This window comes from Volvox carteri (genome assembly GCF_000143455.1).
Source record: "Volvox carteri f. nagariensis unplaced genomic scaffold VOLCAscaffold_36, whole genome shotgun sequence".
Lineage (NCBI taxonomy): Eukaryota > Viridiplantae > Chlorophyta > Chlorophyceae > Chlamydomonadales > Volvocaceae > Volvox > Volvox carteri.
Window position 1 is genome coordinate 112,613 of NW_003307579.1, and position 119,806 is coordinate 232,418.

The 119,806-nt window shown below is 55.3% G+C and overlaps 19 protein-coding genes across 19 annotated transcripts; 10 read left to right on the top strand and 9 right to left on the bottom strand.

Moving 5' to 3' along the window:
- Window positions 1–2,259: 2,259 nt before the first annotated feature.
- Window positions 2,260–10,113, bottom strand: gcp2 (gamma tubulin interacting protein; the record flags this gene model as incomplete). Its single annotated transcript, XM_002953449.1, has 18 exons — window positions 2,260–2,865; window positions 3,037–3,252; window positions 3,547–3,557; window positions 3,900–4,197; window positions 4,531–4,676; window positions 4,847–4,946; window positions 5,081–5,370; window positions 5,587–5,839; window positions 6,180–6,358; window positions 6,763–6,910; window positions 7,235–7,289; window positions 7,398–7,454; window positions 7,605–7,785; window positions 8,081–8,177; window positions 8,459–8,806; window positions 8,933–9,067; window positions 9,316–9,483; window positions 9,970–10,113. 18 exons carry the CDS (start codon window positions 10,111–10,113, stop codon window positions 2,524–2,526), a joined length of 3,168 nt encoding a protein of 1,055 aa, XP_002953495.1. The 3' UTR covers window positions 2,260–2,523.
- A 1,060-nt stretch (window positions 10,114–11,173) lies between these two features.
- Window positions 11,174–28,029, top strand: VOLCADRAFT_105912 (uncharacterized protein; the record flags this gene model as incomplete). Its single annotated transcript, XM_002953351.1, has 21 exons — window positions 11,174–11,406; window positions 13,892–14,119; window positions 14,662–14,830; window positions 15,026–15,211; window positions 15,404–15,733; window positions 15,924–17,099; window positions 17,337–17,367; window positions 17,521–17,582; window positions 18,709–18,813; window positions 18,943–18,952; window positions 19,540–19,981; window positions 20,906–20,936; window positions 21,011–21,081; window positions 21,334–22,939; window positions 23,187–23,317; window positions 23,467–23,694; window positions 24,192–24,891; window positions 25,288–25,406; window positions 25,695–25,837; window positions 26,574–26,676; window positions 27,094–28,029. The coding sequence occupies 20 exons, from the start codon at window positions 11,174–11,176 to the stop codon at window positions 26,594–26,596; spliced, it is 6,024 nt and encodes a 2,007-aa protein (XP_002953397.1). The 3' UTR covers window positions 26,597–26,676; window positions 27,094–28,029.
- Window positions 28,030–28,232: 203 nt separating this feature from the next.
- VOLCADRAFT_63584 (uncharacterized protein) lies at window positions 28,233–31,631 on the bottom strand (the record flags this gene model as incomplete). The annotated part of the gene is made up of 8 exons (XM_002953450.1): window positions 28,233–28,295; window positions 28,591–28,653; window positions 29,235–29,488; window positions 29,893–30,051; window positions 30,301–30,335; window positions 30,842–30,905; window positions 31,344–31,392; window positions 31,491–31,631. 8 exons carry the CDS (start codon window positions 31,629–31,631, stop codon window positions 28,233–28,235), a joined length of 828 nt encoding a protein of 275 aa, XP_002953496.1.
- Window positions 31,632–32,348: 717 nt separating this feature from the next.
- Window positions 32,349–33,875, bottom strand: VOLCADRAFT_109870 (uncharacterized protein). Its single transcript, XM_002953451.1, has 4 exons — window positions 33,540–33,875; window positions 33,344–33,421; window positions 33,084–33,263; window positions 32,349–32,916 (listed from the first exon to the last, which is right to left on the bottom strand). Exons 1-4 carry the CDS (start codon window positions 33,740–33,742, stop codon window positions 32,748–32,750), a joined length of 630 nt encoding a protein of 209 aa, XP_002953497.1. The 5' UTR covers window positions 33,743–33,875; the 3' UTR covers window positions 32,349–32,747.
- A 296-nt stretch (window positions 33,876–34,171) lies between these two features.
- Window positions 34,172–47,635, bottom strand: VOLCADRAFT_105916 (uncharacterized protein; the record flags this gene model as incomplete). Its single annotated transcript, XM_002953452.1, has 25 exons — window positions 34,172–34,260; window positions 34,677–34,697; window positions 35,141–35,233; window positions 35,283–35,326; window positions 36,137–36,836; window positions 37,178–37,313; window positions 37,651–37,910; window positions 38,392–38,632; window positions 38,847–38,957; window positions 39,310–39,461; window positions 39,821–40,157; window positions 40,374–40,432; window positions 40,721–40,877; window positions 41,185–41,433; window positions 42,120–42,203; window positions 42,290–42,485; window positions 43,367–43,382; window positions 43,533–43,661; window positions 44,702–44,732; window positions 45,199–45,216; window positions 45,911–46,016; window positions 46,083–46,301; window positions 46,712–46,740; window positions 46,817–47,224; window positions 47,603–47,635. 25 exons carry the CDS (start codon window positions 47,633–47,635, stop codon window positions 34,172–34,174), a joined length of 3,918 nt encoding a protein of 1,305 aa, XP_002953498.1.
- A 330-nt stretch (window positions 47,636–47,965) lies between these two features.
- On the top strand, window positions 47,966–53,704 carry puf1 (pumilio family protein). Its single transcript, XM_002953352.1, has 10 exons — window positions 47,966–48,209; window positions 48,277–48,343; window positions 48,678–48,764; window positions 48,874–49,075; window positions 49,561–49,864; window positions 50,744–51,041; window positions 51,607–51,780; window positions 51,944–52,115; window positions 52,282–52,521; window positions 52,676–53,704. Exons 1-10 carry the CDS (start codon window positions 48,031–48,033, stop codon window positions 53,332–53,334), a joined length of 2,382 nt encoding a protein of 793 aa, XP_002953398.1. The 5' UTR covers window positions 47,966–48,030; the 3' UTR covers window positions 53,335–53,704.
- A 949-nt stretch (window positions 53,705–54,653) lies between these two features.
- On the bottom strand, window positions 54,654–56,554 carry VOLCADRAFT_82214 (uncharacterized protein). Its single transcript, XM_002953453.1, has 5 exons — window positions 56,450–56,554; window positions 56,181–56,330; window positions 55,871–55,987; window positions 55,368–55,587; window positions 54,654–55,003 (listed from the first exon to the last, which is right to left on the bottom strand). The coding sequence occupies exons 1-5, from the start codon at window positions 56,468–56,470 to the stop codon at window positions 54,972–54,974; spliced, it is 540 nt and encodes a 179-aa protein (XP_002953499.1). The 5' UTR covers window positions 56,471–56,554; the 3' UTR covers window positions 54,654–54,971.
- Window positions 56,555–56,701: 147 nt separating this feature from the next.
- Window positions 56,702–58,629, top strand: dlc3 (flagellar outer dynein arm light chain 3, thioredoxin-like protein). Its single transcript, XM_002953353.1, has 5 exons — window positions 56,702–56,866; window positions 56,941–57,047; window positions 57,115–57,195; window positions 57,539–57,640; window positions 57,944–58,629. The coding sequence occupies exons 1-5, from the start codon at window positions 56,782–56,784 to the stop codon at window positions 58,037–58,039; spliced, it is 471 nt and encodes a 156-aa protein (XP_002953399.1). The 5' UTR covers window positions 56,702–56,781; the 3' UTR covers window positions 58,040–58,629.
- A 1,316-nt stretch (window positions 58,630–59,945) lies between these two features.
- On the top strand, window positions 59,946–61,615 carry VOLCADRAFT_94165 (uncharacterized protein; the record flags this gene model as incomplete). The annotated part of the gene is made up of 4 exons (XM_002953354.1): window positions 59,946–60,057; window positions 60,479–60,718; window positions 60,842–60,984; window positions 61,481–61,615. 4 exons carry the CDS (start codon window positions 59,946–59,948, stop codon window positions 61,613–61,615), a joined length of 630 nt encoding a protein of 209 aa, XP_002953400.1.
- A 632-nt stretch (window positions 61,616–62,247) lies between these two features.
- On the bottom strand, window positions 62,248–64,637 carry rpl12 (component of cytosolic 80S ribosome and 60S large subunit). The gene is made up of 3 exons (XM_002953454.1): window positions 64,081–64,637; window positions 63,654–63,833; window positions 62,248–62,687 (listed from the first exon to the last, which is right to left on the bottom strand). Exons 1-3 carry the CDS (start codon window positions 64,363–64,365, stop codon window positions 62,652–62,654), a joined length of 501 nt encoding a protein of 166 aa, XP_002953500.1. The 5' UTR covers window positions 64,366–64,637; the 3' UTR covers window positions 62,248–62,651.
- Window positions 64,638–65,683: 1,046 nt separating this feature from the next.
- Window positions 65,684–69,182, bottom strand: VOLCADRAFT_105923 (uncharacterized protein). Its single transcript, XM_002953455.1, has 6 exons — window positions 69,033–69,182; window positions 68,812–68,942; window positions 67,921–68,125; window positions 67,256–67,503; window positions 66,804–66,923; window positions 65,684–66,395 (listed from the first exon to the last, which is right to left on the bottom strand). The coding sequence occupies exons 1-6, from the start codon at window positions 69,052–69,054 to the stop codon at window positions 66,336–66,338; spliced, it is 786 nt and encodes a 261-aa protein (XP_002953501.1). The 5' UTR covers window positions 69,055–69,182; the 3' UTR covers window positions 65,684–66,335.
- A 1,227-nt stretch (window positions 69,183–70,409) lies between these two features.
- Window positions 70,410–73,068, top strand: VOLCADRAFT_105924 (uncharacterized protein; the record flags this gene model as incomplete). The annotated part of the gene is made up of 7 exons (XM_002953355.1): window positions 70,410–70,701; window positions 70,984–71,070; window positions 71,540–71,924; window positions 72,148–72,222; window positions 72,444–72,502; window positions 72,609–72,759; window positions 72,908–73,068. The coding sequence occupies exons 1-7, from the start codon at window positions 70,627–70,629 to the stop codon at window positions 73,066–73,068; spliced, it is 993 nt and encodes a 330-aa protein (XP_002953401.1). The 5' UTR covers window positions 70,410–70,626.
- Window positions 73,069–75,074: 2,006 nt separating this feature from the next.
- On the bottom strand, window positions 75,075–77,287 carry VOLCADRAFT_109204 (uncharacterized protein; the record flags this gene model as incomplete). The annotated part of the gene is made up of 4 exons (XM_002953456.1): window positions 76,722–77,287; window positions 76,412–76,642; window positions 75,731–75,891; window positions 75,075–75,300 (listed from the first exon to the last, which is right to left on the bottom strand). Exons 1-4 carry the CDS (start codon window positions 76,917–76,919, stop codon window positions 75,075–75,077), a joined length of 816 nt encoding a protein of 271 aa, XP_002953502.1. The 5' UTR covers window positions 76,920–77,287.
- A 785-nt stretch (window positions 77,288–78,072) lies between these two features.
- VOLCADRAFT_75737 (nudix/7,8-dihydro-8-oxoguanine triphosphatase) lies at window positions 78,073–79,928 on the top strand. Its single transcript, XM_002953356.1, has 5 exons — window positions 78,073–78,329; window positions 78,489–78,620; window positions 78,752–78,794; window positions 79,002–79,052; window positions 79,538–79,928. Exons 1-5 carry the CDS (start codon window positions 78,222–78,224, stop codon window positions 79,756–79,758), a joined length of 555 nt encoding a protein of 184 aa, XP_002953402.1. The 5' UTR covers window positions 78,073–78,221; the 3' UTR covers window positions 79,759–79,928.
- Window positions 79,929–80,774: 846 nt separating this feature from the next.
- Window positions 80,775–84,220, top strand: aso1 (L-aspartate oxidase). Its single transcript, XM_002953357.1, has 5 exons — window positions 80,775–80,850; window positions 80,922–81,535; window positions 81,879–82,196; window positions 82,447–83,271; window positions 83,489–84,220. Exons 2-5 carry the CDS (start codon window positions 81,087–81,089, stop codon window positions 83,889–83,891), a joined length of 1,995 nt encoding a protein of 664 aa, XP_002953403.1. The 5' UTR covers window positions 80,775–80,850; window positions 80,922–81,086; the 3' UTR covers window positions 83,892–84,220.
- Window positions 84,221–89,362: 5,142 nt separating this feature from the next.
- Window positions 89,363–92,056, bottom strand: VOLCADRAFT_82232 (uncharacterized protein; the record flags this gene model as incomplete). The annotated part of the gene is made up of 8 exons (XM_002953457.1): window positions 91,905–92,056; window positions 91,435–91,697; window positions 91,158–91,312; window positions 91,025–91,088; window positions 90,815–90,938; window positions 90,657–90,739; window positions 90,225–90,571; window positions 89,363–89,627 (listed from the first exon to the last, which is right to left on the bottom strand). Exons 2-8 carry the CDS (start codon window positions 91,690–91,692, stop codon window positions 89,363–89,365), a joined length of 1,296 nt encoding a protein of 431 aa, XP_002953503.1. The 5' UTR covers window positions 91,693–91,697; window positions 91,905–92,056.
- Window positions 92,057–92,229: 173 nt separating this feature from the next.
- Window positions 92,230–95,959, top strand: VOLCADRAFT_105929 (uncharacterized protein). The gene is made up of 7 exons (XM_002953358.1): window positions 92,230–92,613; window positions 93,405–93,584; window positions 93,699–93,860; window positions 94,070–94,260; window positions 94,464–94,602; window positions 94,922–95,148; window positions 95,778–95,959. Exons 1-7 carry the CDS (start codon window positions 92,359–92,361, stop codon window positions 95,818–95,820), a joined length of 1,197 nt encoding a protein of 398 aa, XP_002953404.1. The 5' UTR covers window positions 92,230–92,358; the 3' UTR covers window positions 95,821–95,959.
- VOLCADRAFT_105930 (uncharacterized protein) lies at window positions 95,958–100,758 on the top strand. The gene is made up of 10 exons (XM_002953359.1): window positions 95,958–96,204; window positions 96,298–96,380; window positions 96,450–96,594; window positions 96,833–97,072; window positions 97,326–97,335; window positions 97,565–97,801; window positions 97,931–98,154; window positions 98,324–98,606; window positions 98,820–99,382; window positions 99,570–100,758. The coding sequence occupies exons 1-10, from the start codon at window positions 95,974–95,976 to the stop codon at window positions 100,338–100,340; spliced, it is 2,787 nt and encodes a 928-aa protein (XP_002953405.1). The 5' UTR covers window positions 95,958–95,973; the 3' UTR covers window positions 100,341–100,758.
- A 572-nt stretch (window positions 100,759–101,330) lies between these two features.
- Window positions 101,331–113,540, top strand: VOLCADRAFT_94176 (uncharacterized protein; the record flags this gene model as incomplete). The annotated part of the gene is made up of 22 exons (XM_002953360.1): window positions 101,331–101,355; window positions 101,986–102,059; window positions 102,153–102,368; window positions 103,158–103,436; window positions 103,758–104,550; window positions 104,764–105,519; window positions 105,995–106,173; window positions 106,664–106,872; window positions 107,299–107,434; window positions 107,858–107,955; window positions 108,239–108,404; window positions 108,469–108,648; window positions 108,823–109,158; window positions 109,480–109,527; window positions 109,661–109,852; window positions 110,248–110,382; window positions 110,636–110,818; window positions 111,199–111,537; window positions 111,831–112,022; window positions 112,409–112,514; window positions 112,850–113,082; window positions 113,466–113,540. The coding sequence occupies 22 exons, from the start codon at window positions 101,331–101,333 to the stop codon at window positions 113,538–113,540; spliced, it is 4,950 nt and encodes a 1,649-aa protein (XP_002953406.1).
- Window positions 113,541–119,806: the final 6,266 nt, after the last annotated feature.

Consider the following 119,806-nt stretch of genomic DNA (forward strand, 5'->3'; position numbering starts at 1 on the left):
CGGCAACACGGCAGCTCCCATTCCTCGCATAACCCTGCTGCGTGACCTAAGTGCGTTCAGCATGCTGTGGAGCACCTGCATGCGCGGCCACGACTGTGGAGAGCTTCAGGTGGATGATCTTCGTGACCCTGAACATACCAGGACTCCCTTCCGGGGCTTCCCACTTCCTGTGCCTGGCGCCGATGGTCGAGTTCCTGCTAGTTGTCGGCTTCATCTTGCAAAGCTGGACACCAAAACCTACCGGGGAGTCTGCGCGCCCGGTCAACTAGTGGAGAGGTCCCCTGATGCCGCGACCTGCCCGCTCAGTGCCCTCTCTCTATACCTTTCCGCCTGCTCTACGTACAACGTTCCTGTGACTCAGTATCTTTTCCGGCCGTTGGACAGCGATGGACAGCGCTTCAAGGAGGCACCCCTTACAACCGAGGCTCTGGAGTCTCGGCTCAAGCGTCATCTAAACTGATGGCGGAAAGACCATTCACAGCTTTCGACGCGGCGCTTTGCAGCATGCCTTCCGGCAGGTTGAGCCCCGTAGTCAGCTGCTGGTTAAAGCGCAGATGAAGTCACTGTCTACCCTATGGCGGTATCTTCACCTACTCGCCACATTCGGCGGAACAACAATGTGGAATCTGAGAACGACAGCGAGGAGGACTAGGCGCACCGAATCGGGCGGGGAACTGTAGAGTGTCTCCGGGGGGGGGGGACGCGGTGCGCCTACACGCCAACAGTCTCTAAATGAGGACAAGGTTGGCCTGAAATTGGCCACCAATAAAGTTCCCTATATCTCTGTCTAGCACCCTAAATCTCTGTAACAACGCGACAATTTCGCTCTCGCCAAAAAACCTTGCCTCACTTTGGACTCGTACAACCTTAGCAACCACCTTCATAGTATCCGGTACTTCTGAAAATGTTATCTCAATTCCCTTAACTACATGCCAAAACATGCCTTCGTTGCACAACATCTCAGTCGCACAGAAGCAAGCACCTCAAGGCGTTCACAGCATACTGCGTGCCTGGCTTGGAGTTGACCTTTTCCTGGCAACCGCACAGCTTCTGCATGTGAAAATAGGCACCTATCGTTTGGGATAAGCCACCAGGGGAGGTGGCCTCTTGTTAATCCAGCAGCATACGAGTTGCACATTCGCGCTCTTGCTCGCACGCGTTGTCGCGCAACACGCGATTTATTACAATTATGGTATGTTATGTTGCAAGCTCGCGAGAGCTCGTAAGGCTCAGACGAGCCAGGAGGCTCATGGACCGCAATCACAGTGGCGGAACGCCCCGTAAGGAGTATTTCCGTAATAGGCAATGTCCTGAGGTACAGCTCAGGTTTACAATGACTTGAAGGTCAAATCTGCAATCTCCCAATGATAAGCTTTCCTTCTCAGCTAGGGGTCTCATCCGTCATGAAAATGCTTGGCTCATTTAGTCCGTACAAGCTTGTGAACACAGAACTCCAGAATGCCATTACTAAAGCGTCCTATCCAGCAAAATGAAGAGCAGCGAAAACATCTTCTAAAAGTATTGTTTGCGTCGATTTCGACAATCTCTCCGTAAGAATGTTTTCGTGCACCGTTCGTTCGAAAACATTGACGCGAACGACCGAGCGACGACGTGCAAAATGCGCGGTGGTCCCTGAATCTATACTTGCAATGGCATGTGCAGTCAAGTTGGCGTTTCTGCCATGGAACGGGTGCGAGGTTCCTGGATCCTTCTATTCAACAGGCGTCAAAGGTATACCCGGAAAGGACTGCCAAAAAGTATATCAACCAGCTATAGCAGCGGAGGCACAAGCTGTTCAACGGCTGCGGCAGCAGCAGGTGAGGGTACGGCACCTGCTGCAGAGCGTGCGTACATCCAACACGGTATGTGGCAATCCAGGTTGACGGATGAGGTGTGCGCTGCCGTTTGGTCCTTATAGGTTATTATTATGACGTTTGGATATGCCCTGGCCCTACCGTCCGCAGGCGAAGGCAGACCTTACCGCAGGGGCGAGTAGTCCCATTGTTGAAGACGGTCACGAGACCGTTCCTGCCGCTGTAAAGGCGGCTCGTGACGCCTTGAACGAGGAGCTTCGGCAGCGGAACAAGGCCTTAGTCGATAGCGCGTGGCAGTCGCTGGAGTAATGCTCTCGGTGGAGTCATCTAGCCAGAAGCCAGGGACTCTCGATCTCTTGGGACAATGGACTAGGTTTAAGACGCACGTCGGGGGCTATCTGGCCGTTGCACTTCCCGTGCGTTAGCTGTAATGGGACGAACCATTCCGATCGGAGGTGATTTGACATACTGAGTTCGGATGCTCCATTCCAACCCAGCACGGCAAGACGCAGGATAGGATGTCAAGCTGCTTCCATCATAATCCTATCCCTTTGCAAGCGCATTCATAGGCGGTAGTAATGCTACCACTCTGTACGATCTTCTTCGAGCTCGACCCCATGTGTCACCCCAGTCCCAGTAAATTAGTCAGCCTGCACCACATGCTGTAGCCAGCCTTAACAATACCCTCCGCAGGTAAGGTTGCCATGCATCAGTGGCGCCCAGTCATCTCCGCAAGCACGGCACCCAGCGTGCCAGCTGCTGGCCGGCCAAAGTCCAGTCTGTCTGCGAGGTTTTGCAAAGCCTCCAGATCCCACCCGCCCGACTCCGTGGACTCTGCCAATAGCCCGCCGCCCTGCAAGCTGCCGCCGGTGCTGAGTGTCCCCGCCATGGCGGTGTTGCCCGTCATGAGCCCCTCATAATGGTCTCGCACTGCCGCCACCAGGGCCTGGATTTGCCCCGTCGCCTCGCCCATGAGGCGCTGCAAATCATCTAGTGCAGTACCCACCTGAGCAGCACGCTGCTGCTCCGCGGCGATGTCGGCGGCAGACACCTGCACAAGAAAAGCGCCATATGAATAACTAAAAGACGGCTGTAGGAAGGCTTCGCTTAGTTCAACCAGAAACAGCGCCTTGGTGAGTACCCTGGCAAGAGCTCGCCATAGAAGTGCAGGCGCCATGGCTGGTGCTGACCCTATGGCCCCATGAGCCCGGAGTACTCGCACCTGCGTAGCGTTGGACGAGGTCTCTATGCCCGCCTGCAGGCGTTCCCACAGCGCCGAGATGTGGCGTGTGAAGCCCGCGGCACTCTGCTGCAGCGTAATCAGGCAGCGCAGCGCACGCGGCTGGTCCAGCAGCAGGCCCCCGGCGGCCCGGCGCAAGAAGTCGCGATGCATCTCAATAACCTGGTCCACGTCCGCTGCACGCTGCTGCACACCCTCCTCCAGACAATTCCACAATGGCTCCAACACGTCAAGCGTGCCGTAACTGCACGCGGTTTTTATAAGCAATGTCACCTCGCTTATTCGGCAAATTGTTCGCATGCAATGGCACTCCGAACGCCGAGAAAAACAGGACTTACCGCCTTCTCCCTGTATGCTTAAAACAGTTTGTCCTACAACGTGACATCCGCCTTAAATGACGCCAGCTATGCATGCACGCATGGACAAGGAAACAAACAAGACCATGCAACCCACATCGACTGGCCTTGGTGATTCTCAAAGCCAGTCACCTACCGTAGGAGTTCCTGGATGGTGAAGTGTAGCTGATGACACAGCGCATGAGCGACAGCCATTTGTTTCCGCCGCCGACCCGCAGCTTTGGGAGGCAGCACTTGGCCTGTAAACGGCCCGAATATTATTAGGTTCAGTTCGGGCCGTTCGGGCCGTTCGGGAATATTATTAGGTTCGGGCCGTTTACAGGCCCGAATATTATTAGGTTCAGTTAAGTCAGCAAGGCCACCAGAAGGACTGGGTTTTCACGTGGCAAAAGGCATTCATGAAAACATATCTCGTGACCATGGCTAACAGTCAGGACGGAACCCGCTTCGTGTCATGTCCATTCCGGCCGGGTCAAGCCCATAACGTACCCATCCTTTCCACTCGTTTTGTTCCTTGTAGCATCAGCCACGTGGCCTCCAGCTGCCGTTCCGCGCGCTTTAGCCCCCAAAGATGCTTGAACAGCAGTTGGTACTGGAGGAGCTCCTCGCCGCCCACAACCAGCGTAGCAGGCCAGTCCAGCTTGAGTGTCGGCAGGAAGAGCTCCCAGCCCGGCAGGTCCTGGTCGCGTGGGCCCAACAAGCGGCTACCACCCGGGGTGCGCTGCATGGGCAGCGGCCGCCCGCCTGTGCCATGTGGACCTGGCGTGCCGACCGGTGAGCCCACGGCCTGGCAAATGCATACACGGCAAGTCATATCCATATTGCTAGCAATTTGAATGTCGACATCCGAAATACCCATTGCCAAAGTCCAAACAACCACACGACTGGCCGTAGTTCCGGAACCATACCACAAACGTTGCCGACATCAGTTGGGGAGGCTCCAGTTCTATAGCGATAATAGAAGCGCGCGTTCACAGGGGTAGGATCGACGGCACGCCGGCAGCATTTTGCAGTCATGCGCTGTCCATTACGACGCTGGCAGCGAGAACCTTGCCCTTCGTTCTATGCTGCGGGGATATTCAAGGTCCTCTGGGTGCAGGAGCATTGGTAAGGTGCTTACCCCAGCGAACGACGCCGCTCTGCTGGCATCCAAGCCGGCTGTGACCAGTGCTGCTGCCTTTGCCAGAGACTCCAGAGACCGGGGATCCATTTCAAAACCAAGAGTGTCGGCATGCGGATCAGACGCCGCCGAAGACATTTTGACGCCTGAGGAAAGGAGGAGCAGCCAATGTTTGCACATAAAGAGGCAAGTTGACAAGATTCGTTTAAAGCAAATTTATGTTTAACACATGAGACCGTACCAACTTTACAGTGTACACCGAAAAGTGGCCGCACTTGACCAGTCTGTTACCAACGGTTCCCCATCCCCCACTTACCCATTTCCAAAAGCGATTGCAGGCGGGTACGGTTAATGGCCTTGGCGGGCTTGCAAAGCTCCTCATCTGCCACCTCCATAATGCTGACCAACACATCTCCCTGGGGCAAATGAAAGGGGGTGGAAAGGAACGACAGTGGATACGGCAAATTGTAGCTCGCACCGTGCGCCATCCAATTGGTCCCCTCCCATCACTACAATCACTGTCAGTCATGCGCCCATGGCAACTACACACCTGGTCCAAAAGGAAGAAGTGCTTAATTGATCGTAGCACTGCAATCAACCCTGCGCCACCGGCACGACCGCCAGCGCCGCCACCGCGCAGCAGGAACCCTAGCAACGCCGTACTAGCCGCTGCGTGTGCGGCGCGGACATGCAGCTGAAGGCCACCCGGCTGTGCAGGGTCATATGACAACGGCGGCAAAGGGGCTGCTGGTGCCCCAACTGCTGCCGCGTTGTTGGATTGTGGTATGACGGGCTGCGCCACGGGCTGGCCACATTCGCGTAGAACGTTTTGATATTTTCCTGAGAAAGGTAGTTCAGTGCGGAGACAGAAAGCATATTGTTAGTTGGCGAGAACTGCTTGTTCCCGAGCATCTTGCTTAAGCCTTGCATGCGGTCATCCAGCACATCCTTGCCCCAAGAACGCACCACCGCACACACCCGCCTAGCTATACTACACGCATCCTGACATAGTCGCGTTGTAACGCGAGTCGGCTGTTCAAGCACCATACCACCTACCCGTTCGGAGGATCAGCTCTCGATATGGGAACATGAAGGTGGGTACATCCAAGGAGGGGGGCACAGACGCGGGGCCCGACGCATTAGCCGCTGCGGCGTTGGGCCCCGGCGTCGACATGCCCAACTCCATGGCGGTGCGGGTCTCTGACTGCAGCACGTACCGCAGCGTGTAGCGGCCCCTCCAATAGGAGGACGCCCGACTCGCTGCACCCGAGTGGCTGGATCCTGCCGCAGGCGAATCACAACGCAGCGCCTGTACAGCAACATGAGCATGGCTGAGGGATGAAACTTTTTCCGTCTTGATATCATTCGACAGCATTTGAATGAACACGCCATTTAATGCAGGGACTCTAACAAGGGTATCCATAGCCGCGCCGCCAGCTCCACGACCAAAGACAGAGGAGTCACCATTGGTCTTAGTTCGTCATTCTTGTAAGCGGAAGCCGCACTAAGGCATATGGTCCGCTGCTTACATTGTTTGTTCCGTAATGCGGAGCAGTGCCTTCCATGTATGGCCGATGCGCTGCCAGGAGCCAGCGATGATATCAACAAGCCCAGACAGTACGCCCCTGCCCTTCCTTAAAAGCCCTCACCGGATCTTCCTGCACCATGAACTCATGGTAAGGGTCGTCCAACACACCGTGCCGTAGCCAGCGCTCAAGACAGGCGCAGTACGGCGCTGCCGCGGCGGTGAGCAGGTGATGCAGCAGCGAACGGCCAGGACCGTTACCCGCACATACACTGTATCGTGCGTGGAGCAGGTTGAGCAAGCCTAAGCGGGCGGGCAGCGGACGAGGTTGACAGGAAATGTCAGCCTCCACCTTGGACTTCCGAGTCAGCATCCGTAAAGCTACGCCGCATTTGACCGCATGCTACACGCTGACTCGCCAGCGGGAAAGCCCATCTCGCAAACATGGTGTGCATTGCCCTTCGAAGAGACGTGGTATCAAATTTCAATATGTATAGTCCATGGCCTCCCGAGTTTGGCAGACAACCCTGCACTCGTGCGAAACTTGTAACTTGTATCGCCCCGACTGCAAGCCCTGCCAACCCCAAAGCGCTTGCATTGACAAACTACATCACAGTCCCGCCGAATACAACCCTAAATCTCCCTACGGAACACAGGCCAAGCCTGAATCCTTGCCCATGCCTAGAAGGCTGGGTTTCCGGACCGACCTGCGGATGTCCGCTCAACGTTGGCGGCCTGTGCAGCAACGTCGGCCAGCACAGCTAGCGCTGCGGTGGGCTGCTGACAATAGAAAGTCAGCCGTGTCAAGTCCAGTGCGCCGTGCAGCAACTGATTCTCCATCATAGCCACCATGACCTAAAGCACGGAGACGTGCAAGGGGCCCCCATGTTGACGACACCGTTCAAAGCAGCTGCACACAGGCGCACGCTACAGTGAACCGACATGACGACAATGTGCCGCAACTGATGCGCCTTTTAACATCAGAGCACGCAATTTGTACCACCGGATAACCTGAGAGCAGCGATGCAGAGGCTGCAATCATAGCCCAACGACAATTGCGAGCGGTCGGGACCGATTGAAAGGACGAGCGGAAACGACCACACATCGTAAAGAATGACAAACTCCCAAGCCCGAGACAAGCTCCATAAGTCTTATTCCTGGTTACTAACTGTTCCTTACCTGCCAGTCCTCGAGGTAGCCCCGCAATGCCGCAGCCAGGGCATGGGTAACCATCCTGCACGCAAACGAATAAAGAGCCGTCAAGACGTGTCCTCCGGGCGGAATAGAAGGCGACGGTTAACGCACAATCCTGCCCCTCCTCGGCTCCATTACAGCACCTTACCCGTAGCAGTGCGCTGACCGTGTCTCTACGAATCGCTGCAACGCCGCTACGTAGTCGCTGCGGGGCAAACCATGCATAAGCGAACATGGCAACACAGACGATGAAATTAAAATGCTGACGCACACAGTCTGTCGCCGTGGCATTAGAGAACGTGGGGACATGTTTGCAAGGAATAGGTGGTAGATGTGTACGCCGAAGTTGACCCACCAAATGGGCAGCAGTGGCGCTACTCTCTCCCTCAGCGTCTCATGCACGAGGTCCTCCCGCACTACGAACGTCAGGCATGGCCCCGTGGCCGCCGTCGCGGCTGCGCCGACGGGCGGCACCAGCCGCGGTCGTATGAGCTGGCTATTAAATCCTAAGAAAGCTTGGAGTAGATCCGAGACCACTGCAGGTAAGAAGGTTGAGGCAACACGGCGAATACATTAAGGACAAGACAAGAAGCTTGCACACATAGCATATCGAGGGAAGTATTGTTCGGCATCCTGAAAAGTTTGTCGTGTTCTGATACATTGATCTGTCGACAATGGGAGGTGCCGACTCTATGGTAATGGTCGTAGGGAGCCCAATAAGTCGAGCTGCAGCGGCGCCACGCGAAGATCACCCCTCCATTTTATAAGCATGGTCCCAAGACAAGCGGCTGAATGTGCGCGCCAAGTACAATTGTCCACCAAGCTACCCACAAGCGCGCTCCGACAGCATCAGCTCCTGCGGTGTGACGTCTGCTGGATCGGGCACGGCAACTCCACCAGACATCGTTGGGGCCCCCGACCCTGCGGCCTGTTGGTCCATATACAAAGTGAAGCGGTTGGCGGAAGAGGGCGTGGGCGTTCGATAGCCGTATAAATGACTGCTCTTTCCTGCATAGGGCACCCTCCCCTTGCCGGGCTTGGAAAGTATTATATGCTAGACGCCATATGGATTTGAAGTGCAGTAGTGTCACGGACTCTCCGTGAGAAGCTTGGGTGTTTGAAGCTATAGACTAGAGTACACGTCGCCTCCCTCGATTCGTCCATGGCTCAGTTGAACACCCCTCACGCAGCAATGAGCAGCCCACGCACCACTATCAAATCCAGTCCTGAAAGACTGGGCCTCTGGTAAGTCCATTGGGGCATGTCACATAGGTAAACGAGTTCCGTCGGCCGCCGCGCCAATGCAACTGCTACTGCGTTGGGGCTGAACAAGTCACCCGGCTGCGCAACAGCTGGCGTAGGGTGGCCATAGGAGCTGGTGCCTGCGCTGCCAATAGAGGTGGCTGTTCCCCTAGGACCCGAGGTTGTCATCCCAGAGACACGTTGGTGGCTTTGCGGCTGCTGCTGTTTGAGGCGAGCAGCGGCAGCCATGGTGTCCGTCATGGCGGCCGTGTAGGATTCCCTCTTCGCCAGAGCCAAGGGAGATAGGCTAATTTCCTGGCGCGGTGCGGAAAAAAGGGCAGACAGGCTCATGCACCTGGCACTTTCATCTGTTACCGTGGTCATCAGGCGCCCCACCCCTGGGGGCCAGGCTTAATCCACGGACGGGCTCAAGAAGCGTACCTGCGTGCCAAAGAATGGATTGGCTGTGGCTGTCGTGTAATTAGCCGGTGGAGGTGTCTGCACTTGAGCGGTATTCCATGGCTGGCTGGACGCAGGCGGCTGCCCCGGCTGTGAAGAAGCCGCCTGCCTGGGCTGCTGCGCAGAGGGCTGAGGCGGTGCAGCCCCGGGACCTGATTGTCGAAAAGCCGAGGGACCAGCCGCACCCAGCCGTGTCGTTCCTGTACTCTGTGTTGAACCCGGTCCCTGTCCAGCAACGCCTGTCCCTGCAGCGGCCCGTTGTGCACTTTGGGAGGCTGCACCGACTTGACTGCCGGTCCCGAGCTTCGACACGATGGAACCATGCCCGTCGCGAGCGGTAGATGCTGTGATGGCAGAGGTCCCACCTCCTTTTGCCAATGCAACGGCTGAGACTGTGCCTGGGCCGCTGGACCCTGCGTTCCAGGGAGCCGAGGCAGGAAGGGTGCCAGGTGTGGACGTGGGTAGCCCGGGCGGCGTACTGCTGGTGCTGATACCACCACGGGGCGTGGTGCTTCCAGATGACGGCTGACCCGCTGCACGAGGGGGTACGATGATGGAGGGTGGTGCGCGCTGCGCGTTTGCTGGGGGTGCTGAGAAGTTTTGTGGCACGGCTCCTGTTTTCATCACACCAGACGACTGCTGAACTGCGCCTGAGGACGCAGCAGAGGCCTGCGTCTTACTCCCTATGCCAGGCGTCCCTTGGCTTAGCATGCGTAGTCCCGCAACGAGTTCCTTATGCTTGCCTCTGCATAGCCGTCCAAAGGGGCAATTATAGAGGACGGGTTGACAGAGGGCTTTTCAATCAATGCAGCGTAACACCAGCCCGCAAGAGCACTTGCCGCGCAACCCACCCAGTCTGGTGTCCACCGTCCTGGTCCGCCGCAGGAGCATTTGCACTTGTGCTAACATCTTGAGGTATCTGATCTCGCATCTGTGAAGTAGGATTGATGAAGCTGTACGTGCTTAAGAGTATTCCAAATTTAAAAATGCAAAAGGGCCAAGCACGTGTGTTTGCCCACCCTTACAACGCTATCCATAACATCCGATTGCATGGGGTCAGGCTGCGTTGCCGCAGCCTCTCGTTCCTGCTTTGCACCCCGCAAGCTGGAAATTGCGCCTAGTCCCAGAAGATCATCCTTCCAATCAGGGCAGTACATGACCATGGAATTGCCATTTAAGGGATTAGCTCAATAACTAAAACTAATTCGCGTAGAGTTCTACCTCGAACTAGATTCTTGTTCCCAGTTCGTGCACAGGTTTATGAAAGTGCTGTCGAGCAAAATGACTCGTCAAAGAAAATCTGATATGAATATAGCTGCGCCATTTTCCGCATGTTACATGTACGGCGAAAATTGACCGTCCGTTGACTGTCTACCGCCATAATTTGCCATGCCTTGGCTACTTTACCATGCACCAGAGTTGCCGTATGACTTGGATTGCTTTGGGATTTGGCCTACCATAACCATATATGGGCTTGCAAAAAAATACTAGTCTGGTGAATGTAAAATTAATCTGAGAACCTGAGATCACAAACTCAGATTCAGGATTGAAATGTTAAGGATCATCATTTGAACCTGATATCGACAAGAGCTACGGAAATGTGGCTGCCCTAAAGTCTGCGCTCGAGGCCGACCTGTTCGATGCGGGGCTTCCGATGGCTCTGATTCGCATCCTCCAAAGAAGTGGAATCTTGATTGAGGATTGTGGTATTAATCTTTGCGCGTATCGGCGTTTGCTTTAACCCAGACGGTTGTGCTGTCCATGTCATATGCGAATGCCACGATAACGCAATATTGTCAACCAGCATGCTGCCCTCCTCTGTCCTTACCGAACCGCCAGGGGTCGCTGGGTTTCGCGATAATGTGATCAGTGGTGCCACAGTGCATAGTGCCTGCCCATGTATTCCCCGCATTGCGCATGCATTCCCCGCATGCGTTTCGTTAATGAGCTTCAGCACTTATAACCCATGCACATAGCTGCAGGCTCCATACTTTTGTAAATGGGCAATTGACCTCTGTCAAGTTCCTGTCAGTAAATGCGTTAGGTCTTCGCACGAACCTGCAACCCTGTGCCATCAGACGATCTCTACCAGATGACCGCTCGCGGAGTTATGACGCGGTCTCTGCCGCCTATTGAACCGCGCAGGAGCCCCGCTGCTCTTCCAGAAAGACACGAACTACATGGCTGTGCACCTAATCGGCTGTAAAACCGTGGTACGACTTCATGGACAATTCGGAGACCCTAAAAGCGCAGCTCGATGGCCTTCTGCGAAGATTCGATCAGTCAACAAAGCAGGAGTTTCAGGCAGCTGCAGACAAGTCCGAGTTGCGTGCCCCAATCCAGGCATCGGCTGAGTTGGTCAACTTGGTGGCCGCATCCATGCACATCCGAGCGGTGCTCAAGGGTGGAGGCAGCGGCCACAGCACCTCAGCAACAGACTACCTTGTCTGGCTGCGGTGTGGGGACACAGGACAGCACCAGCAGCAGCAACGCACCGATCTCTCGCGTCATGTTTATGCATGCATTTAGATCAAGGGCGACTGGCAGTTTCCTTTGGAGAGTCATCGCAATGTATGCATCCCACTTGATTGAATCAACCACCTGGGGCTGGGCCAAGCACTATAAAGCAGTGCTATGATAACATGGTAATGAGGAAGGCCTGCATAGCTTTGCTGTGCACAGGTTACTCCTGGCGGCTTCGGCCCAAACATGCTCACGCCCCTACCCTTTATAACCATTCAGGTGGGTTTCACCTTACAGATGCGTCATATGGCTGCACCGGGAGGGTGGTAGGCAGTACACTTCTGGGCTGAGGCATCGAGGGCCTAGTCAGGGTTGCATGGCCGATATTGAATTGAATTGTTACAGAGTGGGAGGCTTCTGGGCCATTTGAACACATTGTCATTTCTACGATTTATTATACCATACAGCACCATCCACCATTACCACACTGTACTACGCCATACGAACTGGAAGTCCAAGGCGGTTGATCCTGCCTTCTAGGAGCTCCCCCATCCATTCCCCCGAACATTCTCTGAGACAGGGGGTTCAGCAATCGCCACCAACCCAGCGTGCGATTCTCGATCCATCAATTGTGACCTCAACTCCACATCTCAGAAGCTAGCCATAATCTCACGCTCCCGACACTGTCGGGGGTCTCCCCAAGAATCGATCTCGGGACCTTCAACTGTATAAGACAGTAGTGTCGATCAAACCAGACCATGGCCACTATGGTTGGAGAGGGGCAGCTACCCAACGCCAGCAGTGGCAGCAGGTTCAAATCAGCTGGTCTACCTGGGTGCTGGGGACAGCTGCTGGACCTGCATAGGTGACTGCTTCGGTGCTGAGGAGCTGAGGCCCTATCACATGGACCGAAGCTGAGAGTGAAGTGGAGTGGTAAGCGGCTCTGTAGCAGGAAAGCTAGGGGGCGCATGAGCTACACGTGCCCCATGTAGAGCTTCACATGGAGGTTTTCATGGACCTGCAGTGTCTGTGTGGCAGACACTTTGCGCTAATTGCGTGCTTTAGGCCTTTGGCATGGAGTGGCGAGGTGACCTGGACTGTGCTTTGGGGCTTTGGCATGGAGTGGCGAGGTGACCTGGACTGGGTGGCCAACCCTAGGAATACACAGTCCTCCTCACTCAGCTGGAAGGTTGTTCTTGGCTTACATGGCATGCACGCTGTTATTGATGCCATCTATGTTGCCTAACTAAGGGTTTTAGGCCTTGTGTTCTTTGAGCGTATACACACTGAGATGAATGGTGATCAGTGAAGTATACGGAAAAAGATGTTTTGGTGACATGTCATCAGGGTTCACCATTGCTGTTTTCCATGTTCCGGGATTTCCAAGGGAAGGAGTTGCCGAGTGACATGCCATTTTGTCCAACGATGTCATGAAGTTCAATTTAAAAGGGCCCAGTATTATTTAAGAATTCAAAGCAAAAAGATCTAATGACTTGAAAATATGCCCGAGGAGGGGACTGTCAGTAGGGCCCTTCCTGGCTTCTCGACGGCTTCCTCGGGTCTTACACCAGTAGAGCAAATCGTACAGGCGGCGGACGAAGGTCGGGCACCTAACCATGTCCGGGGACAAGGCTTGCGAGGTACTCATCTGCATATGTTCAGTACCATCCGAAGGAATAAAGTCGATACCAGCGACTTACATTTCTGCGAAGGAAGTACATTAGCTTTGACCATTTCACGGTAGGTGTGCATCAGGGTAGCACGAGCTCTATATTCCCTTGCACAGATGAAAACATCGGGATAGCTGCGCGGATCAACTTGTCAATCACAATATGCTGAGCGAGATAAATATGTAAGTGCTTTATATTTACATGCTTTATTGGTGTAACACAGATAAGATCATTTCCTGATGTTCATTGAGAAAACGGCAACCGCAAGCGAGTTTGAAGTATTTCAAAATACGTTCAAAGGGAGTTACATCTGCATGTTACAATGTATAATATGCACCTGAAGGTTGAGCCAACAAGAGTGTTTGTGGGAAAGTATTTGCAATCATTATATGTACGGCTCCTTTCGTACAGTTTGTCCCTTCCCCCAAAAACTCACTCGCGAATGATCTTTCACCTAGATAATGAGGTACAGGTGCAGAAGTATGTCGTGATTGTTCTTTCTGCTGCCGATTCATGCAGGTCTCTATAAGGACCACGGTACTGAGTGGAATGAGGCGTTTCGCATCTATAACTTCGATAAAAGCTGCTTAGTACAATGCAGATTACAGGTATTAGATTCTTGGACTATTCGACAACGGCGGGTTGACTGGGCCCCCCAGGATTGAATGGCCCGTGGCCAGTATTCAGCGGAGCTGCCATTCGCTCATCCGTTTAGTGTGCTGGGCGCGCAGCACATGCTAAAGCCTCGGACATCCATACCACATCGCGTCCCGCTGACCCTCTTCGTTGGCATCACCTGCCCTTCCAGCAGCCGGTCCTCAACACGAGCATTGTGGCTGCTTGGACTGCCTCTCGTGTTCCTGATATTTCTGCAACTTTTTTCTTGCGGGCCAGTCTGCGAGCTTTTGCCCGTTAACGGTGCCTCGTACAAGGACTTGCTCGAGTTGTTTACGGAGTTTAGGTTTTTTAATCCGTCTCAGGGTGGCTTAAGGAATCCTGCTAAGCTTGCGGACCCGACTCCTATGTTGATTCCCAGGTACGCCCTTTGAATCGGAGCTCAAGGATTTCATGACCTTCTATTTGCTGCGAAGTCCTCAAAAGGAGTACTTGGTGTTTGCCAGCAAGCATGTAGTTCAGGTGGCGATGTGTTTTCCGTGACCGTAAACGACTGAAGGGTGTGGGTGTGCTTTTTTCGCAGAATTATCCACCAAACATACCGAACGCGTCAACTTCCTTCAGCACTGCGCGTCGTCAGGGAAAGCTGGACTCGGGTGAATGGCCCAGGTTGGCAAAGCAGGTTCTATGATGATGAAGGCTGCATTGCATTCGTTCGGAGGGAGTTCCCCGAGTATTTGGACGCATACTTATCACTCCCTAAGGATGTGGAGCGCTCGGACTTTTTCAGGTTGGTGGAGGCAGCACCGCACAGTATTTTTTGCATGATACCCACGGGGATGCGGACAATACGGTGCTTGTGAAACTGATGCCTAGAATCGGACTAGCGGGTATTAGGGAGCCGTCACGTTGTGCTTGCCACTGAAGCTAGGTACTCGCGCCTCTGAACCCACGCCTCGCTAGGTACATGGTGATCCTGCGTCTTGGGGGCGTCTATGCGGACATTGATGTTGAGCTACGTCAACCACTCGACACCGTTTTGCTGCCCACGGATACACTGGTGGTGGGGTGGGAGGCGGAGGTGGCGACCGACGCGGAGGCATTCAAGCGGCATTTCGTGCGCAGGCGCCAGGTATGCGGAGCTTGCACGTGATGCAGCACCTCGTGCATACAGACTGCACATTCTGGGTTCACGTGGGCTCAGGTTCGCTGTTAACCGTTTGCGTCGTTGCATGGCAAATTGCCTGTGTGCGCATCTTTGGGATATCCGCAACTTGCAATTTGGCTTCGTTTTACTTCAGCCATCTGTCTTCGACTGGTGTCGCAGGTGCTGCAATGGTTCTTCGCGGCGGCACCGGGGCACCCAGTCCTCCGTGCAGCGTGCGATCACATAGCTCGGTACGCTAGGCACACTTTTTCCAACAACACGAACAGGGACACGCTTGAGCGAACCGGTCCGGGAATGTGGACCGACGCGGTGCTCCGGCACGCCGCGGCACATCCGCCCACGAAGGTACGGCACCAGCGGTACACGTTTGGACCGATGCCTCAAGTAGATTGAGGAGTGTTTGGAATACAGCGAGCTCATGTGAACACATTTACAAGTCTTTATCTAAGATTGTTATCTAAGTTATTAATTTCGATATATTGATCATTCAATATTGGCATCTGACGTCATCCTGCCCTCCTGCTCTGCACCGTTTAGGCGGGTGACCCGTGGAAGGTGCGCATCCTACCGCGGGTTGCCTTTGGCGTGCACCCTGCCGGGATCGACGGGCTTACACCAGATGCCAAGGAGATCGTGGTGCTGCACCACTTCCTGGGCAGCTGGAAGAAGCGCGGTGGTTGGCATAAGCGCCGCAGCGTGCTGCAAATCCTGGCGGGTGTCATCATGGCGGCGTTGCAGCGCCGAAATGAGGCGGCTAAGGCAGAGGAGCCAATAACACCATCTGTGCTGCATCTCTTTCCAGTATCCGCGGCCTTTAATCCGCCTTTTACCATCATGACTCACCTTATCGGCCAGGGCGACATGCAGGTAAGGCAGTGAGCTGACATGGTCAGCTGGTTGGGAGCCGCGAAGTTTGAACGAAGAGCCATGTTGCCTGAAACGAGACGGTACGAAGCGCCATCGGTCAAGAGCACCGAAAGCATTACCCCCTTATCACATGCTCCCTCGTCCTTACCACATCTTTTGTACTCATTTTCCTTCCTACCCCTTCTCGCAGTCGGGTTCGGACGTCTCGGCGCACCTGACCAGCTGGGGCACCTGGCAGGCGGCAATGTCGAGACCCAGTCGGCGGCCGCAGGTTGTCGAAGCGCTGGTGGGTGCGCTCGGCCCACCTTCCCAAGGCACGGTCTTGGTGGATGTGTCGGCAGGGACGGGCTTTTTCAGCCTTGCAGCAGCCGCCCGCGGCCACAAGGTAGTTTCGTTTGAGACCAGCCCCCGCAGCATAGAGGCGTTCAGTTTTTCGATTGTGTACAATGGCTTTGAAGACCGCATCCGGCTCTATAACGTCAGCCTCGGCGCTGCACCGTCGACACTCTGTCTGGGAGAGCGGAGCGGGGACGATGTGGTACAGATGGGCGGTTCAGACCTCGGAAGTGAGGCAAGGCAAAGTGTGCCGTCTGAACCAAACGACGCTACCGCGGCGGCCACACGGCGGGGTTATGGGGATCCCTTGCTGCACGCGCTGCCGCCGGCGGAGTGTGCGCTCATGACGGTCCGCCAGACCCTCGCACATATGCTCATGGGCAGTATGGAGGCACCCAAATCAACGGCATCGTTGGCCGGACCGCAAATGGCCCAAGCAGAAGCTCACCCGGCGGGCGCTGCTGCAGGCGCAAGCTCTCAAGCCCGGAACAATGGCTCGGGGCTCCTGTGGGATGATGCATTGTTGCCGTACCAGGTCGGCGCCCTGCGCCTCTCCGCACACGGCTGGGAGGGCTGGATCTTGGACGGGGCAGAGTCGTGGCTTCAACGCCATCGCCCGGGCGTGGTGCTGCTGGAGTATGCGCCCGCACTGGTGGAACGCTCTGGCTACCCGGGGGGCGGCATGCGGCTGTTGCATCGCCTGCATGACCTTGGATACATCTATGCCGCCCATACCGGATACGTGTGCGACGAGCGGTGGCTGAATATCACCAGGGCGCTGCGAGTGGGAGGGACGCCGCTGGGCCAGCTGCCCGGCGTTGCCAACATCGGTTCCAACGACGACAAAGGCGCCGGCCAGAAGGCTGACGGGACGATGTTGGGAGCGGGATCCGGTTCGGGGGCCGGTCCGTCCTTGACGGCTACTGGCTCTTCACAGCTTGCACGGCCGCCTACATGGTGCAAGCTGAAGCCGGACGTTTTCCAGCATCTGACGGATCGGGTTCATCCAGAAGGGGCAGAGAACGTATTGGTGAGTGGGCATGGCTGGGGAATGACGTGGGCTTATCCAAATGGGGTGAGGCCTGCAGTCCGGCATTGTGCAACTTATAGGGCCTGTTCCCTGTCTGTTGTGGCATTTCCGCCATCCTAGATTGGTCATGCTAAGTGGCTGCAACCTGTTGAGGCCAGCAGGTATGGGCATGTAGTGCGCAGGGGGAAACTGACAAGAACCCTTTTGCCCGTGGCACGTTGCTTCCTCCCGGTGCAGTTTATCCACCAAACGCACTACATTGTGCGTGGTGAGCTGCCTCCGGATCAAGGGGCTGCAGAGGCACAGGCCCAGTCATCAAATTCGGGAGCTTCTGTCATATCTAGTGATTCGCAGCGTGTAGTCTCCGAGACGCAAGGCACAGTTCCTGTGCCCGGCTCCCATGCCGATGGTGCGGCTGCAGGCAGACGGGGCACAGCGATTGATACTTCACGGTTGGGGGCAACGGGTGACGCGGCTGCTGCGGTGGGGGCGCGGGCCGAGGCTGACGGATCTCATGTATTTAGTGAAACGAATGTCCTGGGTCGCAGGTCGGGTGCTGTCGGGGCGCAGCGCATAAGGGGGCAATCAAGCTAACTCGGTGATAACGCGATGTTGGTTATATACAGGGAGCTGAGGTACTCGTGCTCAAGGATAGTATTGCTTAATTATTAAAAACTGAGCAGACATGACGAGGCAGGGAAGGGGGGAAGGGGGCTCGCAAATCTTGAAACATCGGCGAATTGCTGGACTCAATTATTTGGGGGTTGGAACGGAATTATGCCACATTTGGCACGTATTAATGGTACAAGCATAATGTCGTTGGCTGGTGAACCAAGGAACCGGGCGCCTATCTTGGCAGTCGATGTGTTTACAGATGAGCTTGAGATATCGATGACATGCACCAACAAAGCCTATTAGTGTATTCGGATTCGGACACGGACGCTCGTGCCCTCCACCTACCCAAACCGAGTCTGTCGCCGCTCGGGGCCGCAACGAGTGGAGGCCGTTCCTTGCCGCTGAAAAACCTGATGTAAGTATGTGTAGTGCACAATGTTTTATTGCTTGGTGCTTGGCCGCATGTTGAACGGCTGAGCGTGAGTCTGGGGCCAGAGGTGGGTACCTGTTCGCTGAAATCTTTCGGTTCAATCCGTTGCCCTTCACGGGATCGTGGTGTATGGTTTACAAGGCGGCGGCGGCAGCATTTGCATGACATGACGCCTGCATATCCTGAACGACATGTCCCCTCGACACGCTGAATGCTTGAATGTCGTTATCCGCACCCCAGTCCCCGACGTCCTGGTGGAGTGTATGGTGTCGTACTTAAATTTCTGACGCAGGTTTACCAACCAACACAGAATGAATGTTTTGAGTGGTACATGTCGACGTTCGACGTAACGACGAAAAAGGACAGGATGCAGCCATTTTGCGCGCGTCGAACTATTCAGTCCTGGCGTTGTAATGTAACAGAATGTGTCTGTGATACGTGTTAACAGGGCATATGTCGTATGGGTGGTGGGTGACACCTCCATCATTGCGAAGCCGTGTGCAGTCCCGGTCGAACACATCTGATCCACCTTTTGCCCACACATTGCGTCCACGCACGACGCAGCCCGGCAAGGCGTATGTGCAATTGGCAGGTTTTCACCATCTCAACTTTGATTGCTACACTCTGCTCAAGGACCCAGTACCCAGCAAAGCCTTTAATTGCACAATGGTAAAACATTCCTCTAACCTTCTGTATAATTAGAGTGCTAAAGCTTGGACAAAGGACCGATACAAAAATGGCTGATCCCGTCTGAATCCAAACAACCGCCGCGACCAACTTCCCTACCTCATCGTACAGCTTCTCACAGGTCAGATGTAGTTTGGACTTAAAACAGGATAAGTGCGAATATTTTTATCATTGCATCCGCCATTGGCGTTTCCGTTGAAAGTGTCTGAAGCGGCTGCTGACTGACAGCTTTATCGGAGTTGCAGACTCGCTGTCCCGTCTCATCTGCGTCATGTCTATTCACGCGCCGAACATCTCCGAGTCCACTGATGGGGTTTTACAGGACAGTCACGATTGGCAGGCAGTCCTCGCGCGACACGTCCTGGTAAATGCTGCCAGTCCTGGTTCGCTTACTAACGATACTGCTGCGAGCTTTTTAATTTGCACCGCTACAGTCGCGCTCACGCAATCCTTTCCTAAACCTCTATTAAGATGATTGCCTGTTCACGACTGTCCGGATGCCACCGTCCTGCTCTTCGTTTCTCCACCGCGACCGCGCCTTCTGCAAGGATCTGCGCCCTGCGCTCACCACCCAAGAAGTGCTGCGCTTGCGCATGGTCAGCCGCTCCCTTCGCGGCGCTTTCCTTCACTTGGTGCACCTCGTACACGTCCCCTGGCCGACGCCAGCACTACCATCACCGCCATCCCAAACCCCAACCGCCACCCCAGCGCTGACCGGCCTCCGTCCCGGCATACCTCCCTTGGAGTCTGCCCGTGTCGCCTTCCCCCATGCAACCAAGATCCACCTACATCTGGATTTGCTGGCCTTGGTTTCGGAGTGGCCGTGCCTGGAAACCCCCTGGAGCCATCTAACCGCCGCCACCACCGTCGCCGCCGCAGTGGCAACACCACCAGCACCAGCACCAGCACCAGCACCAGCGGAAGATGCGGGGGCAGCAGGCGGCCCGTCTCGCGTCTCACAGAGCGGTGTAGGGGGCGCTGACGGGAGAGGGGCTGGCAGTCATGGCGGTGACGGTGGGACTGTAGGTGATGACCTCTGGCGAACCGTGGAGGCCGTCCGGATATCGGCCCGACTGCCACTGCGGCTGGTGTGGGGTGGGCGGGTGCTATCCGCAGCGGAACAGCAGCGACTGGAGCAGCTCTTCAAGGCGTGAGTAAGGGGGTTGTGAGGAAGGGGTTCATGCAGTGGGAAATGGAGCGGGTGATGGAGCGCGGCCCAACATCAATGCCCTGCTGACGTGTGCTACAGCGATAAAAGGGCCCAATGCGGGGCCAAGGGTTGTCGTGCCCTGCGGGTGCTGTTCCTGGGGCCGGAAGGGAGGGGAGGGAGTCCCTACCGTCCCACCATAGGGACGGAAACTCCTGAACGGCTCCCTGACGGAAGAAGTGCTAAGAAGAGGAGTGGTGGCCCGTGGGGCCGTCCCAGAGGCCACTTACCACCCATAGGACCCTCACGCCGATGGCAGGGGCCGGCCGCAGTCTAAGGGTTGTCCACGCTTTGTGTAGCTCATCTAGCCTGTAGCCTGCATTCCAACACTCGGGCGGAGCATTCAGGCGCCTCTCTGGCTTCATTGGAAACGGTGCTCGAATGGTATTCGACAAAACAACACGGGCTTCTCAGCCTGCTAGACCCAGGCAGGCAGGCAGGCAGCTAGTGCCCATCACAGAGAGGGCCCCAGCACCAGATCCCCCCACCCTCCCAGCAAGCGCTGCCCGCTCTCCGAAACCGGTATATCCCGGGGAGCGTCTCCGAAACCGTCATCGGCAGCGAAGCGGGAACTCTGACACGTGGCTTCGGGGCTGCCTGCCTGACTGGCTAACTACTGTACACAGGCTCACCATGCGACTGCTACAACCGCTACAGCCGCAACAGCTGCCAACGATACCGGGCCCTAACCACTCAAGTTCAGGAGCTCTAGGACCCCTCCTGGCGGAAGTGACAACGCACAGCACCTCGAACAGCACACATTTGGGGCCAGTTACCCAAGCCCCGGGCCCGGGCCCGCCTGCAGCGCCGCAGTGTGCCTTCCTGACCGCACCGCTTTCCTTGCCGCCGCGCCTTACCCGGCTACAGCTGGAGCTGGGCGCAGGCGAGGGCGGGCAGGGTGAGCTGTACGGTCGCCTGGTGCCGCCGCCCGGTCCCCTGACGGCGGCACTGCTGCGCCTGCCCCTGCTGCAGGAGCTATCGCTTTCTTGGCACAGAATTGAGGGGGGCCATCTGGCTGCGGTGGTGGCGATGTCCGGGCTCAGGTGCGGGGCTGGGAAAGGATGACGGTTCTATGTAGAGGGTTGGGGAGCTGAGGAAAACACACACGAACCCGAACGTCAGCCGGCAGGCGAGTGGAGGAGAGTGACCTTGAGGGCCTTTTGAAGCTTGATCGGCTGATTTGGCCGCTATAGGTGACATGACGGGTCGTTTTTTAGAAGCTTCTCGTGGCTTCCAACCCCCCGGGCCCATCCACTTGCCTCGGTTCCCCACCCCGGGCTGCTGCCACGCCGCAGGGCCTTATCCCTAGCTGACGCCTACGATGGGCCCGACGGCTGGCTGGGCGCCTGCCGTGCTGCCGTATCGCTGGCGCTGACGTCTTCGACTGGAGCCGCCTTAGATGAGGTTTCATCGGCCGATGCACTCGGCGCCTCTGGCCCGGCGGCGGCGGCGGCGGCGGCGAGGGAAGCATCCAGGTCTGCCGCCAGGTTCGCTGCGTCCTTCTCATTACCCCCCCGGGAGCTCCTGCCCGTGGACTGGCACCCCGGTCTGCTCGTCTGGCCAGTCTGGCTACCAACAGTACGGCAGCTGCGGCTCCGGAGCCCGTCCCTGGCGATACACGGCCAGCCGCCGCCTTGGCTGGTCGAGCTGCGACCAGAATCACCGCCGTTGCAGCGGGGACTGGCCCCGCCGCCGCCGCAGTTGCAGGAGTACTTCCATGAACAACTAGGCTGCGGCAGCACCTCTACTTGCGTCCCCTGCCCGTCCTCCCGTCCGTACTTCCCTCTCCTCCTCTTCCCTCCTTCCCATGCTGCGGCTGCTAGTGCCCTTCCATGCCCTGCCCCCTCGCTTCCAGCAACCCCATTGGCAAGCCTCACCCGCCTGGAGGTTGGCGGCGCCCGTCCCCCTAGGTGGGGACATTGGCACCAGAGGGGGCCCCGATCATCGGGGCACGTGCGGGAGGAAGTGGGAGTGGGCAGCCTGCTCACCAGCCTGGCGGAACACGCCCAACGGGCAGAGGCCGCCGCCGCGGCTGCGGCGGCGACGGCGACGGCAGTCCGTGTGCCCCACGGGCTGGACCCGCTATCCCCGCGGTTATCGCCACAAATAGCGGTGGCTTCCCTCCCCTTGCTGCCGCCGCCGTCCTCGCTGTCAGGGCCCACTGGGTTTCGCTCCCTGACGGTGCTGTCCTTCCAGTCTGAGCGGCTCACCGGGGCGGACTGGGAGGCGCTGAGGGTGTTGGGGGGTTTGGAGGAGCTCCGTATCAACGGCTGGACCCCGGGGGAGGGGCTGTCGCCTTGCGTCCTGCAGGAGGTGGAGGAGGTGGATCTGGAGGCGAGGGCAGGCGAGGTTAGGGACGGCGTGACGGTGGCTGAGCGGCAGTGGCGTGCAGCTGGGGAGGAGGAGGAGAGCGGCGTTGTTCAGGGCATGGAGCTCGGTTGTGGGGTGGCAAGCGCGGGTGGCAGCAGTGGTGGCGGTAGGCGGCTGGGGCTGCTTAGTTTGCCGCGGCTGCGAGTGCTGATGTTGTCGTTACGCAGCGCTGCGCAGCTGCGGCGTTTGGTGGGCGGCCTGCCGCAGCTGGAGGTCCTGCACCTGGCAATCAAGGGCGGGGCCGAGGAGGGCGCCCCTTGCCAGGACGAGGACACGCAGGCAGTCCAGGCTGCCGCCGCTGCCGTCACCAACAAGGAGGCGGCCTTACGCGCCTGGCGGCCGCTGCTAGATTGTCGACGGCTTGTGGAGGTCAATGTATTGTCCCAACGGGCCGTCGAGATGCCGTTGAGGGGCGACATGGTGGCGGCGCACCTCACTTCCGCCTGGCCCCGCCTTGTCGTACTGCAGTACAGCGCCGGCGGCTGGTCTGGTCTGGACCGGACTGGCGTCGAGGCCCTCGGACGGGTTCCGGTGGGCAGCGGACGGACAGCTCGAGGAACAGTGCATGGAGCAGCAGCCGTGACAGCAGGCTTACGAGAAGCAGCAGCGCCCTTGGAACGTAGCAGCGATGGCGGCAGGCACAAGGGCACCACCGCCGGAGATATATCCTCAGCCATCGCAGCCCATTCTCCTGCTACTGCTGCTGTAGCGGCGGCGGCGGCGTCACCCGCGCAGAAAGCAACTACAGCGCCCCCATTCACATCCTTGGTTCAACCAGGACAAGGTGCTGGTGCTGCTGCCGCTAGTGCCATTGGTGGCGCCATCGGTGGCGGTGACGAGGGGTTGCAAGGGCTCCAAATGGCGACGGGGCCTGAGGCCCCTATTTCCTCCCGTTGGCGGTGCCTGCAGGTGCTGTCCCTCGGCAGTGGGCCCCCCAGTCGCACGGGGGGTTGGACTGCACCACAGCCGCTGTTCTTGGATGAACTTCCCGGGGGACTGAGGGCGCTATCGCTGAACGGGCTACAGCTCAGGTGGGGGCCCCGCCGCTGCATTAGCAGTAGCAGTAGGAGTGGGATGTGGAACGCTGCGAGGAGCAGGCGGGAGATTGGCGCTGAGTCCCCGCAGCCCCTGCAGCTTCGTCGAGGCCTTCCAAGTGCGGCTCCGTATGCGGGTCCGGGGCTCGCTGCGGGTGGTGGTCAACAGGCTGCAACCGGCTGCAAGCTGTTTCCACAGAGTCTGAAGCTGCTGAGCCTCAAGTTCTGTCGCTGGCAGGTGCTAGGCGTGAGGTGAGGTGAGGTGAGGTGAGGTGAGGTGAGGTGAGGTGAGGTGAGGTGAGGTGAGGTGAGGTGAGGTGAGGTGAGGTGAGGTGAGGTGAGGTGAGGTGAGGTGAGGTGAGGTGAGGTGAGGTGAGGTGAGGTGAGGTGAGGTGAGGTGAGGTGAGGTGAGGTAGAGCTAGCTGCGTGCTGGTGGTGAAGAGCTCTATCATGGGCGCAAGAGGGTTGTGTGGGGATGGGAACTTGAGAGACGCCGGAGGGACGACGGATTGAGCGCTTCGGTGAAGCGGCTTGTAGAAAACCTGAACGAAAAGGCCAGCAACCCAGATATTGCAAATCGCATCTCGCCTGTGTCCACGACAGCGGTTTGCGACTTGCGCGAATGCGCCTTCCGGGCACATGCTTTTCTGGCCTCCGGAGGGTCTCTGTCTTACGCAACCGCTATGCGTGTGTCTCTTGTGACCCGCCCTCTCCCCCTAATTCCCCCCCACCCCTACCACGGGGGACAGCCTCCTCGGCGCCGTGAGCCGCTGCACCAGTCTGCTGGAGCTGAAGCTAACGTGGCCCGAAGATGACCCGCCGTACATTGTACGACGATCCCGACACCGCTCCGCCAGCATCAGCGCTGAACACCAACGCAGCTGCCAGGTAGCGGGGGCCGGCCGCGGTGGCGGTGATTTTCCTTACCCGAGTCCGGCCCCCAACACCAGTCTGCTCCACTCCGGACCACCAGGAGCCTCCGACTGTGGAGAGGAGTATGATGGCGATGGAGATGAGGAGGATAAAAGTGATGACCATGATGATGATGAGGAGGAGGAGGAGGAGGAGGAGCGGGAAGTAGAGGGGGATGGGGATGAGGCGGAGGGGCAGCAGTGGGCAAAACTGGCGGAGGAACTGATTTGGCTGGAGCGACTGGAGCTTAACCGCTGGGCTACCGAGCTGCCACTGGGAAGGCGCGGGGGGGGGCAGGTCGGGGAAGAGGGGGATGAGGGACTGCTGGTTGGGGCCGCAGAAGGGGCCAGACAGCAGCAGATGCCGGAAGGGGAGGGAAGGGGGGAAGGGGAGGTATCAGCAGGCGCTGCGGCGGTCAGGGCGGTGGCTGCGGATGGCCCCATGGGGATGGCGCAGCTGGTCCGCGGGGTGGCCAGGATGCGGCGGCTGCATTCGCTGAAGTTGGAGGACCGCGCATCGGGGCCCTGGGGCGACGAGGTGCGCTTGCTGGGGTTGCTGGGTAGATTTGTGTTAAGGATGCTGAGGAAAAAGAGGAAGAAGAAGCTGTAGGTGTGTATGCGTGTGTTTCTATGTATGGTTCATGGGGTAATGGAGGAGACCGGCGGTCCCCGTGGTGGGGGTGAGGAGGTGGGAGCTGCGAAGATTGGAGACCGGACGCCACCCAGCCTATGCAGCCGAGTAGGCTAAGAAGGCTGTTGCCGGGTGGATCGCCCTGCCCTGCCCTGCCTTGACAGCGCAGCTTCAGTTCTTTGTCTCAGCCAGGGCGTCCTTGTACTCTTGGTCCAAGTCCGGTATCACCTCCCTCCCTGGCCCCTCTGCCTCATGTCGCTGCCCGTGGTCTGTCCCTGTGTTCCTCTGGGCTGTCGACCTCAGGTGGACTGGTCGGCGCTGTCTCAGATGACAGCGCTGGTGCAGCTCGAGCTGTCTGGAGTGACCCGTGGGACTGCATCCCGGGTACTGCAGCTGGCGCGGTCAAGTTTACCCTCATGCAGGTCAGACCACGTAAGGCCAGGTCAGGTAAACTAAGGATGTGCGTGTGGCACGGCCGCTGGGCCTATTAGATGCATGAGGGATAACAGACAAATTCCTAGTGCGTAGAAGACACAAGACCGGGCCCTGGAGGCCCTGACAGTGCCCTTCGCGCTGTCGTCACATGCCAAGCTCGCTCCTTCTCCGGAGTTGTCTGCGCGGCAGTAGGGCAGGACTCCGTCCTCCCTGGCCCGTCAGCACACCGCCTGCCTGCCTGCCTGCCCGCCCGCATTGATGTCTGCACGCCCCAGGCCGCTGGTCCATGTGGACAATGAAGGCGACATGCGGGCGGAGATGCGTCGCATAGACCTCCTGTTGGGGACGGTTGCACCAGCAGCCGCCTCCGTAGAGTCAGGGCCATCATCGACATCAGCATCGTCCCTGTCCCCGCCAGGTGCAGGTGGCAGTGGCCACCCTGGCCTGCCAGCGGGACCGGGCGACGCCGCACCCAGTGCGGGATTCTCAGTTAGCGATGATGGGATGGGGTCTGTTGATCTAAGTGAGGATGTTGAGGCTGAGCTTCTTGAGGAGCTGCAGAGGCTGGAACTGCAGTTGGAGGCCGAGGGGCAGGCGGGCTAGAGAGTGAGGTGCGGGTTGGAAATCTGGTTTCTTCAGGGCGTGTCGGATGTAAAGGCTTTTATTAGAGGAGATATGCAATGGGGTGTGGTCTGGGAGGCTCACTGGAGGGTTTTGATAATCTCGGCTCTTCCTAGTTATAGGACCTGGCTTGTAACATGGCCGTACACTTGTACAGCAGCCTTCAATTTCAAGAACGAGTGTTGGGTAATGAGGAAGACATAATTATTCATATTTCGTCACAACCTGTTTCGTTATCAAGGGAAGACGTAATGACAAACCTCCTTGGCTCTTCCTCTGTTCACCTTTCGGGGCGTTTCTCGGTATGATTGCATCCCTTGACGTTGTAAAGTGCGGCGCTGGAAAATTACTTTCTCAATGATTACAAATATCTAAATACAGGCACAAGGTGGGCTGGGGGGCACTCAGAACCGACAGAGTGCAAGGTGAGCATGCTTTACCGTTTGGCTGCTTATGAATTTTGGTTCTGTCTGCCCGATTTCAGTAAAGGGGGTACCTGTCGGTGACTTCCTGCTGTGCTTTCTCAACTGCAGATGTCAGCGTTGTCTTCAAATAGGTCATTGGACTTACGAGTGCAAAAACGAGCCGGCATATGCAGCACGCCCTTCCCGTACACAGCAGCTCAAACAGCCTAAGGTATGCCATGGCCACCCTTTCGTTTGAACACGCCTATCCTGTGGGGTGGCGTCACACCGTCTGCACGCTGGCTGCGTGGCGCCGGCGTATTGTCAACCTATCGGTCTGGAAGGAGTGGGATGTTGTTGCGAAAGCGAGAGTTGATTGAAGACAGCTCCTTGCAGAGCGCCACGGGTTAACGGCTGGGCGGCGGGGCCTGGCTTGAATTAAACGACCACGTCGCAACTGCACTGCGACTATTTCAGGGTCATTTCACACCATGTCGTGCATAAAGCGGTGTGCTATTTAATTAGCGGAGTGTAGCGCTGCATGGACGCTGTTTGACTAGACGTTGACTTGCGCATGCGTATTGCCTACCTAGGCACTCTCGCGGATGTTGGACACGTGCTTCTGGTGTTGGGCTAACGCTTGCTGTAGGCCAAACAGCGCTTTCTGTCACCAGATGAGCTTCCGCCGGAATTTCGACTGAGGGAAGAGGATGGCAAGCAGCAAGCGGCAGGTGGCAGGTTGAAAGGGAAGGGCCGCCATGGCGACGAGCGTAAGAAGAAACGGCGCCGACGTTCGCCTTCTTCTTCTTCTTCCTCTTCTTCATCTGATGACACCTCTTCAGACACTAGCAGCGACACTAGCTCCGACTCATCGAGCTCGAGCTCGGATCACAGTACAAGCAGCGGCACGAGCAGAGACAGTACAAGCAGCGGTAGCAGCACCAGCTCTGACTCGTCAGATTCACGGTCCAGCGGCAGCAGCAGTAGCAGTAGCGACGAGTCGAGCAGCAGCAGCGACGACTCGAGCAGTAGTAGCAGCAGCGATGACTCGAGTAGCAGCAGCAGCGACGATTCAGACAGTGACTCGGATGGTGGCGGGAGGCGGAGGAGCAAAAACACAAAGCATGGCAAGAAGCGGCGGCGGTAGATGAGGACAAGCATTTGTGGGTGCCAGGAATTTAGTTTGCCGTGGCTGTCCTAGTGTACAGAAGGGCTTGCCTTGAGCATCAACCGCTTTCTCCTGACTTGTACAGCAATGGTACATGATAGCCATTATATCCATTAATAGTTACAATTTTGTGAGGAGTGGTGAGCCATGCGTGCTGGTGAGACCCATTTGCTTAACATGTGTGGTATATATGTGGCATGAGACACAAGCCCTGCACCTGGTTGTATCCTGGGCTGTGCATGCAAGTCTAGCTCCTCAGCTCCTCATTACGAGTACATCCTTGCACATTCAACCATATAAGACATTTAATCAATTGTAGCACACGAGTAATCGCGACGCTGATAAATTGCCGGTACATCAGAGTGCTGCAAAAATGTCCTTCGATAGGGTCGCTTGAGTTGTAACGAAAGGCCCGGGCCGCCGTCACCTCGGCACTGCACCGCTATCGTACGCGCGTCTCCGCGCCAAGAGAGCGAGAGATGTAGGCCGGGAACAAACCTTTTACCTGCCAGGGGTGGAACGTTATGAAAGGGCCCATGGGGGTTACTTAGGGTCGCATCATGTCCAGTGGATTGGTACCCATCCACATCAAGGAGCCCCACACCCCGGCAGCTCACCTATTATCCTTTAAATCGCACCACCACGCAGCTGATATTGTCATTGCTCCCGCGTTGGTATGCCTCCTGGAAATTTGGCAGAGTTGCAGGGCACGTGTTGCCGAAAGCATAGTGACGCACATTGCCAAAGAACACCGGACGCAGCAGGAACCAGCGGGAGATTAGCCATCCATCGCATGATAAGTACTAGCTGTATCAATGCTTACCCCTTGCAGTTTGCCTAACGCCCCCACGAGCGTTTGCGCACTTAATGGAGCTGAGTATCGCATGGAGCTAACTATCGCCATGGTGAGAAGCCGAATTTTATCAGTGCCGGCCTTTCACTGGGCACAGCTGACCGTAAGAACCCTCGTGCACCAACCTCGGTTACTCGTTTGGCAGCTTGCTCAGCGTCTGAGATGTCCCGAATCAGGGTGACGGCTTCCTGCGGGGAACGCCAGTTCTAGACTGTAATGCCATGCCATAGTCCCCAACAGCGATCTGCGCCCCGAACCCCCATCAACAAACAACGTACATCTTATCCGTTGTCGTGCGACCTCCACAGCAAAGCCCGGTGTGCTCATCATTATCCCCACTTGCTGCGCATTCTTTTAGTGGATTGCAAGGCCAACCAGAATACCTGACCCGGCGAAGCAAGCGCCACAGTTCCTGTTCTCCAACATGCACGTGGAAACCCGTCACACCACTGCCCTTGGGCCTTCGGCTCGTATGGGTAGTTTTACAGGTATGGGGTCACGCACCCCCAACCATGTAACACACACACTCACCCCTATGACACGGCCGTCATTAAGGAAATTTACCCGCTCGAGCTCACAAGGATGAGCCCCGCTGGACATCTAAGAATCTCCCTTCGCCAGTACCCTTCCGGAACAATATAAATACCTCAGCGCAGAACAATGAAACGTCTGTCTCGCTGTGTCAACTGCTTACCTGCTCTTTGCACACCATCGCCCTCCAGCCCTCACCCACCACCCAAACGCCTTCCTTCCACCCTGGCATGCACACCTGGTTCGTCATGACGTCCCACAGCCCGTCACTGGCCAGCATGAGGAACTCGTCCTCGCCGGTTAGACTCTCCTCAGCCACGGAGGGCGTCGGGATGACGTAGCGCTTGAGCGGCCTGTCCCCGAATGCGCGGGACACAGCCAGCACCCCGCCCACCCGCCAAGTGCCCGCCCACACCACCACGCCGCCCGCGCTCTCGATCCGTGACCGCTCCTCTTTGACGTTGGGTTTGTGGTCTACTGACAGCGCGATGGCTGTGCAGGGCGGGGACATGCAGGGGATGATTAAGTCTGAGCATGCCCTGGTCGTTACCTTCCTTATTAGTCTGGTTCGCTGGAGATTCCTTCACTGCAAAGAATGTGGGCACGAGACGTGCTTACCGCCACCCGTGGTGAGGGAACATGGTGTGGCAAGGTCATACATGGTTTGATGGCGACCCCAAACAAATGACAAGCAATGCGACTTAGGCGGGTTCCTTGGGACCCATATCATTTCCCGTGCACCCACATTCTCCTAAACGGCTCTTTTTGCATTTGGTCAAGAGTCACTGCATTCCCCCATCCTGCCTTCCGTCCACTGCCCGACGTGTCATGAGACGGCTGACATCCCGGCCACCTCCAGGGTGCACCTCCGTGGTGAAACCGCCGCCGCAACGCACCTTTCCCGCCACGGCAAAGCACTGCGCGGGAGTCCCCAACATTCGCCACCAGCAGCCGCTGGCCTGCCACGACCGCTGTAACCGCCGTACAACCATCCTCTCGACCGTTTGAGCTCTCGTGACGCAGGTACTGGTTATCCGTGGTCTCGTAAGCCTCAGCTGTGAAGAAAAGCCAGACACACACGTGGCGCGCGCGGGGCAAGTCAAGAGCCGGGGTGCTGTGTATGATGCTTCCACGCACAACCCACTGCCCATACCTCTCTGCCCGGCATATTCACTTGAGAGAACATTCATTTCCCGGGGTTCGTAGCACGGGGATATGGGAAACAGGGCCCCCGGCGCGTCTGTATATGAATGGGTGATCTTTAGCTGGGTCCCTGTCGCAGCTCCCACTCCGTACCATCTCACCTACGCACGCGGGTAGGTCGCTGACGAACTTGTTGCTGCAATAATCGTACACCGAAAGCGAATCACGGAGGGAAGGCAACATCAGGTGGGGAATCCTCAGTGGAAACTGCACTGCATACGCGAGGGAAGTGCGAGGCCTCACTGGGTGCAGAACCTTACGGAACGCGGCGAACCGGCGCTGTCGTCTTGCCTCGGCCTGGGTGGTGGCGCCATCATCCAGGTCCGAGGGGTTCTCAGAGAGATGACCTGAGAGAAGGCCTTCTGTTGTTCCGTATTACGCACGCGCTGATGCTGGGTGATCGCTGACACGCTGCTACTGGGTGGGTTTGCGAGTTTTGGCCTCGTGTCGTGTTGGGTGCCCGTAAGGGTTTGCTCCTTTTGGACAATGTGCTATCAGTGGCGGGGCCGCCGTGCAGTGCAGGGCTGTCACTTACCCATCAGCTTCTGCCCTCTGTGGCATGGCTTGTGTTGAGATCTCAATCAATACAACAGAATTGCAAATTTTGAGGCTAACCCGCACCCAAACAATTTAATGACACACCTCTGCATCATGTTTATGAACAGGTTACTCCGGACGTAGTCAGCGGCATGGGGACCGCCATGCCCTGCGCAGTGCAGCAAACCACATGTTCCCAGGTGCTCGGCATTTGAGTAGTGGGAGCAGCGAACGGGTGTTCGACAGCTAAGTGGATATTCGTTTTTACGTGTAGATGCGCCGTTAGTCTCCTTTATCACTTGCTTGTCTGGAGTGCGAGGTAGGATGGTGCTTATAGGCGATCTGGCAGCCCTTGAGCCTCGGCTCGTGTTGGGCGGTTTGCAGTTACGGGGCACGCACCATGTAACATACACACACATACATACATACATACATACATACATACATACATACATACATACATACATACATACATACATACATACATACATACATACATACATACATACATACATACATACATACACATGCAGATGCATCACGCACTTCCACAAAGGTCCGAATGCCATCAAAGTACTTGCAGTTCGTCAGCAGTAGGGGTCCTTACCATCAAAGATACCAAACAATCCGTACAACTGCCCAGTCCGTGGATCCTTCTTGTACTGCAAAACACAGCATGTGACATAATGGATAGCGTGTGCAAGCACAATTCTTGACTGTTTACATGCCATTGCCATGGAATGAGTCTCCGTACCTGTGCAGCATGGAAGTCCTCCATGCTGGTTCGTTTGCCCCGCAGCAGCGAAAAACCGTAACTCCCCTTCCCATCCTCCCTGCAGAAAGGAACGATGTGACATTGAGACGATCCCGTTGCGGCGCAAGCGCCGGGTGACATGTCTCGGTTTCTCACCGGCTGCATCCACCCGAAAGCGACGTCAGGTTACCCAGGGCGAACGCCGTAGCTGCATCCCTCGATGGTGATAATACTGAGGATACGAAGTCCATTTGCTCTTCCGTAGTAAGGCCCTGGGTCCGCTGCGCCTATGCCATATTCATTCGCGTGTAAATGAAATGCACATTATCCTATATAAGGCTTCGTCCACTTAGAGCATTTGCTTGGAGAAGAAGTACCAGGACCGGGCCCACCGAAATGGGCAAGACGAGAAGGTGTCAGCAAGGATTTGATGTGTGTTACTCGTCAAATAATCTCTGTTAAAAACAATGGAAACACGTAAAATTCTTCGCGAGTCCGCGTCCTACCCAAGAGTTCAAACAGTTGCTGTCACCCTGGTATTTCTGACTTCGTTGCCATCAGTAATGAGTCCATACTTGTGACCGTGCATCACAGGTTCCGTCGGCAAAACTTTTGGGATACGGCAGCGGTTAATAGTTTCGGAGGCGCCTCACGACCTTGCAATTTACCTTTACCCAATTACCAAGTCATGTGGAAGCTGTTGCAATATTTAAAAGAGCGGCTCATCGGTTCGGGCCCATTATTATCTAGTCAACGTGCTTCCCTGATGAGGCTGCATGCCCTTGCTCTCGCAGCTCTCACGGCAAGATATCCTTTCACAGCGCAAAGATTCAGCACATGCGTTTTTAGCATGAATGACTCAGTCTTGCAGCCTTACAGCAGAATAACTTAGACACTCCACTGTCCACGTGGCGGCCCCTGCTTTTGGATACTCGCCAGACATCTCCCTCCCCTAGATCCCCTGCCTCCCGTATTAGTAACATGCATTCTTTCCCGAGCGACAATGCACGCCACACTGCTGCCTTGGCAAGTTGCACCCCCTCGAAACTGCCCATGCCAGCACGAACCAGCCAGACATCCGTTAAAGCCAAAATATAACCCAACTTCCCTGCCCAGCCCGACGCATAAATCGCAGGCTCGGTGACGAAGTTCACGGAGCCGATACAACAGCACAAACACTGGTCCACGCAACCCCAGCACAGAACTGACAAAACTGAAGTACACTGTACATGAGGCCAGGCTGCATACCCTGCCGTGCTACGCGTCTTCGCTCCATTTGACTCCTCCCGACATGATGATGCCAATAATAACGCCGAACAACCCCAGGGCGCTGCCAAAAATTTCAACCACTAGAATCTTCACAAAAAGGGAGCTATTTTGAGCATCCGAAAGCGCACAGCTGCTCCCCACGATGCCCACGCACATCCTGCAGCAACACGGCATGGGCTTGGTGACGGAAAGAGACCAGGTGAAAACCGTCGCCCCACGCACATCCAGAAGCAATAACCCCACCCCCACCCCCATACACGCCGATACCGCTAAACAAACTGTATATTATCGTGGAGGTGTGCGAAACCCGAGCCAGGGGCTTACCCGCAAACAAGGTTGGCAAAGCCGCACGTGACGCCTGAACCAAAGATAGCGTATCCAGATGCCATAGCCCATTTGCTATATGTCACGCTGTCCTTCAAAGGCTCCACCATCTCAATTTTGGTTTGGAGAATGATGGCCACAATCACCCCGTAAATGGCCACCGCCTCACAGAAGATGACGCTGTAAGCAGGAGGAACAAGGAGCTCAAGACAATATCCGTCCGAGACCGCAAACTGGCAACAGCACGACAGCCTGGGTACCTGATCAGGTTCTTTGATGTAATCCTCGGCACCCTGATTGCCGCGCCGACCAGAGATGACCCAGTTATGAAAATTCCCCTGTAAATCAGGACATGGCTTACTACCTTTGCCGAAAAGATTAGATACAAAAATAGCATACACCTGATGCAGGTGTACATGTTAGCCACCAGCCTTACGCACTCCTTTGCTCCCTTACCAAGCAGCGCCAAGGATGGACATTCCCACCGCTAGTGCCACGCCCATAGCGGACCAGAAGTAGGGAGACATATTTCGGAATAAGAGCCACAACCAGTCATAGTCAATGAACCGGTCAGGGGAGCCGACGCTAATCACAAAGCAAATCCAGGTTATTGCACATGGTATGTAGAACCACACAGCTGGATGCGTAAGGTCTGTCATTGTTCAATAAAGTGGTCCACAAGCTTGGACAGGCTCAAGTGTTCGTGTTAGACTTGGCAGCTGCACTTGACAACCAGTGGTTCCTGCGCCAAACCCACGCACAGACGGAGATTCTACGGAAGGCCTTTCATATTGCGCCTAATCACAATTGATGTCCATGCCCAAGCTATTTCTGTTCCGTAGCCGTACTTCTGGTCGTCCAGCAAATGGCTGTACCACAGACGCATTTCTATGGGCCGTTAACGTAAGGGACCTGCAACCGTCAGTAACTTTTCTGGGCGGATGTTTCCATCCAGTGTTCACTGCAGGCCGTGTAGGAGCTGTGTGTGCTATCCGCTGTGTGTGCTGTCCGTTGTGTGTGGTATCCGCTGGTTCCTTGAAGGGCCTGGACTCTGGCCTCAGACTGCGTCTCAACATTACATCGCTCCCTCAAAACCCGGCATCCTGTCGCGCTGCCGTATAGAATATTAAAGGATAAACTACAGCAGATGCTTCTCGATACGGCTTCCCGGAAGCAGCTGTACGGTGCACAAGGTACAGTTGATCTCAGGTATCGGAGAGCGCAGCTGTGTAGGTATTACCTTAGGGCATGTAGGTGGCTTGCTATACGCTTTCCTTTTGGTGTACGACGAACCCCAACTCGGCTATACATGTAGGCTGTGTAGGGCTTTAAAACGTAACCCTGTACGGCTTAGCCGCGTGCGGCGGCATCTACTGGTGTTTGGCTTTTGTTAGGGTCGTGGGATCTGACTCCATTGCTTCTTCTTTTCTCACACTTGCAACGCTGTGCCATTTAGCTGACCCTGGTTGTACTTGGCTGCCTGGAATCTCAGGGACGGTCACCCAGATAATTCATCTCATAGGGTCTGGTTTTTCGTGCTTCCGTTTCGCGAACCATTCGTGTGTGTTGCGGCACTGCGGCACATTCGCTCACGTTGGTGTGTCATGTCAAGACCTGGTGCGGAGCACCCGGGGGCCGAGGGGAGGGCGATATGTATTTTGCCATGGCCACATCGCCTCGTTTCGCATAATTGTAACCTGCTAGGTACTTGGGGTAATTACAGGATGCTTCGACACCAAGATGCTCCTGATCAGGACCCACAGGCAAGCAGCATGTAACCATTCACAGCCGCCGGCATCGTTAAATTCGCACTTCGCGGACCTCTGAATCATGCTCCTGGAAATGTCGGCATGCGCTGCTCGAGGGTTTTGGTGTTGATGGCATGGTATTGGCGTGATACGCAACCATCGAGATGAATAAAAGGCCTCGCGAGATGAGTCGCAGCTGGCCAAGAGGCGGCGGCATCCTTTCCACCAGCAATCCGGCCCATCACGACGGCTGTCTGCTGTACATAATAACACGCGCCTTGCAGCAACATTTTAGGCGGGAGCTCCCACCGGGAGGACACCCGCTAGAGTCCGCAATGTTAACCAAATGACTCCCTGAACGACAACAGGCTCCCATAGAATGAAGACCCCACAAACAAAGCGCTGCAAATGTCAAGGCAGGTAGGTGCGCTGCGCGCAGCAGACACCGCACCGTGCAGCACTACATGAACGCAGTCTCGTATGTAAGAGCGCGGCCTATATATGGAGCGGTGGATTCATCATGCACCATACAAAGGAAGCGCTCGTTGACATATATACACATTCAAAAGACATCAGATGACACCACTTCCTCTACCTCCGGCGCCTGACTGCCTAATCAGGATCGCTCCGACAGCTAAAGCAACGGAACCCAACAAAAAGGCCACTTATGGTACCGCACCACCGCACAATGACCCGCATGCAAACAGGCCAACTACCCCAGTGCAACAAAATGGACGGTTACAACCTAAGCAAGGAATACCACCACGTTGCAGTCCAACCTGCATGGATCGCAGTCTAATCATATGCAGCGATGAAACGCGTCGGATGAACCCAGGACGCATGAAACTGTGTACACGTTGCCGTTGCTGAAGGCTATGTGATTGTATGGCAGTCTAGGGCCAACTGCAAATCTAGAAAGCGCGCGCGTTGTATGGACAAACGAAACCTAGATACATCCGAAACTGCGGAAACGTAATGATCCTCAACAGGTTCCCGCAAATGCACAAGAAATCGACGCTCATATGCGGTGTTATAATATTCAAGAACCCCGCGCACCGTTACGATCGAATCCTACTACCTTATTACCAAGGGTGATGAGTGATGTTTCAACTCAGATACTGCATACAAATGCACAAGGCCGCGGCCCAGTTCTCAGCCGTTGGTTCATGGTAATCAGTAGGCGTTCCAAAAGCGTATGCCCGCTCAGACCTCTTTCCCTATGATGGCCCAAGACCGGCCCCCAGCATGTTAACCCACGGGTCGGATAGCACGGTCTCGCATGATGTGTTCCCGATCGGTCCTCACGTGTCCCCAATCAAACCCGCGTCACGGTGTAGACCCTCTAAGAGGTCCTCCGGTGTCGCCTCCATGGGGGAAAACGGCAAGCCGACAGCCAGGAACCGCTTGAAGGAATCGCTCTCGCAGCGCTTTAGCTCCCGACTGGACTGGTTGAGCATCACATTGCCGGAGTCCATGTGCTGAAGCGACCGGCTGCCGACCGAACCCCCCGCGCCTCCACCTGCAGCGCCCATGCCCACGCCGTACCCGGAGTGTTGCTGCTGCTGGGACTGGTGGCTGTGGTTGTGTACTACCTGCTGCTGTTGGGCGTCCAGGCCCAGCATGCTGGAGCAGCCCGAGCCCGCGATGCCCATGCGGGAGGACGGGTCATTCAGGATGAGCGTGTGCTGCATTTGCCCTGTCAGCTGATCAGAATGTTGCATGCTCATCTGCATGAGGGGCGCGGAAATGCCGGTGGGGCTGGCCGCGCCCAGCCCTAGGCTGCTGTTGCTTGCGGCCGCCATACCTGCCATCCCGCGCTGGTCGGCACCGGCCCCAATGATGCCGCCGGAGTAAGTGGGCTCAGCACCGGTGGTGACGAATGTGAAGTTTTGCGCGAGGTACGCCTCGATGTCGGACGCATCCAGCACCCCGCTAAGAGCCGCTGCGGCCACCGTGTCGCTGATCTCCTGGCTCAACCGGCTGCGCGGCGTGTGGCGGCCCCGGCCTGCAAACATATCACACAAAACAAGCAAGCACTCTTCCATTGCACCTCCTTGGGCGTCCACCAAGGAACTAGTAACGGGACTTGTGTGGTACTCCAAATCAGTATTCGCCAGAACTCTCGTCCAAGACAGCACACCTGTTTCGGAAGCTGCTACACGCTTCGTCGATGACGTTCCGCAATCACAGCAGATCTCATCACATCATCGGGAAAGCCCACACGTGCAGAAAAGGCTACTGCCAAAGGTTACTGTAACGCTGTCATCCTTTCTCTCTCTCTCGCACACACACACGCCCCTCCAGAACAATCATGGAACCCCCGTCCATGCACCATCGCAAACTTACTCTCAAAGTGATACAACGCATGCCGGTTGTTGGACGTGACCTGCATCTCGGCGTTCATGCCCAGCTGCTGCTGCTGCAGCTGCAACTCCTCCAGCATCTGATGCCCAGGCGCCGAGTTGCGGGACCGTTTCCCCGTCTAAGGAACGCATGGCACGCCGGCAGGATGCATATGCGCGACAGGACCGCACGGAGAGGAAGCAGGCAGTAGTTTGAGGGTTAGATTGCTGGAGCAAGCAGTCCCCGCCACGCAAAGGCGGATGCACAATCGTCGGTGCACGATCATGAGCAGAGAATTGACGGAACGAGTGAATTGTATGGGTATTACCTTCACAACGCATGCATGATGTGCAGGACAGGCAACCAGACGGCCACATTTCAACATTAGCCGCTTCCTTACCAACTACCATCCAATTATGTCACCTCCGTCCTGCAATATCACAGCTGTTTAAAACCCACACCACTCTGACACCCACCAGGTCAAGGTGCAACTCGACAGAGGACTGCTGCATTCCAGCTGCCTGCATCATAGCAAGCTGCCGCACCGATGCTCCCGCGTCCGCTGACAGCCGCCGGTAACGGGTGGAACGCGCGGGCGGGGGCGGCAAGGTCAGGTCTGGCGGCCCACCAAGGCCGCCCATTCCCCCACCCGCGCCGCCAGCAACCCCCATTAAGCAGCTGCCTCCACCGCCAGGGCTATCAGCGCTGTTATGCGTAAACATTGGTGAGGAGGTCGCTGCCGGGATTGTCAAGAAGGGATCCAAGATGGGTTGAGTTAGTACGGCAGTTAAAGCACCCAGATGGCGACGGGCGGCGCAGACGGCACGGCAGATGATACCCCGAGATGGCAGCGAGGCAGCTTCCCTAACCTAGCAAGCAAGCAGCTCGTCTCCCTTGTATTTATTCCACGACGTCTAATTAACAACACGCACTGTTGGGCTTGACGTTGAGTTGTTATAGCATGTTGCATGTCATGGCCCTTAAGTGAAGGCAGCCCGAACCTCCTGTTCCATGCGAGGTTTTTCTTACCGAAACCAGCCGCCAGCGGCTCGCACGATACCAGGCATCGCGGAGCCCCAGCATGGCCCCACTGTTCAGAACTGGCATAACGACACACACCCATGCTTGAAGCACGTCTGTCCGGTACACGTCTGGAACCAGTTCCGAGACCGCCAGACCCGCACTAAACATGTTGAGTGCAGCCACGGACTGCGCACCTGTGAACTGGAACGGTGCCTGTTGCTGCTGCGACTGCTGCGCCCCCACCGCCTGGAGCTGCTGCTGCTGCTGCATGCCGCTATCCGCGTAACCGCTGGTGGCCTGCTGGAACATGGCCTGAGGTGTGCACTCCGGGGAGCCGGGCCCTTGGTGGTAGCTCACGGCCGAGGACCGGCGGCTCCGGGCCGAGTCCGGATGCATTAGGGGAGTCATTCCCACACTTCCGCGTCGGCCAAGCATCTGCAAGTCCAGCGTTGGAAACTCTTTAATCGCACTGGGGTTCTGATGGGCAAGCCGACTGATCGCTGGACAGCAGAGTGAGCGGCGTCCGACCACCAGTCAGTCACAAGGAGTATCGCGCACACACCGGTACACGGATTCCCACCATCGCAAAGGGCTAAAGGCCATGCGGCACTACCTGGGCGTCAACTGCTTACCCCCTGCTGGTCCCTACCTGAGTGTCCATTCCGTCAGCCATGGAGATGCTGGGGCCAGGCGCTATGCTCATGCTGGGGCCCGCCCCAATCAGGATGGACGTGCCACCGGTACCCGCGTTAGCCATCTCCTGCGGTCACACAGATGACTATTAGATGGACCCGGGAGTCCGAGGAGCAGCCCAACGTAGGGCCCAAAGCGAATGCAGCGAAACGATGCGTTAAGCAAAAGCGTCAAGGCTCCCTATAAAACATATCCGCCAAATCCAGTTTTGTAACGTGAGGCCAGGTGGTTTTTCCGTCCGCTGCAATCCCGCGGCTGCAGTCCCACTGCTCCACCCTCACCACCCGCAGAGCTGATATGCGCTGTGGTACCCTGCCGACTACTACTTCCCGTCAGCAGGCTCCCGGACAGTATTGATACCGTATCCACCACAATGCGCAGCACCCATCCTTGCGGCCACCTGCATTCCCCCTTCTTACCAGCTGCTCCTGCACCATGACCCATCCACGGTGTCCCGGCGTGTGCCACGCACTCTCAGCCAGGCCGCGCCATTGCTTCAGTGTCTCCGCGTCCTGCCCTGTAGGGCCGCTGGAAACCACCAGCCGGCCAGTGGCCGCACGCTGCACGAGACCTATGGGGCACGTAACGGCCGGCATGTCATGTTGTCGCCAGGCTCGAGTAACAGCGCATCATGACAAGGCTGGCGTGAATCGAGCAGTGGCACAGAAACGGCGGCAGAGACGACGGTTCACCTAATTCTGGCTCTCAAGGGATTACGACACCACGTAAACCTAATGAATGGCGTTGCAAAGGTACCATGTCGTGCCTCAGACACATGCGACCAGTAAAATTCCTTCCCTGCCGAGCCCCTAACCAGCATTAGCGTCGAGTCCGTAGTCGCTGGGCTCAGAAACTGAACGTGCTTCAGTCAGACCCTGCTGACTGCTGAGGCCTAATGCGCGGTCCACCTGCTTAACCCCTGCGACGTACCAATTGGTCGGTCCATGTTGACTTGGCCTTGTTTGCATGCGAAGATGACGCCCTGTACCATGTTGTCATCAGTGTACCACAGACGGTGCATCATGTCATCGTACACCACTCGCTCCGCCAGCACCTCCCGCAAGTAGTCCCACTTATGCTTGTGCTTGCCCTTCATGTTGAGCAGCTCGAGCATCTGCCGGCTCCGGAGGAAATCCAGAGAATCAGAGCAGGTGGGGTTTAGGCGACATCGGCGACACTGATATGCCACTTGGAAAAGAGCCCACTGCTGTGCCCAGACATTTATGGTACAGGATACCAGAGCATAAAGCGCGATGTCGCGAACGGACTGGTGAGAACCAGAACAATTATGTGCGATGCGGAGATGAGCAATGACAGCGAGCCCTAATACGACAAAAAAACTCGTACCGAAGCAGATTACTAAGCAGCTGACCGTTGTACATGGCCTGCTGCATGTTAAAACAAGGCGCTAGTCTCGAATAAGGACCTTAGAAGTCACCTAAGCTTGCCGCAAAACACGTGCGCTGTACATGTCGCCACTCACCTTGTTCTCCACTTGCCGGTTCTGGTCCGCATACAGCATTAACTGCTTCAGCTGTTCCACTGCAGTAACGAACAACAACGGGGAATGGGGCACATAACTAAACACGCCTTGTCAGGGACGACACGGCGCCATGTCAATTTTACACTGCGTCCTCTTAATATAGCTCGTTACATTTTTAACGGCGATCCATCTCAGGGTGTAAGACACACACACACACACACATACATACTTCGATAAAGTTGTTCCTGTGCCACCATCGCCATTTCCCTCATCGCATCTCAGACCTTAATAAAACACATAACCCGTACAATCAGCTTTATCTTGTGTTCCAACATTTCCCCGCTCACCCGTCTCAATGGAGCTGTACGGGCAGTCCAGGTGCTGGTGGATCTCCCGCAGGCGCTGTGCGGTAATGCTGCCGATGAATTTGAGCTTCGTGAGCTCGTCTTTGAAGTGCGGGTACTCGGACTTGCGGTAGTCATTCAGTGCACGCTGCGTCTTGACCTATCGTGCAGCCAGCGTCACGGTCCAGGGCACACAGGGGAACATAGGCGACTCAAGACAGCCTCTCTCTGGGCGCACGTTGCGTGGTGCACCACATTCTGGTCCGTCGTGGCACGTGGGTACAACAAGGCCCCAATCGGGCAGCCGGACACCTAAATCTCCAAAGAGGGAAAGAGCTTGAACAGCTTGAACTGCCGTCTACATATTCAGCTGAGCATTCGCGCATGCATGCCCTCGCCCGCAGTGCAGTTAGCAAAATGTGCAGCAGCCCAAATTGTTGGGAGACACACTCGCCCTCAGCACTCACGATAAAGCGGCCCGACACCGCCGGCCGAATGTTCTCCACCAGAGTCAGAACGCCGTAGCCCTCTCGGCGCACGGCACGCGCCGTGAGGCGGAAGGTGCCGAAAGTCTCATTATTGAGGTGGAAGGTGTCGTTCTTGTCCGTCACGCACAAGTCAGGCAGCTTCACCTGCCCTTCATTCATGCGCAGGTAGACACGACCGTCAGACTCGGCCTTCACGCCAGCCTGGTACGCCCCCAGCAAAATGCTTTCCTGTGTGGGCCCGGAGCGGTACGAACCATACTTAGCACAAACAGATCAGGGCAAGTCAGGTCAGCCCAAGTCAGGTCACGCACGGAACGGTGGAAAACGACAAAATTTTTAAACTCCGGAATTACTCTGAAAATGCCCTGAAAGCATTTTCGTGGGAAGCTTAAGCGTTGAGGCTGCGGCTGCGGCCTATGTATGCATCGCGCTCTCCCGTACCCTGTAACTGCGTCGGCCGCGCACATCCCGCCAACGGACACATGGTGCGCAGATTACCCAGGAGTGTATTGCAAGCCGATACCCTGACGAACGGGCACCGTGTACAACGCACGCTTGCAGTGCCCCAGAATGTCGCAACAGTGTCGGCGATGGTCACATGTGCACATGCTATGTACCATCGACGTCATTCTTGCCCGGGAGGTATTTCCATAGCCACAGGCAATCGTCTATTGTGACTTTGTTTCCGGCACGCTAAGGTGAAAGCGTGGAGAGGAGAGGTATGCATGCTCACGAATCCGCTGGCTTATGAATTTTTGTACGCAATACATGTCTGTGACGCCAGGTGGGCCCAACAACAACCCCTAGGCTGGATTTGCGCCGTGTGTCTGTCGAAGCTGGCGGCGAGATGTCCCTGTGGAATTGGCACCCATCAAATCCATTGAACACCATGCCAACGTCTCCATGCCCCTCACATCATCGTTCTTCAGGAGCTCCTTTATGTGGTTGTAATTCCCGGCAGTATTCTCGTTGTACGACTCGCCATCGATTACGGATACCTGCGACACACAGACAGCATGGGCCTCACAAGTGTCTACAAGCGCAGGTATCCCATTAGTCATCCTCGTAACCCAAATCCACATACCGCGATTTCCACCCCCGGCAAAGCCTCCGGGGCACCTGTGCGGAGATTCACCAGCTCCAAATACACGTCTGCCTCGCATTTCGATTTGAGCACCTGCCCGTCGGCATAGCACTCGTCAAAGTTGTCATCTTCACGACATTTCTTGTTCGGATTGTTTTTACAAAGCGGACACTCCTTCCGCATGCATCCGAGGAACCTGCATGATGACGCAATGGCATGCTTTGGCTAACGGGCCGACGCGCACGGACTCCTGCATGCGGAGCTAAACTCGCCGGCATCGATGAGTAAAGCGCAACGCATATGAATCCGTTATTTGCGTCTCTTGTCCTGAACTGCCCAGAAGCTGGAGTGTGCGCGCGTAAGCGAAATCATACGCTTGTTCTGTTACTCCGGGCAGAAGCACGCCAGCAAAGACCCTGCTGAACTGCTTCACCCGAGCCCCAACGTACTCCTGCGTTGCAAGGCATTGTTTAGTTCGGTTGCTAAAAAGATTTGGCCAAAATTGCTTCCAAACGCCCGACCTCAAGGACCGCACGGGAAACCCCCCGCAGCTCATCTCGAAGCGGCACTGTATGCATTTGCGTCTTCGTAGATATGTAAAAGTGCTACATAGCCGTCTTAATAAGCATGCGCAGAAAATGTCATTTCTGTGCCTAACCAGATTTGAGGGCTTTACCCTGTGAACAACGTAACAAATATTCACGTCGCACTATCTTTGTGCTCGCGGGAAGTTGACAATCGATACCCGGCGATACTATGTGCGTACGACGGCAAAAATTGGGTTGTTTTGGCCAGCCCGCCTACTTGGAACATGACTTTTATAAGGGATTTACACCTTAGGGCTCCATTGCAATCTATCTGAAAACCTATCGTTTTGTCGGCGCGATCTTATGTTAGCTTGCCGGCTCGCGACTTCCTCGCAGCGGGCAAGCGGCAGTTCCAGCACTGAGCCCCATGCCGACCAGACGATTCTCCCCACGTATGCGACTTACACGCTTAACTTCTCCTCAGGAGGTCAGAGGCAGCAGTGGATCACGTGCCGCTGACTAGAGCTAGTACACGCCAGCACCGGCTCACCCCAACATTGTTTCCTCTGCAACAAGGGGTCACAACCGAGGACATGCGTGTCATTGACAATAGTTTTGTTGTATGAGTTTTCATGCTTGGTGACAGAGCACCCAAAAGGCAAAATGCTGTCCGATGCCGTACGTGCTGTATGCAGCACTTTCGGCATGACGCTCACGGCTCATTGGCTCCCGTAATTGCATACAATGAGTTTCCCCTAGCTGTGCCACATACACACACACAGAGCCTGTGAACTGCCAGTTACCAGGGTGACCTGCTGTTGGCACTGAAGCTGTATATGTTACGCCTGTGTGGGGGATAGGAGCGCGGTTCAGGCACTTGGCTTGTGGAATACGATGGCAACCATCGTGCATGTTTGTGTGTGAGGTGTGTGTGTGTGTGTGTGAGGGGTGTGTGTGTGTGTTACACCTTGAGTTGCGTTAATCTCTTAAGGTGTAGCGGGCCAATACGAGTCAATATGGGGCCGAAGGGCAGGCCAGTCCGTATGTTGTATCTCGACTGCGCCACACGTGAACCCACTTATTCCATGGACCAAGGGAAGAGGCGGTTGCCTTCCTTATGGTGACGGAGGTAAACAAGTCCCGTACCCTCTGCTGCTGCTAAAGCGGTGGTTGCTACTTCCGCTGACCAGGACCTGTACCCGACCCAGCGCCATTGGTACGCTAACGTGGCCCAGGCGTTTCCCAGGCGCCGCCAAAACACGAGTCCGCAAAGTTGCACGGCATTGCGTGTCCAGCAATCCAGGCCTTAGCTTCATGCTGGTTGGCGGCAGCCTTCTCAAAAGTGAAGGCTCTCCGGCTACATACTTCTCCGGCTCCAGTATATCGATGGGCTGATTCATAATCGGTTTAGAAACCTGGTAGCCCCGACATAATCGCCAGCATCTCCATGATGTTGCCACCGGGTTTCGTGGCGATGTTGACATCCTTAGAGCCAACGCAGCGCGTCTGCCAATTGTCCATAACACGTACATGAGCTTCAGCCCACAGCTACTGGCTTGCACGCGTCACGGCCGTTACTCCTCTCTTGAACGCCATAGGTGGATGGTGACGGCCCCACATAAAAGCTGGATGACCCGCGCCGCACCCCAAGTGGGAGCCAAAACCCCCGGCCATTTTGCGTACTATTTCATTCTCTTAAGCTCGAACCCGACACACTCTTGCAAAGTTTGTCTTTACATTCTCATCGTCTCATTACCTCTGGAGCGCACCCGGCTCTGACCCTCAATCTCAGCCAGACTGCGCGTCGCGGGTCTCAACGTGTGGATAGGAATATATTCATGACTGCTTATTTCCAGGAAGGGTGGGGCAGGGAACGCAAACTTACATGTTTCAAAGCATCCGCTGCGGACCTTCCGCTGCGGTCAAATGCCGCGAAGTACTCACAGTTGGCCCACGGTAATCTTACCTTTTATTACCCCCATCACCACCCATACAACTTCTTTGCCATAACGGCATTCCAGTCGGCTTACGGACAGCATGATATGACAAGTACTATGCCGGCCACTGCCCTAGTCGATAAGACAAGTAACGTATGTACGTCAGGAACGAGATACGGTTTATGTCACATGATTAAGACAACCTCCCTAAGCCACGACGAAGGCTTGCAAAGTGCAGCAGACAAGCTTGACACTTGTCACAGATACACGCGTCACAGATACCGGCGTGCCAAGCCGACAGGTAGCCCCTGCCTACAACAAGACACGGTTTGGTTTAAGTCTACAACGATAACCCTCCGAAGACCCTCCCAAGGTATTCGCACAGACCTGAGGCCTAGCCTTGTAACGCTCAAACCTGCCCCTTAAACTTCCGCACTACACTTACATGGATTAACCTGGCTGCCTGCGGTGATGGCCCAAAGCCCTCACGGGTGAGCACGTCCGCGCCACTGTCAAATAGCAATCATACGAGGCCGGGGTTCCCCACAGGCTGACCAACAACAGTGCCGGATTCTTCTAGCCCAGGCGCGTATGCGCCAGCGCCCAGCACGCTCTCAGTGGCCAAAAGAGGGGTTCAACAGAACTCCAGTTTGGTCTCATCTTCACAATGGAGTTCCACAGTGGCAACCCCACGTCCCCCCAGAGAACTGGACACCGGGGTTCTCGCGAGGCCTTGCTAACGACAACACCAGGCGGCAGGACAGCCCCGTCACCGAAAGTCTACGGCGCCTGTAGCTGGACTGGACATGCGACAGTGGTTTTTGGGCGAGGCCCCGGGCGCGAAGCGCCATTCGGGGGGCCGAGCCCCCCGGGTTCACTGCTTGTCAGCCAGTCAGTCAGTCAGTGGCTTACATATCTCGCCCCGCAAAAAATAGCGTTTGAATGCTATATCCATTCTATATCGAAATGCCAAAGGAGACCTTCCAGATAAATCGGAGCGCGACAAAGATAGCTTTCCTGTAAGTGGCTGCACCGGGGCCGAGCCCCTTTTCGGCTTTGAAACGCCGCCCCCCTAGCCCGCCCCGGGGTTAACATATCTCGCTCCTTAATGTCCCTCTCCTCTCCAAACCTCACACTTGACCAACTGGATGACTAACCAGCCAACTCCCCGTCTTCACTACCAAGCTCTCAAGCAGGTCCCCCGTGTCCATGTCCGAAAGCCGAGCTGTTAGAGGCACCCCTTCCCAATGTGTGACCCTCCTACTCCGAGCTCCACGAAGCAGTAACAGTGGAGTGGAGGGTGGAGGCCTTACGTGGATAGCACATCACCGCCTGTAAGGTATGACGAAATCAAACGCCTTGCCCGGCTTCCCACATTCGTATGCGCAGTTCCGTGTGCAGCTACGCGCCATGCGGGCCTTATCACTGGCCAGCAGCGCAAAGCCGCTCTCCTGGGTCACCTGCTGCCCGTAGCTGTCCAGCGCCTCAGTGCAGGCGGCCTCACACGCTGATCGACACGTCTCTTTGAGATCCTGTCCCTCTGACTTCCTGCTCGTGGACAAGCAGGGAGGGCGGAGGAGCGGTTGCAGAGGCCACTTGGCAGGCGCGTTGGGGCACGTTGGGTGCGCACACAACCGAACTTTTGCCTGCTGGGCGATTTTCATGTGGCTCAGGTACTCGGTTAAAAACGGCACTTAGCTGAGCGTTATTCCCGCGTAGCAGATCCCGATGCTGAAAACCCTTCTAGGTGCTTTTGGTGTATTATTGCGGAGCCTGCCGTTGATTTAAATCTGACCACATGTGCGCGTCAGCCATTGCTGCTAGACTCAGCGTACGTTTTGGTGCAAAAGCAGTGCTTACCGCGTGAGGAACGTACGAAGGCGGCGAATTTGCGGTGTTGGGCATCGCGGCCCCAGCCATGCTCAGTACCCCCAACCCCCCCAAGGCTCCACACTCACCTACATATCCGATTCTTGGCATACAGGGCCTGCAAAGCAAATCATGTGTGTCCCAGGGGCCGGGAGTCGGTGGAAAGTGGGCTCAATGGCGTCATGCACGCTTACATGACTACCAGGACCCAGCTCAAGCGAGAATCCTGAACTTAGCTTCGAGCGAGCCTTTGCCCATGCACCCCACGGCCCAGAGGATGCCGAAGGACCCCTTATCCAGGGGCATGAGCTAAAAGTCCCATAGTCCAGCTGTGGCTTGTACACGACCCATATTGCATTAGTGTCCAAACGCGCTTGCAACCGGGGGTGAGAACTCAGGACCGTCATAAGGACTTCCCGGTACCCGTCCCTTCCCACCTTGTCCCCCGTTGGTAGCCCCTGGAACTGAGGAGTCTCTTGGGTCACCTCCACCGGCCCCACGCAGGCGTCCACCGTGAAGCCCTTTTTCCGGGAGATAATCTTCTCTCCCTGGAGCTGTTCAATCAGGTACTTCTTCTGCAGCCAAGGAAGTGGATAGCTATCCTTGGCGCGGTGGATTCCAGAAACGGAGAACCGCTGGAATGATTTGGTTGAGCTTATGAGCGTGGTCCCCAATGCCGGGCCTCCCGCTGACCCAGTAGTATCGCAAGTAATAACATTATAAATTTTCACCTACAAAGCTTGTTCCATAGAGAGTGAAGGGTGTGATCGGGTCCCGCTCCTCAGGAACATCGTCCCCACCGCCGAAAAAACCGGCACTCAGGTCGGCCAGCGGGTTTCGTGGAGAGACCGATGTCGCTACTCCACATGCCTGACGGGGGCCCGAAGAGGGCATCAGACCGAAGTTATCTCCTATCTACGCAGCTACTCGTTGCAGTTGACTCGCCTGGCGCTGCACAACCTCGGCGGTTGGATGTTTACTTGCATCAATCGGGTCGCCAAATGCGTGTGCATATGGGGTAATCGAGAGAACTGCAACTGCAATTATTGCAGTCGAAGCATCTGCTAGTTGCTTTACTGGCCTCCAGCTGCCTTGGTCGATAGGATGCAACGCAAACGGGATACGCCCTGAGGATGAGAAAGACCGCGCGCGCTTTCCATGCGCCGCGACCGATGAGGAGTGGCTTTTGTGTGGCAGCATTGCGTGACTCGCTGTTCGTTCGTGGACGGCAATGGTTGCAGTAATGCCTTCAAACCAAACGGCCGTGCATCGCCGTACAGGCTTTTACCTATAAAATTGCATATACACAGGAAAAGGATGTGAAGATAACGTGTTTTCGATGTCTCAATGCTTGAATTGTCCATAACGAATTCCGGCTTGACTACGCCGGCATACGTTTCAGGACGCTATGGCTAAAGATACAAAGTCTGCACAACCGGCGAAAGCAGCGAAAGCGGCTAAGCCTTTTCTCAAGTCTGGCACCAAGCGGAAAGGTGAAGGCCAATCGTCGGCAGCGCCGCCTGCGAAGCGTGCACGGGACGAAAATGGTAAAAGTCCCGATGGCGAAAGGCAGAAGAAACTTCACACGTAAGTTAATTTCGAGACTGGTTGCGGTGTCGCATGCTTTCGACCACGATGCCGTGCTGTCTTACAGGAAGGACAAGCGAGCCGTCATTCGTGAGAAGAAGCTCCAACACAAGAAGAACTGGAATGTAATCCAGGTACGGGCTTTGGCCGCCAGTCTTGCCCCCAGGTCCGCCGCCTTCTGCGGCTGGACAAGTTGTTCCCGGATCCCTGGAGCTGCAGAGGAATCCACTTTTGCCTTGGGTTTTATACGTCCCTTGTACCGATAGCCGTCAAATGCCCTAGTCGTGCGTCATGCGTACCGAGCCTATCTATACGCTGCAGTGCGCGGATGCACGCTGCAGTGCGCGGTGTGGATCACCTTGGTTATTATGCACTTACAGCCCAGGGCTTTTCGGAAGATCCGTTGTGGTGCATTTTTGGCTCGACACAACAAAACCATGATGCGACTGTGTTGTCGGCACCCTTCAGGACTCGGTGTACTTATGGGAGAAGCTACGTCCAAAGGATACGTCGGATATCGAACGCAGGGAGCTGGTGTCGAACATTTTGAAGAAGGTGCGTGTTGGTTTCGAGGATGTTGCTGGTTCCTGTCCTTAAGGGGGTTAAGATTGCCAGTTAGTCATACCAATTGTTCGGTGACACGTATTTTCTGACCTTGCAACAGGTGAAGGGCAAGCTATTGGAGCTATCCAACCACCACACCGCCAGCCGTGTCATCCAGTTTTGCGTCAAGTACGGTGGTGACGTTGAGCGTCGTACGGTTATGGACGAAGTGCGTGCCAACGTGGTGGAGCTCTCAAAGAGCAAGTACGGTCACTTCCTTGTTCGCAAGCTGATCAACACGGCAAAGAAGGACGAGGTGCCTGGTGAGTGGAGAGGCGGAAGGGTTTTTAAGCCCCAGGCGGCGCGGGCTAGGTGACGCCCAAGTTTGATAACACTCGCAATCGCACGCAGAAGATGTGGCGAGGATTAAGCGTATGCCCAGCAAACCGTTGGTCTGAACGCCCCGAGCGCATAACGCAGGTCGTGAAAACCACAGCGGTGTCTAATACCGTGCCGTTGTGGTTCATGAACTTGCGGACATAAAGGGCCTGGAGTGCCCGAGCTGTGTCACACTGACGGATGTCTCGGTGGTCCGTACGGTCCTCTTTATGCTCGACATAGACTTCCATAATTCACGACGGGCAGACATTGTTTTGCTTAACTGGCGGTTCGCAACTATACCACAGTCATGGATGACGTACCATGCAGACAGCTGATATGTTAAAGTCAACGCAGGACATGTGTCACGTGCGTTTCTCGTCCGGAAATATCGCATGTTTAAGCCGACAAACTTCAACATCCATCACAGGTCTCGTCCGGTTATTCCGAGGTCACGTCGCCCAACTTCTGCGTCAGCCTTACGGTGCCGACGTGATTACCGATCTATACGACGTGGCGAGTACGGCGGACCGTAATGCTCTATGTTCAGAGTTTTACGGCAAGGAGTTCGTGTTGTTCGATGGCATCTCGGGCGAGGCGGGCCGCTTGTATAGCCTAAAGCAGCTCATGACGAACTCTCCGGCGGCGAAGCAGCGCGCCATCATCCAGCACATGACAAAGGCGCTTACTCCTATTGTGGAAAAGGCGCTCTTGGATCCTCCAATCACGCACAGGTAGGCAAACTGGATTTGTTATACTATCACGTCGGCATCTATCGATGTCACAACAGCCCTGCATATGTACGAACTTGGGTACAATGGGCCTGCAGTGTACTGGTATGTCACTACTGCAGGATTTGGGTATCATTGACGCATATGGTCTTGTCTATGTGGGTTGCATGGCAAATGTTCTTCTGCGCGCAGCTCTCTGTGATGACAACTTTGTGTCCCAACAGTCTGAGGGGACTTTGGTCGGTACCCAATTCTGCTGAACTCCGAATATCATCTTTCGGGGCTGAGAGACTGCTGCTCGCGTTCGCATATCTCACGCTATCATATTAACTACATTTAAAACCTCTTGAAGAGGTTTTGGATTCGGTGATGACAACTTTGTGTCCCAACAGTCTGAGGGGACTTTGGTCGGTACCCAATTCTGCTGAACTCCGAATATCATCTTTCGGGACTGAGAATCCAAATTTTTAAAGTGGACCGCACCTCATGGCCACTCCCAAATGCATTCTTTGAGCTTCGTCTCGTCTCTTTCCCGCGTTAGCGCTCGTGGCTTAGCCTTTGCCTCTTGCACTCGATGTTCAATGATGACAACTTTGTGTCCCAACAGTCTGAGGGGACTTTGGTCGGTACCCAATTCTGCTGAACTCCGAATATCATCTTTCGGGGCTGAGAACATCGGCGTAAAAGAAGAAGCTTTGCACCAGAATTGTCAAGTCCGTTGCCTGAATCCTTAGTAGCCTATGGTTATCGTATTACGTGCGCAAGCTGCAGAATCGATGTGTTTCGTTTAGCACGCCGCGCATGCTTGGGCGCTTGCCTTTGAGTTTCTCCACTTTTGCTTGTATGACTCATCGGGCACCTTGCTGTTTGTGTATATACCAGGCTGGTGAAGGAGTACCTGGAGTGTGCTACGGGGCTGTCGGTAGAGGAGGCGGTGGAGACCCTTTCACAAACCGGCGAGGCAGTTCTGCGTATGGTGCATACCCACGAGGGTGCGGCGGCAGCGTGCATGGTACTTGCATACGGCATGCCCCGTGATCGGAAGCGCGTGGTTCGCGCCATGAAAGGTCATGTGGCGGCGATGGCGGCAGACGAGTGGGGCCATACGGTGCTGTGTATGGCGCTGGCGTGCGTGGATGATACTTCACTTACAAGCAAAGTCGTTGTTTCGGAGCTCAAGGTAGGAGGGAAGCCAAAGTTGGAGGGTGACCTCTCGTATGCGGTTGGCTGCGTGGCAATCTACAGGTGGGGGGAAGCCGTCAAGGTGGGGATTCTCATTGATGACATCCTATGTCGACGGGCGGTCTGATTGCCTGATGAATGTCGACACGGAGCGCTCACAAGGCGTGTCTGAGAGAATAAGCTACTTTCCCATGAATGTATTCAGTGGCGTTGGTTCGAACTAACATAGCAATCCTTTATTGAGCATACTAAACAGCACTTCAGTACCAGAGACGCACTTCAGTGCCAGGCGGAGGCGTGGGAAGTATACAGTAACGTCCGGTTGCAGTTGCAGGAAGTGGCCATGGTCGTTGATGAAACCATTTGTCGACGGGCGGTCTGACCCTCTTGATGAATGTCGACATAGAGCGCTCTCAAGGGCGTGTCTGAGACCTGGGCGTGATAGTGCTGTCCCCATGCATGTGCTAACATCTGCGTGGAGGCCGCGTGTATGTTGTAAACATTTGTCGTCCGACATAGTCTAACACAACTCTTCACCTTGACATGTGCTGTTGCTGCCACAGGAGTTGCTGCAAGAGGGCGTGCATCAGCCTAATGCCGTGCGGGTGCTGCATCAGCTGCTTTCACCAGACTGCCGCCGGCATTTTCCGCCTGCCATTTACGAGATGCTTCATCCACCCCAACGTGTAGTCAGGGGCTCCACTGGCAAATCCGTTACGGATTTGGAGGGCGAGGAGGTGAGCAACTGACGTGGGCTGACTGTTCTGCTATGGTTTTGGCCTCCCATGTCCTATCTTGCCGCGATGGGAGGTGTAGGATCTCAGGATGGTCCTCTGCCCCCAAACATCAGTTGATGGTGCGTTTCTGAGGTGTGGTGCGTTGCTGTTTTGTGTACGACAGGACGAGGAAATGGACTTCGGTGGGGCCGTACCCGAAGATGACGCGGACGAGGACGGTGGCGAGCTCTTCTCAAAGGAGGCTAAAGGGAAAAGTTCAAACAAGCCGAAAGCGCGTGGCAAGGTCTTAGCTACCGGTGCTGACGAGGACATGGAGGATCCGGCGGACAAGACTGGTGAGTGCATAATGATGATATCCAAGAAGCTGCTGGATTTTTCCACAAAAGTCCCCAGTAGAGGCCAACGACCAGGCCACGACACCATTGTGACATTTATAGCTGTCTTGTGGCAGCGCATGCTTTCTGTTTGCTCGTGTGACACCTGGTTGCCCGGTGCACACAGGAAATGGTGGTACCGCCGAGGTCGAGGGGGTTCCCAACGAGACCGACGATGCTGCAGCTGAACGAGTGTTGGGTGCCAGCAAGAAGGACCCCCGGTTACGTCGCCGGGAACTGCTGGGAAGTGGACCTAAGAGCCTGTCCGTCAAGCTGACACAGGTAGTGGCGGCAGAGGCGCCGGCACTGTTGCGATCGCCACACAGTTGCGAGCTGGTAGTCGAGGTGGCGAGAGGCGGGGAATCAGGTGGGCGAGGAACCGGCTTGACTTCCAAGCCGTAGATGCTGTGGATCGCGTGGGACCCTGACCTGACTGTCGCCATGGTATTTAAGATGGCTGTATGTCCCATGCAAGTCGGTGTGCTGACTGTTTAACATCGTTTATGACCACCAACATACAGGTCTGCTGTTCGAGCTGGAACCTGATGGGGTGCGTTCCGTTCACGCGGCCATTATAGAGGATGCGGCAAGGTCCCCCGAGGATGTAGCAGCGGAGGCTGGTGTTGAAGAGGACGCCCCGGAAGCGCCGTCAACATCTGGGCGTGAACACGTGTTGCTATCTTACTATTCGAGTCGCGCTCTGCGACGATTGCTGCTGCTGGCAGCGGACGAGCAGCCTGCCGGTGCTGCCGGTGCCTTCGCATCCGAGATATGGGCCAATGCCCTCAAGGGGCGTTGCAAGCAGTGGGTCGGAACGCATGCTGAGAAGGTCCTGGTGGCACTATTGCAATGTGGAGTGCAACCTGTTGTGACAGCAGCGACAAAGGAGCTGAAACCGCTGGTAAAGCAGCCACTCGAGGAGTGGGCTGGCAGGTTCCTGGGCCAGAAGGGCAAGGAAGGCGACAAGCAAGTGGAGTCTCGGTTGGAGCAAGGGGCAGAGCAGGCGACCCAGGGGAAGGTTGAGGGACGGAATGGGAAGTCGGATGGAAAGCAGTCTGGGGCAGCGGAGGCGGGGAAACAGCGAGGGGGCCTGAAGGAACCGAAGATGAAGTCCGGTGGTAAGGACAAGCGTGTTGGTGCGGGGCTAGACAAGGGAAAGGTTATAAAGGTGAAACGGTAATTACGAGAGCAGGCAGGTGTAACTAATTTGCAGGTAAGTAAGTGCCGAATTAGGCACATCGCACTTCAAAAACTTATCCTGGAATAATAGATGGAATTCATCCGACTCGGTTGACGAGACGTGGTCTCAACATGGAAAAACGGCGGACAAAAGGCGATAGGGTTAAGAACTGACAATGTCATGCACCCCGCTGCCAACACGATCATTTTACCGGCAAAAGCACATGGGCGGTTACTGTTAGGGTTTGGTTGTACGTGCTATGTGAACGGAACTGTGGTCAGTGCAGTATGGTTTATGATGTGACTTGGGTGGTGCAGTGACACGTAAGGAGCGTGTACATATCTACAAACTAATGTAAATGTTGGGCTAGACGTGTCCTGACCCATCCAGGTATGCAATATGCGGCTTGCCGCGTACGTGGTGAAACATTCCATTCACCGGCTTGAGGCATTCAGCTGTTTGTGTTCGATAGTTAAGGTGTAGAAGTTTTAGCGCCAAATGACTCTGGTTTCGAAATCTGTTCTTCTGCCAGCTGCTTCAGGAGGTACTGTGCCAGTATGGCACACGCCAGGTCTTCTTATCCAACACTAATGTCAGCCACCATACATGTACATGTCGCCTTTGGGCGGGGCCTCAGGATTCGTGGGGCTCCTGCTCCTGCTCCGTAACGACAAAACATATCGCACACAGCAATATATCTCGCCAAACTGTTCAGCATTAATGGTAGCCTTCGTCATCCTCTTTACAATAAAGACTTTTTCTTTTGGCGGAAAAAAATCGTTTGCGTTTGACCAAATATCACGGGCTCCATGGAACAACCTAGAACAACACAACACGTTTCGTGCTGGTTGGGCATGCCGTGACCATGTTCCCGCAACCACTGTACCGAGCTAAGGACCCTTTTGGTTTTGCAAAGGATGAACGTTTAATTGAGCTGTGCTTTCATGCAACAAATAGCCAAGAATCAGGAAGTTTGAGGAGGCGCACTCAACTGCAATGCTGCTGTCTGCTGTGCGGCGGCCAGTTACGTCAGCCGGCATGTGAGGTAAAATGACAGCAGTAATATCCGCTCCTTTTCGCGATGGGCTCTCCCTTTTTCTCCTCCTTCCCTCTCGTGCGGGGAAGGGTTAGGGGGGCCGGGGTTGGGTTGAAGCGACCAGCAGCAATTCTCGTTCGTGCAGCTAATCAACCGGCCTGTAGGGATTGAGGGAGACCGCCCTTTTTCCGCTTCGAGGAAGCCAACAACCCACTTGTCCTTTGCGCACTTTGTGATACCAATTGCTTCGGACAGCCATCCACTAGCCGATGGGGCCCCGGATCATTTAATCCGTTACACTTTTGGTGTAACGCACAAGGGTAACACATTATTAGAGTCTGGAAAGCAGTTGCGTAATCACTAACCTGGTCAGTTTAGTTAACAATCATTGCATGACACATTGAAGGTTTCTACGGGTTGAAAACGTGCCAGATCGCATTATAATCGATGCGCAAGGCTGCTATCTCCTAAGAGGGCAACCGGTGTACATATCCAAGATCCAGTCTGCATCCTGCCGAATGCATCGAGCTACCGCCCGCAAGCTACACCCCGTCTCGTCGCCAAACAGCCGCATCCCAGAGACCTCTCTTGACCAGATGCCTCACAACTCGTCCTCGGCGCGAAGGAACTCGCCTGCGGATGGATACGCGACACCGACAACATTGCAGCGTCATTAACCTCAGGGGCAAGCTTAGCACCTACGAACTGGCGAGGAATGCCCTCTTGATGTGTGCCGTCCTAACAAACCACCGCTAGCCCCTGACCCTTTCTGAACTAAAATGCAGGCGTAGCACTCATCCATGGACAGGAATGACTAGGACAGAAGGTTGGACGCTGATGCTCTGCCCTGCCCACTTGCGACTATCAGAATGCAGGTGCTAGCTAGCACTAAACCAGCGCCCATCCACGGCCTACACATTACAGGCCTAAACTAGCTGAGTGAGCCATTCACCTATCGAACCAGCCCAGTCCATACGAAACCAGGTTCCCTCCTCACCGCAGTCAGCCTGGTGGAAAGCCACCACCGAGTTCGGATCTAGGTTGCGACACTCGTTGGTGGACTTGGCCGTGACACCAAAGCCCAGAGGAATGTCGGCCATGTTATAGATTACCACACCCGTGTAGGTGGGCGTGTTCTCTGTGATGCGGGCCAGGCCGCTCTTCAGGACATTGTTCCCGTACAAGAACTGCATCTCAGCGGATGGCTTCACCCAGATCTGTGGGCAGGGAGCGAATGGCGTAGTGAATTGCCACAGTATCAGGAGTGTCAAGCTGGCCACATCAGCATCGGATGTGTAAACATGAAACAGCACAGACGGCGGCCCCATTCCAAGTCGACAGAGGGCATTGCGCGACTCGTCGCTTCCATGGCCGCAGTGTTACATAGCCAGGCTGCATTTCCGATGTACGCTGGATGTCCCATAATCGGATTTGATGCCTCAGACAGTGGAAACAAGTGCGAACTGCATTGGACAACATCTGCGCTAAGCGGTAACCCACCTTGTATTTGGCATATTGTGAAATGATGTCGAGCGCCCCAATGGTCAGGCGGAATTTCCCTGTGTGCGTCAGCTTCCCTACGCATGTCCCGAGGGCGATGAGCTTGTCCCGAGCTACCTGTGTACGACGTGTGTATGAACGAATGTCAGCGAGCGTGCTCCCATGATCAATTGATAGATATCCCGTATCGGCATACACTGCACTATGCTCCAAAGCTCTGGGTATTGAGCCTTTCCGGTAGCCCCACAAAAGTGGATTCTGACGGCAAGGCCAAGCTACACCCGCCTGATAGTCCCCTATCCGTACTTACATTTGTGGCCTTTTTCATGAGTTTTTCCTTGACGTAGTAAATCCTGCTTTTGTGCAATCGAAAACAGTACGGCTCGTTGGGGCGGTCGATTAAATTTTTGATGTTCTTTCCAATAAATTTATAAAGCTTCTCGAACACTGCTTTTGTCTCCTGCAAGTATTGTACTCAAGCAACGTAAAGTGAGTACTGGGGAAGCCATGGGCCCATGGTCCCAACTGCCGGCGGCGTCTCCAACACCACTAGCTGCTACGTGGCCCGCACATTCCCACCTCTTCCGTTAGCGGTCGCATCGTAAATTTTGACTTAAGGTTGAACTGACTGCACAGCGTGGAAGGCCCCTACAAGATGATGAATTACAATCTATGCAATAATTGCTCCAAAGTGTTCACGTGCTGGTAAAAGTTAATTGAAGGCAAGGGGTCAAGAACTGGCGAACACCGTGTACGAGCCCAGAGTACGGATTGTCAAATAATGGAAAAGACATGTGCACCGGAAAGGTATCATAAAACCTTGCTAATAGACCGCTGTTTAAAACGTGAACCCTGATGCTACTTACATTTAGAAGGGCGCTTACTCTTGACTGAGGTTCAACTCCACGGAAATGACTGCACTGCTTCCACCTGTACAATATCACATCGAAACGGATGCAGAACTTGAATCCAAGCTGGCTAGCAAGGGATTGAAAGGTTGGCAAGCATGTCAGCATGGCCCATCGAAGGTTCGCATAACAATCGGCTTACGAATATCCTCATCATGGCAGTTGTGGAGATCTTCTCTGAGTGGTGCGGGCCATGCAAAAGTGTTTTGCCTACCTTCCGTCGCATTCGGCTCGACAGAGACGATGAGAACGCGCTGCTGTTCCTTACGGTACGCTGTCTTCAGGAATAAGCACTTTCTGCACCTTGCAGATATCACATTGGCTCCCCTTTTCTAGGTCTGCGCGGAGAAATGCAATTTCCTCGAGGCGGCCAAGGAGCACCGGGGGAAATCTGAACCCCTGTTCTTACTATACCGGGTAGGACCTTGCACAGTCAGAGTTTGTAACTTTTCGCCATACTTGAATCGAGGGTTGGATAGTAGCGGAGGGAGAGTGGGTGCACCCTCTTCCAGATATTTTACGTGTGGAGGAAGAGGTGTATCATAGGGTCACGTCACGCTTCCTGGGTTAGGTTGGCTATGCCACCTAAATCCCCGGTGGCCGCTCACCCACGGGTGTAACTCTGGCCCCGCCCTTCCGTATGTAAATCCTTGACAATCGCAATTGCTATGGTTCGAATGCTGCTATGAGACGTAGTGAGTTGCCGTGTGGTTGCACCCCTCTCCCGCGTGCCGGCTCCCACGGTTGATGACCTTCACAGAATGGGCAACTGAAAGCAAAAATTGAAGGGGCAAACACACCTGCCCTAAACCAGCAAGTGTTAACACTCACACCGGCAAACGCGGACGTGGATGACCTCGAGGTAAGGGCGAAGAGGGTTTCCCCTGGCTTTTACCATGTTGCGACTGAATGCAGCCCCGATGGTAGGCGGCAAGGCGTCTGTGGTAAGCCTAGGAGCAACTCTTCTGGGGGGCATACACAGATGCCGTTCGTTGTGTTCACGGTCCCTTCAAGGGCCTGAACACAAATTGTTGGGGACATTATGCACACATGGCTTGCCAGGTATCCCTTAGACGAGCCCAATCTTACAAGGCGTTGTTCTATTGCAGGAAAAAAAGTCGTCCTGACAGTTGTGCACCTTTTACCATCTGCTGCTGCCCCTCAGGAGAACCCAATATACCTTGCAAAGATGGAACGGGAGCGTATTGCACGCGGCGAAACGGTGAAAGACTCTAAGGGCGGCAAGAAGGGCAAGAAATGAGAGCGAGTGTTGACAGCGCGTGAAGCTGCGTTGTGCTTACGTCACTTGTTAGGGGCACGGGGTTTGACCGACCGGACACATGACTAATACGTACGCTTCAATGTAGCGATGCAAGGCTTGCACTTAGGAGTTGCGGGCTGGCATTACCCTGAGCTAGGTGCCTTCGCAAGAGGCACGACAAGGTCATTGAGACCTTGCGTTAACTTTTCTGATTCAGATTTTTCGGCTGTGATTAATAACCCAGTATCACGACTATCCCGTAGATTATTTCCTTGTTGCATGGTATATGAATACCGGGCCGTATCTGATCGTGCTGGATGTGTTTAAGCACGGGACGAGGAAAAGCCGAACGCCAGGGCCCAGGCGCCACGTTCCCAGCCGATCACAGGCGCGGTGCTGCTGCATTATAAGCCGATGCACCCGAACTCTGTCAGACCGATGTGGATGTTGGATCTGCGTTGTGTTTGCCCCCTGGAGCGCGGGCTGGCTCTGCGCGCATCCTTCCGGTCTTAATGTCAGTTGAATCGTACTTGTTTCTTAACCAGGCAAAAGCTGAACCTAGTTTCGCTGTAAAGCGCTTGCTACTCTAACACGCACGCACTGCAAAGGACATGATACCCGCAAGGATGAGAAGATTGCCAGCTGCACTAGGTGGAACTAGGATCATCGTGTGAAAAGGTACTGCTTGAGGCACCAACGACAATGGGACCAGGATGATGGCCTCCCCGCCCCAAAGCGAAGCCAGCTAATGCTGCCCTCCCAACAAGCCAGAGGACAGGAGTAATATCTATAGGATAGTACCGCATTGGAGACCAGATGGCCTCATGGTACAAAAAACGCCTGTGCCAGCAAGGCATATACGTTGTGGCGTTTCGAGCCACGGCGCACACGTTACGCAACTAGATCCGGAAATTGCCCTAGTGCGCCCTAGACGTCGCCGCAACGGCAGGTGGCTTGCCTCAGTGGGGTTTTAAATGTATGGGACCAAGGATGGAAATCAAAAAGCTTATGGAGAGGCTCGGCTTCAGGAGATCGATGTCCTTGATTACCCTGTATGCTGCCACCTGCATGAATATAAGATACATATCATGCAAAATGATTACGTAACCATTTTTAAGAGCTATCACGGGATTTCCTTTCTCTCCAATGTCTTGAGTTCTACTGCTGTACCTTAACTTCTCTGGATAAGGGAATTTCTGGCTTGGAAAGGTACTCACAGTCTCTTGGGTGTTCCTGGTTATTGTACGGCAATGCTAACGGAAAGCTGCCCAGCAAAACGCCATCAACGACACAAATTGCTGTCCTCAGAAGTTCGATTGACATATAAATAAAATATTAGCTCAAAATAAAACCAGCATTTATTGAAAATAAGCATTGGTCATCGGACTGACTTGCAAATGTGTTTTACCTTGCTATAGGGGAAGCGTTTGCAACCAATTTACACACAGGCATTATACACCAAGCAATTCAGCTATATTCCTGCCTAATATATCCTTTGGATCGGAAGAAAGCTTACATCACATCCTCGTGACTGTCCGCATTCCAGCCGCGTCCATTCAGCCATTCGACAAGCCTAAACTTGGTTGAATTCAACACGACTGATTCCTTGAAAGGTGTGATGCATACTTTTGGTGCTCATCACTCACCTTCCGGGCGACTTGCTGTCCACCTCTTACGTAAGTGGTGGCTTTTCCCATCCCTTTCCGCCACAGGTTCTCCCAAGAAGATGGGTCAGCCCAAAGAAGAGCGAGAGATTCAACCGTTATACATGGAACTACGCCGTAGGCCGCTGAGGCGGCAACTGCCGGCACCGCAAGGGCACAAGGGTGCGTGAGTCTGCCTGCATATCCCTACCATAGCTTTCGCAACATGCAGAAGCTCTTTGCCACGACAAGATAAGATATTAATGCAGGCAAGCCTGTTCGAAAAGGAGTGGGCGTACCTCCGGCCGATTCGAAGGAATGGACGTATCACCCTGCCAAAGTGTTCGTGCCAGGCAGGAGCTTTGTGTCGACCATGTAAGTGCCTCAGTTAAGCATTTCACGACTTAAAAGCACGTTTACGAAGGTCATACTCTGCCTGCCCACATGAACTTCAAGTCGAACGTACCTTGCAAATCTATCCGTTCGGATCTTCTGTAATAGAGTCTCGAGGTACCGCCTTGGCACACATATACGTTCCAGCATCCTTGCCAGACGTTCAGGTTCCCACTTCATAGCGTCCTTCATATGCTCAAAACGTGGGAAATCCATATCAGATCTGATTTCGCCGTACACCGGACAGTACAGCAAGGCGCGCCTCTCATCGCCAGTTCTGTGCGGTGTACCATTTTCATCTTCAGGAGGCCAATTATACAACAATGCCCAACGACCGAGGTGGCGCCGCTGCACACATCGCTGCGGATGCATAACCGCTCCCATGTGTCTCATCTGTACGGAGGCGGCGTTTCTGTTGCGGCTGAGGTAAGTTTGGTAATCAATCTACCCGACTGTTGGACTCTCTTCCGGTTGGATGGAGGCAACCACCATGCCAATCTTGGCATGCAGGACTCGGATTACAGGCCCACAAGGCGGCTGGGTGGCGCCGGACCCCAAACCGGTCGCGTGTTAAATTTGCAAACGGATGAAGCGGAATCGTCGGTGCCGCCCGATTGCGGGCTTTTGACTACAGCACTCCGAGGTATGTACGGTGCGGCAATCGTTTTACAGATTTTCATCTTCAGGCTGTTTCCTTTCGCACGCCATCGTATTTGATGCTAATCATTTAGTTGAATACTGCCGTATGCCATGTCCGCGGGCGCAGATGTGTTGAGAACATCAAGGCCGACGTCCGCACCTTCGTGTTTGCACGTCGTGAAGAAGGGGTTGACCGCAGAGTACAAGAAAGCCCGTGGCGCGCACGAGGATGCAGCACACGGTGGACAGTTCAGTGGCACTTCCCAGCAGGTACGCAACAAGTTTCAAGGATGCATTTTTAAGGCTGCATTGGAACACCACATGGCTCTTAACTAGGCCATGGTGTGTTATCATATGAACATCTTCAAGGTATGTCTAGGTGCCTGCAAAAATACCAATGTACAAAGGGCTGGCAGAAGGCCTGGCTTCTGTCAAGGCCTAACTTCTGTTCCCGGAAAGACCTGGGTTCAAATTCACCTGCCAATGTCATGGGTGTTTTAGTGGTGTTGAAGTGGGAGATGGCCCCCCATGTAGTGGACGGTATGGGATGTGATTATATCAACGCTGTTTCTCCGCTAGATTTGGTTGGACGCTGGTGTGAGTTGCTGAACCCAACGAATACATTCTGAAATCGGATGGGGTGAATGGATTAGAGGGTGCCGCTCTCGCAGGGGAGAGCAGGGACTGCCTCGGGAAAGCTTAACCACACCGTAACAACATCGTACAAATTCCCTGATCGTTGTTTTCTCATGTCGTACGGCCACAGGCAACTGCGAAGCGTCCCGGTACCGCGCAGCCGGCGTGCTTTGGCGAGGTCCTGGTGCAACAAAACAGCTTCGTCGACCGCCAGATCTGCTATCATATGAACAAGGTCCGGAATCAGATGTCGGACATTATGTGACTCCGAGGTCTCCAGCTGCAGCAATAATGTTCCCTGTGACATACGGCCTTCTTATATATAGCTTGTATAACCTTCTTGTGCATAGCACCACAACAGCTACCAACGCAAGGATGAGTTCCAGGGATGGGATATTGGGCCGGGCGGTTATTCTGTTAATTGTCAGGGTGCTGTGATGAACGTCAACGTAGTTCTCTTCTAAGATAATGTCATTCTTTTCATTCTTTTTGAGGTAACTAGCCAGCGACGTGGCCTTTGCAGTGATGGATTGAAACTATTTGCGCACAGGACTTTTAATTGGACTTTGTATAGTCGACTCCTGACGATGCAAATCATATGCACACATGTTGCAATGCTCGTTAATGATCCGTTGATGTGTATGGCTGAAACAAGGTGTGGAGTCCATCTCCAGCCCAAGTCCGGCCTCTTTTTAAAGCCCCTGCTATCAAGCCCCTAATTAGCGAACGACACATCAGGGCCACGAAATTTACGTAGTGGTCGGGATTTGAAGCAGGTTGCTATACGCACCGCCGAGGCCATAACAGTATCCCTATGGGCGATGCCAGGGAGGCAAAGCATCTTGCACCCTGTGTCCATTTTTCCTCTGCAAAGCTTCGGTGTTTCCCTCCTTGCTGCCGTTCCTGTAGTTACAGCTCATAGTTCCCATAATCCCCCATCGCCACGCGTTGGGATGTAGGCGATTGCAGTCTGCGCGCCGCCAGATGGGCCAGCAGAAGCAAAATAACCCCATGAGCATGAGGGCCCCATGCCATCCTATAGCGCGGGCCTGGTGGAAGGGCGGCTTGCCGTTTCCGTTGCGGACGCCGGCTGCATGCCGGGAGCCGCGAATGGTGATGGGGCGCCCAACGCTGCACTTAGGCACCTAGTAGCATGGAGAAGTTCTGTTATAAATCCACTCTTCCTTACGAACAGCCCATGTGCAATCATGCGCGGCGAGGAGACGTGAAGTCACCATTGACAATTTCCGTCCACACGTTACAATTGCGGCTCCCCCTCAAAAGCGCAAGCAGCTGGTCGCTTAGGCGTCTGGGACCTCCAGACTGCCGTCATTGATCTGCAGGAAATTAGGGTGCAAAAGCGGATATGAACAAAACAGGGAACGGGTTTGATAAGATCTAGTCCAGCAACTGAATTCACTAAGGTTGGGTAAGCCCGTGGAATCCATTGCCTATGCATAAAAGCCTGCCTTAAAAGGTGGCACTGGTAACGTCTGAGAGGTGCAACTATCCACGCTGTTCGCATAGACCCTGCAAAACTTGGGGACAAAAAACTTGTTTGGGTTTGGGGATGGAGCCAATTGTAAGACCCGCTCGCACCATTTGGGGCTTGCCATCCCGAACCAGGCACAAGACTCCACTATACACTCACAAACCGCGCGGTCGTGCAACCCCTACAAACACACAGCACTTCCCGCTACGCAGCGCTACAGTTAGAAGAACCAGACTTTCTCGTCTCCGGATGCGGGCTGTGAGCTAGCCGTAAGTGCCAATCGCAACTTACGATGTCTCCGGGAAGAGGACTGTGGTGCCTTAAACTAAGGAGCGATCCCGACAGCGAATGCCGCCTAAATGACCCCCCCACCCGACCGAGGCAACACCTTATTTCACCAGCCAGGACATCAGAGTCGATGAATTGCAAACAATCCTGAGCGCAGACATCTTGCAACAAACACTGAACGTGATCTTATCCTTTGCTAGCCCAGCTGTTTCCACTCCCGGCCTAGTCCCAGCAGCGAAAGCTGTAAACCCATCTACAAGTTGGTCCACAATGCTCGCCGTATTCAGGCAATGCGCCGGGTAGCTTAGGTTTACACCCAGCATGCCATAACATTCTCGCGGTGTCCGCGAATCATGCATAATACACAGCTCAATACCCTGGACGGCAGACGTCAAAAATACATGAGCACCGTTCAGTGACTGAACGGCCACCGCGCATGTCTGTTCCCCGCAATTCTGAACCCCATACCCTTATCCCAGGGGCCCCCCACACCCCATCCCGGAGTGCCCGACCCTGCACCCACCGCGGCAATGACATCGCGCGGGTCCTTGCCGTCCACCTTGCAGCCCACGGACACTGCTGTCCCAAGAATCTCCTTGCAGCCGTTCGCCAAGTCCTTTGCACAGCTGCGAGGCCGCATCACGCGAGCAATCTCGATGATGTCCGACATCGTAACGCTGCCAGAGTGCTTGATGTTCTTCTCCTGCGCGGCGCAAAAGACCAGTAACTGTTGGCATTTCCTCCCATCGACACCATCTGGGTTCGAATGGAGGGAACTTCCGCAAGAACTCTGCTACAAATCATCCTCTCCCTCCTTATTATAGAAGTAATGCTCGTATTTGCTGAAAGCAGAGCTGCTGTACATGCAGGCGGTCAGGCTTTCCTCATGCGCCGGCGGCTGCGGAGCAGTAGATAGCTTGTCTGAAAAGTGCTCCAGCGGCTAAGCCCACCTTCTTGCGATCCCGCGGTGGCTCCTTAAGAGCCTTGATGACCAGCGCGGCCGCCGAGGGAATGACCGAAATCTTCGCCTGACGGTTCTGGACCGTCAGCTTGACGGTAATGCGAAGGCCCTTCCAGTCCTTGGCTGTCTCCTTGGCGATATCCTCACCAATCTTCTTGGGCGACAGACCCAGAGGACCAATTTTAGGAGCCAGCGAGGAGGCGGCACCAACCTCGCCACCCGTCACACGCACGCACACCTCCACCACATCATTGGGGTCAAATTTTGGCGGCATGGTGCTGAGACTACCCCTAAGGTGAGGAAAGAGAGAAACAATGTCGCGTCGAGGCACAAGTCGACCGTTCCTGACGCATCCCCTGGAGCGGACCCCAGCCAAAGCAGAGTTTTAACTTGGACTAAGATATGTGTATACCTTACATAGCAATACTCAATTGCATAACAGTTATGTATGGTGCGAGCTTGCTTATCCTAATCAAAGATGTCTTGCTGAGAAAGTTACCAAAAGCTTGTCCGATATCCCACATTCTCTTCATCTTTACAAATCTGTAATCATTCTGCATCAGTGCATCAGGTTGCGTCAAATGGCGCTTGGGGTGTCGCGCCCTTTGAGTACGATAGCGCTTCGTGCAACCGTCTACAGTTCAGGCAGTGTTTTCGAGGGACCCATGCATGGCGCTGGCCCAGCTGCTCAACCGGTTTAAGTGCCCTCGCAAAGAAACGCTTACTAGGGACGGCCTCCTGCGTCGCACGTGCCATCAAATCGTGTCATCCTGCGCCCCTCTGCTAGCTTGCTGCAGACATTGGTAACTGCCTCGTGATCTTTATTGGTTATGATTGGGTGTGCCCCGGTACTCCGGGTGTTCTTCCCTTGACACGCCGTCAGAGATTAGCTGGCTTGCGGCGGTTCAAACAGGGTCTTAGTGAGGTGCGGCTGAGGTTTCGCTTGTGGCGACTCAGGCAGGTTACAAGGTTGCTGTTTCCACGTCTTGCTTACGCGGGATAGCAATTCTGGGGGTTCACCATGGGGAGGCCCAATGCGTTACGTGTTCCAGCGTAGGCCTCTCCCCGGGGCAATCATAAAGATGCCGCGAATCGGCTGATGATCAGTTGGACGCCCTGCAGGATCGTCCTGCTGGGTTTTCTTACTTGGGCAAGCGATCTGGAAAGGACGATAATACAGACTGCAAAGACCTCTATTTGAGCGACAGCTTCCCAAGTTAGGTGGTTGCCTAATTCCATGGCATCTCGTGGACCCCATCACTTCCAACATTGGTTAACATGCATCAGTTGTGGGGCCGGGTCTGCTCAAGGCAGCCCTGCGTGAACAGCGGACGTGCATTGAAATAAAAACAGAGGAGACGCGTCTGCAGTACACGGCGTACGGAAATGTGCCAGGCAAGGGCACACGAGGCAAGGGTTGTCCAGGAGAGCAATGTGCACAGCGTGTAAACAGAGGGGGCCTTGCTCGGACTGGTCCCCTTTACAGCACAATCAGTTTAGGACGTTGTTGTGCACTAGCTTGGGTACATGAACCTGTCATACGACTTGTTTGGGCAGTGCGTGGCACACATTGGACAAGAACTTTGCCAGTTGAACGAATTCATATTTACACGAGGAGAAGTCTGTTGGGCACGGGAATTGGAGCATCCCCGCTCTGCACTTGCATTCACTTCCGCATGCCGAGTCCGTTCCTTTTAATTTTGTTCCTCTTCGAATGCCTCCACCAGCCTCACTGCCACCTGGCTACCCCGCCGAGTGAAATGTCCTCGTCCTCGGTCACCCCGCCAGCATGCGCAGTACTCCCAGCCATTTCTTTTGCGGTGAGACTGGAAGATGCACGATGCGTGCCGTACGCTTCGACCCGAGGGGCATGCCGCTGTCCCTTCGCACCAGCACAGGCTGAGTTCGGTGTACGGCACAGGCCAATAGCCTATAACTATGAAGAGCTTGCCCGAATAGTCACTATTGGTGCACCATGTAATCATGTACACGCACAAGCACATATACAGCGTGTACTGGAGTGCTTTCCGGCCAACCTCATCAGATGGATCACCGCCGTAAATCCCAGGCCCTTCAAGCCGTAACAACAGACACACAGGTAGAAGGCACCGCAGCCTCAAAGCACACGCACAAAAATACTAACTTCCTGGCCAATTTTCCCCCTAACTCCGAACACAAACCGTCCCAATACACAAGTCTTCGCTCTCAAAAGTCTCTGGTACACTAAAACGCGCCGCTGCCAGTTCATGGAATAGCAGCGCGCAAACTCCGCGCAAGGTCCTCCATGGCTTGGAGACCCTCCGCCTGTTGAGATCGGGAGGGTTGGCGTCTCATCGTCACAGAATGAGAGGCGTGCTTGCAGTGGGATTGAGGAAGGCACAGCATCCTCGCGAGTCATCCTGCCTGGTGCACACCCGCCTCGGAAGATTGGGCACAAAAGTATCGTGCAGGAACGTGTCAATCGAACTAAGTGACAAGGGTTTCAGTGTTCCTTAGAGGGCGTCAAGTAGCTGCTACCGCTAAGAAAAGCTGAAACGAGGCCTTCAATAGAACGTTCTAAAGCAAAAAGTGCCTAGGCTAGTGGCGCTGCCCAAACGGTCGCCAGCGCACGACAATCAAACCGCTACACACAGACGCCGTGGAGAGTCTTGAGACTTGAGAAGGCAGATACGGACGAGGCTAACGCACGGCCATCTGCGGGTGGATGCTTACCGGGGACTTGGCTTCACCCAATGCCTTCACAAGGGCGCTTCCGCAAATGACGCCGTTGGCACCCCATGACACAATCTGCTTCGCCTGGTCCGGGCGCGACACACCGAAGCCCACGCAAATCTGCAGTGAAATACACCATGAAGGGCAAGTGCAAGGCTGGGACGGGAATACCATGCGCCAAGGATCTGTAATGTAATGTTGGTACAGAGCGGGAGGCTTCTGGGCCACTTGAACACATTGTCATTTCTATGATTTATCACCATACAGCACCATCCAAGGATCTGCAGCCAGGATAGCAACACCCTGAAGGATAACGCTCTGAAATGCCATCCTTGCCCTGCGTCTCCCGCATTAACGCCTCAATCCAAGAACCTTGGCTACAGTCTCCCACTCCTGCGTTTCCTCGCCCCGGAACCCCCGCCGGTACCGCACAGTGTACCCCAACGGCTCACCGGCTTGTCCGTGACGTCCTGCAGCGTGCGCACCAGCCCCTCCACACGCGACTCCACCTGGTCCTTCATGCCCGTCACCCCCGTCAGTGAGACCAGGTACACGAAGCCCTGGCTCGCCTGCGCAATCGCGCTCATGCGGGCTTGTGGTGTGGTAGGCGTTGTCAGCAAGACCAGCTCAATTCCCGCAGCCTCACATGCCGCCCGTACAGCCACCGTCTCCTCCAAAGGAAGGTCTGGAACCAGGAGGCCTGTGCGGTCGAGATGGAAGGAGAAGAAGAGAAGGCAGGGCATATGCCCACGAGGAAGGGGGAATAAACGGCAGTCGAACGGACCGTGGTTGATACCGTCGTGTGAGACAGTTACGTTCGGCACTCTCTTGTTTAAATTTCGTAATTTTGTGGCCTCTGGGGTAATCGCCAGAAAGAAGGCCAGGCCTGGCCTGGCCCAACGAAGGGCACAGGCATAAAGCCTTTGGGACGCCTGTGCAATTCCCAGGACAGTCTTGGGTCATCGCCAAGTCACATGCGCTAGAACGCCCCTGTAGGTGTTGACCTTGGGAACACTGTAAGTGAGAAACGTGGAGCGGCGCAGACCTCGTGTCCACTTGACACAACCGGCAGCGCCATTCAATTCATGGCAGCGCCCCGCAGCAGCACCGACCGCACCTGATGCGCCCGCCTCCTTGATCGTCTTGCAGAACTTGTCGAGGCCCTTCCGCATGATTGGGTTGAAGTAAGTGAACATGACCAGGGGCGCCTTCATGGCCGGCGCCGTCCTGCGAACCATCTCAATGACGCGATCGAGAGTCGTGTGCTTTTCCAGCGCACGAGTGGCTGCGCCTTGGATGACGGGACCATCTGCCAGCGGATCCTACATAACGCAGAGGAGCAGTGTACACACAGCGGAAAGCCCATGCGACCAGCTTTGTGCAACTTGCGTGCAAATGATGCTTGGACAGCAGGTGTTGCGAGCTTCTGTAGTGTGTGCGCATGTGTGTGCTACATCCGCTGCTTGTACACACAATTACCGGTCCCGCCTTAACCAAGAGGTTCCAACGCGAAAAAGACTACACATGAAGCCGGTGCAGTAGCGACAGAAGTACGACAGACGTGCAAATACACACGTGAGGTAAAGGAGGAGAAAAACACCACCAGAACGAAATCGACACAATAGCACAAAAAACACTGCTAACAGAAACAAGCCGGGCTGGAAGGGTTTACGGACCGACGGATAATCGCTACCCCATCCTCCGCGTGGATGCACGTGGTGGTGAGTTCTAATACCCAACACCAGAGAGCCGCCGCCTGGCCTGGGCTTTCATCATATGATGAATCAGGGGACCGACATCTTCCCCATATCTCAAATGGCTTTGATAATGGCTTTGATAATGGGCTGTTAGCAAGGACTGCCCAGAAGGTCTAGCGTTCCGCGTGTAAATCCCGAATCCCAGGGCAAACCCCTGGATGATCTTTGACTTCAACAAGTCTACAGGAGGCCCCTTCGCACGACAGCCATGCAGCGGTCGAGACGTGTCATCGCCCTACGCCCACACCAACCTTCCCAGCGTACCGAGTACGGCACTCCAAGTTCAATGACATCTGCGCCAATCTCATCCAGCTTGCGGAGAGCTGCAGAAGTCGTGTCGAGATCTGGGTCCCCCGCGCAGATAAAAGGAATGAACGCGACCCTGCAATTGGCAGGCGACGCCGCCAGGCAGAATGCTAAATATTCTGTTGTTTGCCTGCTACCTTTGTGGCTACACAAGCATAATACCTACTTTCCCTTGGATTTGAGTTCATTCAAGGTTCCTGACACTGATTTCGTGTGGACCGTCGCAGCTGAGCACACTGCTATGGGTCGGCGTAGGCGTCCAGCAGACCTAGACGAGAAAACTTGGCCGCTCTTCAGGCAGCGCTGCATGATCATTATACCAAGGCGGCCGCAAGTATACAAAGAAGATGTTTGTTTACGCAAGATTCAACCAAGGCGCCTGACCCAATCTGTCAATTATGAAGGATATATCCAGGATTAACTTATGTTATCACGCTGCTGTAAAAACGGTGCCGATCCGTACGACGAGCGTACTGTATTCTATTGATTCTTGCAGCAACGCGCTTGATAATACTAATTGCATCAGAAATCAAAAAAGAGGAAGAACTCTAAGCCATTTCCTGGCATGGGTCGGTTAGTATCGGGTTACTGGTGTTATTTTTCAGCCAGTCTACAGAAGGTCCAAGGCTACCTTGGAAACATTGCCATGTTGTTTACACAGAACGCACCAAGGCAGCTTTGGGGGACGGCCGCCAATTACTAACAGCTGCGGTGATATCCAACGCACAGATTAGCCAGCACTCCTGTGTTATGCAAATGGTTGTGAAAACCGTTAAACTGGCTCTGGCGTTGTTCACTATGGTAACCATGGCGTTGTTCCTATGTACTAACATGTTTCGCAGCTGCGGCTGACCGGCTGACGGAGGTCGAAGGAGAACGCCCCCTGCTGAATGGCGAACGGAAATGCCACAGGTTCTAGTTGCCGGAGGTTTGCCAATTGATTTTTGGGGCGATATTAGCAAGGTTCTGTTATGGCGGTTCCTTCGCGCTTGTTCTGTCCAGCGTAGCAAGGCAAAGCTAGACTTGCTTCTAGCAGTCATCGACAAGTAGAAATAATGCATACTCATAAGGACGTCCATTCTATTAAGGTTGTAATCACGCAGATACACGCAGGTAGGCACTGTCGGTACTGTATCTGATATTGGCAAGGTAACTGGACGGACCATCGCGCCTGACACTGCAATTACCACCAGGTCGATGCCGGCCCTTCAGGCTGTAGAAGCCTTCGTTGTCAAGGCCAATGTGCAAGGTGGCATTTTAAGTTGCTTTTTGACGGTACCTGGGCCTCACTGCTGTTTTGCGCATTTATGCATAAAGAGGTACGATTGCATCACGAGTTTGTATGCCCTATTTCTGTCTAAGAACAAGCGACCTCCTGGTATGGAAGCCACAAGCAATAAAGCGGGAGGTGCCGTAACAGGAGCAGACTTACAGGACAAAGAGATAGAAACGCAGCCTTAGTGGCGCTTTTTATTTACGACCCAATAAAAATGTGCTCTTGACGACTATTGTACGCTGTGTCACGTCCTACACTGAAACCTTACCCTGACAGGACTACTGGACGCCTTGCACTCCGTCCATACCTTCATTCACAAGTCTCATTGATTAGCCTGTGACTGGTTTTAGATTATCAAGCCATCGCTTCATCGACATCGGCCCATCTATATTACTACCTGACCTTGCGGCGCACGTTAAGCTATTTTCCATCTTAATTGCAAATATTCAGTTATAAGATACTCTGTAAAATCTTACTTTTGTCCATGTCTCAAGAGGCAAAGGCCGGCAAACCGGTTGGCGCGACGAACAGGACCATTGCTGCCATCAGGTTCCATGCGGTACGGGTTTCCACCCTATTCTTACTGCTGCCAGTTCAAAAAGTCGTTACAAAATGGGCTGGCATGACCGTTTGGCTGCTGATAGGGTTGGCTTGTTACTTACGATGCGCCTTTACGTGAGGGTTTCCTTTGGTGGTTTCACCTCCGAGCATCCCCCCAACGAGTTCCCCTAGTGAATGCATCTCTGATGTTACTGTAGCTTTTGATTCCAGAAACTCTACCAGCTAATTTTTCACTGTAACTTTGGGTATTTAGCCATCTACCTCATGACCTTGGATGCAGGAACGTGTGCGAGAAAAGGCGGGTGACGTTTCTCTGAATTCAGACCACAATGAAATTCTGGGAAACATGGTGGACCTTCACCACAAGGTAAAGCGATTCTGCATATGATGGGTCTTGGATGATCTATAATGTGGGAGGGGGGGGGATAGCGTAAGGGGTTCATCGTCCATTGGCCGCTCGTTGGTAGGGGCTCCAGGGGGCCCAAGAACAGCGCCACTTGTGGCCGCAATAGTCCGCAGCGCATGGGCCCCCGCATAGTAACAAACAGAGAACGCGCGACCAGGTCGTTGGCTATCTGTTACCAAATTGGAGACGGAAGCAATGGGCCTAAGGAAGAGGCTAATCGCCGTCTACTTGTCTTGATGCAACATCAACTATTGTGTACGGTGTACGGTGTATACGCATGGCCGAGTCGTACGAGGTGTGTTTGCCCCTAACGCTCTTTTAACTGTTTTGCTTTCACCTGTCGGCACGGGAGGTGCTTTCCGCAATCGGATGTTGGTTCGTGCCATGAAGCCTTTTTCTTCCCTACCTGGCCCTTCACCAATCATGACAGAACATGAGCCAAGTGCGCGCCAGCTTGCTCAACTACCGGCCTTGCGAGTCACGCAGCGTGGATCAGTACATCGATTGGATGGATGACTTTGTTGACGACAGTGACGGCGAAGAGGAGCCAGCCGACAGCCGGGACGACTGTCTGCAAACCCGCAGCCCCAACTTGTCCTCACTTCTGGACTCCTCGGACACGCAGCTTCCACCCGCTCGCCAAGGTTCCTCCATGGTGGCCAGGAGGGCAGTCCAGGATGTAGACCCGGTATCCTTGTTCCGCCAGATGCGGGCGGGAACAATGTCACGAACTCCATCGCAACACATACCGGGCTGTGTCAAGGGCGCGTATGCCTTCCTGGCGCCGCCTCCACCAGAGCCCGATGACGATGCAGGTTAGGCAGTAGTGTTGGCGACCAGGGGTTGGCGACGAGGGGCCAACGTGGGGCTTGAACGGGCTCTGCTTCAGGAGGTCCTGCAGATCTGCACTTCGTGAGATGTGATGAAACAGCTTTGGATGCGGGTTTGCAGGAGTTCATGTGCCTGATTGTTGGGGTGCTTGCTGAAAGGGGATGGCTCTTGGGTGTGGCTGACATTGCAGCTGCCGCGGTACTGCAGAGTCCAAGACGGACTCGTCTACGCTACGCGGCAAGTCGTTCCTCGCAAGGCCGAGCCAACGGGCAGGGGCTGCATGTAAGTGGATAGATGGGAGCACATTTTGCGAAAGTTGCTGGAGCTATTTGTATCAGCACTGTGCCGTCATGGGTCCCATGCTCCGCCCTCGCCGCAAACTGCTGGTTCTGGAGTGCTCACTTGTGTGATATTGCTGGGGCTGCTTTCGTTGGCCGCGCCACACGGCTTCCTTCGTCGCATAGTCGATCTGGTCTTCTCTGTCCTCCCTGTACGGTGAGCAGATGACATGCTGGCCCAGATCCGCGGGGCAAACTGGAACTCGGACAACATGGCAGGAAAGGTGGGTTTTTTGCTTCGGTATTTTCCGCCTTTTAATGGTCCAACGGGGCGTATAAAACTTTATACGTGCATGGGTAACAATTCTGAGCGGACATCCACTTTTGCAGAGCTGCAAGTCCACACCAGGTAAAGCAGCTGAGCACTTTCCCATCACATCGCCGCGTTCCGAAATACGGAGCGAGGTGGTGCTAAGCAGCAGCTTGGGCACCTCGCTCTCGGGCACTGCGGGGACAGCCGGCTCAAGAAGCTTCACGGCAGGTGAGGTGGTGGTAGGTGCCTAGCAGGGACCTCTGCCGATTAATCCGCTGCCCAAGGGCTGATACGCTGAGCATTGCAGGCTGTGTGCAGTTTATACCACCACCTAGCATTAGACATCGGGATCCGCGTCCTCGCTCCGATCTTGCAGGTCCAAGCAGACGAGCTGGTGCTTTGCCGGGCGTCAGCGTAAATGTGCCGCCTATTTTGATGGCGTCGGGTGACTTTGACCGGGTGTCAACCGGCCAGCTGGCCAACAGCGCATCGTCAGGGGGGTTTCTCGACAGGCTAAAGCACATATTGAAGCAGTGATGACGATGCTCTCCTCTTGTTCCCTCTCGCTCACGCACACTCGGGATACTGGGAGTGTGTTGGGGACAAAGAAAAATGGACGCGGTTGTGGAGATTTCTCTTATGAAGTACTCTGTTGTTGATTTTTTCTTAGAGCCACAGAACGATGTAGCGTAAATAGCATGTGTTATAAGCTGTCCGGAATGACCGTAGTAAGGTGTTTTGTTGTGCTGTTAAACAAGCGGTCTGAGTGTATGTTTCCAGGCCTACGGAGTTAGTAATGAAGTAGCCACAGCTACTGGTTGACTTCACTTATTCAAGGCTACATTTGCAGATATCCGGTCAATTGCTTTGCTTGGGCCCTTTGTTGGCCAGTCAGTTGCAAAGGTTTTGGGGTGTTGTTGACGTGGAGGTGGTTTCCACTGCAGGGTTTTGGTTTAGGAAGTGCACTAACGGTACATAGTGGGAGGGATCCTATTGCAAAGATTTCAATGGCGCCTCGTTTTTGTCCTGATGACGCTTACCTCATCCAATTGATGGAAGGACACAATTTTCTTTTAAGTTGCTTGCCGTTGCTTATATTGGTTCGGCTATGGATTACAGAAATCGCGTTAAATGTTATGCTATTGGGCTGCGTTTGAGCTGGGCTCTTAGATGCTACTGACTTGATGACGGGTTTTTCAGGTTCTGCGACTGTACGTATATGTACGGCGTTGTGCATCGCACATACGAGGAACCGCATGCAAACCTCTTGCATATCATAATTGACGCCACGTAAGCCACTGCAGTCGCCGTGTCATTTTTTGTTGTATTGCGAAATTTTGAATCCGTCTTGTGGCCATCGCTGCTACATTGATCTGACGTTGTAATGCGCTGCAAACATCAAATGCCGTGTCGGTGACGGTCGTCGCATCTACCAAACAGGCAGGTTGAATTTGAGTTTGGTGCGTGCGGCCGAGGCAGGTAGGAGGCCCAAGTGCGTATCAACGTGCTGCTATCACAGGGACGGGCAAGCTCTGACAGAGTCCTAGGGAGCGAACCAACCGCTTGATCGGTGGTACGGGCAGGACTCCACCTGTACGGCCAATTGTCATGACGCGGCTGCTGATGGGGTGCAAAGGACCAAGGCTCGCATTGCACCCCCTGCATGGCTGGTGTGACGTGATACGCTGACGTTGGAATCTGCCTTCACCGCACCCTAGCCATGGAATGCATCTTCGGCCGGAGCACAATATACAGCCAGCTCTCAATTTTTACCGAGGGTTCATATAGGGGTATCACAGTGGGATCTCCCTGCCAAAGACTGTTGTATACAAGAAGCCCATGCAAGGCTCAATGCAGCCGGCATTCTTTGGCGTGCATTGGGGTTTTCTGACGCGTGACGATGCATGTCAATTCATCGGATTCGTACACAGCAGGTACCTCCCATGTTGCCCTCGGCTGCGTTGGTCCTGCGGATGCCACTTTGGCAGGAACGGCATAAAGGTCTCCCCTTCGCTCCCCTCCGGTCTGCGCAGCCGATGACCGCTACAGTCCTCTTAGCAGCTGTGGTGCTGCCACACTGCGCACCCCCCCCACAGGACAAGGAACCGTGAGGGTCCGTCCCATCCCACTTCCTCCCATACACAAGTCGTGAACGAAAGAACTTGGCCTTAATAACCGGACAGGCTCTTACCTGATATTTACACGTAGCCATCGACAGCAGTATATGCACAACATTTGGCGATGTGAGTTAAGACAAAGCCTTAGACGGTGGAATGTCCCATGCAACTCCCGCCATCCTGCCGGATAAATTCCGACGACCCCGGGACCTAGCACACAACCCCGGTGACTACCGATCCCTAGCAGACCCATGCAACAACAGTTCGAGGGGCCCACAGTGAAGTGTGCTCGTGGTAGCACACATCTCCATTGCGCCTAGGCCCCCAGCTTGCGGGATGAAACAAAAAGCTGGCGATTCATAACTTTCATTGCGACAGCCAGGAAGCCATTTCAGCCAGGATTCAAGGATTGACCATTGGCATTCACTACCAAAAGAAAGGCACCACTGCCTTGCGCCGTTTCGGGTACTCGCCCTTGAACTTCTCTTGGTACCAGTGGTGATGGTGATGTCCGCGGGGGGCCAGGTTGCAAAAGGTGAACAGCGCGAAAGCACAGGCCGGCAGGTTGCCGGCAGCCAAGGCAAAGCCGATCCACTCCAGGATCTCGGACGCATAGTTGCCCGCTGACACGTACTTGAACATACCCCCCACCCTGCGGCAGATCAGTGCCCGGGAGAGATGGGACCACAGAAAGAGGAAGCGTGGTGTGCTGGTATGTTCGTACAGGCGCCTGACGCCTGACCGAGACGTTGAGGGACGGGGAGGGGCTCGGCCTGATACCGCTCGCTCATATACATGTAAAACATCACATGAGTGCCGTACAGATGCATATCCGCATCATGTTGTGTTATGCAAGTACCCCAGATGTCCAAAACCGGAAAACCCAAAAATGAGAGCTAGTTCAGCGGCTGGGCACCTCAAAGAAAAGGTGTCAAAGTGCGTTGCGTGAGTGTTGCGAACCAAATGTGATGGCATCAACCTACTCGGCTGACAGCGCTTGGACATTGTTGTTTGGTTGATTGGGTGCTCGTTTCCTGATTCCCAAGGCCAATCGAGAACATACGGTTTGTTCCGCCACTCACGGTATCTTGTAGCCCGTTTCGCCCGGCTTGCGCAGGTGGATCAGGATCCAGTCTGCTCGCATGACGTTGATCCAACCGAACAGCCACAGTGCCAGGCCGGCAACAGCCCGTGGCGTCCAGATTGGCACGTCGTCACGCATCTGGCGTGCAAAGCTCCAGCCCTGCAAGGACGATAATGTACGTAGGAAGCTCGTTCGGAGTCTTGCTGATACAGAGCATGTGCCAGAGTTTTGTACAGGAAGGTCATGGCCTCATGGACTGGTAGAAATGGGATGGACGGGGTTGACTTACAGAAGTTCGCGGATGGACATGCGTTCCGCAAGGAATTGCTTCGCATTATCAGTGAGGCACAGGTCAGCATACTAGGGCCAGGGCCGTTTCAATGCCGAACTGTGCGGACTGGATGCGGCCTTGGCATCCTGTCGTTCTAATCGTATCGCATAGTTCCTTCCGCCCTTGCCATTGAGGCTGTTCGAAAGGTGCTGGATAACGCAAAACCAGAAAGGGTCAACAGCTCCCTACATGCCCCACGGCCTCCCGTGCCACGCAGCTGTACGCGTTGGCGGGATACTCGTACAAATGGCAACACTAGCATCGCGTCTGCACGCATACGTGCAGGATAGCAAGGCAAAGGCCTACATTATCCCTTCAAACAAAAGGCTCAGTAGCTAAAACCCTCACCTGCACGAAGCCGTTCCATATGCAGAAGATTAGGCTCATGGCCCACACGCTTATCGGAGTTGGCTTTCCACCCCGAATCAGGAGTGGGAATGCGACCGCGCGGTACACGTAATGCGCACAGAAGGCGGCCGCAAGCACCGTGCGGGAGCTGAAGGGGTGCTTCAGCAGCCCCGGAGCACCAAACAAGAGGAGCATACAGACAAAGATCGTGGGCGATGGCAGTTCCTGAGTCTACAAACAGACATGACCAGGGGAAGCCACGTTATGAAGACCTTCGGTCGTTCAGCAGTGGTACATAGAGGTCCCTTACCAGCCATGCCACACGGGCATTTAAAAAGAATCCCCAACCAGATCGCGAATAGCGCCCATACGGTGCCGAAATTCCAGAGATTAGGGCTATGAAAACAGGAACTGCTGTAACGACCATGCCCCATGTCGCGATCTGATGCCACTCCTCAAGTGCAAGGTCGAGACCATTCTTCCCGAGAAGAAGGTCCACATTAAACATACTATACTTCAAGTGTTCGCAGTGGTGTTGGCCTCAAGAACAACCAAGGAGCAATGGGGTGTTTCGGTGCGAGCCCACACCAACACGCGGCAAGGCCCCCTCGACCTGCGCACTTGCTGTTAAGAATACAAAATATTTGCTCTTTGATCCTAGGATGATAAGGCTTGGTAGGCAAAGCCGGCACCGAAATAAATTTGCGGTGAAGTTATGTTGTGTGCGAACCTTATGTATGTGTGTGAGTAGGACGTGGTACTGTATGCTTGCGACAGATTTGGCAGTAATCCACATGCGAGTATGCCTGGGATAGCAGCGTAGTGGCTCTTAGGGTCAGCCAATATGCGCATGGCGCCACTTCGCAATGAAGGGCGCCATAATGTTAGCTGCCGGGATCCAGGACCTGACACAGAAGTGGCCATTCCCTAGAGCGAGACGTAACTGACTGGCAGCATACGGGATACGGCAACTCCCCCGGACTTTTTGTCTTACGGTGCCATTGTGTAATTTACGTTCAGCGAAGCAACCTGCACGCTTTGCTACACTTATTAGGCGGATAACTAGCACAGCTCTTAGCAAGAGCTTTGAGGAGATATAAAACGGACGAGTCGTGCAGGTCGTACGACTTGTCCCAAACCAGTTCGTCCCAAAACCAGTTCGAGGGCTGACTGGACTTAACTGGAACTGACACTATCCCACGGCGCAGCTATTGTCCGCCTGGCAATATTTCTAAAGGTCTTACCTTTAGAAATATTAGGATTGCGCGCAGCTTCATGCCAGCATTTGCGGCGATGTCAAACATCACTTGCGAGGGTCAATGCAGGACATTGTGTGTAACAAGCCTGGATGAAAAACACATCGGAGGCGATGCATCTCCACCCCGGTTTGACACGGGGTCGAGTGGTGAGTTTACGAGTGCGTTAACTCCCTGCCTTAGATAGTCGCACAAGGCTATGACTGGCTGCACGGGCGCCAGCGCTTCGCGGCCTGGTCTAAAGACGCGATCATCCTGGCTTTCAACGGTTCTTTCACTTCAAGGATCATGAAGTGTCTGCAGTACGGTACTACAATCTACTTTCCAAACCGCAGTACGGCTTTGTCGCCGGCTTGCTGCTTCAGGCGGCAACAGAGAATTGTCAGAAGTTATATTGTTGTTAATCTTTTTTCTCCAACTTAGTCGCAATAAGTCGCATGTAGGCACGGACAAACATAATTGAAGCGTTATTGTCAGTTGGTACAAGCGAGCAAGTTAGGAGGGAACCCCAAGCCAGTTTATCGGGAATATCATCATCAATTTGCAGCTTAAAAATGCAAAGTGACACTGACTGGGCTGTAGAAGCCGTGCAGCATGCCTCATCCGCGCCGGATTTCGCAATTCAAAAACTCCTATCAGGGACACACCGCAAGCTGCTGACGGTGCGTGTGCAGGAGACAGGGGGTCCACTAAGCTTTCCTGTGTGCCATCACGAACACCCGTTGTGTAGCTTTGAGGTTCCCAACCTACACGGTCTCGGCCTGTCAATTTTCACAGCTTAGCGCATTTTCCTTTCTATTCTTAATGCCCCCCACCTTCAGCTTGTGGTGATAAATGACGGCGCACGGGTGCTCCTCGGGCTGAAGAAGCGTGGGTTCGGTGCTGGATTCTATAATGGATTTGGTGGGAAAGTTGATCCGGGAGAGACCATCGAAGAAGCAGCGCAGCGGGAGGTGAGTGGCCTGCACGCAAGATGCCCGCCAGATCGGCACGCCTCCTACCTATCCCAGTAGGACCGGCCAGTAGGAGCAGGCCAACCCGCGGGTCTTAAGGTGCTCGGTTTACATCTCCCGCACGCTTACAGCTTCAGGAGGAGGCCTGCATCACAGCGGAACTGAAGGACGCAGGTGCGTCATAAGGTAGTTGACAGCCAGGTGACCCAAGGGTCGCTACTGTTACCCCGGGTCTAACTCGCTGACAGCCACGAAAGCCGCATCATGGCCCGAATGCTCGTCAGCCCACAAGTTGTGCCGACGGGCTGTTTCGGGCTGTTTCGGGCTGTTGAGCAGAACCCGCGGGTGCTCCTGTCCTGCATGGCCTCCACCTGTCTGCAGGTGTGCTGGTCTTTGTTTTCGACGACCAACCGCAGCCGTGGGAGGTCCATGGTAGGTGGCCTACCGTAGGGGGTTGGCGCAGATGGGCCAAGCTTGGATCAGCAGGCAGCAGCATAACGAGGGTACGGGATGGAGAATGCGTGCAATATATCTCTATCCTCGCCACGCACATATGGTCCCAAGTCATGGCTTTATTTTATCGTATGTACTGCGGATTCATCGAAAATCATCCAAAATCCATTCGTACATCGGGCACTCTTAGCATATGCTTTCGCCCTTACTTTGTGCGAGGGCGTACCACAGCTTGCAAACGGGAAATGGCCAACTGGGAAGTTGGGTGGACGTAACAAAACCTGCAAGTGGGCAGTTGCCCCCTGGGGACGTGCAGCCACGTACGCCACGTCTCGGACAGCCCCCCACGCCCCAGTGCTGCAGCTAGCATGGCGCAGCATCCCACAACGCCCGTCGATACGGCCACTGCCTGTGCTGCTACTGCTACTGCTACATCACGTTGCATGCGTTTCATGGTCCTACAGTGTTCACTGCAAGCTCGTATGTGGGCGAGCCGGCGGAGACGGATGAGATGCGGCCCCAGTGGTTCACACATACCGATGTGCCGTTTGACTCCATGTGGGCTGACGACCTGATCTGGTACCCGTACCTACTGCGTCACGAATACTTTAGGGGCGTGTTCGCATTTCGGCAAACGACCAAGCTGGCTTGGCACACGATGCTTCCACCCTCACCGGACAGTTGAGCTGGCCTGAGTCACTGTCAAAACAGTGGTTCCTGTTATGTACTTGCAGAAGATTGCCAGCGCGCCCGCATGCCTGCTTGGCGGCTAACCTGACGCGCAGATGGAAGTGCCCGTGCTAATGATTATGGGGTCATAACCCAGCGGACGCCGGTGTAACTACGAGGTTCCTGTGTGTTTCCCTAAAGGAGTCGGAGGGAAGTATGCAAAGAAGGGCCCTGCAACACGGAGACTGTGATTATCGAACAGAGATATGCGGCACTCCTGGGATTGCTTGCGTATGTCCAGCATGCATCACCACAATGGATCCACGGCACCGATGCCTGCAACTGCGCCGTTGTTGTTACAGCATACGTCTGTGCCTGTCACGCGGTGTTTCGGCGTTACAATGACTGGACCAGGAGCGCTGCGTAGGTGCTGCTTCCTGTAATATCGAAACGCTGCACTTCAAAAACGTCACATGAGCGATAACGTGAGAATGTCAAATGCAGTTTTGCACCGAAATCTGTTCTCCACAGCGTACAAACCGGCCCCGCAGTCGTTTCAGTTCACACTATTTTCCGCAGCCTCTTCCAGCACTCATGCAATTCTTAATTGAAGAACATCCTAAAGCTTGTACTTTAGCATAGCAGACCAGAGGAAGCAGCAGCGCCCGCAAGAACCCCGACGAGTACTTTTAACTACAAGGATAAGTTTGGGTTTAACTATGCATTAGAAAGATCAAGTGAAACAAACTCTAGGACATTACATGCATCTGAAGCTTTATATGCCCTCAGAAAGGTCAGGATTTAGCGAAGCGGTACGGACTTGAGGCCGGGAAAGGGACGTGACAGGAAAGGTCGCAGAATGCTCTCTAGAATTGAGTTCGTGGACATATAATTGTGCGAAATGGCTATAAGGTTGTCGATGAGGGGTCACAGGGCTGTGCGCGTGATTTCTGCTGCATGGTTCCGTACACAGAGGGCCGAGTACAAAGAGGACGGCAGCCACTGAGGGAGGATCAAACTTACACCACGGGAAACGCTAACCCTCCTTGTAAAAATATTCGTTATGAATCTAATAGTGTGTTGTGCCTAGCCGCCACTTATCATGAACGTGAGTTTGTGATGCTTGTGCGACCGGATGGTTCTATGGCTTTCCTAACCGTGTCCCGCTTGCCTGCACAGGTCCGCGGTCTTTCTCGTCGCCTTTGGGTCTTCAATAAGAAGTGGCCAGTCCAGCTGCACGTTGCGTGAGCGTTTACTCGGCGTCCTGGGCTTCAATCACGCTTCTATTTGTCAGTACTTTCTGCCTCCGGCTCCTACGCGGGCCGATACCTAGCCTACATTAATATGATGCATCTCCGACGCTCTCCAGCGTGCTCAAGCCATGCACGGGCGGCTCCTGTGCCCCCGTGCCTGGTCCGCAGCGTCAGTAAGCGGCTGCCTACCATTCGCGCCGCGTCGGCACGCCTACGCATGTGCGTGTCCGTCCGCGCCGTCAACTCCGACGCATTCCGTCCGAACGCTGCGCCACCTGTGGCTCGACCTGCTGCACAGCAGCTCGCTCCGCCGGTTAAGCAGCATGATTTCCTTGTGATTGGAAGCGGCATAGCTGGACTCACATATGCCTTGAAAGTCGCCGAGCATGGAACTGTGGCCATAATCACCAAGGACAACGCCAACGAGGGATGCACGCGCTACGCTCAGGGCGGTGTATGCGCAGTGCTGGATAAGAGTGACAGCGTCACCGATCACGTTCGTGACACCGTTGTTGCCGGCGCCTTTCTCAATGATTTGCAGTGAGTATATTTTACAGTTACTAGGTTTTGGTTCGGAATATGGGAACCTGCGCCTGAAAGTTGTGATTGGCGAAGGATTGACACACTGCCCAACTTTGCTTGCCTGGATCTGAAAATGCATATTTTTACTTTTGTTCGACAGCTTGCAAGCCCTATTAAGCCTGTCTTGTCACCTATGGTAAAACTAGAACTGCTTATAATAACGCTGATTGATGGCAATACTGAAATTACGTTTGTGTATTGACGTCTTAGCTTTCTTCATTGACAATTTACCTTTTTCTTGCTCTTCCAGTTAGAAAAAAAAACTGACTTGGTCACGCCGTATATTCCTTCCTCTCCCCAGGGCCGTGGAGGTTGTATGCCGTGAAGGGCCCGCCCGTGTGCTGGAACTGGTCGAGCTTGGAGCCGAGTTTTCACGCAACCCAGATGGAACCCTTCATCTGACCAAGGAGGGTGGGCACAGCAACCGCCGGATTGTGCATGCGGCTGACCTGACTGGGGCTGAGATTGAGCGGGCCCTCCTGGCAAATGCTCGGGGTCACAAGAACATTACTTTCTATGAACATCATATGGTCGTCGATTTAGTCGTCGATGAGTACGGCGGTGCTTTGCACTGCTTTGGTGCTGACGTGCTGGACCAGCGTGCAAACACTATGACAAGGTGAGCCTCCTACAGCTAGTTACCTTGTGTTTAATTCGTGAGGACTTCCTTTGAGAGATGTTATGTAATGATGTTGATGCGCACTTTGGCCATGAGACTGAAATGATGAGGACGACGAAAGGTGCGTTATTTCGTGTGTATGCATTCCGTTGCGTTGAACGGCTGGGGACCAGCGCACAACCGTTTTTATTTGGGCATCAACTGCTGATGGATTTTAAGCTTGTTGTTCGGCTGCCCCTAACCTTGCTAGGTTCTTGGGCCTGGCGACCATGCTGGCGAGCGGTGGCGCGGGTCAGGTGTACCCTAACACAACCAACCCTCACGTAGCCACGGGTGATGGCATTGCTATGGCGTACCGGGCTCACGCTAACGTCAGCAACATGGAGTTCGTGCAGTTCCATCCGACCGGTCTCTATAACCCGTCCGGGACCGGCAGCGCATTCCTAATCAGCGAGGCTGTGCGCGGGGAAGGCGGCATCCTTTTCAATATGAGGGGTGAGCGCTTCATGGAGCAGTACGACGAGCGGTTAGAACTGGCGCCGCGTGACATCGTTGCCCGGTCCATTCACGACCAGATGCTCCGCCACGGGAATCCACACGTCCTACTGGACATCAGCCATAAGCCGCGGCATGATGTCCTGCACCATTTCCCAAACATAGCGGCTAAGTGCATGGAGCTGGGTATTGACATCACGCAGGACCCAATTCCTGTGCTACCAGTGCAGCATTACACGTGCGGTGGCGTGAACACAGGACTACTGGGTGAGACCAACGTGCAGGGCTTATATGCGTGCGGCGAGGTGGCATGCTCGGGTCTGCACGGCGCTAACCGACTCGCTTCAAATTCCCTTCTGGAAGGGTTGGTATTCGCGGAGCGTGCGGTCAATCCGAGCGTTGCGCATGCCGAGCACGCCCAGCGCAGCTGCAGTCGCCAGCTCCATTACGCAGCGGCCAGCGCCGACTTCCGTGGCCCACGTGGTGCTCGCGAGCTTAACAGCGCGCTGGCGGAGTGGGTTGCGACGCGCCGTCAGGAGCTGCGGGACATCATGTGGCGGTGCTGTGGAATAGTGAGGAGGTACGCCCTATACATTAGTTGCGTGGTAGAATCCATTGGCTTCAATACGCTGGTGCATTTATGGCATTTATAACCGCGATGCATGAGTTTTGTGATAGGTCTTTTCAGGGACATGGTTGTGTTCCTCTTCACGCATTGGATGAATATTGGTTATGACTTGAAATCAAGTATTACAATCTGAGGCAGATGGGTTGGATTCCGGGTACCATACACACAGGTCCAAGGAGCTCATGGCCGCTCGTGACTACGTGGTCTCCCTATACATTGAGGCAAAGGCCATTTACAAGAATTACGGTGTAAACACACAGCTTGTGGAGCTGCTGAACATGGCCACGGTGGCGGAGCTAATGATTTCATGCGCACTTCAGCGCAAAGAGAGCCGCGGCCTGCATTTTAGTGCCGATTACCCGTTCATGGATGAATCACAGCGCCGGCCGAGTCTTATCAACACATCGTTCAAGTCGCGCTATGACCTGTCCCCGTACATGCGCAATGTGCCATCTGTGCTGCCCGCTGGCACAGGTGGCCCGGCAAGCGCGGCGCAGCCAAAGCGTGTAGCTCGAAAGCAGGTTCAGAGGGACCGTGAACTTGCTGTGCGTTCCACTCCACAGGACTTATGAAAAGCTGTAAACCAAGGGAAGAGCATGCACCGTGACCTTGCGGTTAGCGGCTTCATTACGTGACGAAGTAATAGGCGGTGCTTGATTCTTCTGCAGGCCTGAGCGTGTTGATGAGAGGCACACGACTGTGATGCCTGGATTGGGCAGCAGTCTGAAAGTCAATTCATGTATGGTATGTTGACGGCTGTAGTTTGCTGTGGGCGCTTTGGTGGTGCAAATCTGATGTGATTGCGATTGTACATGCTAAGGAAATGTGTATGGAAATGTGGTGTGCAATCTTAGCCAACGATATTGTGCAGGCCGTACTGGCTTGTAAGACGTCTGTTGAGAATGCACAGCAATTTCCTTTTCAGAAAAATAAGGAGGTCCGGTACTGAGAGCAATTGACGAATTAATATGCCCTGGGAAGCTCGGTAGGGCTTCGTAATCAAGGATGCCGGGGCAACGCAGGATAACCCATCGGACGCGTCCTGCTGGGACACGGCACCGCAATCGATGTCCACAGACCTGAGCCTGGAAGGCATCAGCGCCTTAGCCCGGTATCATTTTCATCCCCAGCCTGCCGGCAAACCAAGAAAAAGGAAGAGATATAAAGGACCGTCGAGCATCACCCTTCATACATCCTTGTAGGTAGGTTACACAGGTGACCTGCCTTACACAGGTGACCTGCCTCCAACACACAGAATAACTGAACTAAACGCAAAAAAGCGAACAGCATCAAAGTCTCAAAAGTGTGCTCACCAAACCCTCCACCACCTTGGAAGTATTCCCCCTAGGGACCGCTGCCGCTATCCCTGAATCCCTTACACCCCTCCGCAAGCTCGATACAAAAACGGAACAGGCAACGCAACTATGCCGACAGTCACACCACCACAGCCTGGAACTCGCAGGCCCAATTATTATCTGAACACACAAAGTCCTGGATGGGACGATTGCTTGACCCTCCAATGAACAGTTTGGCTCATCGGCGTAGGGGGCCCCCTCAGTTGCCCACCCCCCAACACACGCCGGGCTGCAGCCGGAGTACTCTTTAATGATACTATGCTTTATAATAAAAATTGCCATTATTTATATCGCTATTGTTGCTTTTGATGGCTATTTCATATTTTTGTATTGTTTTTTACTTATGATTCCCGTGGCAATGCCTGGAGCCCCACAAACAATCCCGCCCAGCCCCTTAGCCACAGCACCTACACTTCAACCCTGCCTCTTCCTATCCCATCCCTTCACTGATCCTGTACTCATAGATTTGCTCATGTATTAACACACACACACACACACACACACACACACACACACACACACACACACACACACACACACACACACACACACACACACACACACACACACACACACACACACACACACACACACACACACACACACACACACACACACACACACACACACACACACACACACACACACACATATGGGTAACGGCTCAGTTATCGTTTTGTGATATCTGTTTCTTTGGACAGCCTTCGACTGGTCCTTTAGCCCCGGGCTCATATGGGCCCGTTACACCTTCAAAGGTTAACACACCTCCAGCAAGGTATAACACACACATACATGTGTATATATATAAACACACACACACGCAAGCACGCATGCATACATACATATATGCAGGCGGCTGGCAGAGGTTAAGGCCTGACTTCTGCTCCCGGAATATCCGGGTTCGGATCCGCAGCCGATTTCTCGGGTGTTTTAAAAGTGTTGGAATGGGAGGTGGCCCCCCATCTTATGGACGGTGTAGGACGTGATAATATCAACTTGCGAGCTGACCAGGAACTAAGTTGAGGCGCCGTTGATCCGCTAGATTTGGTTGGATGCTGGTGGTGAGTTGCTGAACCCTACGAATACATCCTGAAGTCGGATGGGGTGAACGGATTAGGTTGGCCCTCTAGCAGGGGAGAGCAGGGAACTGCCCCGGGAAAGGGGGCCGCTGGTGAAGCTTAACCACCCTGTAACGACATACATACATATACATACATACACATTGTGGGGTTCGTTGAGTCAAATTTCCAATCATAACCTGGTGTCAAAATCCCAGTTACAAAACCCAATTTGCCATCATCCTGTCCACACCGCGTACAGGACAGGCCTCACAAGATGCTGACCTTACAAAAATAAGTAGTGCGGTTTGAGTTGTGGTATTTGACTTAATCCTCTATTCCATGCTTCCATAATCGGCCGTGAATTGCAGGCTACGAATCAAAATGCTGTGGGACCTGCTATCCCGAGGAGGGCTGCTTATAGGCCCGGCGGAGGTTTTGGCATACAGCAGGCACGTTACGTAGCGAAGAAATCCTTCAGGTGTGCCATGCTGTCAGCTCTGTAACGACGCGCACTATTGCAACCCCGTCGATGAGGACGTACTCTTTGGCAAGGTAACCACTTAGGTGCACAAGCGTCCGGTACACAGCCTCCTCGCGGGATCCATTAGCGCGGTTGGCGAAAAGAGCGATGACAGCTGCAGGAGGAGTACAAGATACTAATTGGTTGTAGCAAGCTACACTTACCTTAGTATATTTTAAAGCTATTAAAGTGTGATTAATCACAGTAGCGGTACGGTCCCGTAGTTACGAACCATACTCGTTAACTGTACGAACTCGCTTTCTGTTGCGCTATCACAACCTAGCGTACGACAGCAAGACTCCAGGAACGGAGATGGCGGCAGGTGGGCCGCATTTAAGCCACCCTGGTGAAGTGCTTCGGCCAGACAATTTCGTATCACTATACCAGTGTTCGGAGTTCAAGACTCTGCTGTCACCGTTCTCGACGTATGTCTTCGACCTCCGATTTCCCGTACCGCTTCTCGCTTTTAACACTTAGCCGTCCTTCGTGGTCGAGACCCTCTCCTTCCACGGCTTTACAACCCAACACTTCCGCTAAAACGCCTAAGGTAAGGGACGGCTGTTACATTCGTATAATTTTCCAGGGATGGTCACCGTTGGACCCACGCGCCCACCGTGCCGTGCCGTATCGTGCGTATGGCAAGGCATACACAACTGTCAAGTCCACCAAAACAATCCAGATAACTGGCGTTCGTATGGAAATTATGCAAAGCTTGATTTTTCAAAAACAACGTACCACCGACCCATGGAAAGGTAGCGTTAGGACCAAAGGCGATTCCCCAGCCCCCACTCGTCCCCACCGCAGCATGCCTGGACGTTCGTGCCATGCGACTAGCGGTTAATGGTTAACCACCCAGCCTTCAACTCAATGCGTGCATATAATCTGAAGTATCCAACCGACTGTCATCAATCGCGGCGCACCCATCGATGCCACAAGACATCGGCAAACGCCTGTTGGAAAGGTGTCATAGTGCCCTCGTTTTGCAGGATGCCGAACACAGCGCAAATTCGCTTTATTGTGCTTATGGTCAGGATTATGTGCCGAGGGTCCTTCCGGCGGACATTCGGGCGCGTGCGGGACAAATTAACGGCTCGGGTGGTCCTAATCCTGCTGAGTATTGAGTTTGGGGACCGAATTTCCGTTTCGGGAATATCGGTACAGCACGCAAAATCCCGAAGAAGCGTTTGCCGATGTCCGGATCGCACCCAAATGCACTCGCCGCCAAAAACTGACAATGGCATTGTATGAAGTGGTTAATGTTAAATGTTAAACCTTTACTTTTGATGTTGGGCACATAGGGAAAAATGTTTTCCTGGAAAAGTTCCTGGGAGCCCCCTACCCACCCACCACTGCCGTACGACAAACTTCGGAACCCATAACGTTTGCCCGGCAAATGGAATAAAACCTTAGGAGCATTTGGGACTTTCGAATCAAATTGGAATCCACCCGTTTTCAGATGACTCCGTGCCGGCGATGGTGTATGTGTATGCGGAAGATTTGTGCATTTTGCATAGCTTGCCGACCATTGACCAAAGTTATACAACGACTGCAATGCCAATCGCACCCGATCACGCCAGTACATAAAAATGAAAAATGGATGTTGCTGCACCGTGAGTTAACTTGAACTTCACGGAAACAAGCATCTTGATACCTAAATCGCAATTGACAGCTCGACCTCAAAGTGCGAACAAGCAAGCCCAACCCGCCGGCATTGCCATGTGACTGTGCGGTCAATCGCAAGTGTCAGTTACTTGTCTATGCACAATAATTTCCTGCGCGATTCGCTGATTTCGCTGGGTGGCAAACACTCCTAAGCAAAAACAAATCTGGTTCGGCGCAGGGCAACATACCCCCTAACGCTGACAGCCACCTGAAGAAGCATCGCTCTTCGCATGTATAATGCACCCGATGAATCAATGTCAGCTCCCATGTTTGGGGACGGGATGCACAATTCACCATGGCCCGTGTTTGGGGGATCTTTAACCTAAGCCTTTTTGTCATCTGCACCTGGAGTGTTCCTTGCCTACTGTGTAAACCAATGCGCGCCCTGTACACGACGTTATACATCCTCCGTTACATATCCGTTGGATATCCTCCGTCACACGGACCATCAATACGTGGGGCATTCGTAACCCACCCTCCATACATAAGGTCACATGACCACAAGCTGAACATAGCACCATACCCTTGTAATTTTGAATCTGGCCTACAGATTTAAAACCGAACCGATAACAAACAGACAAGCCCCTGTTTGAAGGTAGCGAGAACGGGGAAAAATCGCATAATTCCTGCCTACTCTGCCCTTGGTTTTCATACAAGTCATAACACATAGACGTATCATATCGGTCCTGCTGGCCTGAGAACCTAAGTTTTAACTATCCGTATAGATTGCAACCACTCCGGTATGCATGCTAAAACGCTGCTGTGGCAGCTATTCGCTGCCGTGCTCAGCATCCTGGCCACTAGCTACGTCGCCAAACCGCCATTAGAAGGCGACGCTACAACCACAAACTTATCTTACTATCGGCATCTAAAACAGCGAGGTCACAAGTCCCAGCGTGCCCCCAATGCTCAAACCATCGATCACGGCCGAGATATCAAATCCTCGGGAAGTCACGAGATGCAATGCAAAATTCTTTCAGCTGGCCCACGGCCAGCGCACCAGGCAATCCTTACATAACATGCCATGCATCCGCCATTCGCTGGCGCTTGACTTCAGGCTCAACAGGCCTCACCACTGGCAGGCTGCGTTTGCTGCGGCGCAATGTCTTTTCCGGGTGGACAACCTTGAATGCTCGGAGCGCGGTCGGTTTCCACTTCGCCTTTTCGTCACCAAGGCCCAGCTGTCCGCTGTCGCCGCGACCCCACATGTACAGCACGCCGCGACCAGTGATAGCTGCGGAATGCTCGTCACCACACTGCACGGCCACAACTCCTGGCATTTGCACCACCGTGCGAGCGAACCGGCACCTCTCCTTGCGATCGCCTTGACCAAGTTGGCCCCAGGTGTTTGCACCTGCGTAAGAAATCGAGGAGAATGGTTACATTACATCGATCCATCAGCCCACAATTTGCAACCCGCCTCATGCAAGCTAACCAGCTGCTGACTACATACCTGTTGTACGAACCTCCATGCGCCCATTGTTTAGAACAAGCACCAGGGTGTGCGATGCGCCGCATGAAACTTGGACGGCGCGCCTGCATTTACCGTCTTCTGGGTCCTCTCCGTTCAGGTCCACGCGAGTTGGCGTCCACCGATCCACACAATCGCCAGTACCCAAGGCTCCATGATCGTTGCGGCCAAACGCCAGCAGTGCGCCACCGACCGTGAGCGCCATGGAATGGTAGGCACCGGCAGCGATAGCCGTCACCCTGCATCCAGGAAGTAGGTTGTGTAAAGACCAAGCCGGGGACGCGGCAAACAATACAACACACGACGTCAGCAGGATTTTATCTTTTACCCCTACGCTTCTCCTGTAGCCATTAGCTTCAGTACTTCAGTCATATGCTTCACAGTCGCCAATCGCTAACATTCCTACGACGTAACAGGGAAAACCTAACTGCATCGTGCGATGTACGTCAGATGCCCGACTGTGAATTAGGCTTGAGCAAGCTGAAACGATCACGTCGACACACCTTGCGTCCGGAGAAAGGGGAACTGGATCCAGCTCAGCAATCTTGCGGGGCTGCGGTACCACAGAAAGTGCCGGCTGAAGCGCCTTATGGCCGAGCTGGCCGTATCGCCCGTCTCCCCAGGTAAAGAGCGATCCATCCGCAGCCAGAGCCATAGAATGCGTGACGCCAGCGCTGGCAGACACCACTCGTACGCCCCTGGGATTTGAAACGAAATTGTCAATCATTGCTATTCAAAGCTTAGGGGAATCATCAGCAGTTACGCCTGAAACAGACAAATGCAGGATTTCATGTAGCATGCTGTAGCAGCATACACGGAAGCTTAACAATAAAAACAAGATGCATACGTACTCGAGGGTTGGGATACGTGTGAGGCGCGGACTGTCGACAACGCCACCTAGGCCTAGCTGGCCATGCCTCCCGCGTCCACAACTCCAGAGTGCCCCGGTCTCAGCGATGGCCAGCGTATGGTGAGCACCTGCTGCAATCGACACAATGCGCGTCTGGACCAGGCATTGCCGAGGCACAGGCAGCTCAAGCGGGGACCACTGGCCAAGTCCAAGCTCGCCGCTGCTGCCCAGGCCCCACATAAAGAGCTCTCCTCTCCGGCTGATCGAGGCCGTGTGACTGCTCCCGCATGCCACAACAGCAGGCATGGTCTCCTCTTCCATATCCGGATTGTCCTGTCCGGGAAAGGAGAGTAGGTTCCAGTGCTCCTTTCCAGCTTCAAGAGAGACCCAACTCTTTCCGAGCGAGCATTAAACTTACCGAGCAGACCCTGAATCCAAGCGAAGCGAGCCTTGGGAAAGAAGTGCTTTCGTGGGTGCCAATACCCAACTGCCCGTGAAAACCTGTGCACAAGTAACGAGGTTTTGAACACACCGTCGCGCATGCCTAATGCATGTCCTGACATAGCAAGTACGTACCTCGCCCGAAGGTAAACAGGGAGTGCTTGCAGTCGCGGCTTGCGCTTGTATTGGGGTCGTCTGCAATTTCCGCTGGTACCAGTAGTGCAGCGGTGTGGTAGGCACCGCAGGAAACTGCGGTCGCCTGCGGTGGCAGGAATACGAGGAGTTAACCACGCTCTAACTGCCAAGAAACCGTTGCCTTGCGCTGGCCACGGCTGCGATGCCCACCTGCGCCGCTGCAACACTTTGACTATTTACGAAGTGAAGCAGAGACAGCGTGTGCTCGCCTTCCCTGCAGAAGTTGAAGCTCGCAACGGTGAATTTCAGTGGGTCGCCAGAGGACAGCAATACAAACACTTACTTGCGATTAGGCTTCAAGCCCCGAGCACGTGGCACTGCTTTCAGCCGCTGCTTGGCGATACGGTCGATGAAGCTAGAGCGTCGAAAATATGTGCAGGTCGTTTCGAGCATGCCGAGCTGGTGAGTCGTGCACAGGTTCAGGATGTTCTCGACGAGCTGCAAGAGATAAAGACAGCAGAAAGTGAACATGTGCTCGTTATTAGGAAAAACTTACCGAAGGGCGAACAAGAACCGGCGGCTGAACCCAACGACCAAAGAGCTGAACCCCCTCAACTTACCTCATCCGGCAGCAGAGACCACAACCCGCACTGCAAGTTTGCATCTGCAAAACCTTCAGGTTCGCCCAAAGCAGCAGGCTCAAGCGTAATATTTTGTGGGGCCAGAAAGTAACAGGTAGGCCGCTCCTGAACTGATGACGGAGGTTGTTCATGCTGCCAATCCTGCGACGCTGCGACTGGCTTGTTACTTTCAACCCGTTTTGCAAAGCGCTGTGAACGGCGAAGGGGCGGTGCAGCGTTGCCCGTGTTGGTATCCATATCGACTGTGGGTCATGGGTCACAAAGGATAGGCGTCGGGCGCAGAAGGCAGTTGCGAAGAACGTCAACACCGTTGAAGCTCAAAATTATCTCCAGCAGCTGTTTGGCAAAAGTTGCCAGCCAGGGAGAGTCTTGGGACCGAAACTTGTCCGAGGCAACAGCAAAGCTGCGGTCGGAAAAGTAGCACTAACAAGCACAAGGACAAGCCTTACCCGTTTCAAGCTTTGCTGTTAACCCGAGGAACTGCTTGCCTTCCGGGTCGCTGGAGGTGTGGAGATGGCCGAGAAGAGACTGTTGGAGCTGAGTTCAACCCTCAAAGCTTATCGATGCAAGGTTACCTTTAATTAAAGTTGGAATAAGTTGGGTTTACCTCTACAGCAGTAGGGGCACCATCGTTCTTAAAACTGACACGGGGGTGTACGGCTGCAAACGGTGGTGCAGCAAGTGACAGCAAGCTAGCGCCCGTGCAAAGCCTTACTTGTGCTTGCTATTTAAAGGGATACATTGAAGATAAATGAAGGTGTTGTCACTGTCTCTAGCCGTCCGAGCATGGATTCGTTTCCTACGGGGAAATGGCGCTCTACAAATAAGGGGGTTGTAAAGCTTACTCCGTAGATCAACGCCTTTAGGACCAAAAACCAAACAAAAGTATTACTATAATCAACGATGAGGGGAAAGCTGCAACGTTATGGAGGATGGGCATGTAGGGTTAAGGCTTGTTTGTTCATTACTCTCCTAACGGGAACACGTTACTGGTTTGATGAAGTCCACGCGACGCAACGAGACATCTTGGTCATGTACAGCTTCGCACCAACCGACCCTGAGTTCGTGCGCAACCTTGGGTACTTTGTGAGGGAAGCCATTGAAGGTGACACACGCAGTGACTACATTATCATCGTGCAGGAGTCCACTGAAATGCATGTAGGTTATGGCATCACGGCGGGGGAATTCCCAACCTACGGTCTTCCAATCATGCATGCGGGTTGCATTATACCAACAGCATTGCTTCCATTACCCCCGATAGTTTGCGTGAATTTCACAACGTGGGAGTCCACAACGCGACCCTGCACTCCCGGTGCCTCCTCAATGGTGGACCTGTTGTATTGGGTATCGCCACTGCGCAAGGGCTTTTGTTACACCTAATGCTCAAGGCCACCCCCCTCTGGCGATACAATCCATGAAAACATAATTTGGATTGTCCTGTTCAAAACAATCTGTAGCTTTCCACGGTTGGCCTTGGCAGTGCCGATGCACCCTCGTAGATTGTGCAGGGGGAACTGCAGGGGTTCATCTGTTCTTAGGCACGTGGTGCTCATCCTGTCTGCTAATCGACGTGCGCACGAAAGTGCAAATACATATGCAATTGCCGCCTGTTTATGTGCCTCAACAGTCAGACAAGACACCGAACTTGCGTCCTTTGCTATTGTGTCGTCGGTTTACATATGGATGTGTGCTAGGCACACTGCGACCTCGTACCGCACGCTGATCCTGCTTAGCCGTTCACGTAATGTCCCGGCATCATGCTTCCAGGGCGGTGATAGGAGAAGGCCTCTTCGAATGGCCTCCATCCTGGCGTCAGCTAGCCATGACTAACTGAGATTCCGGTGCTTTATCTGAAGAGCCCTTTCCTGGCACCTTGGCTCTGGGCACGACCACCCACGGCATTGATATGCGGATTTACTCTTGTTGATTGCTTCTTTTTATTTGCGCAGAATGCCAAGCTACCCGATCTGCCCCGTCATGCGCGATATGTCCGGCATACCAACCGTTGTTATGACTGGGGCTCCTATGGCTGGCTTCTGTTCACTGGCCGTGTGGACGCCAGGCGCTACAAGTTTTTCTTCTTCATCAATTGCAGTGTCCGGGGTCCGTTCATGCCCGTCTACGCTCGGGTACGCCCCAGTGCTTGTGCCGTGAATTGGCTGGGGTATGCGGTGTGGTAGCTGTCAACGTTAAGGCAGGATAAGAACAACCAGCAGCTCAATGGTGCTCCTGACATTCCGCAGGGACATATACACTGGACGCAGCCGTTTACTTCCCGCCTGGTTGGGGACGTAAAAATGGTGGGTCCGACCATCAGCTGCGAGGGCAGCGCCCTTAACGGTGACTTCCGCGGCAAGTGGCGCTATAACCCCCATGTGCAGTCTTATGCTGTCGCGACCGATCGGGTGAGTGGGGCAGGGTACCCTTGTGGATTTATGCGGAGGCGCCCTTTTGTCGATGGCACTATAGCAACGGAAGCGGTGGCAGTACGCGGTGGGAAGAGAGGCGACCCTCAAATGGCCAAGTGCTGCTTGGTCCTCTACTTGTTCGCACCCTAGCCCAGCGCTCGTTTTCTTCTTAGGGTCAAAGTAATGTGTGCCCTCCTCTTGACTAGGTCGGCTTGCAAGTGCTCCTGGACGATGGTCGCGTCTTTCACTGTCACAACAATCGGTGGAACACCATTTACTATAGCGAGTTGGGTTCTTCCACTGCCATACTGAAGGCTGGTTTCAACATCGACTGCCTTATGACCAAATACCAGAAGATTGATTGGCGGAAAAAATCGAGCTGGGGCTGTAATGCAAGGTTCGTAACTGCTGAATAAGGCATTCCAGGTCCGTGTATGCGCGTTCGGACACGGAAGTTGTGGGGAGCTGGCAATGCCGTGAGATGTGTTGTGGGCATTACGACGAAAGGTGTGTGGAGTGCGTAGATGTAATGTCGCGCCTCTAACATGCCATATTGCTTATTACTAGGGCGTCGAAGTTTTACGTTTTCACCGTACACAGGTCAAGTCCTCAGTCCGAACTGACCTACGACGGTATAACGTTGGACCCGCTGGAAGTGATGTTCGTAAAGGTCAAGGAGTTCCTGCTGCAGCGCAACGTCACCTACGCGTTGAGGGCAGCCCAATACGACTCATGGCTGGTGAGGGTTTCTTGTTTCTTATATGGTGCCTTATGGTATGGCCATACCCTGCGTTGTATGCGTGTGTACCATATGAGATGTGTATATTGTTTGGGAAGCCGCGCACTGCTTTAGTAGCGCTGCGTCGGTTAATGTATGTTGTTGCGTATGGTGCCGCCATGCAATGGGTAGTCTGTGGATTGCAAGAGGGTAGTGCCAAGTGCGCATGGCCAGCCGTCTTTTGACGATTTCGGGGGTGCAAAAAAGGGTCTTTGCGAACGTACTTATAGGATATTGTTCGAACCCGATGTTTAGCATCGCTCACTTCTGTCGTGTCCAGGAGGCCGGGCCGTCGAAGAATCGTTCCGTGGTGCTGTCAAACAAGTACGCGGACGACGAATTTGCATACAAGGCCCCCCGCATCCTCGTTGCTAAGGCGCGCGGGCCTAGCTGTTTCGATATGGATTTCTACCGGCAGCGAAATCCGGACCTGACGGGCATCAGTTCGGACACTGCGGCGTGGAGACATTATACGTTCTATGGACAGTTTGAGCGGCGTCCACACAGGTAGGCCATTAAATCATTGTTGTATTCAGAAGCCGGCAAATCCTGCGGGTACTGCGGGTCCGTACCACAGTACCCGCAGCCGAAATTCGGCTTAAGCCCCGGCTGCGGTTCCCTAATGACCAAACTTTTACCAAAAAGATGTGACTTGCAGCCTCTATTGGGTCCCGTAGGGCCACGCACTGAACTGGAACTCTATGTGGTCTGTTAGGTTTACTGACCGAAATTATGCCCTCCCGCAGCCGTAGAAACCGATTTGCCGACCTCTGGTTGTATTCGCTGATAACGGGTCAGGCAGTTAGGCTCACGGGTCACCATGATCAGTGCCGGTACCTCGTACTTAACCGTTCATTAACCATCCAGCGCGGGAGTTTGACGACATCTGCGGCGCATTGCCCACCCTGGCCAACTGCCTTCCCCGTGACGGCCCCTATGGCTCGCGTTCTAATCCTAGAAATTTTCACGCTTGGGCTTCCGTAATCTCCTTCCAACGGCAAATCTTTCCCATCTCCGGGCTTTCTGAATCCTGCACACTCCCAAGCCCTTTTGCACAACCGAGTCCCGCAATTGCAGCTGAATAGCTGCAAGATTGCAAAACGCACACTTGTCCTGCGTGTTTTTTCCATCAACAGGTTTACATGCCCTATGAACTATTCCAAGTACTTCAAGAACTGAGGGTGATGCTTACTGCAGTTTATCCTGGCGTCTTTTGAGTTGGCCAGTTGGCAACTGCATGTACGGCAGCGGACTTGGCTATTCTGATGGTATCTATGGACCAAATCATGACAACGTAGTTTTGTAACAATATAATGATAAAACGCGTGAAATATGGCGATGCACGATGATTTGTGTTTAGTGTGCGCGGACCCATTAGAATTTACAGCTTTTGGTTCCTGCGGACACAAGGAAGTCTGTTCAAGATGCGTTGCCCGCATGCGCTTTGTGCTGAAGGATCGCGGCTGCGTCTTTTGTCGTCAGGAGAACGCGCAGGTGTACTTTACCCGGTTTATGGGAGATTACACAGCACGTCTGGCGCCGGAGGAGTTTGAGAACTTGCAGGTGGGCGACTCTTAGCGTGATTTTACTTATTGATTTCTGATGGCCTGACCTGGCCAGCCTGAATGACCTGGCCTTTGTGTCGCCCGCCGCAAGGCCCGCGCGGACCGGCGTGAGCTCTTCGCGCTGCCTGAAATCAACGGTTACTTCGACGACGAGAAGCACTTCCAGGAGATACGGTACGTGTTTTCGTTCCTGACTTGGCAAAGTAGTTGAAGGCTTGCAAAGGCGGTCTTTTCGACCTGCAGGGCGTTGTGCGGGTTCACTCACCCTATTTTGGAATCTGGGGTTGCCAAGAACCCCCTAAAGTTCAACAACTTCAACTCGCTTAAGCGGCACATTGAGGGCACATATAGCCAATATTTCTGCGACGTGTGTCTCAAGGGCCGAAAGGTGCGTGCGCGGATACCGTGGGCTGCGGGGAGACATGCCCACAAGATGTCTGGGGTGTGAAGGGGAAGGTGTTGTAAAAGAGGAATGACCCTGTCTTAGCTCTGCCGGGAAGGAGTTTGGCCGGGCAGTTCGACTTCGGCAAAAGCTGTTTGCATGCATTTTTGGGGTTTATGACTAATGGCGATGACGGGTTGCAGGCATTCCTGCTAATCCTTGTTTTCCTCCTTGCATCTACCAGGTCTTCCTAAGCGAGCAGATTCTGTACAGCAAAGATGCATTGCGCAGACATCAAGAGACGGGAGACGAGTCGGGACCCATGGCGGAGAGCGGGTTCAAGGGACATCCATTATGCAAGTTCTGCCGCACACGTTTCTATGACTCCAACGAGTTGTATCGGCATATGGAAGGCAGCCATGAACACTGCTTCTTGTGCAGGCGGGCTGCCCCCGACAAATACGTCTACTACCGACACTACAAGGTTGGTCTCGGTTGCGATGGGCAATAAGCCTTTTTCGTTTGCAAAAGAACGCGGGGTACGTGTCAGACAGCCTTTATTTGCCGTTTGAACGTGGAAAACGGGTGTTACATGTATGCTTGCCTGCATCCCGTGGCGGAGTGCCACGTGTTGGGCTACAAGAGACCGCTGCATATCCTTGTGTCACTCTGACGCCCCTTTCACCCCGCTTTGCTTATGACTGCACCTGCGGACGGATGACACCATGTACGGCTAGGAGCTCGAGGGTGAGCGGCGTGGAGATGTTTTTCAGAAGCCAGTGGGTTCGTGCCTGAACCGTTGTGAATCCTGCCTTCACTTGGTGGTGTGTGTTTCGTGAGCAGATAGCATGGGCATGGTCGTGCGATGCATGATATGGTTCAGAGCGTGGGCTTGCTTTCGCAATTATGCAGCTTGCCAACGAAGTTACAGTTCGATGTTGTGCGGCGTTCCTTGTGTGGCGACGCTTCTTTGCAGATCACTTCACCAAGGAGCACCACCCGTGTCCACATCCAGTCTGCCTGGAGCGCAAGTTTGTGGTGTTCAGCACCGAATACGAGCTGAAGGCGCACTTCGCGTCCGAGCATGGTGATGAGGTGAAGATGTCGGCAGCTCAGCGGCGTCAGGCACTTGCAATTCCTTTGCAGCTGCAGTACCGGTCACGGGATGACGAGGAAACGGAGCCGGGGGCCAGCGCGCGGCTCGAGCGGGCTGGTAAGGGCTTCCTCGGGTTTTGCGCTGCAGAAGTGGATTAGACCTGCTTTGTCGATTGGCTTGCCTGGATGTACGTTTGTATGGCATAGCTGAACAGGCACGTATCTGTCCATTGCGCTTTGCCAATAGGGCATCAGCATCATTACTTGGAACATGGTGACATGGTTTTCCTCCTCTCTTTCACTGCGCTCTGGATACCTGCTTGGAAAGCCATTGTTATCGGCGGTGGACACAACATTGGAAGCCGGGCGGCCCGCAATGGCCGCGGTCCGTCTAGCGGGATACACCACAGCCGCTCAGAACCCCAATTTTTCCAGACAGCGAGCACCTCAGGGCAGGAAGGTGCTTCGGAGGTGAGGTGGGGTAGAAGCCGCTCTTTTTGAACTGGGGTGGGCGACATTGAAGCTGGGGAGGAGATGTACGTTGGGGCGGCTTCCTGCCCACGACTTGTGAGGGTGAAAGAAGAAGGGTTACATTATTACCGGACATTGCACACACTGCGTGTCCTCGATGTCTCTGCAGGTTAGCAGCGTCACATTCACCGCTGAGGATTTCCCGGCACCGCCCAGTTCTCAGCAAGCAGCTGCAGGGGCATTGGGTCGATGGGCGGCCTTCACTGGCGCGCAACCCAGCGCCGGAAGCCTGTCCGAGCACGACTTTCCGGCGCTGCCAACGCTGTCTAAGAATCAACGGCGTCGCATTAAGGAGCAGCAGCGTACACTGGCGGAGCGCCTAAGCGCAGCAGCACAGCCCCCCCGCGTACTGAACCGTGCTGGGCCAGGGCCAAGCGGCACCAACGGAGCAAGTGCAGCTGGGACGAATATGCCAGCCAGCAGCTCGGCCCAGGTAATTCCGGGTACTGCTGATTTCCCGGCTCTCAGGCCGTTGCAGCAGGCCCCATTGGCAACGCCACCTCAGCAAGCGTCTTTACGGGCGCAAATGCAAACCATAAGCGCCTCACCAGCCACGCGTGCGGCGGACGTCGTTGCTCCCGCCCCTGCTAACCGCCGCCCGCCAGGGTTCGGGCAGGAAGAGTTTCCAGTCCTTGGCGGTGGTATGAGTGTGCAACGGGTGTCACCACCTCCGTCGTCGGAACCGCCCGCTGCATCATTGGGTGTCCTCCCAGGACCTGCGCTGTCCCAGGCTGCAGTGCTCAACAATTTCTTCATGCGTCCTGGCTCTGCCGCAGCAACTACGTCAGCGGCAGCTGCAACCACGCCTGCTCTCGGGAATAAGTCGGATGCAGCAGCGCAGCTTAAAGCCGAGGACTTTCCATCCTTGCCGGGTGGCAATAACAAAGCCGGGGCCAAGGCACGTGCAACGAAGGGCCAGGTCAAGGCGTCCTCCGAAGCAAAGACCCAGACAAGCGCCAATACACCGGAGCCTGCTGTTACCAGCGCCTCCGCTGCCCCACCTAGCAGTGGTGCCGGAGGTGTTTCGGACAGCCTTAAAGCAGCGAACAAGGCGCTTGTTGAGCGGATTAAGCGCCAGCTCAGCGGTGCAGCGTTTGACACATTTCGACAGCAGAGCATGTTCTTCATGCGGGGCGAGCTGACGGCGGAAGAATACCATGATTATATGGTAAGTCTTCCTACAATAGCCAAGCTGTCTTTATTACGTGCCTGCGCAAAAACAAGTAGAGTACTGGAACTTCGGTGTGCACCGGGATGTGCGGGATCAACCCACTGCGAGTCATAAAACCTGTCGTAGATGCAAGAACCTATTTGGGCGGGTTCAACCCAATCCCGCTCTGTGTGCTATTTTCCAGGTGAGCCTGGGCTTGCTGTCCCTAGTAGCGGAATTGGTATCTCTCTGTCCAGATACTACGAAGCGAAGGTTGCTGCTGGAAGTGCACCGCGCCTTCATCTGCTCTCCCGCGGCGCAAGACCCGGGGCTGGTCGGTGCCGGCTGGATGCCCCCCGAGGCGGCGGTGGCAAAGGCCGATCGTGTCGCTCAGCAGTCGGCATGGAGCTGCCAGCGCTGTAACCTCTGTAATGCACCTGACCATGGCCGATGCGAGGCCTGTGGGAGCTCGCGGCCCAGAGAGGAGGAGGAGCTTGCTGCAGCCACAGCGGCCGTGGCACTGGAGCCAGTACAGGCGGCTTCAATCGTTCGGGGCGCCATGCAGCCGGCGGCAGCGATGCCGTTGAGCGCGCGTGTGCCCATGACTGAATCTCCAAAACCGCCGCGGAATCCGCCAGCCGTGGAAGATTTTCCACCGCTATTGACGGAATCTAGTCGGCGAGGCTCAGCAGCGGCAAGCGCGGCAGCAGGAAATCGCACAGAAGCCACTGGCGGCGATGATGGGGCGGCTTCATCGTTAGGTGCAAATTCGGCCAAGGGGAAGAAGGGAAAGGGCACAATGATGAAGATAGGCTTGCCGGCATCCGGGGCCGGCGGAAGCTCCGGAAGCCGGACGCACCCGCAAAACGCCTGGACGCAGCCAGCTCTCAAGGCGAAGGTTGCAAACTCTTGGTCGGGACAGGGAGCTGGGAAAGTGGCTAAGATGCATGGAGCAATCAACGATGCTTGGGATTAAGGGAGTTTAGGCTGTGCTCTGGGTTTTACGAAGCTGCGCCGATAGGGCGCCCCATCGTAAGAAGCTCGCGCGAGAACTTTAAGCGTGGACCGCTGAGGGGGAGAGCGTATAGCTAGATTCACTGCTAGAATAACTGGTGTCTGGGACCCCGCTTGCCGTGTGCCAAAGGTTTAGGGTGCCTTTCTGGTGTGTTGTTGCACAAAACGACTAATGGTAGTGGAGGCATGCAGGTTGCGTTGTGTTATGGCTTAAGTTGCACAACTTATAAGCTGTGCGTGATGTGCTGTTGGACGCGAGGCGAGAAGACTGTGTGTGGACGACCGGCTTTCGGAATGGGAACATGATGGAGCCGTATAACTTGCCTTGGTACAGTGCCAATGAACTCTAGCATAAGGATGGCCCTGTAACGTGGCTGAATTGGGCGCTTTTGGTCCCTACCTTGCTGATCCGGAATGAGGAGTGGCTTTCATTGACTACCGCTCACGGACGGCATAGTGAAGTCACAGAACATCATCTCCATACCAAAGATTCCATCTTATCTGCCGTACAGCGGTCAATGTTCTGGCCGAATGTCAACACAATCTAGGTACCTATTGAGGCTTCACTTAATTGGAATGCTTCAGGGCAGCACACCCGGGCATTAATCCGATTAAAGATGCATACACACGGAAAGAGAAATGGTACCAGGTTGGAGTTTGGCTAGCTCCATTTGCAGTCCAACCCTGGGCTACCTACAAGCTTCGACTTCCGGTCGGGTTGGTGTACGGATATCGTGCAGCCAAAACTAAACTTTCGCATCTATCGATTAAAGTTATATCCATCCAAACCCCACACTGATGCGGACGTGTTACGCGAGAATGCCTTTCATTAAGCTGTCATGGCGTGCTGAACAAATTCCACAAGCAGAGCCCTCCCCTGCCATGGAGCTTGGACAACATAGGCATTGAACTGTACTTTACCAATGCTCCATGGGAAACGGAACTAGTATACATGAAAACAGTGGAGGAACAGAGTGGTGGGTTAAGTACTGCCGGAGCGCATGGCGGAGCCAGAGAAGCAAGCAGCTTGACGAGCTTCTTGGTGAGCGGAATATTTCTGTGCTGGACATATGGTGTCTGAATCGCGGAAACGGCCGGTGCATGTCAACAGTCGTTGTTGCCGCTGCTGGGTGGGACAACCATCAGCTAGAAATTTTTTGTTCAAGATGAAGTTTTCGCGCATTCTGCCCCCAATTATGCCGTAAGCAATTGGGCTTGGCGGATAGATTGGTATGTAGTCGGAAGGCCAGTGCCCTCCTATTGTCCTTGCCAGAGTCATATCCTAGAATTTCATAATGCCAGTAAGGTTGAAGGGCATTGGGTGTGTGTTAGCCTTGCGAGCACTTACGATTGGGTAGACGCATTTGTACGTGTGTTTGGCAACACACTATATGATCTGACTTGTGTAACTCTTACAACACAGGCCGGTTCGTCGTAATGATAAGTTGCTTAATGTACTTCCGTCGATGGACGGTAAAGACTGAGAGCCGAACGGCTCGCAGCAGCGACGTACTAACGATGTTACTGTCGCCACTCTGACTTTTCATTACCAAGATGCTCATAACACCCACCTGCATGTCATGCCGCCACCCGTTTGACAAACCCAGGGCTGCAGCGCCCACCCCTACGGAGGGGCCAATCAATAACAAACCTTGACGAGCTTGTGAAGAAGCTTACACAGGTGGGCCAACCGCGAACTCCAAAAGATGGACGTGTGCACTGCACGTGCGGCATTTGTGCCTAGGACTGCCCACCACCCCCGCACCTGCAACAGGAGCCCATTCCCCTCCTGACGGACTCAGAGGACAACAATGACCTTAAAGCAGCTATTGCGAAACTCAGCAGTGGCAGCATTTTGCACACTGAAAAGCGTGCCATCGAGCGCCTGCTGGCCCAGCGCTACGAGGATGCGCTTGCTATTGCCGCAGCCGCCACCTCGGAACAAGGCGGTGCAGAAGCGCTGGGGGGAGCCTCCGAGGTGCTTCGACAGGTGGGGCCGCACATACACGTCACGCTCCTTGGGGTTGAGGCGACGGTGGTACGGCACTGAACATGGACCCTCGCGCCGGCTTGCAGTTGCGTATCTCTCTTAGTTACATGAACAACGTCGCCTTTATAACAACAGAACGCGGCCACTGAAAGCTTACGCATATTCCGCCGTTGGAATACGAAAGTTTGGAACAGATTATATGTGTGTTTGTTCCTGACGTACAAGTCTGTGCACTCGTCTGGCGCTGGCACCATTTCAACCCAGCGCGCGCGGGCGTCTCCTGCCGTGCATGCGCGATGGAGCGCATCTACTCGGTTGCTGCGTGGTGCATCTAGTTTTCTTGAGTAGTTGCCTTATCGCTTAGGGGTCGTACAGACGGAGGGGTACCTGCAGGCAGGAAAGTTGTGCTTGCTTCCGTGGGTGGTGGGGGGCGAGCCTGGTTACCGAGCAACTCTGCTTCCGAACGCTGTAGATTAGGCGAAGCTGCAGCGGAAACCTGTCAGTACTGACGCTATGAACTCGCGAAATTACTCTTTCCGTCGCACTCCTGCGGCTTACTCTAGCCTTGTACGGTCCAGCCGTACGCACCAACGACATTCAACCGAGTACGCTCTCGGCAAATACACAGAAAACCTTGGTTTTCTTTCGTTTCACTCATATACCCTACAGTTATCCGGTCATTCGATGACGGCGAACTTGTGTAAGTGGGCGGCCTGCGTGGGCACCGGGATCTGCTTTAACCTCCGCTTGCGTTTTCCGCAATATCCTTTGTCGGGGTATGGCCGTCAGGTGCTGGTCGTCTTCCGCCAGAACAACCTGCCCACAGAGCTGGACCGCAGCGGCTTGGGGGAGCCGGCGGAGTGGCGGGTGCGCACCCATGAGCAGCGGCGTAGGGTGTTCCTAGTTGTGCGGTCCATGGTGCGATTGAAGCGGGAGGTCAAGCGGCTGAGCGCGCCCATCACAGACCTTGGCTGGCTGGTGCCGGTGGCGGCTCAGGAGCGGTGGGGAGAGCTCAAGGCGTTGGCAGCTAGGTACCGGCAGCTGGAGGGGGAGCTACTGGACACCGAGGTACGGAGGGCCGGGGACAGGACAGGGGTAGGAGAGCGGTGGGGCCAGCTGCAAGAAACTGGGTTGGCGTATCAGCCTTGATGATTGGCCCATTTCCCTTCTTTGCCATTCTTTGGGACACGTCAGAAGGTTGGGATCTCGGTGATATGGCACGACGACGGTGTCTGTTTGCGGAATTCACAGCGAGATGGAGTTGGGGGAGCTGCGGATGGTGCGCGTGGCGCCCATCTGCACCAGGCGTAGATACAGCACTCGGCAGTCGTTGGGCGCTGGTGCCTAGGGCCCTAGGCTCCCTGACTGCTCCCGTTCCATGCCTCGCAGGTTGCTGTCTCTCAGCTGGCGCAGCTGCGAGACGGAAACGGAAAGGCGCCGGCATCTTCGCGGAACACTGCAGGGGGCCGAGCTTCCCCGCAACGGGCCCTGCGCAGCGGGCCAGGCCGCAGCGGCGGGCAGGGAACAGGGGGCCGCGCGGTCAGCGAGTCGGGGGCCATGAACCTGCGATCCAAGCCGCGTACCGCACTCACGGCGGACCCACCCCCTCCACCGATAGCGGGCGTGCGTGGCGGCCGCCGCCACGGCTCCGTCCCAGAGTCCACCAGCGGCGGCGCTGGCGCCGGCAGTCAAGCCAGCACGCCCCTTCTGCTACCGTTGACTTCACCTGGGAGCAACAGCGGGATGGCCGCGTTGCGCACACCACTGAACGGCAAGAAGGGCGGCGCTGGGGGGTCCGACGGTGTGGTCATCAGCAGCGGAGGCGGCGCCGTGGGCCCTTCGGCAGCCACGTCGGCGCTGGTGCCCACGATTTCGGCGCAGCGGTCCGGCTCCAACTCAGCTCTAAGCGGCCTGTACAGTACACGTCTGTCGATCAGCGGCGGCAGCACCACTGCGGGTGGTGTGGGCGCGGCCGGCGGTATCCTGTCGGGGACGGTATCACTGCCGCCGCCCAATGGTGTCGGGTCCGCCGCGCATGCCAGGGTGTCCGCACCTGGGACGGGGCTGGGGCCTGCTCCACCTTCGTCAGCGGCGGCGGTGGTGCCGACCGTTTCACCCAGGTTCTCGCAGCGGGATCCAACACTGTCGCGGTCCGTGGCGACCCTGGGCTGCACGCAGATGGGTGAGTGCACGAGCTGGGTGCGGTGTGATCTTGGTGAAGCAGGTGGCAGCAGGGAAAACGCCTTTCAATGGCCGTCACCAGTGATGTGACATCTATTATAGCATGGAGTGGGGGAAAAGGGAGGAAGCTAGCCGTAACGGAATTCCAAACCGTCACACGAACTCTCGCTCTGTACGTCCGCCGTCATACCCACACCACGCCCACACCTCGCAGCTCGGCAACCATTCCTCACCGGCGACGGCGGCCCCGTTCCCAGCGCCCTGCCTCGCGTGGCGCAAATCTTGGACCTGACCACGTACAACCCCAATGCACCACACAACATTTCGGTCCCCTTGGAACCCGAGCGCCGCCCCTCCTCTGTCAACACCTCAACCAGCGCCCCAGTCAGCATGTTGTTATGCAATGAGCAGCAGACGCCCCTGGCTAGCCCCACGACACCAACCGTGCCACGCAAGCCCGATACTGTGCCAAACGGCACCGGCAGTGCAGTCCAACGCAGTAACGGTGCCGGCGCCGGTGCCGGAGGCGGACGGCCCGTGGAGCCCTCGCCACCGTCCGCGCCCCCACCCATCGCCGGCGCGCGCCGGCCGCTGGGCCCTCTCTCGCACAGCTCCCCTGCACCCCTGACGATGGGGGCTGCGGCCGGTGCAGCGTTGGCCGTAGTGCGGTCTATGGGTGTAACAGGCCATGGCGATGCAGCTGGTGCGGCCCCGGCAGCAGCGCCGGTTGGGGGTGCGGTCGCAGCTCCTCCAAGCGCTGCTGGACCGCCGGTGCTGATCCAGGACGGTGAGTCCTTGGAGCAGGCGCTGGGGAGGTTCAAGCTGTTGGCGGAAGACACCCGCAATGCGCTGGTGGACACGGCGAGGCAGTTCCGGAATGTGGTGGACCTGTGCAACAGCGCCTGGCCAGATCAACGCTGGTGGCTGGCGGCCCACACGCAGGATGACGCGGCGCTGGACACCTGGCCGAGTGAGACCGGGGCGTGATACAGTAACAGGGACAGGCGCTTCTAAGCGCCTAAAAGCGCAGTGCACATTTATTAGGTGTTACGTCTTGGCTTCTGTATACGATGTTGCGTGATCCTGCCACCTAGCGCGGGGTGCGGATACGGATTTCTACGTATAGAGTGCATGACCAGTCTTGGCCTTAGCACCGGCCGGCGTGCAGCGGCTGCAGTCCTTGAGAAAGTTAATGTTGAACCGATCCTGAACTGGTCCTGAACTACACAGCTGACAACTCACAGCATTTGGATGGGAGTTGAGTTGATGTGGCGATGTGGCGATATGCCACACCCGGTAATCGCTGGCCACTGTAGCAATAGGAGTTGAAAGAGCAGCCGTTCACGTGGCTCTCCGTGTGCGGATGCCATGCATGAAGCACAGCGGTCCTTCACTGCTTTCCACAGCAAATCTAAACCCAGTCACCGCCGCCGCTCCGCTCGCAGCCTCCGATGAGTACGTGGTGCACCGTGCGGACATGGTGCGCTGCCTCAAGGCGGGTGCGGTGGCTTTCCAGTTCATGTGCTACTCCGACGAGCCGCTGGTGGGACCCACCGGCAACCGCTTCGACCTGTGGACCAGCGACCCCTGGGAGGTGGCCGCGGACCTCCTGGGATCGGACAGGGTGCGCGTCGGCTGGGGCAAGCGGAATGAGGGGTTCGCGAGTGCGGGAGGGTGCAGGCGCCCTTGGCAGCGGTGACGTGCATAGGGGTGCAGGTGCCACCTGCCGGCGGCCGCGGGGTGCAGTGGCTTGGAACTGCGCAGCGCCATGGCGGCTAAGGCAAAAGGCGCAGGTAGTGGTATCAAGGAAACGACATTCGCGCCGAGGGACATCCGAGCCTTTTTTGGACTAGTGGCCAGGAGCCGTAGTCCTATGCACTCGCGGGTGCTTGGGCCAGGCACAGGGCTCAGGGCCGCAGCAGTTTGTTTCATCCGTATGTCCGTCTCGCGCTTTCCGTTCCTTGCATCTGTAACGCGATATGACAACGTAACCCTGGGCTTTTGCTGCATCTACTACTACCCGATAAGGGTCGTTTTGCTGCCTGGTCTGGCTCCCGCACGCGACTCGCTCGGAACTCCCCTTCCCCTGTTTTGGCCCCGTGCGCTTGCTGCAGCTGGGTGAGGCACAGGGTTCGCCGCAGCGGCCGTCCGGCGAGCGCATGGTGGGGCTGCCGCTGGGTGTGCGGGTGCTGCAGCAGCTGGCCAACAGTGTGGCGGAGGCGGCGAGTCCTCAGGCGCTGGACTTGCTGCCCATCATCCTGCACATCAGCGAGCGCCAGCGGGAGGTCATCGCGGCGGACCTCCTCCAGTACGACATCTACAGGTGAGGCGGCCCGAGCAGCTGCGTAGCTGCTTGACCTCCTGTGTGGTAATGGTGATGGCGCCACGGAGTGACGTGTGGTCGCGGGCATCGCTGGGACTCTGGGTCAAAGCGACTGGGCTGTCGGGTATAACTTAGAAAATGGAAATGAGTGGCAGGTGGGAGAGGAGCTCAGGAACGAACTAGGGCGAACGAGGGGAGCTGGCGAGGTAAGATAAGGGCCGCACGCGGAGGTGGGGTTGCCGTCACGATGGCATTGCGCCCATAGGCCAGGGTATGCTTTTTCCCGCGAGGCGGGGTGTTCCTTGGCAGCTGAAGCCGCTGGACGCTGCCTTATTGTTCATGCCGCCAGTCGCGTCTCCTGTGCGACGACGGAACTGTCCGACCCGGGATCCTCAACGCGTCTTGTTGGTCACTGGTTGCGCACAGGCGCCTCCGTAAGAACCTGTACATCGTGGTGCAGCGGACCCATCCCGTCATGCGCTACAGCGCCGCGGACCACGCCTACCTGCCGGCGTCCGACCAGCCCGAACACACACCTGGGACCGGATACTCCATGCTGCAGGTGGGTTTCATTCGTTGTCCCGCTTCCGGCGACACAGGGGCAGTGCAGGGCTGCAGGTCCTGATAGCCGACTGGCTGATAGCCAGCAGCCTGACGGAGGTCGGCGCCTGATGTCGTGTAGCTCGGCGTTGGGCGGTCCCTGTGCCGCATGAGTCATATATGTATGAGGCACGCAGTCGCGCGGCACTGCGGAAGTACGTCTCCGTCAACACGGTTGCTTGCCAGTGTGGCTCCAGGGCCTTGTGCAGTCGCAGCTGCCACTCAATGGTTTGGTTTGGTTTGGTTTGCCCGGTTAGTCCGGTTTTGGCGAGATGATGATACGGTGAGGGAACAGGAGGGTCGCGATGGGGAATGGGGCCTTAGTCCTCGCAGCCGGATGGCCCTTTGAACGGCGTTTTGTGTCCTTTGCTGCGGCCCCTTGCAGCTGCTGTGGCCGGGACATGCCTTGTACGTGAACGAGTCCGGCGAACTCGAGCGCCTGCCACACAGCATCATGCAGGAGCTCCGAGACCGCTCCACCGAGTAGGTGCCACATCAACAGCGAAAAAGGGTTTGCGAGCTCCTGTGAAGCTCCTGGTTATTCCCAATGCCCCTTGCAACCAGGTGTTGTGGCTGAGTCGTTGGCTGGGTGCTGGCAGGTTATTATCGCAATGCAGGGTCTTGCGGTGCTTGCCGGGCCTGTGGGGCTTGGCCTTGTACCCCTTGTACCTTTCCGTATCGTTGGTTTGGGCCGTGTCGGGTCTACTATTCACCCGGCAACTTGACATACATGAACTAGATGCCCGCAACGGGGTGCCCGCCGCAGGTGGTTTGTGAGCCGAAGCGGCCAGGACTTGTCGTTGCTGTTGGAAGACGGGCCGTTGGACATGCGGAGCCTGGCGCACATTTCCTACATGGTAAAAGGGGAGAGGCGGGGAACGATGCCCATTTGCGGTCACCAGGACTGCAACTGCATCTCTCTGAGTGTCCCGGTCGGGAGCGTGTGAGGGTGGGAGCCTCCTGTACGCCCGGCTGTCCCCCGCCGGTATCCGACAGTCTTTGAGCTCGGTTCCTTGCACACCTGATCCTGGCTTGGACCTTGGCGGGTCCGTGCCGCTGTCAACCGCTGTGATGTCAGGCTTTGCCAGTCGTGGTCGAGTAGCTCACGTTCCGGGCAATCCTTTCCGCATGCATGACAGCCCCTCTCACCGGGCGGGCAACCAGGGCTACGGGCGGGTGGGTCGGAGGGGTCTGCGTGCAAGGGGTAGCGGGCAAATCAAACACGTGTGGCCGACCGACATCTTTCCGGTCCAATCAACCAGAGTCTTCTCCTTTTCCTGAGAGCCCAGACGCCCTGAGGACAAAACTCTTTATCGCTCATCTCTGCACCCGTGCATTTGCGGCCCGCAGTGGAACACGGCCCACATGCGGTACAGCGTTGTGGTGGAGGCGGCATCGACGTATGTGAAGCACCGTGACATGATCCTCCAGCACGGCAGCGTGCTGCTGTGCCGCAAGCCCAAGGTTTCCGGCATGGTGGTGGGCCGTCTGGACGGCGCAGTGCGGGTGGACCGCTACGGCGGGGCGACCAAGCCCCAGCTGCCCGTGGTGGAGCTGCTCGCGTGCGAACTCAACAGCGCCCACATGCAAGAGGAGCTGACCCAGGTGGCCACAGCTCGAGCCACCGCCACGTCGGTAGGCATCGGCAGGCAAGTGCGCGGTGGGTTGTGGAGGGATGGCCTGGAGGTGCGCGAGTGTGCGCTTGGGCAACCACTCTGCCAGGCAAGGAGCTTACCAGCATCCTCCCGTCTTCATCCTGCCAACCCACTGGGGCTGGAGGCCTGGAGATGCGTGGTCAGCTGCTCCCAACTCAGGCCTCAAAAACTCTGTTGCAGGGGTCGGCTGGATACCATGCTCCTGCCTACACACCCTTTCCAGCTTCCCATGCCTACAAGTGCACTTACCTGAATCCGCAACTAGTATCTACATTTTTACGGCTAAGAGCATTCTAAAGGCGCCCTCTGCTTGTGGCACCCCAACGCAATGTACTGGCTTTCAATCATGGAGACGCTGTACGTCCCGACCCCGTACCTGCGCCACCGGGTGACGTTGCAGGTACGTGTTCCGGTTCGAGGTACTGTCGTCTATGCTCACCGGACCCACAGTCCTGCGGCCCAAGCTGCTGCCCATGGTGGATGCCAAGGCGCTGCGTGCCATCGCTCCAATGCTGCGGCGTCGCTCCTCCCAGGCTGTGTACGACGATAATGCTCCCGGCTGGTCGGCGCTGACGGGCGGCCAGGCGAACGCCATGTTCCCCTTCCCCACCCCCGGCGGACTTAATGAGCAGCAGCTGTCGTTCGCTGCGTCTCAGGGCTTGGATACACTGCTGCTGCGGCTGCACCTCTCAATGACGGACCTCACCATGCATCACGCCAGCAAGGTGGCCGCGCTCAAGGCACACCGCCTGCCTGTTTTCGTGCGGGGTTCGCAGGCGAGTGGGGGCAGTTGCGAAGTGGTACTCGGCCCACGGGCACGGAAGAAGTGCCAGCCCGGATGGAGGGAGTTGAGGAGGTCTTTCATCTTCAAAGCGACCACAGCGAAAAGCGGTTCCATGCATACGGCGCAATCAGGATTTACGCATGCTCACGATCGTTACGGCGGCCGGTCCGCCTGAGGCATTGTTGATTTTATTCGGGCACAGCGAATGGGTCCCATGTAGGAAGTTGATTTGTAAACCTCAGCCACCATGGCACCCTGCACACCACCTATTGCGTGCCTACTGGCCCTACTTCCGCAAAACCGTTGGCCCGTAACTGATTCTTGGTGAATAAGCAGGATGGTCAGAAGCTGGTGGAGGTGCTGGTCGCCTCCGACAGGGACCTCAGCGGTGCGGCGGAGCGCCTAGCGGCCAAACTGCCGTCGTTTACGCGCCAACAAAAGCCCGGGCAGAACATCCTGGTGTTTGTGCAGGTAGGTGGGTGGGTGGGTGGGTGCCAGACACGGCCATGCTCATTTGGCAAAAGACCTCAGAGCTAGACGGCATAGCGCTACCCTCTATACCTTCAAAGCCGAGACGCACCGAGTGGCCTTACGTGTGACTTCTACGCCGCATGCCGCATGGCACGGTTGGGATGTCACGCCAAGGGCAATGGCACTTCCCTTTAATAGGGCTTTACTGCTCTGCTGAACGCCCTTGCCGCCCTGTGTCTCCCGGCCTGTGCAGGACAACAGCGTCAGCCTCACAGCGACCAATGTGGCAGCAGGGCTGGTACGGCGCGAGCGGGGTGATCGCGTTCACCTGGTGACTGTGGTGCCAACGGAAGCGCAGCGCAGCGAAGGGACCGGGCTCATGGAGCGACTGCTGAAGGCCTTCCGCACGCACGCCGATGTTACCACCCACGTGTTGGTGAGTCGTCTGGCTGACTAGGAGGCATACACGTGCAGGGACGCAAGGTCAGGGGTGGGAAGACAAGCATGCGGCTCCTTGATAGCGCTTCCCTCATGTCGCACCCGGCTGCATGGACTGCTGATAGGGCCGAGGATCAACCCGGGCCGTGGTGCCCTCAGATGCGCAACCTTAGGGTCAGAGCTTTCCGAAGCCTTCCGGCCGTACACGGCCTTGCTCCAGGAACAAGCTGGAAATCGGGCGGCAAGCCCGTGTTGTCGTTTAAATTCAGCTGTCAAGCAGGTGGCATATTCGTGCCTGTGATTGTCCCTGCCTTTGTGTCCAAGGGCGGTTCGTACATGTGCACTCAATGTTCCTGGCGGTTCCCCTCCGCCGTGCAGAGCCAGGACGGGCGGGGGCTGCTCGAGTGTCTTGGCGACGTAGTGACTCAGCAGCGCTGCGGCCTCATCGTGGCTGGCAGTACCTCCATCACCGCCGTCGCGGTAGCCGCTCCGCGCAACGTGCCGCTGGTCCTGCCTGGAGTGGCCCCGGGCAAGCAGCCCGCTACTGCGCAGGGTGCCGGTGGAACCGCCGGCCGTGGCGGCGGCGGTGTTGGGGCACAGGGAATGCAGGATGATGGCTCTTCAGAGGTGTTGCTATCCTCCGTGGCCCTGTCCATCCTGCGAACGTTTTCGCTGCCAGTGATCCTAGTAACCGCCAACACCAGGACCTACCTGAAGGTGCGGCCCGCGGTTGCCAGGATGGTTTAGCCGCGCTGCGATTGGTCCACGCATCAGTCACTTCTAGGCCTACATCCGATTGGTGCACCGCTGTGAAGTGCTATCGTTGTATGTACAGCATCTCCTTTCCTTGAAGGGTGTGTAGCGTCTTCGTTTTTTGCTGCACCAGCATATCCCAGTTTTCGTGTGCGGAAATATCCCGTATGTAACCTCGGGCCGCGCATTGAGTAACAACCTCTCTCGTCCCTGTTGTCCTTTGTACCGCTGCCCGGTTGCCAACCCCCGGCCTCCAGCGGCATGGCTTGGACCCTGTGGCGGGCGGAGGTCGCCCTGCTCGGCACCCGGTTGGGGGTGTGGGTGGTGCCACTTCGGGCCGCCTTGCTGCCATGGTGGTCGTGGAGCGTCACAGCAGGCCGATGATGCATCATCTCGCACGCTGCCTGCTTGAGCCGTCATTGCGGCAGGACACGCTGACCCTAGTGCAGGTGCTCGAGGGGCAGAAAGGCGGCAATGTAGTTTGGCCCCAGCTAGTATTCTTCGTTACAGGGCCCTAGATGGAGGCAACGTTTTACTTACAGGAGGTGTCCCGCCGTTGTGGATAAATTGACGTGCTTCTGCCTGCCACCTGCGCTCGAGGATTATACAAGTGCGATTGTGTTATCAGACAATACTGGCGAAACTGCACTTGCCGTGTGTCGGCATTATGTCGGCTCGTCCTCATACAATGTTTCTTTGTCAGCATTCTCGTCCTCTTAGCAACCCCCCTCGTTTCGTCCGCTGCCGCGTTTGAGGCGGCCGCGTCCTTCACATGTGCTTCCTCCTGCCGGTGCCCACGTTAATCATTTGCGTGGTCCCCGCCAACCCACCACAGGTGCTTCCACCGGGCATGGCTCCAGGCAATCCAGGCTACGATCCCAGCTCTATTCATTGCGTTGCACTGAAGACGCTCGTGGCGAACTTTGAAAGCATTTCTGCAGGTGGGCGGGTCCCAGGGCCGCTACCCGTAGGCCGGCATCCCCTCCTCCGTGTGGGCGCAGGGCTTGATCCTTGCCGGATGGGAGCGACGATGCAATAGTGATACCGTACCTGAGACACGGCGCTCCTCGGCATCGGGCTTGCACGTGTCTTGCCACGTCCTTTGCTATAGCCTTTCAACGATGACCGCGCAACTCTGTTTGGAGAATGCACAATGTTTGGGAGTGCTCCCTCGTCCGTTGTGAGGACGGTGCTTGAGCCCTGGGTCAACGAATGACCCGCAACGCATTGTTGGTTGGATCTCCGTGTTAATTTCGTTGTTGTTGCTCTTTCGCAGCCAACGACTTCCACACGCCGAACAAGGTCTTCACCCAGGGCGAGTGGTACAGCGCTCTTTGCATCGCGGCTAGGGATTATGGGGCTCAGCTGCTGTCCGTGCAGCTGGCGCCAGGTTCCACCAAGTCCTTGCCGCCCTTGCTGCTGCAGCTGATCCGGTCCGCACCTTGTCCGGTGCTGGTCTACCCGGAGAAGGCTATCGTCCCTGGGGCGTCCGAGCTGACAGAGGGAGAAGTGAGTGACTAACTAATTAGCGATTAGCCAGCAGCTGGCGCAAACTGGTGGCTTTATGCGCAGCATGCAGGTGTTATATGCTGGGGACTGGCGGGGTTGCGTGCGACTGTATAAACTGTATAACGCACAATGGGTTTTCCCTTTTGTGCAATAGTTGCAGGCGTTGCGCTGGCGGATGTGGGTTTAGATTACGAGCAGGCGTTATGGCATGTGTATCTGATGCTTCGCTAATGGCATTATCCTTATGTATCATGCAACGTGCGCCTGGCGCATGACGCTGCCTCAAATGGCAGGGATGTTTTGGTTAAGTTGAAATGCTCACGCGGCACAATGTGCCGCACCACGCATCGCCTTAACCTGAGACCTGCGGTGACGTGCCTCAGCACTACATAGTTTGCACTGCATGTACGCTATGGGCCGCTGACTTGGGTTTGCCGGGGTTTGCTGAGCCTGTGTGATCAACGTTTTTGCGCAGACGCTTCCTACTCGGTAACATTTTCAGCCAAACTGCGGTAGAACTTTGCGAGAGCTGTGACACGCGCCAGACCGCGCTATGCTGTGTGTGCTATTTTGTGTTACATGATTGGGGGTGCGAATAACAGCGAATGGCTAGTACCTGCAAGTCTGCCCGAAACGAGCCTGGGGTTCAAGGGCTTCCTGTGTGCCGCCTGCAAAATGGTACTTCATAGGGGACTCCTTAACACAGGAGACGAAAGGTGGAAGAAAAGGGAAGAAAACATAGTCACATGTGGCAAAACGTAGGCCAGAAGTAGGTAGGTTAGTTAACGTCCCAAGGGAATAGTCGACGCCACGTGTGAGGGCGAGTGGGATGTGCACGTGATGTAGTGGTTGTCAATTTAAGTATAACCCGGTGGCTTGACTGAATGGAGGAGTCAGCTCCGGAGGATGGACGTCCGTTTGCACATGAGGTATCCATCCAGTCCATGGCCTCCGGCGCCACACACTCAGCCGAGTCCATGGGCAGCATACACAATTGTCTCCTCTGAACGGTGCTGGTATATAATCACCGTTAGCCATTACACCTTCAACATAGCCATGCCCGCTCGCCCTGCCGCTTTTCGAGTGTAATGGTTTCAAGGTTGCAGTTGCAAAGCGGCACTACGGAAGCCGCTCCCCAACGCGCTTCTGTACAGCGGGATCAGTCTAAGGAAAGGCCTTAAACAGGATGCTCTCGGCGTTTCAAACAACAGCGCATAGCCTCTCCCGGCTATCAACACGAGCGCAATTACCCATACGAATCAGGCATGATACGATCAGGCACGTGCCGCAGAGAACCTTCGAGCAACAACAGAATGCCTCCCGTATGCGACGACTCCTGCCAACCACTTAAGGGGCCAAGGGGTTTTGGTTCGAAGTATCAAGCAGCCAGGGGCCCCAAACAGCACATGTCGGCCGAGAACAAACCAAGCACTGTCACCTGCAGGTTCCAAAGACCTCATTTCTTCGTCTGAAAGTTCGTTCAGTTCCTTGGCGCTAGGTTCATGCATAATAAAGTTACTTGGGAAGCACCAGAAGTTGCTTGGGAGGCACGAACAATAACATTCGACTATGCACTTTGCTTATCACATCTCTGACGGGCTTTCTCACGACGTGCACGCACAAACAAGCGAGAACGCGTCTGTTCTTGCCAAGAGGAAAATATGTAACCCGTGGTCGTGGTCTCGCCGTGGTCTTGCCAAGAGGAAAATATGTAACCCGGGGCTTTCTAACGTGTGCACGCACAAACAAGCGAGAACGCGTCTGTTCTTGCCAAGAGGAAAATATGTAACACGTGGCCGTGGTCTCGCCGTGGTCTTCGAAGCCGTATCACGAAGCATCCGCCGTGAATCAAATGGCAAACGGCGCGGTTGGTAGAGCCGGTAGCTCCGCAAGGCAGTCAATGGGCAGCTGCTGAATCCAACCCTTACATCTCAACAATGCTAGCATGTCCTCCAGCATCGGGATGGAGGCCAGCGTCGCGGCTGACCCTACTAGCAACAGCTTGGTCCGCGCGCGTGTGATGGCCACGTTAAGCCGCTGCCAGTCGGCCAGCAATCGGCCAGCACTGCGCGCTGCATTGCAGCGCACGAAGGACAGCAGAATGGCAGGCTTGTCACGCCCCTGGTACTTGTCCACCGTCAACACCTCCACTGCGCCGCGGCCATCAGCACCATCAGCCTGCCAATCCCCTGCACCATCGCCTGCCCCCACATTTGGCGCCCCCACCGGGGAGCAGAAACCAACACTTGACAGGGCCTGCTGCAGAACTGCTACTTGCGCCTTGTAAGGGGATGCGATCCCAATGTCGTGTGGTGGCAGCCCCGCTGTTACAAGTGCAGAAGCAACGGCGTGCACGATGTGCACCTCCCCACGGTTGACCATGCCGTCCTGGACAGCCATTTCGCGGCAGCCCGCAACATTGTCCGTGTCCAGGAACACAACTCGGCACTCCGGCCTTAGCAGCGACGTGAGCCAGCCGGGCAGGGCTCTCTCGCGAGGCCACGGAGACGCAGGCGAAGCCCTCACTGTTGATGAGCCGTACGAACTGAGGTTCTCAACGTATGGCAAATGCAGCATGGCTTCTGCAACGGTTTCGTTGCCGCAAATCATGCGTCCGTTGTAGACCAGGGTATTGCTAAGGGACATAATGTCCGCGGCCATGCGGTATTGACTCCGCAATGTGACAACCGCCTGTGCCACGGGCAAGAGGATGGGCACGGTCATTGTGTGTTGTGCACGTTTAAAGTAAAGCTCCGATGTTGAATCCACTTGAGGTGGTCAGGTTGCGGACGTGACTGTGTTCACTGAATTAGTGCTTCATCATGCATAAATAAAGCATGGCCATCAACTGGAGTTAGCCAGCATGAAGAGCACTTGCGACACAGTAGAGAGCCACACATACACCCTGGTAACCCTGGGGCTTACCTGCGGATGCGCCTCAGACAGGCGGCGGAAGAGGCTGATGCCCAGTCCCCCCTGGGAAGCCTCCCTGCTCACTACTAGGGGACTGAGCTGGTAGTGGTCCCCCACTAGCAGGAAGGACCGGGCTAGCGCCAACGCCCCGATGCTAGCGGGTAGCGTTATCTGGCTGGCTTCATCCAGTATGCACACGCTAAATGTGCGCCCGGTCAGCAGCGAGCTGTGCACCGACAAGCACGTGCAGCCCACCTGAAAAACAGCAGGGGACACGAGATACTGTCTGCTCAGGACTAGACAGCTCCATTAGAAAGCTTCCTACAGCTGTGCGTCCTCACCGTGCTGGTCGACGTTTTCCCCGTGCCTTGATGGGACGACAGCGTGGCAGGAACAAGTACGGACTAACCTGGTTTTCCCCCCCAGCCTCGGAAAGGTTTTACCCAAGGGACGACACGATGGCCTCCTGTAGTGCTCAACTTACCACGTTGACGCGGCCCATCAGCTCCTGGAGACCCGCCACTGAAGTGTTGGGGTGGTGCTCGCCACCGGGCATATAGGGCCGCACGGCAGGATGGACCGCCTGTGCTGAGCCCAGCCGCACGAACGATACTGGGCTGCCGATCAGCTTCATGAGAATGTTGTCCACCGCACTGTTGGTGTACGACGCCACCAAGATAGTTGCGCGCGTTTCCACAAGTGCCTGCAGCGGGCGACGGACACATCCGGTCAGACAACATCAAAATGACACGGCGAAGGCAATATTGACGCGTTTCCGTTGACCAGCAAATCGCAATTTTGCAGGACGCATGGATCCCTCCGGATCCATCGGAAATAAGTTCAACTGTACAATTTCAGTCCTATAAGCTTTGAACATCAAGCGCTGCAGCGCTGATTGGAAGGTAAGTGCCTGCCCGCTGAGGCACTGAGTCGCACCCACGTACCCTGATGATGTGCACAATGGTCGTGGTCTTTCCAGTGCCCGGCATTCCCAACAGGATAGCATAGTCCTGCATCATGAGGACACGCTGAACTGCCTCCTGCTGCTCGCCATTCATTTTGTGGGCGTGTTTGCTCAGGTAGGCGTTGGCATGCAGTTGGCTGCCGACCGAAGACCCTGTGTTCCATGCATTCAGTGGGACAAGCCCAGGACTGGTTACTATAACGGACAGTATTGCCTAACAAGAAGAACACGGAGTTAGCTTAAATCTCCCATTCTCCGTTTTCCGTCACACGGACCAACTTACCAGAAAGCTGTGAGCTTACGCATTGGCTGCTGAGGCCGTGGCCCTGGTGTGGCGGCTCCAAGTCAATTATCAGCTTGCGTAGTCGCATCAAATGGGCTTCACGGCGCGCCTGGACGGCATCGTGACCACTGCCCTTTCGGCCACCCGACCACCCAGCTCCCGCTCCAGGGACGCCCAACAGAGATAGGTTCAAGCGCAGCTGTGCGAAGAGGGAGGCCGCTTCTTCACGGTCAAGGCGCCATGCAACCCGCTCGCTGCTGGCCCCACACGCATTGCAGCCGCTCAAGGCTGCCGATGGGAAGCCTCCAGTGTTGCAACGTCCACACGTGGGGCGCGGTGCGTCGCCGAGCTTGAAGTACTTCAGTTCCTTACGAGACGCCACTGTAAGCGTGTCCTGCTAGGACAAGGATTTGTTATTTTTTCTGGATTCAGAGTCAAGTTCAAAATGGATTTGGAGAAAAGCTGTCATAACGAAAATGCTCTAAACTTTCCAAAGCCCCACGTCTACACTCCTCGCTGCAACCATCCAAGCCCTGCATACCATGCCGTTGTGCACAAGGTATAACCTACCTTCGTGACGTCAACCACGGTAACGCGAGCTGCCGCCGCGTGTCGCCCGTCCACACCCAGCAGCCCCAGGTCCCCGGGTGCAAAACCCGAGCACAGGAGACCTCGGGGGCCACTTTCTGCGTCTGCGGGTTCCGCCGTGGACGCCTTGCCCGGGCCCGGGCCATCGGCGGCTTTGTCTGTACCTGGCTTGCGCCGGAAGACGTACACGAACTTCTGTTCCCCAGCATCCCCCATGGGCGGCAACTCCCGCTCCAAGAGTAAGTGCGCTACGCAGCCGCCTAGCTGCTCTCGCTGCGCACCACTCAGTGCCCAAACCTGTGTCACAATGTAAGGGAGCTGTTCGTGGATCTGATACGAGAATAACACTTGCACCGTGGGCGCCGCACGTCGAAACGGTGGCCAAGCCACACGCTTTGCCTTGGACACAAGACCTCATCGCAGCTTGACTAGAGAACGTTAATATAAGTTGTCCTTACGTGAGTAAGCCCACGCCAGCGTATCACGACCCATAACGCATGTTGGCGTAGATGTACAGGCCGCAAAAACATGCGATACTCACATCTGCCCTGCTCGCGCGAAGTGCATGCTCCTCCAGGTCGACCAGACCAACCCAATGTGCGAAAAACGCTGCGCTGGAAGGAGAGACAGTCGACAGCTTCTCCCGCAACGAGCGATGCAAGTCCATCTCTGCCAGCTGGGTCGTCACCGCTGACGCCGCCCGCGCATCAGTCTGCAGGCCGTCGCCATTCGTGGCAGCCCCTGCCGCTGCTGCAGCCAGGTACAGCGCGCACGTGGCACTGACGCTGCAGTACTCGCACTTGCGGTCCGCATCGGAGCTTTGCAATGGCGGCGGGGGTTCCCTTGCTGGACCCACCAGGTAGGCGGCCAAGCGGTTCCGGTGCATGATGAGCGAGGCCAGCTCGTGGTGTACATAGCGGACGGCCTGCATGGTGGGCTTGTTGCTGTTCCATAGCAGTGCCGTCCGCACCGCCGTCTGGTAGCGGTCCTCCATCAGCAACAGGTACAGGAGCACCTGGCGGAAGAAAGGCGGGCAAGGTATAGCTGTTGGGTTGTCCTCACGAAGGTGACAGGAATGTGTGCTATTCCGCGACCACTGCGAATGCACCTGCTTAGCTTCCAAGAATGTCGACTTGCTGCCTCACCTGGGCCCTGTGCTCATGCCAGTCTTTCCCTGTCTTGAACTCGAAGGGCACAATCACTCCAGGGCCCGCAGTGTCCAGCTGCTGTTCCGTGAGCTGCTGCCGGGCATGTGGCCCCGCGAGCTGCATTGCGCCAGGTGCTCCTTTGCTTGCCGACCAAGGGTGTTGCGGCTTCCCTGCATTGCTGCACCCATGCAGCTGCGACAAACCCGCATTGGTATTAACGGCCGTCATCCCGTCGCCGTTAATCATGCCCCCTTGCTGAAGCCCTTCCGTTGTGCTTCGTGCCCGCATGCCGTGAAAGTGACTAGGCTCCTGTTGTGACGGCCGCTGGGGCTCGGCATTGCTCAGCTTCACGCGGAGCGACGCATCGAGCTGGCCCTTAAGGCCGTATTTTGGCGCCCAGATGCTCTCCTCAATGTCCAGCACCTCAGTCACGCGGCAGAAGGTGGGCGCGTCCTGCCCGACCGATTCAATCCGCCCGCCATGCGGCGCCGCGGGGTTAGGCGTCACGTATAAATTACACCAGGCTACTATGCCGTCGAGCTGCTCTACGATGTAAGCCAGAACGGTCGACTCGTCCTGTTGGCTCTCCAGAAGCTTGTCCGTGTTGGAGGAGAGGATCGACCGCGCCTGAGGACATATAAAGGGCACGACCAGACGACCGACGGAGCGACGCAAATCCCTGCTTTGAAAGCCCAGAAATCTTCACGGTGAACAAGTTTACATCTAGGGAGTTTCAGGCTAACAGGTGTGACATCGGGTGCACTAGCGGTTTGGTCATGAACTGCCCAAAGGATGCGTTGTACCGGTCTTTAACAGAAACAACAGTAT

Coding starts and splice junctions, on each gene's coding strand:
- VOLCADRAFT_75737 (XM_002953356.1), top strand. CDS start 78,222: ATGCAAAGTGACACTGACTGGGCTGTAGAAGCCGTGCAGCATGCCTCA. Junction 78,621..78,751: donor AAGAAGCAGCGCAGCGGGAG/GTGAGTGGCCTG, acceptor GCACGCTTACAG/CTTCAGGAGGAGGCCTGCAT. Junction 78,795..79,001: donor AGCGGAACTGAAGGACGCAG/GTGCGTCATAAG, acceptor ACCTGTCTGCAG/GTGTGCTGGTCTTTGTTTTC.
- dlc3 (XM_002953353.1), top strand. CDS start 56,782: ATGACTGCACTGCTTCCACCTGTACAATATCACATCGAAACGGATGCA. Junction 57,048..57,114: donor ACGCGCTGCTGTTCCTTACG/GTACGCTGTCTT, acceptor CCCCTTTTCTAG/GTCTGCGCGGAGAAATGCAA. Junction 57,641..57,943: donor CGGACGTGGATGACCTCGAG/GTAAGGGCGAAG, acceptor GCTGCCCCTCAG/GAGAACCCAATATACCTTGC.
- VOLCADRAFT_82214 (XM_002953453.1), bottom strand. CDS start 56,470: ATGCGACCGCTAACGGAAGAG. Junction 56,331..56,449: donor TGCGACCGCTAACGGAAGAG/GTGGGAATGTGC, acceptor CAATACTTGCAG/GAGACAAAAGCAGTGTTCGA. Junction 55,004..55,367: donor TTTCCACCAGGCTGACTGCG/GTGAGGAGGGAA, acceptor ATCCATCCGCAG/GCGAGTTCCTTCGCGCCGAG.
- rpl12 (XM_002953454.1), bottom strand. CDS start 64,365: ATGCCGCCAAAATTTGACCCCAATGATGTGGTGGAGGTGTGCGTGCGT. Junction 63,834..64,080: donor CACCGCGGGATCGCAAGAAG/GTGGGCTTAGCC, acceptor TGCGCCGCGCAG/GAGAAGAACATCAAGCACTC. Junction 62,688..63,653: donor CGCGCGATGTCATTGCCGCG/GTGGGTGCAGGG, acceptor AATTTCCTGCAG/ATCAATGACGGCAGTCTGGA.
- VOLCADRAFT_105923 (XM_002953455.1), bottom strand. CDS start 69,054: ATGAACTCAAATCCAAGGGAAA. Junction 67,504..67,920: donor CAAGGAGGCGGGCGCATCAG/GTGCGGTCGGTG, acceptor TCGACCGCACAG/GCCTCCTGGTTCCAGACCTT. Junction 66,924..67,255: donor AGGACGTCACGGACAAGCCG/GTGAGCCGTTGG, acceptor ATTTCACTGCAG/ATTTGCGTGGGCTTCGGTGT.
- VOLCADRAFT_105929 (XM_002953358.1), top strand. CDS start 92,359: ATGAGGGGAAAGCTGCAACGTTATGGAGGATGGGCATGTAGGGTTAAG. Junction 94,603..94,921: donor CCCAATACGACTCATGGCTG/GTGAGGGTTTCT, acceptor TGTCGTGTCCAG/GAGGCCGGGCCGTCGAAGAA. Junction 95,149..95,777: donor TTTGAGCGGCGTCCACACAG/GTAGGCCATTAA, acceptor TTCCATCAACAG/GTTTACATGCCCTATGAACT.
- VOLCADRAFT_105930 (XM_002953359.1), top strand. CDS start 95,974: ATGGCGATGCACGATGATTTGTGTTTAGTGTGCGCGGACCCATTAGAA. Junction 96,205..96,297: donor AGGAGTTTGAGAACTTGCAG/GTGGGCGACTCT, acceptor GCCCGCCGCAAG/GCCCGCGCGGACCGGCGTGA. Junction 98,155..98,323: donor GGCAGGAAGGTGCTTCGGAG/GTGAGGTGGGGT, acceptor ATGTCTCTGCAG/GTTAGCAGCGTCACATTCAC.
- VOLCADRAFT_109870 (XM_002953451.1), bottom strand. CDS start 33,742: ATGACAGACCTTACGCATCCAGCTGTGTGGTTCTACATACCATGTGCA. Junction 33,264..33,343: donor ACATCAAAGAACCTGATCAG/GTACCCAGGCTG, acceptor TCCTGCTTACAG/CGTCATCTTCTGTGAGGCGG. Junction 32,917..33,083: donor TTTGCCAACCTTGTTTGCGG/GTAAGCCCCTGG, acceptor GTGTTGCTGCAG/GATGTGCGTGGGCATCGTGG.
- aso1 (XM_002953357.1), top strand. CDS start 81,087: ATGATGCATCTCCGACGCTCTCCAGCGTGCTCAAGCCATGCACGGGCG. Junction 82,197..82,446: donor CGTGCAAACACTATGACAAG/GTGAGCCTCCTA, acceptor TAACCTTGCTAG/GTTCTTGGGCCTGGCGACCA. Junction 83,272..83,488: donor TGCTGTGGAATAGTGAGGAG/GTACGCCCTATA, acceptor CCATACACACAG/GTCCAAGGAGCTCATGGCCG.
- puf1 (XM_002953352.1), top strand. CDS start 48,031: ATGGCTAAAGATACAAAGTCTGCACAACCGGCGAAAGCAGCGAAAGCG. Junction 48,765..48,873: donor TGTCGAACATTTTGAAGAAG/GTGCGTGTTGGT, acceptor ACCTTGCAACAG/GTGAAGGGCAAGCTATTGGA. Junction 52,522..52,675: donor GGCGAGAGGCGGGGAATCAG/GTGGGCGAGGAA, acceptor ACCAACATACAG/GTCTGCTGTTCGAGCTGGAA.